The sequence below is a fragment of the Haliotis rufescens genome, unplaced genomic scaffold (assembly GCF_023055435.1).
Source record: "Haliotis rufescens isolate VD_foot unplaced genomic scaffold, xgHalRufe1.0.p SCAF_1, whole genome shotgun sequence".
Lineage (NCBI taxonomy): Eukaryota > Metazoa > Mollusca > Gastropoda > Lepetellida > Haliotidae > Haliotis > Haliotis rufescens.
The window spans coordinates 60,973,938-61,098,521 of record NW_025963779.1 but is presented as its reverse complement, the minus strand read 5'-3'; the positions used below and the strand labels follow the sequence as shown (position 1 = coordinate 61,098,521).

Genomic DNA, 124,584 nt, shown 5'->3' with positions numbered 1-124,584 from the left:
GCATTTGGAAAGTTTTCAAAATGGTCGCACTTGTCATATTTTGCTTCCGTAATATTATGTGGACGGCGGAATATAATAAATATTCCAAGTATTAATAATGTCAGTTCCTTCGAAATGAATAGTTGTGATTTAAAAACAAAGATACTGGCGCAGATCAGTAGTAAATACTATGAGGGTGTATTTTATGCGTGGTGACTTTTTTCTAAAAACAAAGGATAAAGAAAATTGCGAATTTGGTATTCTTTCACAGGGAATTTGGTTTAACGATAACATTAAAATATATACTAAATGTATTCTGTGTAAGGATTGAAAATACAAAGGGATAAACTATATCAATGGCCTTTTTGGTGAAATAGGACTTTTGTTTCGTTTGAAAAACTCAAAGAAAAATAAAAACATGAGTATTCTGAATGGGGTTAACCAATTTCCAAAAGGAATCGGAATACCCAATTCGACCTTTTTACTTGTTTCACCGACTTACAACATCAACGGGAAGTCAACATTACAAGTCAACCTTAATACAAAACAGTTGTGCCAAAAATCAACACTGTGACAAAATGGAAAGTCTACAACAAATTAAGATGACGGATAAAGATAAGCTTAACCATAACTTAATAGCTTTCAGGTGTGTAACCTACGCGAAACTCCAATGGTTTCAATTCCAAATAATGCACCTTATTTTACCAACAAAGAATAAATTTCACAAGATGGGACACGTTGACAGAAACGTATGTAGCTTCTGCTCAGATTTCAAAGAAACTTTGAACAACTATTTGATCGTGTAGAAAAGTGAACTCTCTTTGGATTGATTTAGAAAACTGGATATTAAATTAAATACAGGTCAAAATTAAATATTCTTAAGACGTTGTTTTAATAGAACACAAAACTACAACCCAATAAATGCACTAATCATTGAATCAAAGTAAATGTTTGTTTGTTTGTTGTTTACGCCGCACCCAGCAATGTTGTGTGTAGTTTGTATAGATGTCACTGTCTGTTGTGTTTAGTTATAGAATCATCATATTTTCATGTGTAATATGCAACAGAAAATAAATAAATAAATTAACAAAACCCTAAAATCCCCAATATAATTCTGTAGTTAGCTCATACAACAAAAAACTTCACAAATTGTACTGAGAAGATAAATACGTGTATATTCTTTTTAAAAATCGTGTATACCATCATTGGATATTACGTCTAACAGAAAATAAATAAATAAATTAAACGAAACGGGTGGCCCAGTCGTCTAAGGCGCCACGATTCGATGTGCAGGGTTGCGTCCCTTGGGCACGCCAGAAACCTATGATTGTGGGTTAGAATCCCGGTTCGCCCCGATTATGTTTCTAGGTTTGTCAGCACCATACCTGTGTTCATGGGTTTCACCGAAGTGGTAAACGTTTATATGAGACCTGCATCACTTCGGGCTTTCCTCCCACATTAAGCTGACACGCCGTGATGTAACTGGAATACTGTTAAAAGCGGGGTTAAACCCAACTCACTCACTCACTCACTCACTCACATATCTCGAATTCGGGATAAGCGGTCACATTTATATGCACATGTTTTTAAATCTTGAGACGGTCGGGACCGGAAAATAGGTTCGAGATATCTGTATATTCGAGATAACGGGGTCCGAATGTATTAGACATAATATCACATCTAACCAAGCGAAAATGATACCAGAATAAAAGTAGATAAAGAGTGAATTAAGAGGTTAAAGCATCTATTCAAAAGCCAAACGCGTCTCAAGTAGATAACAGGATATTTGTCAATATTTGTGACTATAAAATATTTAGGTTGTCTTTGTTTGTTGGTTGTTTAACGCCGCACTCAGCAATATTCCAGCTATATGACAGTCTGTAAATAATCGAGTCAGGACCAGACAATCCAGTGATTGACATCATGAACATCGATCCTCGCAAATGGGACACAATGAGATGCATCAACCAAGTCAGCGAGCCTGACCACCCGATCCCGTTAGTCGCCTCTTAAAAGCTCAGACGCTTTTGTAGCACCCCCTCTTGTACTGTATAGGAGAAACGTCAACATATATTTCGTGCGTTTACCTTAGCTAAGGGACTATAAGGGTCATATATCCGTGGCTCCCCGTGTAGTGTCTTTGAATGAACGACCAAAACAGGGACAAAAGTTAACAATAGTCCAGCACATGCGATGTGGCTGTGATAGCGAACAATACAAGCGTCGTAAAATCAGCCAACACAACGCGCTCTCGCTGTGGCTTCTTCTCCTCGCCGTCATCGCAGACAGCGGTCAACACCCGCCACAAGAAATTGGTTTCTAAAAAAGTAAACTTATGGCTGAAAAGGGCAGGTTCTCCCTCGTTTCATTTCCTCCCCATCTGCACTTTTTTGTCTGACATTTATGAAGTCGTGTGTTTCCCCGCGGGATCATTTCCATGACCATGGGAGTGTCTTCCCTTATATCCCCCTCCATATTGAGATTTCATACAGAATTATAATTACACTTTTTCATTAATCAGTTGTGTTGTCGACTCCTCACAAAAATGCTGCTGCTGCTGCGAGGGTTAGGGTCGGTGACTCGGTGTCACGGATGGCCCAGTCGTTAGCAGCGAGACCCGTGAAGATCCGGGTAAGAATAGATCTTCAGCAACCCATTCTTGCCGCAAGAGGCGACAATGCTTGTCGTAATTAAGAGGCGACTAACGGGATCGAGTGGCCAGCCTCGCTGACTTGGTTGATGCATGTCATCGTAACCCAATTGCGTGGATCGATGCTCATGATGTCAATCACTGGATTGTCTGGTCCAGACTTGATTATTTACAGACCGCCGTCATGTAGCTGGAATATTGCCCTTCTTTGACATTTCAAAGTACATGAAAAGAACAATTAATGCGTTACAGCTTCCCAAACAAACCGTAGTTAAGATTTTGAACTCTCATAAAAACACATGCTCACCTGCACATCCCTTTGGGGGCATCTCAAAACAAGATAGGAAACTAAAGTTAGATTCCTTTGAAAAGAAAGTTGTCGCAGGGGTAGCATTATGCAGATGGCTGTTACAATGAATGCTCGTTCCACCCGTGACGAACAGGTCTGGTTGTTGCTGAAATATAGTGATAGCTAAATAGACAGATTTTTTATCCATGCACCGATTGTCTTTAAATGTAATATCCAGTTATGTATGACTGTTTAATAATCTCATACCAACTTTGACTGGAGACGGTCCGATAGTTTTTCAGATATTGCAGTAAACGTCGGTACCTTAAATTAACTTCCAGACTATATGTGAGTCACCTTTATGGTGCATGTTCACTGTTTATAGATACGTCTATCCATCAATGAATGTTCGCGCTAGCAGCACTTGTCAGACATGACCTAATTACCACTGTGTGTCACTACGCTATTTACATCCATGAATAATCTAAACACTGTTGTCACTTTGCTCTATTATTGTATAGGTTGATGTATCCCATGTTATCATGTAATTACATTTGTTCAGTTTGGATTCATGATGATTTTTGAGTGATAACAGCATTGTTTGTTAGGGACTATTTCTTGTGTACACTTTGGCATGTTGACTATCTTATAAAGTTGACATATGATATAGATAAACAATGACCTAATACACTAGTAATTGAGGATTTTCCGATATCTTTCTTGCTCTCAGGTGTTTTATAGTTTATTTCACTTTGGATATTGATAATAATTACACTTGATAACTGAAAAACCAATTTGATCTGTTTGACATCTCCAAGGCTACGGTGACCTGTCAATTATGTTTACGTTTGGCATAGTTACTATTTATAACTTGAATGTCCGTCTTCACATCAAAGTCATAGATTCATGATAAAGTGCTTCCCTGCAGTCTGAACTGGAAATGTATTATTCAGACAAATAGAGGACAACAGATACGTTCCTGTATTTCTTGTATTTGTACCTGTACCTATATGACAGTCGTTCCGTGATTTGACATTCGTTGCCGACAATTCAAGGTAATATTAACAATCTGACGATCCGTTTCTCTGTTAGCATTTGCCAAGTATTTCAGTGAATCTTGTTACTGTCCGAATTAAAAAAAAGCCGTGAAGGACAACATCAATACCTGGAATGAGAGCATATTTATAATTGTCAATATTGTCTTAGCGTACTTTTGACGTCTCTCAAACTGCCCTCCCAGTCGCTTGCTCTGAACTTATGCTTGTCCTTTATTTTATTTATCACGTTCGATCTATTCGGACACTTTGTACAGGATAAGGACAATACCATAAGAGAAACTGACTTGTAATTATGGAGTTGATCACCAACCAAGATGGCGGCCACTGACACCATGTTAGCATAGATATATTGTCCACTTAATAAAAACAAACTGTCTCGATTTCCTGACTATTTCTACCATGTCCTAATTGTATTCGGACAAACAGGACAATACAAGGATATTTAGTAACCACTTACTTTGTGTTACATATGACACTACCTATGTCATGATACTACCTATGTCATGTGTTCTGATTGGCTGAGAAAGGTCACGTGACCTGTTAATGATGCCTAATTGCTTATAAATACGATCACGGGTCAAGGTCTTTGAAACTTCTGCATATCATTCACTACCTCTAGTTATATATTTTCTAATTTTTTAGCCAAATTAATAAACATTATCTTGACATTTTATGACACATAATAACATTTACTCAAAACTCAAATAACTGAAATACTATTAATTGAATTACTTCTTTGGAGACTGAGCCCTAAATTTATTCAAAACTGGTGGTATGAATTGGCATCAGTTATTCATCCCATTGTTAATAAGTAATATCTACATTATTGACATTAAACCAAAATTAAACATAAACTTTGCATACATTATTACAAACATTGACTGCCAAACTTCATCTTTTGCCTGTGTTATTTGTGTTTACACTATCAATATAAATATACTACTGGAAATACCTCAATCAAAAACCAACTGAAGAAGTTCTCTTAAAAACTTGCATACCCACTGAACATTTTGAGGAAATATAATAATTATTATGAAAGTGAAATATTTTCTCGAAACGACTTGACTTTTGGGGTAAAAATCCGTAGACCAAAAAAAGAAAAGAAATGACTGACTTAAGGTGGAATACTAAATAAATACATGGGAAATATGTCTGGTATCTATATATTAATGATACATTGGGTGCAGAATCGACAAAGAGCCGGTATTGAACTCTTTAATGGACAGAAAACGTCCAACCCCAACCAAGGAGAACGTATGACTTAAAACGTTATCGCACATTCCCTACGCATGGTGCATCGACTGCGGGAGATGGGCTACACAAATAACAGGATATAATCACCTGCCACATACGAATACAAACATGGCGTGACGCGTATTTCCACATCCAGATTCTAAGTGTGAATTGGTTTTTGGACCAGTTACGGCACCTGTCCTGACTTGTTTGACCTCAGTCTGGTCAGTGATATACGTCTGTGTCGAGTCAGCGGACGATGGAGTTGACCTTTCCATATAGAAATCGCTTTCAGCTCTATTCAGTTCAGTCGAACCGCTGAACTCCGCCGACCTAAAACAAGCAGACAATGACTAAGCACACGCCTCCAATATTGGAGAGAAAATAACTTACTTGGGTGAACTTTCCACAATACCATTAAATATATTACACTTTGAAAGAATTTGACAAACTCCAATGAAAAAATACTTACAATAGGTTCCTAAAGCATTTTTCTATAATCTTTTAAACATTTTACTGGTATAACAAGCCGGATATATACAATAACACTGATATAAACTAAACTTTATCACTTTAAAATGTCATTTGCAAAAATGTAAAAGTTCACAATTTAACTAAATCAATGCAAAACACATCGTCCAAACACAACAATGCTCCATGTAGAAAGTAATACACGTCCACGGAACGTGTTTTTGTACAAAATGTGAAAAATAAGTGACGCTTGGGCAGCCGAAACCACACGTGCAATAAGGGTATGTAAATGATACGGCATGTCAGACACTCACACTGATGAAAAACCACCACAGAAAATCCACGACTGACACCTGAATAAGGCGAGCGGGCCCTGGGTATGATACAGATAGGAGCCACCCATTCCCACATTGATAGGACTTTTGGTTGCTCCCGTGTTGCTGTAACTGACCTCATGCAACGCGTTACAGATAGACCGGGCAGACATAAGACAGGCCCAAAACAGGCAGACCCAGGGTAACTATGCCCAATGAAGACTGGTACTTGCATACCATGCATCTCCGGAATCGATTCCTATCATTGACGTCAACAGCGACGAATGCATGGAACGTCGTGTTTGACAGCGACCACATCCTCAAGTCAACCGACGTGAACAAAGAAGAATGGCGACGTATCCCACGTGACGTCATCAGACGACTGACACTTTCTGTGCGCCGGAGAAGTTTTGCATTTCTTGTAGCAGTGGGTGGTCATACACGCTATTAATGTGACGTACCATTGAACCTAAGCGATTTTTCATGTGGGTGCCCTTTGTCCATCACGTTCGAAACTTGTTTTACTACACCACCTCAACCAGGGCAACTGTCATGCCAATATCGGATGCGATATGACTGTCATTACAAATGTTGTTTTCGTTGAGAGTTTGATCTTTTCAATACATTTTACTTCATGCACCTGACCCGTGAAGATCTGGGGAAGAATAGGTCTTCAGTAACCCATGCTTGCCGTGAAGGGCGACTAGGCTTGTCGTAAGAGGCGACTAACGGGATCGGGTGATCAGGCTCGCTTACTTGGTTGATGCATGTCATCGTAGCCCATCTGCGTAGATCGATGCTCATGATGTCAATCACTGGATTGTCTGGTCGAGACTGGATCCTACGATCACGAAGAGACGGGGACGCCAAATATCGCCAGTACAAATTTTGCCATTGCGGGGATTCGAAGCAGGGTCTTCTGCGTGAAGATTGAACACGCAGTCGACAGAGCTGCCCCACAGCGGGTACTCTGTACACATATAAAGTATACTGATGGAAATGAAAAAGGGAACACTTAGGTTTAGACACTAGAAAATGATCATGGGTTCCCTATTATTTATCATTGTTCCCTTATTCGTCTCCATCAGTATATATCGCATGCATAGTAAACATACTGATAAATTATAAACTTACCAAAGAGAGGTGTATTTCTCTCAAAGCCTCACATAGCACCGACTGGGATCCTCTGTATTCTCAAACGCCTTGAAGTAAGTCAATTTTCGATTCAACCTTTTTGTGTTTTTTAACACCCGAATTTGCCTTTAAAACATCTTGTCGTTGGGGTAAAGTACCGCCTTCGAGTAAATTCATCTTTACAAGGAGGGGATATGTGGTTTAATAAATACATGAAGACTTCTGTGTTCTTTGCCTCGTCATCACGCTGAAAATTGGTTTCATCCAGTTGAGTTGGATTAGAATCGCCCCAAATTTCCTTTTCCCCAAGATTGTTAACTTTATCGACAGTAATAGGTTGCGAGGTCTCTTTATTGTTTCCCAAGGCAAAGGAGTCAACTGACTATAAAAATTGCGGTTTCTACCCTTGCTGAATAGAGCTGGAATTTCTGATCTCGATCGTGGCTATAACGAGTTATATTTTGTTTGTTTGTTTGTTTGTTTGTTTAACGCCGCACTCCAGCAATATTCCAGCTATAAGACGGCGGTCTGTAAATAATCGAGTCTGGACCAGACAATCCAGTGATTGATATCATGAACATCGATCCACGCAATTGGGATCGATGACATGAATCAACAAGACCACCCGATCCCGTTAGTCGCCTCTCACGACAAGCATAGTCGCCTCTCATGGCAAGCATGGGTTGCTGAAGACCTATTCTACCTCGGATCTTCACGGGTCTACGAGTTATGTACCTTCGATGTCCTTCCTATTGATCAATCAGATTCCACCTCTCATATCCCTTGCATTTGCTTCAAACAAAATGGAGGTACCCAGTCAAGACGATCTGGTCGATAATCAAAATCTATATTGTGATAAAATGGGTCTTACTTCGCTAAGTGCATCAGCTCAGGTGAACATCTTCATTAAAAACATGAAACGATTTCGGAAATATCTGTTGACGCCGAGTTTGCGGCACATATGCTTTCCAAATCCTGCTATCGACCGAAATCTGCACGGCAGTTAACATCATGTCGATTTCGTTACGCGATTTTGATTTGACTATGCATAGACTCGTTCTCCCGCCAAAATATAACCCCATAATTCTAGCCAGGTTCGACAAGGGTGGAAACTGGACTTTTATAGTCAGTAACTCCCTTGTATCGTTTCAGACTTTGACTCAATATCTATTATATCATTTCCAGCCTCACAAACTCTGTCGATGAACTTACTCTGAGTTCGGAAACAATTCGGACTGCAGTCACTATCGGACTGCAGCGTAGATGCATTTCAACAGAGGGGAACGATACTACTTTTTGAACATTGAATTAATTTAGCATCGAAAATATGAAGGTAGTCGACGATTAAAGTAGTCGGTTATTGGAGCCGGTCGTGGTCATTCTAGAGGCACCAAGTCCTCGTCATACACATGAGCAATTCTCGAACTTCATTCCCAAAGGGATCAAAGCGCCAGTGTATGTTCAGAAGTATATATGATATGCCATTCTTTCATTATAGACCTTGGATGATGGGAAAATATCTGCTTAAGAAAAATGAAACAAATTCTATAAATTATGATTATGACTGACAAACGTGTTTCTATTGTACTAATATCGGTTTAATGGCAGCTAAAAAACTGCAAACTTTGATGGATTGCTATTTATACGTTCATGCAATCTGTAAATATAAAACGTCAATGCCAGAGAATAACCAGTCTCGATTATCCACCGTAACAGATTCAATAATACCAAATATAGGCAGAAACGTACCAAATGTAAACTCAGTACAGATGTTCCTTTAAATGTTTATTCAAAAAGTCCACCAGATCTAGTACTGCTATTGTAATGATAGAATGTAGGAGTTATTAGGATACAGCGTCCAGAGTGTACTTGTATGTAATAGGGCTGGGACGAGTCCAAATTTACTACCCGGGTACCCGCTGCAGGTCTCAAGAGAGGTATAAAATGTCTCATTGGGAATAGTTTGACCTGGACAAAATGTATTAAGATACACGTATAAAACGATCCGGTCATGCATATACGGAAGTTTACTGAAGTTTTTTCTAAGTTTTACCAATGTTTTCGCACTTAAAGGAGAAACCAGCAATTTCTTTAACATCAGCGTCCAGTGAACGATTTTTTCTTTTGGTGAGTGAATGAATTGGTTTTAACGCCGCCTTGAACTGTATTCCAGTTTTATCACGACTTGTCAGTTATGCAGGTTCCAGACGTTTACCACTTAGGTGAAACCCACAAGCACGAGTATGGTGCTGACAATCTAATCTTGGCGAACTGGGATTCGAACCAACGATCAAAGGTTTCTGGTGTACCAAATGGACCGGACCTCTTCTTATCGATTTGCGGCGCCTTAGACGACTGGGCCAACCGTGCCGCTCTTCTTTTGGTTGAAGCTGAGGACAAGAAACAGTTTTTGTTTAAGGAAATTAACATGGCTTCGTTTGCGTTCCTGTGTATTAGGCACCTACGCGACTGCAAAAGCTGATACATGATCAACATCACAATGTCATCGGACGCAGGTCTAGCGTCTGTCGAAACCATGCGACGTATCTTCGATAAGACGGTACGTAACCGCCTTTTAGACCTTGAGATTCGAGCGTCAACCTTTCAGACGAAACATCCCGACGTCTCGTCATCACGCTGAACGTTGCACCGATACCGTGATAGGTAATTTCTTTGGTGGAGGAAAGTCCTGTTCAGTGATGTATCAAGTCACCCCCTGCGAAGGGCAGATGGTAGCGAAGGGGTACGGACGACGTAACGAATGTGAACACATGCTTATCATGTATATATCTAAATGTGTTTAGGATTCAGCACAGGATTTACATTAAAGATCAAACACAAAAACACGTATTGTGCTAAAATCTCACTAGTTACTTACGACATCCCCAAAATTTAAATATGTTAATGATCAAAACGTGTTTCGAACTTGAACAGATTCACGTAAAAGTTACGGACATTTCACGGTTACCTCCCTTTCGGGAATCAGATCTACAGTAACATATCAATCCGATCTGTTATAATATCAATCGGTGTAATAAAGACCCTTGATGAGAGTGACTTGTGTTCATGCCGTTATGTATAGAACGTCAGTTAAGAAATCATGTTGATCATTGTGTGACCTACTGGCATTTTCAGGTCCTTAGGGATCCATCCCATAACCAAGTTCCATGCTGTCTAAACATTTGATCTTTCAACTATGTACCACTATCCCACATGACAAACATAAGGAAAAACTTAATTCCTTGATCCATGGGGCTTTTGTTACAAAACGTGGTGATCCTTATTACAGTTACGTATCTATATTCAGAGGTTCAGGTCAATTTGTCAAAAATAAAGCAAATGGCATCTGAAGTTTACACAAGCAATATGTGAAATGCTGGACTTCCTTATTGATAACACCCATGTACAATTTTGGGGGTAAGACATTTAGGCAAGACGTTGGCCTCTCCATGGGCACCAATTGCGCTCTGATCTGTTTCTTTATGTACTAGTATATGAATCAGGGTTGCTGCTCGGATTAGCAAGGTCAAAACAAGGTAGTTTGGTCCAGAAGTTTGACTTCAGCTTCAGGTATATTAATCATATGATATCGTTCAATAACCATTGAAAAGTCCATTCCCTTCCACTGATTTACCCACCTGAAATAGAAATAAAAGAGACCAGTGAGAACGTTTCATCTGTTTCATACAAAGCACACTGTATGACAAGAGGGATGACTTCAACTTTCCAATAGTCAACTTCCCCCTTATATTCCTGCAGCTTGGTGTCTACATTTCACAACTTTTGAGGAACAGTCGAGATGCTCTTTCTTCCAAGATTTCAAAGAGCGTCAACACCTCTTGCTCAGAACATTCAAGGCCTGAGTAAATCTTCCAAAACGTTTTATGGAAGACATGTGGAGGACATTTCCATATTTGACACATCAGTGACACTATTGATGTCCGATCCAATTCCCTATTTTGACTTGTATAACAATAATGTTCCCGTGTCATTTTCAGGTGAACGGTTGACTTGCCCTTGCATGTGTTTGTGACGGATGCCACCAGTGGACAAGGATACGCTCACCTTTTCGCGAACACCTGGTATCATCACTATTTGATAAATATTCATAAACACTTGCTCATGATATAGTCGGAATCGTACAGTCGACTCTTTTTTCGCAGATATTTCTGATGAATATGAAAAGGGTTTGTCGTTTATATTTCGTAAACTCAACAAACATAAAAAATCATGAATATATATTAACAGCCTCAGTTTTCAGATGCATACACTTTTTTCTTCTTCGAAACATTGTTTAGGTTGCCAAATAAGATACCAAAGGGCACAGCTTAACTTCTCTATCAATGCCCTGTGTCACACTTGAGAAAAATCAGCTACATTTCTAGCCCTGTACTGGAACCATTAATGTGTTTGCTGTTGCTTAGCCCTAGTGGCAGAACAGTCTCATTTTCATGACTTAATTTGCACATGTGTTAACTGCACAGTGCATTTATCAAATGTTATTGGCCCAGGCAAGAAACTTCATTGGACACAGTCATATATATAAGGATTTCAGTGAAATCTTGTCAATTTCAGTTGTTTTTTACATTAAGTACATTAAGTTGTCAAAATAATATGCTCTCTGTGATTTTGTGTTTGTCTGTTGTTTAATGCTGCATTCAGCAATATTCCAGCTATACGGCGGCGGTCTGGACCAGCCAATCCAGTGATTGACATCATAAGCATCGATATACGCAATTGGGATACGATGACATGCATCAACCAAGTCAGCGAGCCTGACCTCCCGGTCCCGTTAGTCGTCTCTTTCAACAAGCATGGGTTACTGAAGACCAATTCTTACCCGTATCTTCACGGGGAATGTTTTGTGTGAGGGCATGTCATGCAGCTGATGGACGCGACCTGAAAATAATTGTACCCCGCATTGTGCATATATGTAGAAACCGAAGCATGATAGGGTAAAGAGAGAATTTACGGTATATTTGAAACTTTCTCTCGCTAATTCCAACAAGTTTGTTGATCCATACGCCACACACATACGACGCTGCTGTGATGTATGGTAAACGAGAATATCAAAGCTGCAGAATGTTGTGAATAACATATTCCGAAATAGACAAATTGCCTCGTTAAGTTGACAGCTGCATATATAGTAGTCTGTGAAACTAACGGTGGTCAATAATCGACTTATTCAAATATCTGATATGCGTCTTCACAATTACAAAACTCCCTGAGTACTCCGTCTGTCTGTTAGCTGACCTTTTGAAGTATTGAAAGACGAGAGATGTATCTGTTTGATGTATAGTTCTTCATACCGCCACATACATACACCTAATACCTACTCTAAACCAGGGGCGGTCGGGTAGCCTAGTGGTTAAAGCGTTCGCTCGTCACGCCGAAGACCCGGGTTCGATTCCCGATATTGGTACAATGTGTGAAGCCCATTTCTGGTGTCCCCTGCCGTGATATTGCTGGAATATTGCACAAAGCGGCGTAAAACCATAACACTCACTACTCTAAACCAAAAATAATCTAAATCGAGATGACACTCATATTTGATGTCGAAACTAACGAAAAAATACAAGCCGATTGTTGGTTTGTATCTATCAATACTTCGTATGACCTACACCTTTTTCGATTTAAAAAAAGGTGAGAATAAATTCAATTTAATATTTGATAGGACTTAGGACGGATACCTCTCACGTGTGATGCAACATAATATAATTAACGTCTTAACTATGTCTTCTTCAACAGAAATATTTCTTCAAATGAAACCGGGCGTGCCAGTCTGGTGACACAGTCGTCACGCATTGGGTGAAATAACCCAGTGATGAAAGCGTTCAATTTTCACGCTAAAGACTCGTGTTCGATTCCGCACATGAGTAATATGTGTATTATTGTTGGTGTCCCCTATCGTGATATGGCTGGAATATACTTGCGGGGGAAAATATTCTCATCCTCAGCTGACATTCGTTTACTCGGCCATCTCCGTTACCCTCATAATAAATACCCCGGGTTGCAATTGAACAGTGATGGGGCATGATTTCACTGTAAACCAACTGCATAACGCCCGATCTTTCGAGCAACATGACTGCCAATTTTAAGATTTTCTTTTAACATTACATTAATAGGCATCATGCATACAATTTGAACATTACCATAAGGGTTTCGACTCCCACCAGATCGTGTTTTATAATAATTATGATAGTCATATGAACGAGTGAAACTAGAAGATCAAGTTCCAAAATGGATTCCCCCAATGCTGGCTACTGAGTAAGGAGCACATTGATCGAATGCTATCACACTCTCATCGGGAGGAATGTCTCAGTACCCATTTCTTTTAGAAACTAGCAAATTATTAAGAAATATCAATGTGCTCATATGAATGAGAATTTGAGTCTTTTTTCTTTTCAACACTTGCATGATTGCGTTTTATAACAGCACAAATGTGGAGATGCTTTCTGGAGTTCTTTTTATACTTGAACAAAGGCAAATCTTTTGACACAAACTGTTTTTCGTATAGGTAAAGGTAATACATCATATGGTAATATAAGATGGTCATGCTAGTATATTTTGACATTTCGAGACGCTCGCTCTCACACTCGTTCACTTAAACATTCACCAACACATCCACTCTCTAAAACAATTACCCACACATGATCTCATTTACTAAGATACTCACCCACACATTCACTCATTCACTAAAACACCCACCCACATATTCACTCTCACATTCACTAATTCACTAAAACACCCACCCACATATTCACTCTCACATTCACTCACGCTTTCACTCGCTAAAACACTCACCCATACATTCACTCACACATTCACTAACTTAACACCCACACATTCATTCACACACTTTCTCCCACATTCACTCTCACACTCAACCACACTTTCACTCACTAAACCACTCACCAATACATTCACTAACACATTCACTCTCACACTCAACCACACATTCACTCACTAAAACACTCACCAATGCATTCACTCACACATTCACTCTCACACTCAACCACACATTCACTCACTAAAACACTCATCCATACATTCACTCACACATTCACTCTCACACTCACTCACACATTCACTCACTAAAACACTTACCCACACATTCACTCACTAAAACACTCACCCACACATTCACTCACTAAAACACTCACCTACACATTCACTCACATGCCACTCACTAAATCACTCACCCATACATTCACTCACACATTCACTCTCACACTCAACCACACATTCACTCACTAAAACACTCACTCACACATTCACTCTCACACTCACCCACACATTCACTCTCAAACTCACCCACACATTCACTCACTCTCACACTCACCCACACATTCACTCACTAAAACACTCACCCATACATTCACTCACACACTTTCTCACACATTCACTCTTACACTCACCCACACATTCACTCACTAAAACACTCACCCACACATTCACTCACATGCCACTCACTAAATCACTCACCCATACATTCACTCACACATTCACGCTCACGCTCACACTCACCCACACATTCACTCACTAAAACATTCACTCACACATTCACTCTCACACTCAACCACACATTCACTCTCACACTCACCCACACATTCACTCTCACACTCACTCACACATTCACTCTCACACTTAACCACACATTCACTCTCACACTCACCCACACATTCACTCACTAAAACACTCACCCGCACATTCATTCACTAAAAAACTCACCCACACATTCACTCACTAAAACACTCACCCACACATTCACTCACTAAAACACTCACCCACACATTCACTCACTAAAAAACTCACCTACACATTCACTCACATGTCACTCACTAAATCACTCACCCACACATTCACTCACATGCTTACTCACTCACCAAACACTCACCTACACATTCACTCACTAAAACACCCACCCACACATTCACCTACACGCTCACTCACACGCTCGCTCACTCACTCACTTACTAAAACACTCACTCACTAAAACACTCACTCACTCACATACTCACTAAAACACTCACTCACTCACTAAAACACTCACTCATACACTCACTCACTAAAACACTCACTAAAACACTCACTCACTCACTAAAACTCTCACTAAATTTCAAACACTGACCCACTCATTGACTCACTCACTCACTCACTAAAACACTCACTAAAACACTCACTCACTCACTAAAACTTTCACTGAAACACTGACCCACTCATTGACTCACTCACTCACTCACTAAAACACTCATTAAAACACTCACTCACTCACTAAAACACTCACTCACTCACTAAAACACTCACTCAAACACTCACTAAAACAGTCACTAAAACACTCACTCACTCACTCACTCACTAAAACTCTTACTAAAACACTGACCCACTCATTCACTCACTAACTCACTCACTAAAACACTCACTCACTCACTCACTAAAACACTCACTCAAACACTCACTAAAACACTCACTCACTCACTAAAACTCTCACTAAAACACTGACCCACTCATTCACTCACTAACTCACTCACTAAAACACTCACTCACTAAAACACTCACTAAAACACTCACTCACTCACTAAAACACTCACCCACTCATTCACTCACTGTCTAAAACGCTCACACATTATCTCGCCGCTTAGGATTTTGCCTGTCAGCTATCTCGTTCAACTCGAAAGAGACGTTTAGCGTTTAACGTTATAACGACGTCGAACAACAAACATGTCAACACCTTTTTCTGTTGTTTGCTTTACATTTCTTTGTCAGTATTCTTCTGAATATCGGTCTCCATTCAACATTACAATACAAATGTAGATCGGTTTCACTTCATCAGGATATAACTTGAATTGTCTGGGCATGCATACACATGGACTCCATAACCATGAGGAGTACCGCCAGTTGGAAGTAATAACCTGTCAATTACATCATTATTTAAACACATTATTGTTTTTCGGATTTCAATCTTGTCTTGGTGCAAACCACGTCCAATAAAGTAAGTACTTCACGCTCAAGTCCCGTGGGATCTGGTCTCTCCGAGATGTGAATTACGATATGATTGACGAGTCATGTTAATATTAGTCGCCTTAGCAGGCTCTGAGATGTTGCAAAGAGATAAAGATGGGAAAGGCTGCGCCTGTCATCCACACGTCCGCCCTCTGAGGGTCCTATCAGCAGCATGAGCGAGTTAGTAGGCCTTTGGGGCACTGGTTTTCTACGTCAAGAATGGACTTATTTAATGCACATGGATAATTTTACCCATGGATCAGGAATAGTTGTGAAACTAACATGATCTTCTCCTGTATACAGTAAAACCTCGTTAATCCGGGCGTCGTTAATCCCGAAACCACAGTTTCGGACAATGACTTTTGGAACGCTTACACATGAAAAGCAAGTTATAACTCCGTGCCCATAATTTGTGAATCCCGACCTTCGCTAATCCGGCCGCGTCTGGCTAGGGAACGCCACCGTCACTCCCTGCACTGTCACGTCACGTCTCTTCATTGTACACACATTTGCCTGCCTTTTGTGACTAATATGTGGTGACAAATGGGTGATGACAGGTCGGAAGTGACAAATGGTTGATGACAGGTCGGAGGTGACGAATATGTGATGACAAATGGGTGACGACAGGTCGGAAGTGACAAATGGGTGATGACAGGTCGGATGTGACACGTATGTGATGACAAATGGGTGATGACAGGTTGGAGGTGATAAATAATTGATGACAAATGGGTGATGACAGGTCGGAGGTGACAAATGGGTGATGACAGATCGGAGGTGACAAACGGGTGAAGACAGGTCAGAGGTGACAAATATGTTGTGACAAATGGGTGAAGACAGGTCGGATGTATCACGTATGTGGTGACAAATGGGTGATGATAGGTTGGAGGTGATAAATATGTGATGACAAATGGGTGGTGACAGGTCGGAGGTGACAAATATGTGATGACAAATGGGTGATGACAGGTAAGAGGTGACAAATGGGTGATGACAGGTCGGAGGTGACGAATATGTGATGACAAATGGGTGATGACAGGTAAGAGGTGACAAATGGGTGATGACAGGTCGGAGGTAACAAACGGGTGAAGACGGGTCAGAGGTGACAAATATGTGATGAGAAAGGCGTGATGACAGGTCGGGGGTGATAAATAATTGATGACAAATGGGTGATGACAGGTAAGAGGTGACAAATTGGTGATGACAGGTCGGAGGTGACAAACGGGTGAAGACGGGTCAGAGGTGACAAATATGTGATGAGAAAGGCGTGATGACAGGTCGGAGGTGATAAATAATTGATGACAAATGGGTGATGACAGGTAAGAGGTGACAAATTGGTGATGACAGGTCGGAGGTGACAAACGGGTGAAGACGGGTCAGAGGTGACAAATATGTGATGAGAAAGGCGTGATGACAGGTCGGAGGTGACAAATATGTGATGACAAATGGGTAATGACAGGTCGGAGGTGACAAATATGTGGTCACAGGTCAGAGGTGACAAATGGGTGATGACAATTGGGAAGTGACAAATAGGTTGTGAGGAGTGTGTAGTTTTAGTTTACCTGTCATTAGGTACTAGATTGGGAAATATCGAGATTTGCAAACATGGACAAACCAGACAACAGTCCGGCCTCCGTTAATCCAGAACCCCACCTTCCGGACAAGCCCCTTATTAACATCTACATATATACGAAGATCATTACTGATTCGTTAATAAGGACATTTGTTAACCCGGACTTTCACTGGAAACGATACCATCCGCATTAACGGGTGTTTCCTTCTCTGTAATCATGGGACTTCAGGTTGTTTAATATTTGTCGGGCTATCACTTTACAAGCGTCAGGCATCTGGAATCAGTTAAAGAACGAAGAAAATGAAATTACAAAATGTGTGTTGGTGTTATACTGCAAGCATGTACTCGGAAAATGCCATTAATGAAAGCAAAAGAGTTGCCAGCGCTCCCAAACAACTTGATTTTAACGCTCTACAATGCTTTCCTTACTCATAAGTATTACTAGAGGTGAAACCTCCGAAGAAATAATGACAGCAACATCTAAGACAATGCAGACTGCAATCATCAATTATTTGTAAGTGAATACATGTACATGCGTGGGTGCTTCTTAGAAGTCTGCTTGAAGCACTACACATTACTATATATAATGCATAAGTACTTTCTAGAAAAGCACCCAAAAGCTCACAGGCACTTCCTCGCTTGGCTGTAATATTTCCTTCGTCAGTCAACTGGTATCTACAATATCCATGAGGCGCTGAGTCTCTGCCATTATAGAGCGCTGAATCCCTGTCGTCGTAGGGCGACGAATCCCTGCTATCATGACGATAGGGCACTGAGTCTCTGCCATTATAGAGCGCTGAATCCCTGTCGTCGTAGGGCGACGAATCCCTGCTATCATGACGATAGGGCACTGAGTCTCTGCCACTATAGAGCGCTGAATCCCTGCCATCGTAGGGCGGTGACTCCTTGCCACCGTAGGGCGCTGAATCCCTGCTATCATAGAGATAGGGCGTCGAATGTCTGCCATCGTGGGGCGCTGAATGCCTTCCATCGTAGGGCGCTGACTCCCTGCCACCGTAGGGCGCTGAATTCCTGCCACCGTAGGGCGCTGACTCCCTGCCACCGTAGGGCGCTGACTCCCTGCCACCGTAGGGCGCTGAATTCCTGCCACCGTAGGGCGCTGACTCCCTGCCACCGTAGGGCGCTGAATTCCTGCCACCGTAGGGCGCTGAATTCCTGCCACCGTAGGGCGCTGACTCCCTGCCACCGTAGGGCGCTGACTCCCTGCCACCGTAGGGCGCTGAATTCCTGCCACCGTAGGGCGCTGACTCCCTGCCACCGTAGGGCGCTGACTCCCTGCCACCGTAGGGCGCTGAATTCCTGCCACCGTAGGGCGCTGACTCCCTGCCACCGTAGGGCGCTGAATTCCTGCCACCGTAGGGCGCTGAATTCCTGCCACCGTAGGGCGCTGACTCCCTGCCACCGTAGGGCGCTGACTCCCTGCCACCGTAGGGCGCTGAATTCCTGCCACCGTAGGGCGCTGACTCCCTGCCACCGTAGGGCGCTGAATTCCTGCCACCGTAGGGCGCTGAATTCCTGCCACCGTAGGGCGCTGAATTCCTGCCATCGTAGGGCGCTGACTCCCTGCCACCGTAGGGCGCTGAATTCCTGCCACCGTAGGGCGCTGAATTCCTGCCACCGTAGGGCGCTGACTCCCTGCCACCGTAGGGCGCTGAATTCCTGCCACCGTAGGGCGCTGAATTCCTGCCACCGTAGGGCGCTGAATTCCTGCCACCGTAGGGCGCTGAATCCCTGCTATCAAAGGGCGCAGAATCCCTGTCATCAAAGGGCGCAGAATCCCTGTCATCGTAGGGCGCAGAATCCCTGTCATCGTAGGGCGCAGAATCCCTGTCATCGTAGGGCGCTGAATCCCTGTCATTAAAGGGCGCAGAATCCCTGCCAAAAGATTACTGATAAATTCATCATGGAAACAAGGTCTTTTTAAGTTTTGAAGCCATGTATGAGGATTTCAACTTCACCGTCCCCTGAATCCCGAATACAATGTAGTCTTATTGTCCATCCGATCCCCGAATGCTATTCAACACAGATCTTAAAAGCATTGAGAAAAGGGTGAGATTTGAAGTTACTGAAATAACTGAAAACATATCGAAAAAAAATTAAATAAATAAAATATAGTGTATGAAGGAATGTTTTACGTGCACCATCAATTTATTAGAAAAGTTGAATCTGCGTCCCAAATACCATTCTATTTGCGTGTCGGGTAACACACTGCCGAGTCCTGAATACCTTCCAAATGCACCTCCGAATCGCGCGTACCAAAAGTGGTACGTTGCCAGGAGTGTTGCTGATGGCGGTTTAAAACAACACTCACTCAATCCTGCTAAACATACAAATAAGGCTTGATAACGAAATTAAAAAACGAGGTGCCTGTATTCCGAATGACGACATGTTTGTTTTTTGTTTCACTCATCAATATTCCTGCCTGTAAATAACCGAGTCTGGACCAGACACATAAGTGATTGATATTATGAGCAATGATCCACGCACATGACGTCATCTATTATAATGGCGTCCTTGCATTCCAATTTGACGTAATTTAAGGCTCACACTTAGAAGGGGAGTGTTCCAAGCGTTAATGAGTATTTAACTTCAGTTACAATACAAACTTGAAAAGAAACAATTCTCAGAAGTGTTTTGAATCCCACGACGGGACTCATTTTATGGTCGATATTTTGGCGCCCAATGTTGGTTCTGAGCTAGTTCATATTAAAGGGGCACTAGGCTCTGGCTTCTACCTGGCTTTCTTACCCTGCTGCTGGGGTTCATTAGCTGCAGTGTGCAGATTTGCTGGCCTAACGCAACTGAGCGTGACAAGAGACTGGGCTACTGTCTGTAAGGACAGCGGAAATATACTTTGAGGCAACACTGATCGGTTACCCGAGATCTACGAACATTGAGAAATTACAAAGGGCGCATGTTGATTAATTTCTACCTAAGCAAATAGACAAAAAGAACGGTGGAAGCTCATCGGATGCCGTTATTTGAAAATATCCCTGATGGTTATAGTTTGATAGGAACAGGTATCAATGGAGGGAAAGCATTTTCGGATTTCGGATTGCGCGGATGATAACATGACTGATGTTGATTTGGATCCCATTTCTGCGTTTCAGAGCTTGATATTTAATCGTGTAATAATGTCATATCAATACCGAGACCTATAATTAAAAAAAATGATTTATTTGCGGATGTAAATGAAAGCCCTGTTTGCCATTGCATGATTATTCTATGCTTTGGGCTATCGGATGTAAGCTGAACAGAAAATAAAGTCATCAGTGTCCCTAATTGCTGCTCCCTTGTCATTCGTCTTACGTTGTTATCTCCCATTAGTTGCACGTCCCATTTGTCCCACACCATATTCCCAGTTGTTACACAGCCAGGGTAGAGGCCAGGAGGGGATTAATTAAGAGTGAGTGAGTGAGTGAGTGAGTTTGGTTTTACGCCGCTTTTAGCAATATTCCAGCAATATCACGGCGGGGGACACCAGAAATGGGCTTCACACATTGTACCCATGTCGGGAATCGAACCCGGGTCTTCGGCGTGACGAGCGAACGCTTTAACCACTAGGCTACCCGACCGCCCCGATTCATTAAGACAACACCTACCGAGTAATGGACCAGCCCTAACTGGAGTACAGTAAACTACGTTTATAACCAACACGCTTATAACGAACTGACGGATATAACGAACCTACTTTTTTGTCCCGACTATTTGCTGTCGTTATGCTGTTTATATGCTTATAAGGAACTGCGGTCATAACGAACTAAAATTAGTGGTCCCTTTGAGTTCGTTTTAACCGTAGTTTACTGTACATAGGGTTACCACAGAGACCAAGGTATACATACTGATTGTCAAGCTGTCAAGCACAAATGTTATTATGAAATGTATTGATATGACTAAAAGGCAACTAATCTGTATTGAATGTATGATATGCCTATCTTACAACAATGCAGTAAACTACGTTTATAACGAACACGCTTATAACGAACTGACCGATATAACGAACTTATTTTTTAGTCCCGACCATTTGTTGTATAAATGCTGTATGTATGCCTATAACGAACTACGGTTATTACGAACTAAAATTAGTGGTCCCTTCGAGTTCGTTATAACCGTAGTGTACTGTATATATGAAACAAAAAGGTGTGTGCTAAATGGGACGGGTAACTAATGGGAGGCCACCTGTTTCGTGGTATAACCCTACACCTGTGTATTTGTCGTCATTCACCTGATGCTCTGTTAACAGATTTAATGCAGGTAATTAATGGTAATTAGTGGTAGCACCTCTCATATTACCTGACAAAGGTATTCATATGGATTTTTTTATGTGAGGTAATTATTCAATCTAAGATTTGGTTATAAATAGAGGTCAGATGTTGTGAATGGGTTCCGTGTTATGTTATATGCACGTGGCAGCGCAGCAAGTGAGGAATGGTCAGATGTGTTGTCAACAAAACAATAATCGATAACACGTTGATTGATTAATCACTGTTATCTTGCACGGTGAACAGGTCGTCCACACCCTAAAGAATTCACTCACATTGCAACTGAGGCTCGTAGTTTGTTTTAATATATCACATTACCGATACACACATGCAGTAACACTCATATTAGGTCACGAGTGTGCAAATTGTTAACGTATTCATCAGTTATAGCAACATCGGCAAATGTGTCTTAATCGAATCGCTTTATAAAGAGATCATCACCTTATCTTTTCAGGAGTTATTATAACGTAGACCTGCCAATTATTCATCTAAATAAAATAAGATAAAAAATAAATTAGTTTATTTTAATTTAAACAGCAATGCCACGGCATCTGGTTTAGTGTCCATGTATTTAACAGTCAAGGGGAGACAACCGAGACAATCAAATTGCTGATAATGCTGTAAGCGGTATTTGTATTGTTGCAAGGGACACGTCATAGGCGCCAAACGTAACATGCAAACAACATGTTCAGAAATGTGTTGCTTTTTCATCAGTCTCCATGTTTACAAACATTCATCTATTAAAATAAAATAAAATAAAATAAAATAAAATAAAATAAAATAAAATAAAATAAAATAAAATAAAATAAAATAATAAAATAAAATAAAATAAATTCCAATAATTAATTTATTGTGGCCTAAGAATTTGCTTGTGCTTACAGAACTAGTCCGTATGGAAATATATGTAATAAATAGATGGTCATAATCCGTATTATAATCAACTCTAATAATTCGGTTTCTTGTGAACGTTTTCTCATTCATCAAGCAATTAGAGTATAGTACAGCCGCAAGGCATTCTCTCCCAAGTCGACTACCCTCATTTATACAGCTGCCCGTCTCCGTGACTCGCACAAACCAATTACATGGGCGTCATGGGAAAACAATGCAATATAGTCACCTCAGCTGATTGATACATTTTCTTAAATCGTATTTTGTTGGAAAGAATGACATCTAAATCTCGTTTCATGGATGTTGAATTAACCACAACCCCATTAGCCAGATGTCAGATAGTGCTTCCCCTTGTCGCCGTTATAACCGTGTTCATTGAAACCATAACAGCAGCTTATATTCAACCTTATGGCCGCGTTACCCTTCTCCCAGAATGCCTCAGGGTGCAGTTATGACGTCACTGGTGCTCTAACTTTGTCTGCACAGATCCATTTAGAAATAAGTATTGTCTTACCTGTTTTTTTTATTCAGTTGCATCCGATATAGGTTTTAACAAACGTCCTATGGGAAACCCTAAATGAGTAAATACATATATAAGTATTACGAAACTTGAAACACCATTTCTTACGTCAATTAAGATCCTTACAGTGACACAGTGTCACGCGCTGTGGTGGAGCTCGGCCCGTGTTACCCTTGGAAGTACCTGAGCCTGTTTCTGAAAGTAAATGTATCAGATCGAACGCTGGAAATTTAGCGTTCTCTTTGAAAAAACATTACCCATCTTCATGAGGCAAGGGAGTTAACTGACTGTTCAGTTTCCAACCTTGCCGAAATGGGCTGCAATTATGGAGTTATATTTTGGCTGAACTAACGAGTATATGCCTAGTCCGACCAAAATCGCGTGACGAAATCGACATCCCGTTTGTAACAACGTGGATTTCAACTTTCAGATTTCCGTCGATTGCAGGATTTGCAAAGAATGTGTACCGTCAATTGTGCGTCGACAGATAAATCTTTTCATGGTTTTTATCAAGGTGCTCACGTGATCTGATGCACTTCGCGATGTTAGACCCCTTTTATTACAATATATATCTTGATCATCGATCAGATCGTCTTGACGGCGCCACCATTTTCTTTGAAGCATATGCAAGTGATATGAGAGGTGGAATCTGATTATTCAATAGGAGGGACATAGTGGTGGCGCTACGATCGAATCTGGAAATTCCAGCCTTGTTCGGCAAGGGTGGAAATTGGACTTTTATAGTTAACTCCCTTGCCTCGGGAAGATGACCATTACCTCGTAGAGAATTCCTTGAGATCATAACCTCTATGTGAATTCCGGGGAAGAAATTATAGGCCCCGAGTATTCTAAGTATCTTTTACATTAGCGACAGACTATTCTTTCATTCAGCGATTCAAAACATATTCTTTTTGAACGAAAGTTTTGTCTCAAGACTAAACTACCGGGAAAAAGAAAGTTTCCACCGACTTCACTTGACCAAACACCAAAAACAAAGGCATATGTGAGATTTATGATGATAAATTTATAAACAGAAATCATTTTCCATGAATTAGAATGAAAATGCATTGTAATGCCGATATTGCATTCTCCGCAATACACAAAGAAAGAGTCAAGGGGTCCAAATTAAAAATGACACAAATCAGAGTTCATTGAAAAAGTGCATGAAGGGTCCATTAATGACCCAGTAGTCAGGTAACACGTCATCAATAGCGATTGTGACCACCCTGGGCATCCATGCACGCCAACACACGCCTCCTAATTGACGTCGTCAGTCGGCGGATAACGTCAACAGGAATCCTGTTCCATAAGTTCAATAGAGCCTGTTCAAGTTCCTGTCGGTTCGCTGGAGGCGGTACATGTTGTCTCAGCTGACGATCAAGATGATCCCAGAAATGTTCAATGGGGTTAAAGTCTGGAGAACAATGTGGCCAGGGCAATACGTTGACGTTAACGTTGTTCAGGTAGTCTTGAACAATTCGGGCGGTGTGAGGCCTTTCGTTGTCTTGTTGCAAAATTAATCCTCTTGGCTGATGTTGAATAAAGGGCACCACAACAGGTCTCAACACTTCATCCCTGTATCGCTGAGCATTCAGGGTTCCTCGGGTGATAACCAGCCGTGTTGTAAGCTGGCCACAAATGCCACCCCATACCATGACGCCTCCACCTCCAAACGGGTGAACTTCTCTAATGCTGTTTGGCGCTAGTCGCTCTCCCCTTCGTCGAAAAACTCGAACTCTGCCATCGTTCCTGAACAGACAGAACCGACTTTCATCTGTAAAGAGCACTCTCGCCCAGTCACGTCGCTGCCACCGACGTACAGTTCGTGCCCATTGCAGTCTGCGTTGACGGTGTAGACGGGTCAAGGCCATTCAACGGAAGGGTCGGTAGGCTCGTATACCAGCCGTACGAAGTCGTCGAAGGACTGTTCGTCTGCTGATGGCATGCCCTAGTGCTGTTGCCGCCGTTGACGTCGCCGTCACACATCTGTTTCGGAGGTGAATCTGCCGGATGTAGCGGTCTTCGGCCGGTGTTGTCACTCTCGGTCTTCCCGATCTTGGCCGGTCTTGAGTCTGTCCTGTCTGTTGGTAGCGGATTATCAACTTGCTCATGGTGGTCTGGGAGCAGTTGAAGGTTCTGGCCATCTGACGTTTAGTAGCCCCCATATTTGCCATACCGATCGCTCTGTCTCTTTGCGCTTGTGTAAGTCTGGGCATATTCTTGGTGTTTTTTTGCTTACTGAATGCCTGCTCTGTCCAACGTCGGTATTTATGCCACAATCACACGTGCATTTGGACCAATGTCTCAAAATCACGTTTTGCACGTTTTCAACAATGCATGATTTGGAAAGCTGCGTTCGAAAATCTGCGTTGTGGTTGTGGTCATGTTGCATTTGGGCGAATGTTTTCTGCGGGGGTTCAAACCTGTACCAGCTTTTTTGCTTTTTATACAACTATTTTTAAAGTGAAAACTTTCTTTTGCCCGGTAGTTTACATTATTTTTGCAACACATCCAACAGGCCATGCGAACTGTTTATTATAATGCGAAATGCCTGGAAACATTTTTTTCAGGATTTTTTGGAAACATTATTTTTTTCAAAAGAAAGAGAGAGAATTAACAAATGGTCAGCCCCTAAAAGTTAAAAGTATGCCGACTGATCACGTGTTCCCAAACCCCGATGGCGAGGAATATTCGCTCACCCAACAGAGGCCGTTTTATTAGATAAACCACATTAAGGAAGAAAAAGTAATAACGACATCTTTTTAAGTAAAATATGACCTCCTAAAGGCATAGTTATAGGTTTGAAGCACCCTGGGCCTGTCGCTTACATAACTTTGTTTGTGAATTGACGTCACAATCTCCTCTCTAAGGAGTAACTTTGCACAGAACGTCTCTTGCTCGTAGGTATAATTTGATTGGACAGCTATTTTTAGCCCCGTGTCATTCAAATCGGATTCACGTGACAGCAGCAAGATATACAGGACATAATCGAGGATGGAATTGGACATACCAGTCTCACAAAAGCATCTAGTTTGTGATTTCCCGTCCTATGACGGATATTTGGACGTTCAGATATCCATGTGTTCTATACCGGGTGATCAGGCATCCATGTTCAAGGACCGCCTCCATGGCCTAGTGGATGGGGCGTCTGGCGGGACTGAACATACAAAAGTTTTGTAAAGCATTTCAAATGTAAATCACTTCAACGTATAAGATTTGATTTAACGTTCCTTCCCAGCCTTTGACGGATATTTGTACGTTCAGAGAATATCCCATCCTCCTTGGTTCTAACTCCTGTAGGGGCTCGAGACCAGAAGAGTTCCCCGGTCTGTCTGCTTGTCTTGAGAGTAATATAATGTGGTGGTTGCATTGTGCGATCTTCCCCGACAGCGCCAACCTCTGCTCACGCTATCAACCACTAGCTATCCTGGGTAAATTTCATGATTTTCAAGAATATACATGATATAGCTAGAATGTTACTGGCTGATGCGTGGAACATCCCATCCTCCGTGCATCAGTGCATCAGTGCATCAGTGCATCAGAGGCAATAACAGAGTTATCTGCCGCTAAGTGCTATTTTGTCCTTTTTATATCCAGTGATAATCGTTTCTTTCAAAACAGTCATTTCTGACCCTTGGTGAAGCACAGTTCATATTCGCGTGTGTTACTTTCATTCCACATCAAGGTCCACTTGCACAAAGCCATCTTAGTGCTACGACTATTGTATGTCTATGTTATAGTATGGGTGTTACAATCATCTTAGCGCTAAGATCGCTTTGCGCAAATGCGCCCTGGTAGATGTAAATACATAAATATGTGGGTTGATTTCTAACTCACCTGGTTCAAAGCCAAGTGGACATTTGGTTATTTGATAGTGATGTATTTGAAACGAGTATCATAGTTGTGTTTTGGACATTAAGTTTGCAATGTTTCAGCGACTGTATTTAGCCTAGTAACATTATGATGATGTTTGTAATGTTTGATCAAATCAAATTTTCAAGTATATACTTTCTTCTGCCCGGCGGTTTCTATGTTAAGAGGTACATTTGATGATACATGTATATCGCTGTGATACTTCACGCGGAAGAAAACAAATATATAACTGGCAACAATCACTTTATTCCACAACAAAATATATTAGGAAGAATACAACATTCGTTATTTTTAGTTATACTACATAAAGAATCTGTTCGTGAACATGTTTATATATATTGAGCAAGCCAGTGCAGATAGTGCGACGCCCGCCTTAATTCATGTGTTGAATTAATCTGTTGTAATTGAATCATAGCTATGTATCGTGTGTGAATCATTATCAAGTACCCCCCACGGGTACTTGTTAAACTGATTGGAATATATCTTAAATGTTTATCAAATATAGAGCAAGAATTCATGCCTCGAAATTCCGGTAAACTTAAGCCCCTAGCAACGATTGTTTAAAGGCTGTCCCTAAGGACGTTAAACCCTCAGTTCTGTCATAACACGCTTTAGTTTCCTCCGTGAGAAATGGTTGTCCTTGGATCCTGCCCATATAGTTCTGAACCAAACAAACAGTCATTCACGCTGTGTGATATAACAATTCCAATATCATAGCGGTTTGGTTGCCTCATGTTTTGATATGTCTCAAATAAACAAAATAATACCGTACGTGAAGAGCTTCGAGTGTTAACATATTGTAGTCAAAGAATCAAGGCAGTTTCCAATATCGCCAACATTATCATTGGTATAAATTTGTACAGCTTATGGAATATGGCGATTTACAATCCCAGCAGATATTAACAACACCCCATTAACGTAAAATCTCCGTTTGTCGTGAAGTACTTCAGCGTTCCACAGCAGTTTAATTGGTTGAATTCACAATCGTTACGGAATAACGTTAACGGAAACGGAATTGGGGTCGGGGGATTTAGCGCAGAGTTTGTTCTTTGTAAACGGTATGAATCTCAATGGGACGATTGCAAACAGAACCAAATGAATTCTGTTGCTGCATAAACAGAGTGGTGAAGATGCGCAAGGGCAAGGTGTCGAACAGGGAGCAGATTGTAAGTCGTCGTCTTGTTAAACTAGGTCTAATAACACCTCCAACGGCCTGTTAAGGTTGATGAAACATTCACTTATTAAAAATGGTAATCTGTATTTTTGAAAACATTATCGGTTTAACTTTTACTGTCAAAGTTTACTAGCAACACAAGCGAAGGGCATTTGGGCATATGGCTTGGTAGAAAAGCACAATAATTATTATAAGATATGAGCTTTGTATCTGTCTAAATTTCTGCAAATAAAAAAACACAGGCTAGAACAACTTTGCATTACAAGAACTAATGCCAATGTATTTGTCAGTAATAAAATGTGGACCATCTATTTTTCATGCTCTGTTTGAGCGGCTGCAATACGGAACAGAATCGTCTCTGTTTATAACACAAACAATAGTGTTCACGTATGTTGTCAGATCCGACCTCGTGAAAATATGTCGAACAATCCTTTACTTGAGGTTATCATTATCACAATAAAATTGAATTCAAAACCATCCATATTAAAAATGTTGTTGACTTATTCCTTGCAACTGAACCGTAAGTTCACTGTCATCATTTCAAAAATATTTGAAAGTCATATTCCAACCTGTACATGTTTACACTCTGTTGCCCTTAAGCACGATATTTCGTTGGGAAGTGTTAGATTGTCACTAGAAGTCTTTTAAGACCGAACAAATTTGAATCCATGAATTGCGTCTCTTTGATCAACGTTTTCCTGCCACTAGAAGGCGTTGTCGAAGTCGAAGCGCCGCGGCGTGGTCTCTGCGTTGACCCTCCGCCGAAAGCATATTCGCCAAGGAAGATAATGCGCCATTTATAGACAGGCCTCGTTTCTTGTTCTGTGTTATAAATTTCCCGTCATTCATTGCTCGCTCTGCGTCAAATGAAGGCATCCCGGGTTGATTCCGCTTGAGCTTTGCCCAGACACTTTGGGGAGCTATATACCGCCTTTCGTTCTTTGCCTTGCCAGGCAAGTTCGGATACTGACCGGAAGAGCCGAATGTTTCCTGTGTTTTTCCTATTCTGTTGAGGATCTTTGTCCACAGAGAGGTCCCAGAAGACCGGTTCTCCCTTTCGGCAATACGTCCTACATTTCCTTTGCCATCCTCGTCCAAAGCTTGTATCTCGTCTTCATATACCCCGTTCCCGGTCGGCCATTTTAGTTCTCCTGGAGAGAAATAGTTCTCTTCTGTTTTTGACTTGCTTTTCAATTCCTCCGCCGATATACGATTCACGGACACACATGTATAGACTAGGACAGCCAGGAACACATACAGGCGGGGCATGGCCGATCTGAAAACAAAAAGGCTAGATTAGAATGGTCGTCATAGGGCGATATGCATAATGAATGATGATTATGCGTGGCCTCATCATTGAAAAGGGACTATATTCCACGGTGTGGTGCCCCTTTTAGGTTTAGACGTTGTAACTAGTATGACCAAGCTCAATCTAAAAAAAATACTAAAGGTAATAAAATGTTTTAAGCACCCATAAGGGTGGTTTGTAAGCACCATGACCTTTCTCTTAGGTGATCATCATGTGTGTTTTTGCTAAGTCCACTTATTTGGTATTTTCATCAATAATACATGATTGTTTTCATTACTGTATCCAGGCTATTAATCCTTCTGCAGCCGGGATAACCGACAGGTAGAGTCCTTCATGTGGCCCCGTAGCAAGGGAACATATCTGAACATGCCTCGAATTTGGTTTAATAATAACATTGATTCGTTAATCTCACATTCTGTATCGAATCTCGAATATCAGCACCAAACAACACATCGCATACAACCATAGTTGGAACGTTGTGTTAAGTTTTATCACTATGCTCTATCATAATTTGCCTGATTATTTACCCATCTTTACAAAGATGCCATCAGTCGTGCGCCCGGCGACACATAACCTTTGAAGATTCCCTTCCCACGCATTCCTTAATAAACGCACGTCATTCGTATGGATTCCCCCGCTCGTGTTAATCTAATACTGAAATTAATTGTCACCAGACAGAGGCTGCATGACTACCTGGCGTCCACTGGCATTGCTGAACTTGGTTGACAACATTTCTCATTTTGACTAAAGTCGGTTGAACTTTAAGCGAAATCAATGAAATGTCTTTGCTACTTCAGTTGCTGTTTCAGATACAAGAGAGACATTAGAGTTTTCAAATTCCAGCTATAAATTTAGAGTTTTGATAAGCGATAAAGTGGACATTTACATTCTTTGCCTGACGATGAAAGACAGTATTTAAACCTTTCGAAAAAGATCCATTGAGAACCAACACTTTCAATCTGCATGTTTTCACAAATATTACTGTGTAATAAAAATGACAAAGCCCTTTCAAAGCAAGCACAGCTCGTGGCAATCAGCAACATCACAGATACATCATAGCTACATCGTGGTAGTCAGCAACATCACAGCTACATCGTGGTAGTCGGTATAATCAGAGCTACATCGTGGTAGTCAGCAACATCACAGATACATCATCAGCAACATCATAGCTACATCGTGATAGTCAGCAACATTACAGCTACATCATCAGCAACATCATAGCTACATCGTGATAGTCAGCAACATTACAGCTACATCATCAGCAACACCATAGCTACATCGTGATAGTCAGCAACATTACAGCTACATCATCAGCAACATCATAGCTACATCGTGATAGTCAGCAACATTACAGCTACATCATCAGCAACACCATAGCTACATCGTGATAGTCAGCAACATAACAGCTACATCATCAGCAACATCATAGCTACATCGTGATAGTCAGCAACATTACAGCTACATCATCAGCAACATCATAGCTACATCGTGATAGTCAGCAACATTACAGCTACATCATCAGCAACATCATAGCTACATCGTGGTAGTCAGCAACATTACAGCTACATCATCAGCAACATCATAGCTACATCGTGATAGTCAGCAACATTACAGCTACATCATCAGCAACATCACAGCCACATCGGGGAAGCCAGTATAATCAGAGCTACATCGTGGTAGTCGGCAACATCACAGCTACATCGTGGTAGTCGGTATAATCAGAGCTACATCGTGGTAGTCCGCAACATCACAGATACATCATCAGCAACATCATAGCAGCATCGAGGTAGTCAGCAACATCACAGCTACATCGAGGTAGTCAGCAACATTACAGCTACATCGTGGTAGACAGTATAATCAGAAGCTACATCGTGGTGGTCAGCAACATCACAGCTACATCGTGGTAGACAGTATAATCAGAAGCTACATCGTGGTGGTCAGCAACATCACAGCTACATCGTGGTGGTCAGTATAATTAGAAGCTACATCGTGGTAGTCAGCAACATCACAGCTACATCGTGGTAGTCGGTATAATCAGAGCTACATCGTGGTAGTCCGCAACATCACAGATACATCATCAGCAACATCATAGCAACATCGAGGTAGTCAGCAACATCACAGCTACATCGAGGTAGTCAGCAACATTACAGCTACATCGTGGTAGACAGTATAATCAGAAGCTACATCGTGGTGGTCAGCAACATCACAGCTACATCGTGGTAGACAGTATAATCAGAAGCTACATCGTGGTGGTCAGCAATATCACAGCTACATCGTGGTAGACAGTATAATCAGAAGCTACATCGTGGTGGTCAGCAACATCACAGCTACATCGTGGTGGTCAGTATAATTAGAAGCTACATCGTGGTAGTCATCGTGGTAGTCAGTATAATCAGAGCTACATCGTGGCATTCAGCAGTATCACAGCTACATCGTGGTAGTCAGCAACATCACAGCTACATTGTGGTAGACAGCAACATCACATCTATATCGTGGTAGATAGCAACATCACTGCTACATCGTGGTAGACAGCACCATCACAGCTACATCGTGGTAGCCATCAACATCACAGCTACATCGTGGTACACAGCAACATCGCGTTGCTTTAACCTTAGGGTTAACATTAGTAACTATTTTACACACAAGCAGAGAAGAATAAACTTTTAAAATCTGTTTGAACACCTATGCACGTGCGCATGAATACCTGGGTACGTGCAAATTCTACAGAAAGACATGTGATTCACAGATATTAACAGCTGGGTGTAATTATTGTTATTCTGCTTGTGCTCGGCATTAAGGGAGTAAAACAAGAACTGGTCGGCTCGGAGTCAGCATCCTGTGTCTGAGTGGTGTATCCATGTTAAACTGCAGCATTGTATCTCAGTGGCCTAGTACTATATAAAGGGGCTAAGTCTGGATTACTACTTTGTGTGGACACACACAAATGCACGCATGCGCTCCAGGTAAGTGAAATATTCTTGAACGCAACGTCAAACCTCATAACGCCCAAGCCCGATCTCATTGACTTACCGTAACAGGCGACTAACGGGATCGGGTAGTCGGGTCTGGGGGATGTATGTCATCGTATCCCAATTGCGTAAATCGGTTATCATGATGTCAGTCACTAGATTGTCTGATTCAGACTTGATTATTTACAGACAGCCATCATATAGCTGGAATATTGCTGAGCGCGGCGTTAACCATCAAACAACCACATTGGCTAACGCTATTGTAAAACGTTACATGGGTGATGGGCGTATAAACTACGAGTGTCAACATTTAAGCGTTTACGACGAACGATAACAACTACTACTACTACCACCACTACTACTCCTGCTGCTGCTACTACTACTATTGCTGCTGCTACTATTACTACAACTACTACTACTGCTGCTGCTGCTACAACTACTATTGCTGCTGCTACTATTACTACAACTACTACTACTGCTGCTGTTACTACTACTGCTACCACTGCCACTGCTGCTACAACTACTACTGCTGCTGCTACTACTAGTACTGCTGCTATTATTGCTACTGCTGCTACTACTACTACTGCTGCTGCTACTACTACTACTTCTTACTACTACTGCTGCTACTACTACTACTACTACTACTACTGCTGCTACTACTGCTAATACTACTGCTACTACTTACTACTACTCCTGCTGCTGCTACTACTACTGCTACTACTGCAGCTGCTACATCTACTACTACTGCTACTACTACTACTGCTGCTGCTACTACTACTACTACTACTACTACTTCTTCTACTACTACTGCTGCTGCTACTACTACTACTACTGCTGCTACTACTACTACTACTACTGCTACTACTACTACTACTACATACACTTTTAAATTGATTCAACCGCCACACCATTATTACTTCAGCTGTCACCGGGACACCTCTCCTTTCTCCAAAATGGACAAACGCTGAAGCCCATTTTGATGTCCAGCATATGATTCTAACTTATATAACTTCAATCAAGCCTTTCTCAGTTGGGACCTCTGTACTACGGATTGTGTGACATCAGTGCTTGCTGGGTATGTATGGTCTCTGAAAAGGGCTGTCAACGGGTATTGCGATACTCATAAAAAAAACTCCCCGCATTCAACCCGCATATTTTACATAAAAAATTAACGTTATCATCATACTTAAATGCACATTTTCAACTATTGAACCATTATGATGACGTCACGCTATTGTAACAGTTGATTCTGAGCCAGGAATTTACTGGCTTTTCTGAAAGTGCACTAAAACGTAAGAGTGACGCAGCCATAGGTCATTATGTAAAAATTATACAGAAATTATATATCAACCGTAACATGTTTTAATTCCGAGAAATCCCCCGAATCTTTGATTCCGGAAGTAGAATCAACTCGCATCTCGTGGGTTCTCTCAAACTACTTCCGGAACCAACGGATTCGAGTGATTTCACAATTACAAACGAGTTCTAAAACGTGATTCCAGAAATGCATCTGTCTAACACACGGCCAACACGGCCAGTGTTGAGAAACTATGATTGCGGTAATCGATTAGCGTTTGAATGGCGGTTTTGACTAAAACTTTACAGGGCACCGTTCCTGGCCTGTCGGCGACGCTGCCCACAACAGCCCCCACGACAAACATCTTTACTCCAGTGTTTAGATCCAAACGAAACAATCAACAGTTCCAATCAATCAGAAGTGCTGTTACATGTCAGATGTGGTGTCGCTCTGACGGCCAACAACAATAAGTGACACAACGAGGGTTATGTATCACAAAATGCGAAGATACCCGACGTTTTCTGATTGACTGAACTTTTTCTCCTTCGCTGTATCAAGAGAGCGAGAAAAGAGCGTTATTTGACGGTTGGAATTTTGCTTCCGGAATCAAGAAGCATTGAGTGAAAGATCCTGGGTTTGAATGTGTCAAAGATGGAGTTATACGACGCGTATAACAATGTTCCTTTTTGCACTGACATTTCCGATTGTAACTTTCTTGGAATCGCTTCCAATTTGCCCTCAGTCAATCGGAACTGTCCCTAGCGTAAACCATGATGGAGCGCACTGCAAATAAACCGATTTCAAATCATGAATTTGTGAGTTATGAAGTATGCTCAGATTACAGGCCCTCTTTCAATTCACAAGGAAGAGTTAGAAAGAAAATTTCCTCTGAGTAGAATCCTTCTGATAGAATTGACGTCGGATTGTAATCGTTATCGTTATGGTGGACTGATGAACAACTATCGTTATGTTGGACTGGTACACCACTATCGTTATGGTGGACTGATGAACAACTATCGTTGTGTTCGACTGGTACACCACTATCGTTATGTTCGACTGGTACACCACTATCGTTATGGTGGACTGATGAACAACTATCGTTATGCTGGACCGGTACACCACTATCGTTATGGTGGAATGATGAACAACTATCGTTATGTTGGACTGGTACACCACTCTCGTTATGTTGGACTAATACACCACTATCGTTATGTTGGACTGGTACACCACTATCGTTATGCTGGGCTGATGCACTGCTATAGTTATGTTGGACTGGTACATCACTATCGTTATGCTGGACCGGTACACCACTATCGTTATGTTGGACTGGTACATCACTATCATTATGCTGGACCGGTACACCACTATCGTTATGCTGGACCGGTACACCACTATCGTTATGCTGGACCGGTACACCACTATCGTTATGTTGGACTGGTACACCACTATCGTTATCCTGGACCGGTACACCACTATCGTAATGTTGGACTGGTACACCACTATCGTTATGTTGGACTGGTACATCACTATCATTATGCTGGACCGGTACACCACTATCGTTATGTTGGACTGGTACACCACTATCGTTATGGTGGACCGGTACACCACTATCGTTATGTTGGACCGGTACACCACTATCGTTATGTTGGACTGGTACACCACTATCGTAATGTTAGGCTGATGCACCGCTATAGTTATGTTGGACTGGTACACCACTATCGTTATGTTCGACCGGTACACCACTATCGTTATGTTCGACCGGTACACCACTATCGTAATGTTGGACTGGTACACCACTATCGTTATGTTCGACCGGTACACCACTATCGTTATGTTCGACCGGTACACCACTATCGTAATGTTCGACCGGTACACCACTATCGTAATGTTGGACCGGTACACCACTATCGTTATGTTGGACTGGTACACCACTATCGTTATGCTGGGCTGATGCACTGCTATAGTTATGTTGGACTGGTACATCACTATCGTTATGCTGGACCGGTACACCACTATCGTTATGTTGGACTGGTACATCACTATCGTTATGTTGGACTGGTACATCACTATCGTTATGCTGGACCGGTACACCACTATCGTTATGCTGGACCGGTACACCACTATCGTTATGTTGGACTGGTACACCACTATCGTTATCCTGGACCGGTACACCACTATCGTAATGTTGGACTGGTACACCACTATCGTTATGTTGGACTGGTACATCACTATCATTATGCTGGACCGGTACACCACTATCGTTATGTTGGACTGGTACACCACTATCGTTATGGTGGACCGGTACACCACTATCGTTATGTTGGACCGGTACACCACTATCGTTATGTTGGACTGGTACACCACTATCGTTATGTTCGACCGGTACACCACTATCGTTATGTTCGACCGGTACACCACTATCGTAAAGTTGGACTGGTACACCACTATCGTTATGGCGGACCGGTACACCACTATCGTTATGTTGGACTGGTACACCACTATCATTATGCTGGACCGGTACACCACTATCGTAATGTTGGACTGGTACACCACTATCGTTATGCTGGACCGGTACACCACTATCGTTATGGTGGACCGGTACACCACTATCGTTATGTTGGACTGATACACCACTATCGTTATGCTGGGCTGGTACACCACTATACCGTTATGTTAGACCGGTACACCACTATCATTATGCTGGACCGGTACACCACTATCGTTATGTTGGACTGGTACACCACTATCGTTTTGCTGGGCTGGTACACCACTATCGTTATGTTGGACTGGTACACCGCTTTAGTTATGGTGGACCGGTACATCACTATCGTTATGTTGGACTGGTACACCGCTATAGTTATGGTGGACCGGTACACCACTATCGTTATGTTGGACTGGTACACCACTACACATGAGGACGAGGAGGTGTGATATCGTGCCCAAACGACTTGGATCATTGCCCATTCTATCAGCCTTTGGTTTGCTCGTCCCAGATTATTTATTTACAGACCACCGACATACAGCTGGAATATTGCTCATTACACAGAGACCTGTAAATAAGTGAAGCAGCAAACCAGTGAGCGATAGCATGAGACACGATCCATGCAGTCAGGGCAGGGTGACACACCATCAGCAAAGTGACACAGAGTAACCACGTGATCACCTACCGGTACAAAAGCGTGTGTCGCATGAGACATGACGTGTGATGTGTTACTACATACATACAAGTCTCGGACTCATGTGGAACGAGAGAAACAGTTCGACTTATCCGGAGTTCGACTCATCCGACTCTACCTTATTACTGTCTGTCCTGGCCGGGATCGAAGTATGAGTTCCGCGCATTTGACACATCCGATTTCGAAACAAAGGGGTCCGCCATATGTGCGGCAAATCAGGCAGTGACCAAGTTGATTGTTAGAAAGTAAGACGATGACAGTCAATCCAGTAATGTTGTATGTCGGTAGCACTGAGCAATGGTAAACAACGCCTACTTTGATCTGTACTATCAGGTCACAATAAATAAAACAGACCATGGTCGCACCATCAGAAACGAATGTTGTATCCATATGCCACCCTAATACCAGCGTTGAAGTTAGATAATGTGCAAAGTTTAAGTGATTAATAATATTATACTATAGTCGTCCCCTTTAGACGCGGCTTTATTACAATTCGTAATTTCGCTCGTTAGATACGTCTGGAAATACATTCATAATAAAACACGGTATCTTATGTGATATATATATTAAGTCATCTATATATTTCTGCCACGGTAAATGATGATACCTCATAAGTAATTCGACTTCGATGTAGCCATTACTTATTGAATACCTCTGAATAATACATTTAAAACATCACGAGTTTAATAAAAAGATATCAAATCTACGACATCAAAACCACAGAAACTTATCTCCTGGTAAACGTCTTTAAACTTATACAGTTAAAATCAATAATTACTATTTTAGATACACAAGGACGTAATGATTTGATGGTAATCGCCGTTCTGTAATTTCGTATATCTTCAACACTGGTAGTTTAAGCTTGATATTTTAATGTCGCCTTCATGATTCCAAAACCAACGTTTACGTCAAGGTGTAAATATATATATATATCACATATACAAAACACTTCTCATATACAGTTAAGGGATCAATTTGAAATTTCAAAACATGTTATAATAACAGTCTGAAACTGAATTAGTGCCGAATTCCAAATTTCATCGCAAATAATCCATAACAATGTCAGTAAATCTTTGTCACACACAATGTATCCAATTTCAATTGACTTTTTAAAGTAAAAATGTATGAAGACATTTACCAAATTGTTTGAAACCCGTATAATTATCACGTACCTGCTCTAAAACCAAACTCCGCAACAGACCGAGTGCAAGAACGCAGCGCCACCTTCTGGCTGTCTGACATGCGCAGTGTGTAGCTGCAGGGGACGGTTTCGCGAGGCTCCAGAAGGTGAATTCAGCAGCCACGTCATATTTATTTTAAGATTGACTCGTGCATTGTGTAGAGGTCTAAATATTTGTCCATCCGCAAACCATAACTTTAATATATATGTGAAAACAACTTTTAGGACATAATTTATGTTTTAGCAAGCTCTGTACCCCCACCTTGTAAACTCAAATGTTATGTACTATTTATATCAGTTTTACAGTTAATGGTTAGCACATCTAGTGAGAGACAATACCTCACACACATGACATTATTTACAGCATCCAGAGTGGACAAAGGCAACAGTGAGTGAGTTAGTGAGTTAGGTTTAACACCGCTTTTAACATTATTTCAGTTAAATCACGGCGTGTCAGCTTAATGTGGGAGGAAAGCCCGAAGTGATGCAGGTCTCAGACGTTTACCACTTCGGTGAAACCAACGAGCACGGGTATGGTGCTGACAAACCTAGAAACATAATTGGGGCGAACCGGGATTCGAACCCACAATCATAGGTTTCTGGCGTGCCCAAGGGACGCAACTCTGCACAGCGAATCGCGGCGCCCTCGACGACTGGGCCACCCGTGCCCCCAGACAAAGGCAACAGATCATTGTCACTCTTTAATAGTATTGTGAAATGAACGATACTGCAGAAAGTCTGCTTTAACGAAAGTCACACTAACCTTATCGTTCACCTACATAGAGTGATGCTACACGGTAACAGGATCTACGCCAGCTGGGTAAGTCTCGGCCACACAATACAATGGTCAACAGAATGAAGGGCGAACCGTGCCATCCGTGTACAAGGTCAAAGCGGTGTTGTTCCAATATGTAACCAAGAGCTGTTCATTCACAGCATACAATTACAGTAAACTACGTTTATAACGAACACGCTTATAACAAACTGACGGATATAACGAACCTACTTTTTTGTCCCGATTATTTGCTGTCGTTATGCTGTTTATATGCTTATAACGAACTACGGGTATAACGAACTAAAATTAGTGGTTCCTTTGAGTTCGTTATAACCGTAGTTTACTGTATATCATCTGATTCCCTGATTACAAACGTCATTTTCCAGATGACTAAGAAGTCTTCTGTCCTGAGTGAGTGACTGTATGTTTTTACGCCGCGTTTAACAATACAACAGCAATACAAGTGAGTGACTGTATGTTTCTACGCCGCGTTTAACAATATAACAGCAATACAAGAAAAGTGCTTCAAATAATGTACATGTGGGGAATCGATCCCGGGACTTCGGGATGGCGAGCGAACGTTTTAACCACTCCATCCAACAGTTCAGGAACGATGAAAGGGAAAGTCATAGTTTGTCCGTGCGATGTCGCAATTAACGTGTATTTGTTGCAACAATACGGCATGGTGATAGGCATATGATGACGCTTATTGCGCCCCGGAGAACAGTCGACCCGTGTCTGCTGTGACAGACACGCATATGTTGGCATTGCTTGCAACAGAAGTAAAAGTGGACGTGTTACCATGCAGTGCCTCAAGGAAAGATTGGTGCGTGTAGAAGCACCATACCAGACGCTATAAAATATAACTGAATGCTTTTAAACGTGACGAACTGAAATAGCACCATTAACATTAAAGTTTAGGCAAATGCAAGAATATTGACAGCTATGGCTGTTTGTTAAGATGTGTATTCTGGTATTAGTTTGTGTACATTTAATTAATTATAGAGAATGCACTTAAGACATTTGGGCGTACATATATCGTGGCAAAATCGACGCTGGGCCTTCGGTGTGACAGAACAGAACAGAACAGAACAGGACAGGACAGAACAGAACAGAACAGAACAGAACAGAACAGAACAGAACAGAACAGAACAGGACAGGACAGGACAGGACAGGACAGGACAGGACAGGACAGGACAGGACAGGACAGCACAGGACAGGACAGGACAGGACAGGACAGGACAGAACAGGACAGGACAGGACAGGACAGGACAGGACAGAACAGGACAGGACAGGACAGGACAGGACAGGACAGGACAGGACAGCACAGGACAGGACAGGACAGGACAGGACAGGACAGGACAGAACAGAACTTTATTTATGCTCAGGCCGGGATCCTCCGCATATGAGGTACAAATTTGCAGACAGTAAATACATCAGATGGCGGGATGGTTTACATGGAAGATTTTACAGTGTTCATAACAACATTAAAGAATGTACAGAGTTTCTTAATAACATTTATTTTTTTACAATTAAAACGTTCTTTGAATTTAAACATATTTGGGTTTTTAGCATATGAAATTGGAACATATATTTTCCGTTGGGGTTTGAAAAAAGGACATCACCAACGTCGCTCATGTCGCAGAGTTTTACACGTTCGTTCATTGACAGGGATTTTGTGCCACCTACCTAGTTCAATAGGTAAATGGTGGCATGAGGTTCTAAACAGAAGGAATTTTACAGCCAACGAGAAAGGGATAACCAATAAATACTTTTCAAGGACGAGTTCAGTTTTAAATATGCGATATGTGATACCTTTAGAAGAATGGTTTAACTACAAAGCTACACCACCGCTCTAGATCTTATATTTTCTGGTCGTAAATGTCTATTATCGATGTTTGCTAAATTAAGGGTCGATAACCCACTGACAGCACTGGACGTAGGCAGCTTCACTTAATATCTTTGCTGGCACCAAATACAGTAAACTACGGTTATAACGAACTCAAAGGGACTACTAATTTTAGTTTGTTATAACCGTAGTTCGTTATAAGCATAATTACAGCATAGCTACAGCAAATAGTCGGGACCAAAAAGTAAGTTCGTTATATCCGTTAGTTCGTTATAAGCCAGTTCGTTTTAACCGTAGTCTACTGTACATCGCTTTTAATCTTGTCAAATTAAAATGGAGACATGCATACTGTAGGCGTAGAGCTAGGTTACCTGCGGTTACCGGCGGTTACCTGAGCCGAATATAACATGACATTTGAAACTCCACGCTGCTTGTTCTCTTCCAAGTTCAAGTTATCACTATAGTGTTAAATCTACACGTGACCAAGATTATCTCATAACTATGAAACGATCCCCAACATTAAATTGTCAAGATACATATCTCTGCTTGGTCCATTATTATCCAGTGCTTGATATTTCAATACTGTAATGGTGACGCTTATACTACCATTGAAGATAAGTCTGCTTCTTCACATATTTGCATTGATCCGTATGGTTTGCCTTGTCTTTACACGGACGCCCCGTCATTATTTATTAAACAATGGCTCCAGGGCCGGGAGGGCTCCGATGGAGCCTCACTGAAGGAGCCTCGTTTACCCAGGAAATCTGTTGTTAGACCGTGTAGGTGATTCTCGATGCTCATTTGCAGCCTCGCCCCAAGGCCGAGAGCGCGAGGGTCACAAAAGGTGATTCTCGAGGCTACTGCGGCCCCGGGTCTTGACGGAACATTTACGTCATCATTACAAAAAATGGCAAATTTAAACTAGGGCTTTTCAAAAATATTACATTTCCTTGCTGTATTTTGTTTTTAATGTATTAACCTAAATTATTGCAATTATTCGTTATTAGAATTTTTTTTATTAACTGAACATTTGTCTTCTAAGCTACATAATAATGAACTACTTCTTGCGCAGTAGTCTAAGGCCACGCAAATCGCTGTACAGAGACGCGTCCCTTAGTCGTGCTAGAATCCAGTGTATCGTGGGTTCGAATTCGCCCAGACAACGATCCATACTTTATCAGCTGACACGTGTGATATAACTGAAAAAACTGGTGAAAGCGGCGTCAAAGCAGACTCACGCATGCGTCTCTTTGCAGGGTCATGTACCGACGTCACAAACATTTAATATATTTATTTCTCGAAACTGAATATATGAAGCGTCAAGTACATTTGTTTTGGTGTTTTTAATAATATTTCTTAACAACTAGTTAACTAGTCAATTTTTACCATCATGAACGGATAACTATTTTTCTTTTCAAATGAAAACGAGCTAAAGCTTAACGAGTCGCCATCAAGTAACGGAGGTATGGCGATAACCAGTCGCTAGCCTGTAAGCTTTAAATCTTACTTATCTATCATTAGACAATAAATAGAGAATCTCACCCGAGTGTCTTTTGATATCAAATATACCAACACGAGTTGAAAAAGTGGAAATTAATAAAAAGTTTGTCCACTTTAATCAACGAGTGTTGATTTATTTGATATCTAAAGACACTCGGGTGAGATTTTTCTGTATCATCCAACATCATTCTTCCAACTTTTTCAGTTTGCAGACAGTAATGAGCAGTGTCTTAAGTGTAAAAAGTACTGCTAACAGCTTCAGGGGCAGAGCCATTACTGATGTCATTTGATTGAGACGTCATGGTAAACAATGACGTTACAATGGTCTGGTAAGCATTGTGATGCAATTTCATTGAAGCCAGTGGAAGCCAGTTTTGGATGATAATATATAATATTGCGCTAATCTATACTTGTTTAACGACTGCAGCTCAGACAGTTATAAGTTGTACCAGGCGGTCTGTCGATGTCAATGCCTTGATACCCAGGTGTTTCAGCTCCACTCTTATGAAATATATTGTCTGTACTGATAAGGAAAAGAAAAGAAAAGAACATTAACCTCATTTTAACTACTGGTTGCAGATGCTACTTAAGGTTGATCAATCTCGTAACTTGCCCCTTTAAACAAGTTAGTTTTAAGACAAAGAGGCTATTAACTTTGAAGAATATTTTAAAAAGAATTGATCGCCAACAAACGGTGGAAGCCGTTAGTGTCTCGCATTGTGTTCATGCCCTCAAACTTCATATGTCCATGTCCAACTTGAAATTAATATTAGCCTAAGGCTTAACTAATACATTAATATTCGGGTTTGATACTATTTGGAAGATATTTAAGTTATATCAGATGAAAGAATATGAAAATTTATGTGCAACAAGATCATAGATTTCGATTTTTCGTTTTTTGCATCTGAAAATAATTATTTTGGGCGAACGTACGTCAGCACGATCACCGCCCTGTCACCGCACGAACACACATTATAGTCCTCAGTGTCCAAGAAATATCCCCCTTGCTATCGCTAGCGATACAAATCATCACTGAGTTTTAATTACCGATCACCTGACTGCCGTTTGTAACCAATTGATCCAAACTCAATGATTATGTTTATCGCTAGCTATGTGGATATTTCTTGAAAAGCGCACTTTGCATTTTTTGTCAATACCGTAGGTTATATTCCTTATCGCCGGAATGGCCAGTTTGCACTTTTTCAATTAGTATTAGCACACATGCAGCTATCTCCATTAATTAATCATAGTGATTCTATTTCAAGTGGCGAGGACTCGACAGTGAATGCTTATAATCGTAAAAATCCTCTCCGTTTACTTACCAACAGTAAATAGTTTATTACTTCTCTATTATTATCATGAGGATCTTATCTCCAAATGTTACTGTTATTAATGGACTTATTTATTTACTTACTGTTGCTGGACATGTGTTATTATTATACATTTACAATGAATTTTAATAGCACACTTTCCAAAAATAACTGCTGAAATGCGCTTAGAACATGGTATACAGTAAAGAACGGTTATAACGAACTCAAAGGGACTACTAATTTTAGTTCGTTATAACCGTAGTTCGTTATAAGCATATATACAGCATAAGTACAGTAAATAGTCGGGACCAAAAAAAGTAAGTTCGTTATATCCAACAGTTCGTTATAAGCGTGTTCGTTATAACCGTAGTTTACTGTATTTTATTATTAAGACGGTCACTGGATCAGAGTGCGTTTGATGTTCATTCACAGCTCCAAGGGTACCATATATTTTGAAATCAATGAAAACAATAAAAATAAAACATATACAGTATAGTCATTTGCTTTCGTTATTTACCTCTATTTTAATGTAAGATGTGGAGAAAAGTCCATGTGGAAATTGTCTGTGCGGGTCTATCATGTGAGAATTGTCCTGCGGGGAAATGTCCATGTGGGAAATTGTCCTTCACTCCCTCACTCATTTATCAATGGTACCAGGACTGGTTAAAAATCGAGCATTCAACTACCCCAAAACTCCAGAACACCCCTACCCCAGAACAGATGTAACCCAGGAACATGAGACTCGCATATTTTTTGGTTGAACGTTTAGGGAAACCGGCTGCGCTGCTGACACTTATCCCATACTAACCTTTCCACGACGCAGAGAGTTGAAACCCGACCTTGTACTGTCTTGCTACTGTAACTAATCACAATACAATGGTGTCACGGAACAGATGTAAGTAATTACAATACAACCATGCCCCCGCTGACACTGACCCGCTGTTGTTTGATAAATGAAGAAGTAAATTGCTTGGGGAACCTTGGGGAAGCAACTTGGCATCGCCTCGTCCAGCTCCCCCATCCGCCCCCCCTTTCCAAATTACACGAGACAAGCTAATGACAACGTCCGCCAGCCGGCTCCAGAAAGGTCACGTGACTTTACACCAGCTCGCACCAGTTTATAAGGTGTGTCACTGATTTAATTTGAACGTGGCTAGATGTTTCTTCCTTAACGGTACTTTCGAAGCTGTTAAACTTAACCTAGTAATTCGGAAACATTGCGACTGACTGAATGACACGTTTAGTTTCACCAAAGTCTTTGTTGACTTTATAGCTGTCGTCATATTGCTGGAATATTGCATAATCGGTGTAAAACCCAACTTACTCACTCACTCTAACTATAAAGACGTAAGGATGTCAGTCAAGAAAGCAATGACTTTGTACTTCAATTTCATAAAAAATGAAATGATGCCATTTTATCTGTATTCATCCGTATATTTTTTTTCTTTTTCGTAAAGATATCAAGGAGTAACTGGTCCCAAGAAAAACTATAATATATATTTCTTAATAACATCTTCAGAAAATCACGAAATGGAGTATCAGTTGTTGCAGCGGAATCTGTAATCTTTCCCTTACCAACGGGTCATTATGAGCTGATGAGTGAATGTTGTTTTACACCAGCATGCAGTCTGACATATAACAGCGATATCACGTCGACGTGTAAATAGTTGAGCCTGGGCCAGCAAACGAGTGAGTGATAGCATGAGACACGATCCATGCAGTCATGTCACACCATCAGCCAAGTGACACAGTGTGATCGGGTGATCATCACTCAGTAGGTCCTTGTGCCCAGCATGAGTTATGGGGGCTCACTCTGCCCCGAATGCCTTCTGCATTCAACACAAGGGTGAAGAAAGACTGACTGAGTATGGTTTTACGCCGCTTTTAGCAATATTCCAGCAATATCACGGCGGGGGACACCAGAAATGGGCTTCACACATTGTACCCATGTCGGGAATCGAACCCGGGTCTTCGGCGTGACGAGCGAACGCTTTAACCACTAGGCTACCCGACCGCCCGGTTGAAGAAAGAACCGCAATGTGTTTCACCATTACTATTGTGTTGTTGATTACATCTGAAGGCTTCAAATTCCGGACAATTGTAATTGAAGCTGAAACGTCCAGATGAACCGGGCTCGTATCGAGCGATGAGATGTGGGAAGGGATCACCCGGACGACAAGATGTGACAATGATCATATAAGCCCCGAACACAGGTGATATTATAAAGTCAAAGAACATGTCATTCTTCAGAAGACAAACAAACAAGATCTATGCTTGACAAGAAAATCTGGAAAAGCAAGGTTAATTCCGAAATACCCGCCGCGACGGTACCTATGAATCGTATAACTGCTACATCTAATACACGACGACATCAGGGGGGAGGTACTAACGGCTTGACTGTTACATGTCGAACTGGTCATACGACTAATCTCGTTAATGGCATACCCAATAACGAAAACTGACAACCCGAAAATCTACTGCTTAAAAACAGCACCAATTTCTAGGTAACTGCGTCTTTGAGTCATTTTGATGTTTTTGTCGTGACGTTACTAGTCACTGGCAATTCAGATATAATTATACATATGCTGACTTCTTTAAGAGTATAATATTCTGGTGGTGGAGGGGATTTTGGTTGCAGAAGGGATACTTTTTCGGTAACTGTTTCAAAATACGCTATTTGTTCTGTCAAAGGAGGAGAAAAACAATTTGTTTTTCGCGACACATTTTTTCCAGGACGTCGAGCATGTGGACACAATATTTTGTTTCCAGTTTTTCTTGAATAATAAATTTTACAAAAACATCCCAGCAACAGGTTTTTCATGCACGTAATTATAAGCGTGTGTCGAGTTTTGTCACACTGGGTCAGCGTCATGTGAGAGGAAAGCCTGAAGTGATATGCAGGACTTAGACGTGTACCACATTGGCGAAACCAAGAGCTCGGGTATTGTATTGACATAATCAAGGTGATCCGAGCTTGTCCAAAACGGCAACTGAAATGTCTGCACAATCCTGTACATCCTGCCAATTAAGTAAATCATTACAATGTGGGTCGGAGCGCTGTTGGTGTCGTTGTTGGCCTTTGTATACATTGTATAAGTCCTGTACCTTTGTATACATTGTATAAGTCCTGTACCTTTGTATACATTGTATAGACCCTGTACCTTTGTATACATTGTATAAGTCCTGTACCTTTGTATACATTGTATAAGTCCTGTACCTTTGTATACATTGTATAAGTCCTGTACCTTTGTATACATTGTATAAGTCCTGTACCTTTGTATACATTGTATAGGCCATGTACCTTTGTATACATTGTATAAGTTCTGTACCTTTGTATACATTGTATAGGCCATGTACCTTTGTATACATTGTATAAGTCCTGTACCTTTGTATACATTGTATAAGTCCTGTACCTTTGTATACATTGTATAAGTCCTGTACCTTTGTATACATTGTATAAGAACTGTACCTTTGTATACATTGTATAAGTCCTGTACCTTTGCATACATCTATGTACCCAAAGTAAAGTGGTTTTTTTTACAAATAAGTAGACTATAGTCTCGTTATGTCTCGGGTTAACACCCCCTTACGATCATAATAAGTTATAGTTAGAGTTAGCTATCTCAACTCATTTAGCGAATTTCCCATGAGGAAATCAAATCATGTGATTCAGTATTATTGGCGAGTTTTCGTCTCATGAGGACAGCGCGTTGAACCATGTAGTCCATTATACGAGACTTGTCCAGTGTTAGCTGCTTGTAAAACACTTTTGTGTGGGTCAATAATTTGTATATAATTGTTTTAACATTCCTATAGCACTTCTGCCGACGACGAATCCACGGAACTGACCGAGCGCGTACGTCATTTATAGCAATGCCTCTGAGAAGGAATGATGAAATTTATGTCGGTAAGAAAGTGGAACGGTACTGTTTGGTGCTGATGTCCTCGAGATAATTAAATATTTGTGTATTCTTTCTTAACATAGCATCTCTTTGCGGGTGACGAGAAGAAATTGTGTTCTCGTTTTTGTTTCATTCCCGCCGAGATTCTATCAACTGAACACCAAGTGTTAATCTCGTATAGTTTCTTTCCCGGCAGGCAATCAATGCAGCGTTAAAGTGAATAGCCCTAAAAATATACCGGCAAGAATGGGCTGAACGTGTCATACTTCGAGCAATATTCCAGCAGCTCCTGCCTTTGGTGTCGGCTGTACACACCTTCTGGCGTACCACCGAGCGTGTCCTTTCCATAAAGATTTCAAAGAGCGTCATACGACTCAAAAGTTGTTTCATCAGGGTGACAACATTCAAGACAATAGTAAAACTTTAAGTGACGCATCAGTGACAAAAATGATGTCCGATGCAATTCCCTACTGCAAGCATATCATGAACATTTTGATGCAGCTTCAACCAATGATATTTACTTGTGGACATAAATCAAATAGTGCTTCAAACTCATGTTTAATCATAATGACTATGATTATTATGATAATTACCTTTATGCTTATTTAATGTTGATGTATTTTCCGTCAACAGGGGGGCATGGGTGGCCCAGTCGTCTGTGGCGCCGCGATTCGCTGTGCAGAGTTGCGTCCCTTGGGAACGCCAGAAACCTATGATTGTGGGTTTGAATCCCGGTTCGCCCCGATTATGTTTCTAGGTTTGTCAGCACCATACCCGTGCTCGTGGGTTTCAACGAAGTGGTAAACGTCCGAGGCCTGCATCACTTCGGGCTTTCCTCACACATTAAGCTGACACGCCGTGATATAACTGGAATACTGTTAAAAGCGGCGTTAAACCATACTCACTCACTCACTCACTCCGTCAACAAAATGATAGTACAGATTGTGATGATATATAGAGATATTGCCAGGATCCGCTGATCGTTCCCAATTCGCTCCGATTACGACCCTTGGTTTGTCAGCATCAACTTTGCCCTTTGGTGTGACCAACGTGGTATACCTTACGATCTCCGGCAGTTTTAGCTTCCACCCTATTGGCCACATAATTGAGAAACTAAAAAACGGCGTCTCCACTAATCTTCTCGAGACAACTCAATTACGTCATCCAATCAATACGAATTACGTTGTTGCTGTTCAGTAAATTAGTAAATAACTTAGTGAATATTCTCAGACTGCGCACTCAGCAAAATTTCAGCACCATTGCGACGGACTGTTTGATAGTCTGGGTCTCACAGACAGATGGAATCGTCAACGATCCACGGGGTACCAAACACGATCTTCCATGTCACGCATTGTAACTATCAGGGGTCCGTTTCACAAAGCTATCGTAACGCTAAGGTGATAGTAACTCCCTTACTTTAACATCGACTTACAACTGTCGTTGTGCTTCAATCGATTTTTAGAACGGGGCCCTGGCTTCCATTAGTCTGCTCTTGAGACAAACATGGGACATTTTTGAAGTTAAACGCACTCCTGGCGAGCATAATGTGCTCTAGATTCGAAATTTGAACTCGTCTGTGTACCCTTCTCACACGCCAAATAAAAATAAATTTGGCAGAAATTCTGCAAAGTACACCTTGTATGAAAATACTATACATGCTATTATCATGAAAGAAAAATATAAACTCGTTTCACAACACGATTTGTTGTTGTTTGTAACGACGTTTCAGGCTACTGATGATTGCCTGTAGCATAGTTGAGATAATGCTGGGTAGGTAGGTTGTTGCCTTGATCCCTGTGTTTATGGCTGGCTGCTTTCTGTGGATTTCTAGGTTTCTTGCCAGGACATATCGTGGTTGGGATTGTTGATGAGGAGTGCAGACACACACACACACACACACACACACACAAACACACACACACACACACACACACACACACACACACACACACACACACAGACACACACTCACACACACACGCGCGCGCATTTCTGGTGTCCTCCCCCGTAATATTGCTGGAATATTGCTAAAAGCGGCGTAAAAACATACTCACTCACTCTTACCCTGAACTTCAGGCTTTGTCTGGTGTGCCTTGTCCAGACTTGATATGAACCCATTCCACCCCAATCTCTATTGGAATATGTGAGGTCTTGCCAGCTGCAACAACTACACATTGTTCATGTAGTGCAGCCACACGATAAGATGATGCCTGACTGGGACAGCATGGGTTTGATCCAACTCTTTACCTCCTTTTCAGCTTGTGCATTCTACCAAGGACAACGTCGACTGACTCAACCCACTGTGACAGACATTCAACAGCTTCCTCTTATTATTTTGCCCGTTTTTGGTATAAGCTTTGACAGCATCCATAATGATTTTAAAGTTGTGATCCCAGTTCGTAAGAGGCCGCTCACGATATTTTGGCCCTTATTTGAATAACTGACGAAGGGTTAATATTGTCAACAACAGAGAAGTCACCTTGGATTATGTGACCAACAGGTTGGCTGCAGTATGCTGAGTCTTGACGGCCACAAGTAGTGGAATTTACACCATCAGCTGCCAAGTCCACGTTCTGCAACACGTTCCTATATTTGAACAACTTCTGTGAAATGGCGTTCGTAGAGGAAAAAAAAATTGTGGGACATTTTGGGAATAAGATTCTTATCTGAGAGTGTTACTTTAATTTCTGGCATCATTCCCTTGTTTGAAAATTGCGGCCTGTGTCTGATTAAGTGGAGTCTGTTTCTGGTTTGGCCAAACGTTTCAAAGCCATATCAAGAACAATGCTCTCCGGTCGATCTTGTTGGCTCTTACTCCTTGTAAACCCATCTACCAGCAAATATTGCTGGAGTCGTTTGGTTTCCTTCAATGACACAGAGTATCGTCTTGTTCTGACTTTGTGCAGTCTCAATGGTTCCTGAAGGAGAGGCAAAGCATCCTCAAAATGAATGGTATCATTTGGTCTCCGTCCTTTCTTGTGACCATGGCTGCGTCGACGTCTTTGGGATGCCGGAAACAGCCTCAGATTGACGTTGGTAGTTCGTTGGTTAACTTAGAAAGACTGCCAACGTCTTTTATTTTGCCATTGCTTCCATGTGGCATCGCTTTGAATCCAACGCTTTTTCTTGACATCCTGTACGGTCGACTGCATTTAAGGCTTTTATATCTTGGAAGCATTAGTAGAAATCCATTTTCGACCAGGATTCACTACTTCCACTCATTGACGTGACTATTACCTTCTTGCAGACATTGTGACGGTTATATATGCATGTATGTCGCCCGATATCAGATTGTCTTCCTAACTCCTGTTAACCCCAGGTTTTCTTAAAAATCGGTCATTGTGATAACCATGTTGTACGAAATTTATGCGGAGGGATATGTCGGTATGTCGTTTACAGTGAAATCATATAGGTTAGGTGAAATGGGGTTTAACGTCGCGTCCAAGATTATTGCATATAGCGACGTGCATGCACGTGTATGTGTGTGTGTGGCTGCTTGTACTAGTCCGGACTAATGCCGATTTATAGTGCTAGCTCACTGAGATACCATGCCGCAGTTTAAAATGAATACCCCACTCAGACACAGTATACTGACTCCGAGCCGACCAGTCCTTGTTTTAGCCCCTTAATGCCGAGCGCCAGACAGGGTAACAACAAGTACCATCTTTTAACGTCTTATGGTATGACGCGGCTGGGGATCGAACCCCGGACCTTCCGCTCTTCGGGCGGACGCTCTATTAGACCACAGAGGCGGTCTAGTGAAATCATATAACATCACACAACTTCACCGTTGCCCGAGGTATTATGGTAGCAACGGAATAAGCCGAGTGTCCCAGAATGACTTGATCCTCGCGGTTTTACTCACATAATATTATCTTGAAGGAATAATGTTGGCAAGGTAAACACAATTTACCACTTTCTGATAATACTGTAAAAGCGACGTTTCGGAAAAGATCCTGATAACTTGTCAAGGAAGACTAATGTTGGGATGAAATAATACAACAGTAATGTGTTTCTTGCTCCTGCTAACGTCTACTCAGCGGTGTTGTTACAAAAATGGGATGAAAAAAGATGCGGACAAGAATAAACAGTTATAACGGTAAAGTCTCAAGAAAACGTTTTATTTTCAAATGTCTTCTGAATTCGTCAAGGGAATTTGCTGACCGAAGTGCCATGGGAGAATGTTTTTCAGCTGATTCTTTCACAGAATATTCTTTTGCACAGCGGCGACGGGTATTGATCAAACTAAATTAGCAGGGTAATATATTTTCAATAATGTGTTTTGACGATTTGTCAAAAAGAAAGCAAATGCCAGCTGCAATTTTCTGAGAAAGCCGTGTGTGAAATGCTGGGCCTCCTCATTGGTAACATCTATGTAGAAAAATGGGGGTAAGACATTTAGGCAAGACATTGGCGGTTCCACAGGGACCAACTGTGCAATAACAATCAAATAGCCATCCACTGATTTACCCACCTGAACTAGAAATAAAGGAGACCGCTTCATTTGTTTCATATTTAGACCTATGCATAAAGATTGAGAGTAACAAAACACTCTCCACAAAACTGTAAGCAAGAGGGCTGACTTACATTATTTTTGAAGGAGAACCGGGCATGCTCTTTCTACGAAGATTTCAAACAGCGTCATGCAAATCTTGCTCAAAAGTTGTTTGAGTGAGTGAGTGAGTTGGGATTAACGCCGCTTTTAACAGTATTCCAGTTATATCACGGCGTGTCAGCTTAATGTGGGAGGAAAGCCCGAAGTGATGCAGGTCTTAGACGTTCACCACTTCGATGAAACCCACGAGCACGGGTATGGTGCTGACAAACCTAGAAACATAATCGAGGCGAACCGGGATTCGACCCCACAATCATAGGTTTCTGGCATGCCCAAGGGACGCAACTCTGCACAGCGAATCGCGGCGCCTTAGACGACTGGGCCACCCGTGCCCCCAAAAGTTGTTTGATCACGGTTACAACATTCAAGGTCTCCGTAGACCTTTAAAAAAGTTTTATAATTGACATTTGGGTGGCATTTCCAAATTTGACGCATCGAATTATTATATCCGATGCAAGTCCCTATTTTGACTTATATTATATGTTCCCGATTTGTCAGGTGAACAGTTGACTTGCCTTTGTATGTGTTTGTGACGGGTTCCGTCGGTGGGACAGTATACGCTCGCCTTTTCGCGAACACCGGGTATCATCACTATTTGATAGTGTTTCACAAACACATGCTCATGATACTGTTGAAATCGTACAATCGACTGTTCTTTCAGCGGAGAAATATTGATGCTATGGAATGGGTTTGTCGCTTTTCTTTAATTTACGTTCTTGGATTAAAATGGCGCCGTAAAAATCATTCCATAATTTTTTAAAACGTTTCGTTCTTCAATTTATGATATCTATGTCTAGGTACATATTTTCCGTATCCTCACTTATTCATGTGAGTGAGTGAGTGAGTGAGTGAGTGATGCCAGTTTTTAATTTAAATTTGATTGTTTTTATAAATTGGTGATATATTTCACACATCTGATGCAAGATTGGGAATAATGTCTAGTATATGAGCCAATGCTCCTCAAGCCAGGACAGGTACACACCAATGTGAAGGAGTAAGGACACCATCTTGCAGTAAGTCACACCTCAGCCTCACGCTCATCTCTGTCTCATCAACAATAAGCTCATAGTGAGTGAGTGAGTTTGGTTTTACGTCGCTTTTAGCAATATTCAAGCAATATCACGGCGGGGGACACCAGAAATGGGCTTCACACATTGTACCCATGTCGGAAATCGAACCCGGGTCTTCGGCGTGACGAGCGAACGTTTTAACCACTAGGCTACCCGACCGCCCCGAGTGAGTGAGTGAGTGAGTGAGTGAGTGAGGTTATACTCCAACTTTAGCAATATTCCAGCAATATCACGGCGAGGTCACCAGTAATGGAATTCACATATTGCACCAATGTTGGGAATCGAACGCAGGCTTTCGGCGCATCTCGAACAACAGCTTTAACCATTAGGTTCCCCATCGCCGTTTGTCTAGTAGAATTATTCGAACTGTCATGAATTACATCATACCTCTGATCTGAATCGATTTCTGAACCGGGAAGTTTGTGGTATCTTCAACGAGCAATAGTGACGTTTTAATTTTTGTTTGAGAACGGCAGAAGAACAGCGTTCGTGTCAAGATCCCACCTCACAATCATGTCTGTTCAATGTTGATGCCTCAACATGTCAATAATGAAGTCCTCTCTTGCAGATTTACACGTGCAATAATCTCGACATATCTGACAAAACACACAAAATGTGGCATATCTTTATGGCTTGATTTTTTCACCATCAATTTGAAAATGTCACTCACTATTCCCCAAGTGACAAACCTGCGTCACCAGGGCAGGGCGTCCATCAGTGAGGTGGGAGGCAGATCAAAGAAGGATCAACATCCAGCTGGAGGACAGATATGACAAAAAATGAAACCTCGTTTGGATACCTGAAACCATCTGTCCGGAAACAATGATCCCAGAAACCTCATTACTTAGAAGCCTCTAACCTCAACAGACCGCCTCCGTGGTCTAGTGGTAGAGCGTCCGCCCGCTCGGCATTAAGGGGCTGAAACAAGGACTGGTCGGCTCGGAGTCAGTATACTGTGTCTGAGTGGGGTATTCATGTTAAACTGCGCATGGTATCTCAGTGAGCTAGCACTATAAATCGGCATTAGTCCGGACTAGTACAAGCAGCCACACACACACATACACGTGCATGCACGTCGCTATATAAGTGCAATAATCTTGGACGCGACGTTAAACCCAATTTCACCTCACCTCACCTCTAACCTCAACACATGGTTGAACCGAATCCCCTTATCTAGCTGGAAACCGTTTAGTCCGAATGCCCTTATCCAGGAAACCGTTTATTTCGAATGCGCTTATCCAAGAAACCTGTTTACTTCGAACCTTCTAATTGCGGAAACCGTATTATTCAAAGCCCTTATATCTCGAAAAATCCGTAAGTCAGGATCCGTTTATGTCGACATATTTTTACGTCGAACCGTTTCATTCAGGAAACTTTTTTGTTACAATCTTTTCATCTCGAAAACTTTGTTAGTTCCAATCCTCCTATCGCGGAAACATTGTTAGTTCAAATTCTTTTATCTCGAAAACTCGTGTGTCCTAAGACACTGTCATTCTGAACCCTATTATTTCAGAAACCGAAACCTGGTTAGTCCGAATTCCCTTAAATCGGAAATTGAATTTGTCCAGATCCCCTATTTCCGGAATTCGTTACCCGGGACCCTTGTACTCATGGAACTCTGTTAGCCCATCACCCCTGATGTCTTGAAATGGTCATCATGGAAACATCGTTAGCCCGGATACCCATAATTCAGAAATCTAGTTTGTCCCAACCCAGCATCCCGGAAATTTAGTGTCGACCCCTTTCCCCGGTACTATCAGTGCTCTGGACAACCTTACCCCCGCAACCACCAAAAGACTCGTTGATCGGGACTCCCTTAATGCGTTAGCCTGATCCCCGATAATGCGGATTATGTTGATGTAATATTGTATTTATGGAACGGATTGCGCTGCTTATAGATATACGCGTGTAGGTTCACGTGCATTTTGGAGCTAGGCCAAGGTTATTGAGGGTTATATTTTATTGTGGTATGTTATTAGGTATTATGTTTTGTTATGGTAGTATAAATGGTAGCTGTATCACGAGGGGTACATGTGTTTTTATTCGTCCTGCGTTAGGTTTTATATCACGACCCGAGTGGAATTAAAACTAACGAGGGACGCATAAAATCACATGTACCCCGAGTGACCCTGCTACAACGAATTTATCTTACCCACATGTTTAAATATCACATTGCAAAAGAATTAAAACAAATTCAAAATTGATAGAAAACAGCTGTTCGATTGAGCTGATTGTGCTATGTCATCATTAATGATCATCACTGGCAATAAAAAGTGATTAACAGACTTTGGTGTTGTCCGGTAAAACAAAGTTATAAAATACTAAGCAAATATTCTCCGTATTTATGGGAAAGAGTTATCGCTCTTTGCCAACTGAGAAGTCACCTGATCATTTTGGAAATAAGAAAAGGGGCGGTCGGGTAGCCTAGTGGTTAAAGCGTTCGCTGGTCACGCCGAAGACCCGGGTTTGATTCCTGACATGGGTACATGTGTGAAGCCCATTTCTGGTGTCCCCCGCCGTTATATTGCTGGAATATTGCTAATAGCGGCGTTAAGCCATACAGTGAGTACTTACTGGAAATAAGAAATACTGATTTTTTTCTTGGCTTAATTGTCCTAAAACGTGATCTGGGATCGATATACATATTCAGCACGCAACGTCTTCCATGTCAGTGTATGCACAGAGATCACTATCACCAGTAACAGCTGAGGGATAATTCCATGCGTCTGGCCATTTCCAGTTGGGGGTGGTTCTGTTTGCTGGGGCTTTTCAAGTCTTGTAGCCTGGCCACACGAAAAGACCAGTTGGATCACTCAGTCCGTTCTCTCTAACAACGTTTCTTATTATTAATAACATTCAACTCTCGCCTACTATCTGGTACTTTCAATATCGTACGAAATTTGAGAACGAGCAATTGTCGATGAGGCAAACATCTTAAAAAACTGTTCGGATTTAGCTACTTTTCTTTGAACGCCTATGAAACGATACGGATGAAAGGCAAGCCACGCCTTTGTGATCAAAGCACCTCCTGTTTGCCCTATCAATAGAAGCGTAGGCTCTGGCAGTGAACAGGTTTCAACACCAACCGACTGTAAATATGCTTTCCTTTAAATTGGAATCTTTTGTAGTGAAAATACCATCTTGTTGACTCACTTTGAAATCCAGCTGAGTTTCTTATGTACAATTATTTCTCTTTTATGATATTATCATCTTATCAGATGCACGCGCGTGGCGCATAAAATTTGCGACAACGCGTCGATGTTTACATGATTTATTACATCAGAGAAACCAAATTTTAATGAACTTCGAAAATGTGAAAGAATTGGTTAAAAAACGTTTCTGGTTATTGTTCTTGCAATTCTGGCATAATAATGTCCAGTGAAGTTTGTTCGATCAAACCGAAATTATTTCCGCTAAATGATTATCATATGTATAGAGAGGTTTCAATGTTGCTGTGAACCAGCATAACATTGGTAAGGATGTTTGAAACATCGCCCAAGTATGCCAATATCATTATACTCTTCCTGGCAGGATACATTCGCCTTTTCGTGAACACCTGGCCTCATCAGTATATGAGAGTGATTGATAAACACAAGCTTATGATTCAGTCGTTATCATACAATGGCGCTAAATAACCCCGACTTACTCATTTGGCACATCAATAAGTGAAAGCTAAAATGCGAAACTGTTATACAATCAATTTAAGTTATGGAAATATCTTGATGAGATGAAGAAATGATTCACACTAATTCCGATTTTCATGAGCCTAAATATTGAAACAAAGGGTCGAAATTATGCATGTGTTAAATATCCGCAGCACGATGAACTGCCAAAGTCTACAAAGAAACACGTGACCTGGTGGCGCCCCCTGACTCTAACCAGTGACATCCTGGACTCGGGGGACACCCCTGACTGCGACAGGGGGTTGAACAGGGCATCAAGGAGGGCCGACCAGGAGGGCAATGTCAAACATGTGTTTTCCATCAAGTTATTAATTTGTCACGAACGAAAACAGCATTTTCCAGAAAGCAATTGAAATAACCAGCTTCTGAACATCAGACGGTATTTTCTACATGTACACATTTTGAAGAGTGGGATGGACAATGTTTTATACGATTGCTCACAGCCTTCAGATTAAATGATAAAGGGAAGCCTTTGCTGCACATCTGTTATATCATGTGATGTGTGGTAAAACGACAACTTGTTTTTTCAGCAATTTTTGTTGAGCTTCTTCGTTAAGCACTGACGCCTCCACAATTTTGAATAGTGTAAAACAGAAATAGACGGTTATCCGTATTTACTTATATCAGTTATTCACCTGTACATCAGCAAAGCCCGCAGGGATATTTTACTATTTTCACTGAACGGCCCCTTGGAGGCAGTGGTCAGTATATGACGGTTGCCCGCAAGGTCCTTCCCAGGGCGTCACGCCTTCGTTTCCCTCACCGTATAACCGGTGCCACCAGTGCGCAAGCGGCCATTACAAGAAGCTTTAATCAAACCCAAAATGTGGTGACATTTATATCTTTGTGTATGCTTTGGGAAATCCAGTATAGTGAATTGGGGAAAGGTTTACGACTAACTCCCAGATGAATTTACGTTTGTATGTTCAATCAGATTTGTTCGAGATTTCAGACTAACGGAAAAGCACCCATCTTACCCCTTCTGCTTAGCAAATTGCGGCGCCTTCGATGACTTGGCTACCCGTCCCCTGGAGGTATAAAAGGAGAGATGAGGTGAAATGGCGCTTAACGTCACCTTAAAAATTATTGTAGTTTTACAGTCACGTGCATGCAGATATGTCTTTGGAAACGAGTCAGTGTGCCATTTTAACGTCGTTTTTAATCCTTATCACACCCGTGTCAGCTTGAAGGACACCATCGTGAGTGAGTGAGTGAGTGAGTGAGTGAGTGAGTGAGTTAGGTTTAACGTCGCTTTTAACAGTATTCCAGTTATATCATGGCGTGTCAGCTTAAAGTGGGAGGAAAGCCCGAAGTGATGCAGGTCTCGGACGTTTACCACTTCAGTGAAACCCACGAGCACGGGTATGGTGCTGACAAACCTGGCAACATAATCGGGGCGAACCGGGATTCGAACCCACAATCATAGGTTTCTGGCGTGCCCAAGGGACGCAACACTGCACAGCGAAACCCCAAAGCTGAAAGACCTATATTAACTTGTTGCCCAAGTACGTTATATTACTCCACTGTAAACACCGGTGTTATAACTGACAAGTCTCCTGGAAAATCCGCGACGTTAAAATTAATAGTAGTATGATAATGTAGTTTTCCGCATGGGATAAGCAACGCTGGGAATGGGAACTTGAAAGCTACTTTTAATGTGGGAGGAAAGTCAGCAGGTTATAGGCGTGTCTTACTTTAATTGCAACCCAAGGTCACACACGCGACAAAGCGAGTTACAGGTCTCTGGATCACCTGTTTGAATGTCAATACCAGAGAGCAAATGTCAGTAATGCCATACAACTACACATGGGTGGACATTAGCACATCACATGACCCGAATATAGGTTTAGTCAAGTAAGAATTTATTGACCAGTCATCTTCGGCAGTTTGCTTTGATGGAAGCTATAAATATATAAGTAATGAAAAATATTGATAAGTGTCAGATCAAGATCAAGAAAAACAGGAATTGTAAAAATGCGAAAAATACCAGCAAATTAACCACATAGCAATTTACCTTAACGATCATATAATTGCGTCAACAGACATTATAACATTATATTTAAAACAAAAACACGGAAGTATGGTCGATCCCTAATAATACGTGCACAGTTGAACCCTGTTAATCCAGATATTACAGTTCCAATGTTAACCGTCTGTTTTAACAAGCTTACGGATAAACGAATCATGGGTACAAAGTAATGTCACTTTACTCTTAAAGGTAATCGTTCCTTTAAGGCGGGGTTTCCGTGCAGACGGGGTCTGGATTAACGAGGTTTACCGTATATCTTTCTTTATCAAACAGGGCCGCATTGTCAACTCTCACTAAGAATTGAAGCTTTATGATGGCCACCATGAAACAAAATGATCTCAACGTTTGTATTACAAGCAATTATTTCTACCACGTGTACAAAATATAACCTTCCCATGGAGTACATAAAGCAAGTGGGTCTAAATCCCATTGTCTAATAAAACCTAGTCTAACCAACCCTATCCATCACTGATTCCCATTACACCCTCAGGGAACCGTATAACGAGATCTATTGCCAGACAATCAGGAACAAACACAAGAAGCGTCTCGTGTTACAGAAACATTGATTTTTAGGCTGCGGTAACTCTAGAGCCTAATAAAAATACTAGAGAAAACATGTCTAGTTTAAAATTCGCCGAAGAAAAATGTTGAATGAAATTTCGGACTGATATTTTAGGTGTAAATGAACATATCGAATTAAGGTGTAATGAGAGCTGAATCAGTATGTTTGATTTGGTTTCCAAAATAGAAAACAGACAGAGACGTGTACACATGTAATCGTATGTGTAATGTATCTTGCGGGAAACTGAGTATCTGTCAACTGATGCAGCAATGCAGTGCTCATTAGTGCACAAAGTTAAACTAATTCACTGAAGGTAACAAATCTCTTCGTCAAATCAATAACTATTCACTATTGGCTTTTTCCTAGTGGCGGTCCACCTTTTGAGACACTAACATGATTACATCTGCGTAATCTCATCACGTTCGATTTACGCGAGACTTTAGACGTTGTCGAAAGAAATGTGATGAGAGAATGAGAGAGCTGACATGTTTATGTGTTTGTGAGTGTCTGATTGCAAGTGGACTCTAGCTCATCACCTCGAACGCCAATATCCACTTATTCGTATTGACGATATACACAAAATTCGGCTTCAGATTAACATAGTACAAGAAGAGTACCTCTTGAAGCAATCAGCCCGAACGTTGTGAAAAGGCACCAATTGGAGCTACCGTCGCCTGGCGGAGGAGTACAATGATCCGATGCTTGTAGCTAAGTGTTCGTGACATTCTTTCTGTTCAAATAATCTTGATAGACTATCATCCGATTTCAGAGGAGAAGACAATGACTCCACTGGCATCAACCCGTAAATGTTCCTGGTCTCCGGCTTCAGGACAAACACAGACACAAACAGACGCCTCCAGGATCACGGAAAAGAAGCTTACTACACACATGTTGTATTTCTTTAATTATAAATGTAGAATTTAGATGAAAATATCTCTTTTAGTTCGTTAATCATGTTCAAATGACTTCACGCGGGGTTAATTACCTTTCGTTTTTTAAGTCTGACAAAGAGTTTTCTGAAAGTGAAATGTCAGTGCCATTCTGACGTTATCCTATATGACATCAAAGGCTAACTATGTTTTATAATCGGTCGGGGTAACTAGTTATGACAAGTCACGCATCTTGTGCTACGTTCATTTTGAATAATTTCATGTGCTGATGTTTATAAGCGAAAAACTGTTTAAGATTTGAATTTCTTTCCGATTTATGATTTCTTTTAATTCTTTTCAGACGTTGAGTTACGTCAAACCTTATCTCTAGTTAATCGTATTTGGGCGTGTTAAGCGTTACATGTGATAATGACTGAAGATGTGATGCTCGGCTTTTAGTGAAGAATTATGAGGAAAAAACTGAATGTGAATGTTTTCGGTGTTTTTTTCATCCCTTTCAATATTGTTTGCATGTCAAAATTCGACAAAAAAATCTGTATCGAATATTATATGCATTTTGCCGTGGTACAGGGAGTGAGTGAATGAATGTTGTTAAACGCCGCTATAGTTGTCAACATATATCCCATCGCCACATACGAATCGAATTCGCTTCTTTCAATTGTGATATGAAATATGCTTCGACTTGTGTCAAATTTGAAATAATCTTTATTCGCTTGAGACTTTCATTTTTTTGTACGCTCGTCCATTCATGTATATTTTCCGTTTATTAACTTAACTATCTTACATACAGTCAGACCATCATTTTTTTACTCCCTCCTTTCTTCGTTAATAGAATGTAGTCTGCTTTGTCCAACACCCTTGGGATTTCGGGTTATGGTTAATCTACGGTTGACGAAATGGACTGGTGTTCCCCCTTGCTGACTAGGTTGATTTCATGATGTCAATTACTGGATTGTCTTGTCCCGACTCGATTATGTACAGATCGCCGTCACACAGGCGTAATATTTCTCAGAGCGGCTTTAAACAACAACCCAAGAGTGTCCAATGTACTACAATGACAGTTGTAATAAATACGCAACAGTCAGCAATTATCGCCGTGTACAGTGTTCAGGAAGCAGGATAAACTTTACTTGTTTCTATTATGTGGATTTTACAAAGGACAACAAATGTTGTTTTTCGCTGGTCAATAATACTCCAGGTATACATACCACAGTTGCCTGTAAATTATGGAATCTGTGACAAGCAAACCGGTTTTCGGGAGCGCAAGGATTAATGTAAGTATCATGATGGCCCGCACGCCATGTCACACATAGTAACTCATAGATCCTTATCAAACATCTCAAATGGCAAACATGGGGTAGCAGGGGATGTATTCAATTGGCGTTTGCAGATAATTACATGTTTTCTTCTTCGGAATCCCAAGGGGGTTGGTTTATACCAACCGAAGAGGTTGGCTTAATACCATGTTGATTCTCAAAAACTCCTTGGATTTGCTTGACTTTGTACAATCTTAGAGTGAGTGAGTGAGTATGCTTTAACGCCGCTTTTAGCAATATTCCAGCAATATCACGGCGGGGGACACCAGAAATGGGCTTCACACATTGTACCCATGTCGGGAATCGAACCCGGGTCTTCGGCGTGACGAGCGAACGCTTTAACCACCAGGCTACCCGACCGCCCCTGTACAATCTTAGAAAAGAACCAGGTTCAAATCTGTCAAAACATTTGAATTTTTAACTTCGTACACCACTATCCCACATGACAAACGTAAAGAAAAACTTCATTCCTTGACCCATAAGGGCTTTTGTAACAAAACGTGGTGACCATAGATATATTTACATATCTATCTTCAGAGGTTCAGGTCAATTTGGCAAAAATGAAAGCAAATGTCATCTGAGGTTTACTGAGAAAACAATATGTAAAATGCTGGACTTTCTCATTGATAACATCCACGTAACATTTGAGGGTAAGACATTTAGGCAAGCAGTAGGCATCCCCTATGCCACAGTTTAACATGAATACCCCACTCAGACACAGTATACTGACTCCGAGCCGACCAGTCCTTGTTTTAGCCCCTTAATGCCGAGCGCCAGATAGGGTTACAACAAGTACCATCTTTTAACGTCTTTTGGTATGACGCGGCTGGGAATCGAACCCCGGACCTTCCGCTCTCCTGGCGGACGCTCTACCTCTAGGCCACGGAGGCGGTACTTAAACACAAACACACTCTGCATTAATAAGGGTGTAATGTGGTACAATGGAGCTATCACCATTCAAATCTGCTTGTAACGGCAAACATTCGCCTAAATACCTTCATCAGGGACATCTGAACTATCACATGGCTTTCGACCAAGAGGGATACAGTCCTTTAACCACCAGGCTACCCGACCGCCCCTGTACAATCTTAGAAAAGAACCAGGTTCAAATCTGTCAAAACATTTGAATTTTTAACTTCGTACACCACTATCCCACATGACAAACGTAAAGAAAAACTTCATTCCTTGACCCATAAGGGCTTTTGTAACAAAACGTGGTGACCATAGATATATTTACATATCTATCTTCAGAGGTTCAGGTCAATTTGGCAAAAATGAAAGCAAATGTCATCTGAGGTTTACTGAGAAAACAATATGTAAAATGCTGGACTTTCTCATTGATAACATCCACGTAACATTTGAGGGTAAGACATTTAGGCAAGCAGTAGGCATCCCCTATGCCACAGTTTAACATGAATACCCCACTCAGACACAGTATACTGACTCCGAGCCGACCAGTCCTTGTTTTAGCCCCTTAATGCCGAGCGCCAGATAGGGTTACAACAAGTACCATCTTTTAACGTCTTTTGGTATGACGCGGCTGGGAATCGAACCCCGGACCTTCCGCTCTCCTGGCGGACGCTCTACCTCTAGGCCACGGAGGCGGTACTTAAACACAAACACACTCTGCATTAATAAGGGTGTAATGTGGTACAATGGAGCTATCACCATTCAAATCTGCTTGTAACGGCAAACATTCGCCTAAATACCTTCATCAGGGACATCTGAACTATCACATGGCTTTCGACCAAGAGGGATACAGTCCTTTAGGGGAAATGTAGCACTCAGCAGCAGTAATGAAATAGACCTCAACTGATGGGAAATATGAGCTGCGCCACGTGAATGATCATCTTCCTTGTTACATGAACATCTTTGCTTCAGTATGACCATTCAAACCTACTAAACATGCTGTGTAATACATGTCACAGTTTTGTATTCAGATCATAATGTGTAGATTAGTCTGCTGAAATGCCCTTATTCAGGTATCTCGGCCATTTAGGAGTTTTTCTGCAAATCAAACGTACCATAGCTCGGAAACAGGAATCGTCTGAATGGGCATTACTGCAGTGTGCTGATTGTAACGCTTGGTGCATATTTATATAAGGGAGTTAAGCATAAAACATATTATACTGTGAAACAATCTCTCACAACCACTTGTCACTGATCGCTGTGGTACACTATGGGCTTATGGCCATTCAGAATTCTGAAATAAACAATGATTTTCTTACCAAATCTCCTAGTATTGATTCACGCTGCTTTCAGCAATGAAAATTAGTGAGTGAGTTAAGTTCAACCCGCATTAAATAGACATGAGTAGTCCAGTTATTTCCCGACATGTCAGCTAAAGCTTTATGTGGGAGGAAAGCCTGAGCTGGTGCAGGTCTTAGACGTTTACCAATTTGGTGCAGCCCACGAGCACGGGTATGGTGCTCGCAAACCTAAAAACATAATCGGGGCAATCCGGGATTCGAACCCACAATAATAGGTTTCTGGCGTGGCAAGGGGGCGCAACTCTGCACAGCGAATTACGGCGCCTTAGAGGGCTGGGCCACCCGTGTCCCCGCAATAAAAGAAGTACAATGTAAGTGTTTGGGGTATGAGAACGCGTTGTGTGGAATTAGCAGTATGCAAATATACAAAGGCAAAACAAGTACACACCCATGTTTGATGCGGGCTAAAATGCAAGAAATGGTAATGCATTTGATATCCTAATTGTGTTTTGGAGCGTGTACGTTCTTCTGTCCGGCTGTTTTTATATGATATATATTATTATCATCAGCCTTGAAGTCATGTCCTGTAATGTTAGCTGAGCCTGTATGCACAGTAAACAGGTGAAACCCAATCCAACTGAGATGACTTTGCTGGGTAAGGTTAGACCACATCTAGGTGATATTACCGAATCTGTGTGGATTAATTACCCTTCTCCCTCTTGACGGTTGTAGACAACAACCGTCAAGAGGGAGAAGGGTAATTAATACCGTCTCGCGTCCCCCAACAAATGTAGTTCAAGTCACAGGAACAGACGCTGCCCATTGCTTAACGTCAAGATCGAGTACAAACAATACATTGTGACATTAAGGAGGCTTTAGAGCCAAGGTTGACATTTCAAATAGCCGCCATTGATTTGGCTAACTGTATATTCATACATTGGCTCTTCTGAAAAAAACATTTGTTAACCTTTTGTCATGTTGGTTTCCATAGTTCAATAATTATGAGTAGACATCGGAATCTGATGGTTGAAATATCATACCACTAACCGTTTCTGGTATTGATATTTGCAAAGAAAGGAACCACTTGTTGCGTGTGTTACTGGCTGAGAAATACTTGCCCTTTTCGCGGACACGTGGTGTCATCACTGATTTTAAGTGATCCATTCTTATAATTTTCAACGCTCATGTGCCTCCTACGCCCTATGGGAACCGCCTCCGTGGTCTAGTGGTAGAGCGTCCGCCCGGAGAGCGGAAGGTCCGGGGTTCGATCCCCGACCGCGTCATACCAAAAGACGTTAAAAGATGGTACTTGTTGTTACCCTGTCTGGCGCTCGGCATTAAGGTGCTAAAACAAGGACTGGTCGGCTCGGAGTCAGTATACTGTGTCTGAGTGGGGTATTCATGTTAAACTGCGGCATGGTATCTCAGTGAGCTAGCACTATAAATCGGCATCAGTCCGGACTAGTACAAGCAACCACACAAACACACACGTACATGCACGTCGCTATATAAGTGCAATAATCTTGGACGCGACGTTAAACACCATTTCACCTCAACTCCGCCCAATGGAATTTATTTCTACGAATAATCGACACAGGTTATCCTCTGGCGTTGAGGTTTTATATTTTGTGAGTTAGCGAATATTGGTTTTACGCATTTTTAGCACGATCAGAAACCCCAAAAATAAAGCAGTCGCTGTCGTTTGTGCAGGAGTAGACTTTGTACAAATATAGCGTATCAAAGAAATAATAACCCGTTCGTTATACGTAGAAGGATTAAGTGTTTGTTGTGTACGTTAATCCTTCTAAAAGAAAGCGGATTAACCATAAAGCTTCGGGAACAGATACAAGTTTATGGAAAGAGTGTTTTGAGGCCTCGTGGTCTGTAATATCGATTCCGGCTACTCAAGCTGCCATCAAACTTATCTTGACCTTTTGCATTTCTTTTCATATTTTCCTGACAGCTCGAGGCACGCCTGAACGGTGGTGTTATAAGCATGATGACGTTAAACCGGAAATTGCCACACTCACACATGCTTACTTGATATGCTACAAGTTTTGACTTGGGTTAGTGCAGCGATGTATATATTTCTGAGACATCAAAAAGGTAATCGACGGAGGTTCACGCCACAATGTGTCATGGAGGGGGCACGGACTGAAAAAGAATACAGTGTCCAGAGACATATTTATCTCTCGCAAATGACATATAAATGATGTGGTGTTGCTTGGAACAAAGAAGTCCGGACGGACCTTCCATACATCGCACTGTGACTCGTAGACCTTTATTTCATTAGCGTTTAGTTCTACACGATTAGGTACTGTACCCACTCGACTCACCCTCTTCTCACACTGCATCACTTAGGGGCGGTCGGGTAGCCTAGTGGTTAAAGCGTTCGCTCGTCACGCCGAAGACCCGGGTTCGATTCCTGACATGGGTACAATGTGTGAAGCCCTTTGCTGGTGTCCCCCGCCGTGATATTGCTGGAATATTGCCAAAAGCGGCGTAAAACCATACTCACTCACTCACCGCATCACTTAAGGCATTTCTACCACATTCAGCTGACGCGCAGCGATATAACTACAATACTGATAAGTTAAATCCAGCTAACTCACTCACTCCATCCCACTGGTCACCTCCGTCGGCTTGGAACTATCACATTACATAGCACAATATGTATATCAATGTAGATTGATATCAAATTGTTAACCACAAAGAACGCTTTTAGAATCTATTATCACGTTGTGAATAAAAGACCCCTGAAGATCCCGGGAAGAATAAGTCTTCAGCAACCCATACTTGCAGTAAAGGGCGACTATGACTTGGTCGATGGATGTCATCGTATCTCAATTACGTGGATCGATGTTCATGATGTCAATCACTGGATTGTCTGGTCCAGACTCAATTATTTACAGATCGCCGTCATATAGCTTGGATACTGTTGAGTTAAACAACAAACAAACAAACAAACAAACAAACACACAAATATAAATAAAAGCGAAAACCCTTACATAATCTGTTCTATGAACGGAGCGATTTTTAATGAAATCGCCTGTTTTCACTACTCCATCGCTGTCCGAGATATTATGCAGGTAACGGAAAAAGCCAAAAGAATCCGAATGGTATGATACCGGAAGTTGTAAATTGCTAACATCTGTAAAACACGGATCTAAACATGTTAATCGCCAAATCCAAGCACTGATGGACCTCAAGTATTAGTTCCTTATACGGAACATGACTTTTAACTGTCAGGTTTTTTGCTCCAGTAGTTAGATTACAGTTTATGTCTGTGCAGCAGAGTATTCGTCAAATCCTTTTTCGTTAGATGGAAAAGAGTTTTGAATAACCAAATTAGCGAGGAAAAGCTTAATCATTTTGTCCAACAGTCTATTTGATTATCTGTAGATGATACAGAATAGCACGTCCCTCTATAACTAAAGGGGCGCTGCGACCCGCGATTTAATGCTCATTTCAAACCTAGGCCCAGACTTTATACATAGAACCATGTACAAAATTGACATTGTCTTGTTGAAATTAAGGCAATCATTAAGTGCTTGATTGGCATACATTATTGGGGATAATGTTAGTAGGCGAACAAAGTGGGTTTGTAGCGCTTGCATCAATCGTGCATGGTCTTTGCTTTGACCCAATCCCATATCCCTTTAAGAAACCATCTTCGAAATTGTGACATGTGACTTAAACAAGGCATCGTGTAACGTCATGGATCGCGTGCACGACCTAACGTGTACAGCAAAGGAGCGACGGGATAACGGAATGGTGACCGCTATTCGTTGTTATGTTGTTGGTGGTTGTTTAACGCCGCACTCAGCAATATTCAAGCTATATGACGGCGGTCTGTAAATTATCGAGTCTGGACCAGACAATCAGACGCGTTTGGGATACGATAGCATGCATCAACCAAGTCAGCGAGCCTGACCACCCGATCCCGTTAGTCGCCTCTTACGACAAGCATAGTCGCCTTTTACGATAACACGTATTCGCCTTTTACGGCAAGCATGGGTTGCTGAAGATCTTCACGGGTCTGACCGCTATTCGATTTCCCAGACGTGTATGATGTGTGAAGCCAAATTCGGGCCCGTCGGATTATTGCGGGAATATTGCAAAAAAAAATTAAAAATGCGTAAAACAATACTCATTCACCCCACTATAGCCCCAAAGTCTTACTACTACTACTACTAGTACTACTACTATTGCTGCTACTACTACCACTACTACTACTACTGCTACTACTACTATTGCTACTACTATTACTACTACTACTATTGCTGCTGCTACTCCTGCTACTACTACTGCTTCTACTACGACTACTGCTACTACTACTGCTACTACTACTGTTACTGCTACTACTACTGCTACTACTACTAATATTGCTGCTGCTACTACTACAACTGCTACTAGTACTGCTACTACTACTGCTACTACTACTACTGCTACTACTACTACTACTACTGCTACTGCTACTGCTGCTACAATTAATCTTGAAATGAAAACAGTAAACGTGCATGCTGTGACGACCGTACGACAATACAGATATAAGACTGATTATGTCGAGAACTGTTTTCCGTACATTAACGTCGTTGATGACAACTCGCGGCGATTTAGAAGGGGATAAAAGGACTCACAGATAGTGATTATAAGATTAAAGGAAGCAATGTAGACAGTAGAACCAGAAGAATGGGTATTGCTTCCACAATGTACGAGTGCCTGGTAGACAGACCGTTCGTCACAGTCACACTGGATGGATGATTTTGAGACTCGAGTAATTGAGTGAATTGTCGTTTATGTGGTATAAGCAGAAATGGCAACGCCGCAGCGACGGAAATGTGGATAAAAACATGATATAAACCAATGTATCAGTGCACAGTGCCCACAAGCCACTGATCAACCTGAGTGTTCAGGAAGCACGGGTTAACCGTAACGTGTGTCGTTATATTGACTTGGTGGGGCGAGGGTCAATTGTTCCAAAAATAACTGAATACTATTTTACGCCGCCGTAGCAATTTTAGGTGTCGCTTCCTCCGACCAAGGCAAATAATGCAGCTAGGAAAATGATATTTTCCCTCGACAGTGTGTCTAGCACTGTTTATGAAAATACAAAACAAAAATCGTTAATATTCTGATAAACTTGAATACAAAACACGGCATGAAGACACTCTGAAATTTCAAAGATGGTAAATTATATTTCGAAATACCAACTGCTAAATGTGAAATAATCTTTTATCTTACAGAACCGCACGATACATAAGAGAATATTCTGAATCGATAATAATCTCTTTGTCATATGTTTTCATTCTTAAAATAATGGATGTTCAATACGTAATTTCACTCAATGAAGAAGCTTTAGAAATAGCCGTCGCTCATTATATGAAACAGTTTTTTTTTGTCGAGACTCGCCTATTAACAAGCATCTGTGGTATAACTGGACTATTGCTGAAAGTGGTAAACAACAAATAAACAAACAGACAATCCCATGAGGACAACATTTCTTTCAAAGAATGCATTCCATTCATCCTGGAGATTTGTACAAATCAATCGGTTCTCTGTATGTAACAGAACTTATTGCAGTCAGACTCGGGTATCGGTTCTGAAGTTTTGTTTAATGTTATTTCACGAATCATTATTCAAGTAATTAATGTTTTTATTGACTTTTTAACATTTTGTGTTTCTGTTTAAAAAAGAAAACTGTAATCGATTTTAAATGGGGAAGTGCGTGACGTTTTCTTAATCTCGTTTTGATGGAAACTTCAAAGGAATTAAAATCTATATAACCACGCTGCTTGTTCTAAATATTTACAAGAACATCAAAACAAACTTTGTGGTTAATGTTTATAGCCAGTCGGTAACCACAGCACTGTGCATGGCTGGTTTATAGGCTGTTTTTTTAAATAATGAATTATGCAACAGGTTTGCCTAGGAACAGTAAAAGTGATTTTCAGATGAACAATACCACCCCCACTCCCACTAGTCAAAGCCGGAGTTTACCGAAGGTGACAAATTGCATGTCGAGGGTTGCCGGCGTTTGCCGATCATGGCACCTCTGATGTGTCGGGCACTTACCCTGTTTGTCGAACATGTCACCATTGAGCGTCAATCAGATAAATCAAAGAAGAGCTAATATCAGTAACAAATAGCAACGTAATGGCGCGAAGTGTATTCGATTTTGTTTCGCGGTATCTATTTCCAATCTATCCTGGAAGAAATGTGTTAATGCTGGTGAAGCGATCCCCGTGAGGGCGTGATGATACCCGGACCTGTCACCTTTCACTCGGGAGAAGCCACACCGACACTTTCAAAATGGCGGATGCTTTTTGGGCAAGATGCGGTTTTCCTGCGAACTAATGCATGTCCTCTCAGACCAAGCCCCAGCCGCCACAACAAATCAGCATGATTTGCCACTTGTACCTTCAGGACAAACCCATCTAGGTGAAAGGATATATGTAGCTGTATTTTTATAGTTTGTGTAAAAATGTCTTATTTTGTAAATTATAGATAATTTGATGTGCGTGATTAATCTTGTTTTTCGAACCCAAAGGAAAGATGCATCATCCAATTACAATTATATTTAATTACTCAGGTGACTTCAAGTATTACGCATTTCGCAAATAATGTCCTTTAGGCTGGTGCATGTATGGTGTGAAATGACATATTGTCTTCTAGGCCGACAGGACGAAGGTATAAAACAGCTGTCTTCTGTTTTGAATAGATTGCCGCGTTTAAAGTATGAACCATCTGTCTTATGTTCATTTATTGTATAGACTCCGGCGTTTAAGGTATGAAACACCACTTATATTTGTTCACTTATGGTATATATTGCGGCGTTTAAGGTATGAAATATCCTTGTCTTGTGTTCACTTATGGTATATATTGTGGCGTTTAAGGTATGAACCATCGTTGTCTTGTGTTCACTTATGGTATAGATTACAGCGTTTAAGGTATGAAATATCGTTGTCTTGTGTTCACTTATGGTATATATTGCGGCGTTTAAGGTATGAAATATCCTTGTCTTGTGTTCACTTATGGTATATATTTCGGCGTTTAAGGTATGAAACATCGTTGTCTTGTGTTCACTTATGGTATATATTGCGGCGTTTAAGGTATGAAATATCCTTGTCTTGTGTTCACTTATGGTATAGATTACAGCGTTTAAGGTATGAAATATCGTTGTCTTGTCTTCACTTATGGTATAGATTACAGCGTTTAAGGTATGAAATATCCTTGTCTTGTGTTCACTTATGGTATATATTGCGGCGTTTAAGCTATGAAATATCGTTGTCTTGTGTTCACTTATGGTATATATTGCGGCGTTTAAGGTATGAACCATCGTTGTCTTGTGTTCACTTATGGTATATATTGCGGCGTTTAAGGTATGAAATATCCTTGTCTTGTGTTCACTTATGGTATATATTGCGGCGTTTAAGGTATGAAATATCCTTGTCTTGTGTTCACTTATGGTATATATTGCGGCGTTTAAGGTATGAAACATCCTTGTATTGTGTTCACTTATGGTATAAACTGTGGCGTTTAAGGTATGAAACATCGTTGTCTTGTGTTCATTTATTGTATAGACTCCGGCGTTTAAGGTATGAAATATCGTTGTCTTGTGTTCACTTATGGTATAGATTACAGCGTTTAAGGTATGAAATATCCTTGTCTTGTGTTCACGTATGGTATATATTGCGGCGTTTAAGGTATGAAATATCCTTGTCTTGTGTTCACTTATGGTATAAACTGTGGCGTTTAAGGTATGAAACATCGTTGTCTTGTGTTCATTTATGGTATAGATTACAGCGTTTAAGGTATGAAACATCCTTGTCTTGTGTTCATTTATGGTAAAGATTACAGCGTTTAAAGTATGAAATATCGTTGTCTTGTGTTCACTTATGGTACAGATTACCGCGTTTAAGGTATGAAATATCCTTGTCTTGTGTTCACTTATGGTATAGATTACCGCGTTTAAGGTATGAAATATCCTTGTCTTGTGTTCACTTATGGTATATATTGCGGCGTTTAAGGTATGAAACATCGTTGTCTTGTGTTCATTTATGGTATAGATTACCGCGTTTAAGGTATGATACACGCTATCTGCCATTCATTTATGTATAGACTTTAAGTATGAAGACTGCCTCCATAGTCTAGTGGTAGAGCGTCATACCAAAAAGACGTTAAAAGATGGTACTTGTTGTTACCATGTCTGGCACTCAGCACTAAGGGGCTAAAACAAGGCCTGGTCGGCTCGGAGTCAGTATACTGTCACACACACATACCATACACACATACTATAAAAGTGCAATACTCTTGAACGCGACGCTAAATCCCATTTCATCTCACCTTAAAGTATGAAAAATCGCTGTCTTGTGTTCACATATTGTACATTTTATCACTTATGCTATAGACTGCCGCGTTGAAAGTGTGAAACACCGCTGTCTTCTGTTCATTTATTGTATATTGCCGCGTTTAAAGTATGCAACGTTACTGTTTTCTGTTCATTGAATAATACTTTAATTCAATTAATTAAATTCAATTTAATTTAATTCAATAATGGTCAGATAGCCAATTCCCTTCCACCGATTTAAACTCCTGAGCTAGAAATAGAAAAAAAGCCGGTGTAACGGTCTCAGCTTTCTCATAGTGGATCTTTGCATACAAAAACCACGTCTCAATGATAAACTATGTCACAATTGATAGGGCACACGTTACATGCCAGTTTGTTGACATTTTGTACTTTTAAATAGTTCAATTCTACTAATGTTCATTGTGACTAGTTTGGTTGTGTTGACACATTCATTTCATTCATATTCATGTCACCTTTCATATTTAGATATATGCATAAAGATTCAGAGTGACATACAGCACTCCACAAGACTTTATAACGAGACGGATCTCTTCAACCTTCCAATAGTCAGTTTCCCTCTATTTTGAGCAATATTCTAGCAGTTTCAGTCTTTAATGGCATTCTCTTTCCACGATTTCAAAGAGCTTCATCCAACTCTTGTTCAAAAGTTACTACATTCTAGGCTTTAGTTAAGATTTCTAAAAGTTGTATGGCAGACACATAGAGGACAAAAGTTATGTCCGATGCAATTCCCCATTTTGACTTGTACCCTTATGCTTTAATTTGTTTTTCCCAAGAGCAATTGACTTGACTTTGCATGTGTTTTTGAAGGGTGCCACCGGTGTGTCAGGATACACTTCCCTTTTCGCGAAAACCTGGTTTCATTACTTTTCTGATACTGTGATCAAAGAATACATGTATATGATACAGTCGAAATCGTACAAAGGGTTAAAAAACAGTCGACCATCGTTTACAGTCTTGTGTCAAAAGACACGAAAGGATATTTCGAGCCCAAACCTAATATTTATAGATAAGCTGATAAAGAGTTGAACTTTTTCGAAGGGACAAATAACAGTCATGCTTATCGATCATATGATATTTTTCAAAATCAAGAGACATTTCAAAAGTTTTGTGTGTCTGACATGGGAGTATTTTCAATTAATACAGGCATTACCCGTGGTGTAATTCTCTATAAAACAGAATTGTAAAACTCCAACACATATAAATAGTTAATAAGTCAATATATAATTACAACTGCAAAATCCTACTTTCAATGACATACAGTAAGATAATGTCGGTTTTCAAATATGATTTGACAGATAGGTCTAGACGCGATAGTGAATTCCGCCCCCCCCCCCCCCCCCCCTCACTTGTCTGTTCCGACATGATATGAACAATAAGATACAACTGTCAAACGTAACGTGAGAAATAGGACATGATATGTCCCACGAGGTCGCTGTGTACACACGTCATTTAGCATGTCATGCACGTGCTATCAATATGTCTGCTGGAAAGTTGAACCATGGGACTAGTATTATCACACTGTCGTTCCTTCTTATCGTTCAAAACAAAGTTTACGATTGTTCGAAGAGATATTCCTTTTAAAAATGATTAATGTATGTCACATATTATATTTAAACATCTAAATATTTTTTTCTTATTCTTTTTCCTGATACAACAAAAATAATGTCCTTGTGGGCAATGTCGTGCTTCAACTTTGAAAGGACATTGACTTTTGGTTGGATTTGAAAGTTGTGATGATGTTAAAATGTCAACGTTGAATCCACATCAGATATCAAACAATGTCGCGATTTAACGTTGAAATGACATTGACTTTTAGTTTTGGTTGGAATGGAAAATGGAAAGGGCGGCGTTGAATCCACATCAGATATCAAACAATGTCGTGCTTCAACGTTGAAATGACATTGACTTTTGGTTGGATTTGGAAATTGAAAGGGTGGCGTTGAATCCACATCAGATATGAATGTTAAATACCGGTAAGGTGTTGGTAGAATATTTGTTGCATTGGTGCTTTCAGCTCTATGGCACTATAAAATATCGCAAGGCCAATGTTCAATCACTGTTGAAAAAAATGTTACATTTCAGTATATTTTCAATAGCGAAAGGCCAATGTTGAAACAGTTGATGCAACTACTAAATTCTCTGAAATGTGATCGTCGATGGCAATTTACAAATAGACATATTCCATATACAGATACAGGTCATTATCGCCAATCGGTCGTATGTTGTCATGGATGATGGAGGAATATACACCAAACGTTCAGTTCCGACGATGACGATAAATCGCTGATGATATCTGTTTTACGGATAGACTGCGACTTTGGTATTTCAGTTATGTAAAGACGTATCGGCTTAATGTGGAAGGGGAGCCTAAAGTGATGAATGTCTCAGTCGTTTACCACTTTTAGAAAACCCCAGGATTCCAACCAATGATAATCAAATCCTGACATGACCAAGGGGTGCAACTCAGCACAGCGAATTTCGGCACATTAGACGAATGGGATACAAATGCGCCAGTTCACTTAGTGATAACTTACTAAACATAGGTTAGTGACCGGGAAACAATCAAGGGCAATCTCCTTTAAATCACATCTTAGTACGCGCTACTGCTAAATAATGATCTGAGGACATCACATTTCGGGTCACATCAGAACGACCTTCATCTGACCAATTAGAGCGTAGCTTACCAGATCGGGAAAGTGACAATCGGAAATTGTTTTCTAATCATGGTACCTCGAACGATAGACATTCCAAACATTTCTCTTTTTCAGTTTTCAAATTCTGAATCGAGAACAAAATGCGTTTCAAAGGGTAGTCTGGAATGGAAGTCGCCAGTTTGAAAATAGTGCCCTTAAGCTTCAGACAGCTGCTTTGCGATTGGCTAATGTCGACTTCATGGCAGTCATTTCATTGGATGGTCAAAGTTCGCGAAAGGTTGTTTTGACGTGACCTGTAATGAGATAATTTTGGTGTAGCGGTAGCGAGCAGTAAGATCTGATTTTAATGAGACTGCAACTCAGGGTCTCTTCTTAGGCACAGCCTTGTCGTTTGTCGACAATGACAAAAGTAATATCATTTCACTTACTGAGGGCTCCTGGTTAAAGGAAAATGTACAATTTCAAAGTCAATTTCAAATTGTACAAAGTGTTTTTCTAGGAAAGTTAAAACTTTCGTCTTGGAAGAAGTTTGAAGCTTTAAGTAATTCAAAAGCATTCAAAGAGACGAAAACGGAACGAACACTCTCAATTTTATGGACCAAATCTTTTGCCTGGCAATAACATTTCTAGTTATATTTGGAATAAGTAATTTTCAGAAAATTGAATGTGTTATCTTTAATTTGCAGTTACATAATTTTGAACGCGTAGCAAAATAACATTACATGGTATTTGTGCACTTCTTCTAAAAAAGTACGGAAAATGATTGATATATTCAAAATGTAAGTCCAATTGCACGCATGTTCTTTGTGAAGATAAAACATTTTAAGAATGGCTCTGGCTCGGAATATGAATACCAAAGTGGATCAGATATGGAGATGCAAACCTCTCAACGAATCAACATAAAAAGTCACATCCACCAATATGTTACATTTGACATTTAAACTTATATAGGGCAAAGTGCTTTGGGCATAAAATAAAAATATATGTTAATTTGTCATCAAATCTCTTTAGTTGCACGGTAGCCACAAAAAAATAAGTAGCCATAAAAGAAACCTGATAAGCATGTTTTAAGGGTACAAGTTTAAAAAAAACATAGTTTCGATTTACAAATTATTGACCTTTCATCTTGTAGTGTGGAAAACAGCTTTGGAGGGACCAGTTTTATTATGTTCACGAATCGCACCAGTTTCTGAAGGAAATGATATCGTTCAGTGCCTTTAGTTTGGTCAAAGCCATGAGTTCACTGGTCCTCGTATTGGTAGTTAATGCCATTTAGAGGAACTGGTCCTAAATAATTTACTTTTCTATGAAGCTTTTGTCTTCAATGGCACAGTTTCGGCAGACTGAGACGGTCTCATCCTTCACGAAATGACAGTAAATGCTTGCGTGCCGCGTGCTGCACGAGAATGTCTAAACTGTCACCTATCATTGTCGCCGACTTTAACTGTTTCACAGTAATGCAAGCTGTTGGGAAGAGGTTGGAACACATGTGCTTTTCCCCCTTAAAGAGAGCGCAAAAAAGATGGCCACTTCTGTGAAAATTGTGCGTGATTCTTTCAATGTGATTATGTCGCTTAAGAACTTTTTGATATGTATGCGCGTGACCATTGATGGTACTTTAATGGAACTTTAATATCAATTTTTCGCCAGTTCTGTACAACTTGATAATTGCACATTACATGTTCAAAGAAATTGTCAATTTAGATATTCGCTCCTGACCAAGTCATTGAAAAAAGATTAACTTAAGGTGAAGTGATTGTCAAAATAAATAGTGAAATGAAATGTCATTTCAGCTAAAGATGTAATTTACTACTGACTTAATGTACGTTGCCATGGCAACACAGTCGGGTATTAGTTGTTTCTTTTAGACTTGGAGTAAATCATTTGCCATGATGATAAACGGAGGTGGTGAAAATTGGGCGGATATTTCCATTGCAAGGGAATATTATAAAGTTCATTTCCTCATTTTCAGATAACGATGTGTAACAAATTCTATTAAATGTGCACACATTTGTGCACCTGTTTCGTTTCTCAGACAAAATGATCAAAAATCTTGCTTAAAAAACCTAATAAATGATAAGAGTTTGTTTCTTGAATTGTGATATTTCGTTTTCTCGTTCCGCTAAAACAAAAATCTATCGAAATAACCTCTCAGGTTTGAGAGTGACAAATCTTGTTTCACTACTGGAAAGTTTGGACGTGTCGCCATAATGGGGGTTCTCTAAGATCCTTTACGGCTCATACCAAGATGTCGTTAAAATGAAATCGTCACTATATTACTGATGGAACATGTTAGAATATGCCCATGGAGGTGGATTACCCTGAAATAACGCCGTTATATTCTTAAGCCCAGAATTTACTAAAGAAACAAATCAGTGTTATCATCGATCGAGAAGTGTTAAACGATACCATCCTTTTCCATCGTCATTTGCAGCGTACTTCTGCCGATAAAATCTAGCAGCACTGAGGTCATTACCGCTCGTTTAAGGTCCATGCTTAGTATGCGCTTCTTTCCGCGTAAACATCTTGTTGATGATTAAATTTTGATAATAGTTTTCTTTATAGGAAAAACTATGTGGTGTTTTATCTATTCTACAGTGCAGTCATCGTTGCCTAAACATTTCGCACTGTGGTAAATACGAAATAAGTTAACAGGTTTTTTTTCCGAATTGGTGAGGTTTTGCGCGAAAGCATGGCACTCGGGCCTGAGTGGAGCCGCTTGGGATAAAATCACAGCAGCAACTTATAAATCAAAAGATTCGTGGCGCTTATAAATTACTTGAAACTTTCATCGTCAAATACAGATAATGTACAACATGTGAGTGGGTTAATGTGAGTGATAATGCGTAAATATTAATATCTGATGGCGTTCAATAAGCTAATGTTCCAACCCACGCTCCATGTTGAGAGCCCACGTGACCGTCACTCCTGAATGTACGTCTCGTGAGAGACCCAGCTACTGGTCATCAAGCCGACACACACTGGATGATCAAATAATAAGGGGACTATACTAGAATTCTCAAGAATTCCGATAAATGTTAGCGTAGAATTGACATCTATAGTTTTTACAGAGAAACCGAGTCGGCAATAGTTTGACCATACAACGACGACAGAAATCGAACGCTTCTTTTCTCGATTACTGCCAGTGAAAATTCTATTTCCTATATTTGCCGATGCTCCAAATTCCGTGATTCATTGCCCAAAAGGTTCTTCAGAGCACATCTGATCGGATATACTGTATAGAAAACCCATCTTAATTCAAAGTCGCAAGGCCTGAGATAATGACGGCTATCGGGTTTAGATATGTTTTCGGCATCTTACCATTTGTTACACACCTAAAACAACACAAGGAATACTTAAACGTGCATTCTTTCATTTTTAAGATTCATTCAATCGTGCAAACGAATCTGCCTTTCGCAGGAATTTCTTATGATTACGGAATAAATTTTGTCGCTTTTATTTGACAAGACCATGGTTTCTCGACATTGATCAAAACAGAAATCTTGTACACAGGTATCTGTAAGTTAATCCTGGTATGTTAAACGTGCATTTGTATAATATATTTAACACATATCATTTACAGTAATCTTTTACATATTATGGAGGAGAGGAAAAATCCCGTACAGAATATAAAAAAACATGTAGTTATGTTGCGGACTTTTCAGATAACGGTATCACCTGGCTCGAATAGTACCTCATACTCTGCATCTGCATTGAAATGTGACCGGATTGTTTGAACCTGTAACATCTGCATTGAAATGTGACCGGATTGTTTGAACCTGTAACATCTGCATTGAAATGTGACCGGAATGTTTGAACCTGTAACATCTGCATTGAAATGTGACCGGATTGTTTGAACCTGTAACATCTGCATTGAAATGTGACCAGATTGTTTGAACCAGTAACATCTGCATTGAAATGTGACCAGATTGTTTGAACCAGTAACATCTGCATTGAAATGTGACCAGATTATTTGAACCTGTAACATCTGCATTGAAATGTGACCAGATTGTTTGAACCAGTAACATCTGCATTGAAATGTGACCAGATTGTTTGAACCAGTAACATCTGCATTGAAATGTGACCGGATTGTTTGAACCTGTAACATCTGCATTGAAATGTGACTAGATTGTTTGAACCAGTAACATCTGCATTGAAATGTGACCAGATTGTTTGAACCAGTAACATCTGCATTGAAATGTGACCAGATTGTTTGAACCTGTAACATCTGCATTGAAATGTGACCAGATTGTTTGAACCAGTAACATCTGCATTGAAATGTGACTAGATTGTTTGAACCAGTAACATCTGCATTGAAATGTGACCAGATTGTTTGAACCAGTAACATCTGCATTGAAATGTGACCAGATTGTTTGAACCAGTAACATCTGCATTGAAATGTGACCAGATTGTTTGAACCAGTAACATCTGCATTGAAATGTGACCAGATTGTTTGAACCAGTAACATCTGCATTTAAATGTGACCAGATTGTTTGAACCAGTAACATCTGCATTGAAATGTGACCAGATTGTTTGAACCAGTAACATCTGCATTGAAATGTGACCAGATTGTTTGAACAAGTAATTTCTGCCTTTAAATGTGACTAGATTGTTTGAACCTGTAACATCTGCATCAAGGAACCTTGAAATAAACGAGTGCTGCTGCTCATAGGCTTATAACGATGTAAATGATAAAGAATGTAATTTCAAGGAATTTCAAGTTAATGTACGTATTTTAATAAGATTGTTTCTCTCTAAAATTCAGTAGTGTAGACCGATAGGTAAGATTGTTTTGATTTCAGTGATCGTGTTGATAATATACTAAAAGTGCATTCAATGAAAGTTGTGTCAGTGTTTTCTGTTAAACTGTCAGTGTTTTCTGTTAAACTGGTTTATCACCCGTGAAGAATAGGTCTTCAGCAACCAATGCTTGCCGTAAAAGGCGATTATACTTTTAGAGGCAACTAACGGGATCGGATAGTCAGGCTCGCTGACTTGTGCATGTCATCGTATCCCAATTGCGGGAATCGATGCTCATTATGTCAATCACTGCGTGGCGTTAAACAAACAAACAAACAAACAAACAAACAAACAAACTGGTTATCAATATGTGGTACTGGTAGAATATAAATGCCAATAGTGTTGTTTCCAAATTTGGCCTCAAGAATCATTTTTCAAAATTATTTGGAAACTCAAGCTTGACTCACGTAGCAGAGTTGCTTCCAGCCCAGAGTAGACCGGAAACGTACATGAAGTAAGTGGGTTTTGTGTGACCCGATCTCTTCTTCTTGTATAACAAATAGGACACAGCCTTAGTTTCTGTTTTAACGAAGACACATATATGTATGTAATTGTTTCGAAGTTTTGATACCAATAGCTTGTTCATTTGAAACCTCATGCTAACGTTTGATGTCAAATTTGTTTAAGATCAACCGAATTTACTTGAAAACTCTTTTGACTTGGAATTACAGTATCCCTGTGGGGACTCCCCAGTTCTAATTTCGGAAAAGCGGCGGACACGAGGGGGAAGTTACACGGTGTAATTGTGACTGATTGTGTATCATCGAGCCACGATGGCGTGGTTCATTCCTCGTGCTGTCAACCACTGGTTTGGCAGACCCAGGCTGGATTGTCTCTTAGCTGATTAACTCTAATATTACAAAGCTACAAAGGTTTTCTGAAACACGGTTTCCGTCGTTGGTTATTCGGGGTTAGAAAAGCTCCTTAGAAGCCATACATGTGGTACGATGAGACTAAATGGACCGGGTTATTTCTCATAACCTTTTCTTGTCGGAACAATGGTTCTAAAGATCTGACGCTATTGTGCTACCTGTAATAACCGACGTTAAATAATTTCTTGTATCTTGTATCTCTAGGTTTTCTGAAACACGTTCTCCGTCGTTGGTTATTCGGGGTTAGAATAGCTCCTTAGAACCCATACATGTGGTACGATGAGACTGTAAGTCATTGAGGGATGTTGCTCATAATTTCAGTCATTGGTATTGTCTTCTTCACTCTCGATTAAACACAAGCCTCCCAGATATATATCATACATACATACATACATACATACATACATACATACATACATACATATATAAGTTAAAGAACATCCGATTTTTCATATCATAGGGTTAGATTAGACCCGACATGCAAATGATCTACATGTAAATAGGATCAGTGATATGTAAATAGGATCCCCTGTGATTTCCTTAAACTATTACACTGTAAATTTATTGTAGCTTCCTGTGTCCATTGTGTCATCTCTATTGTTACATATATTTCTCATTATCTTTTCTTGTCGGAACAATGGCTCTTAAAACTAACGTTATTGTGCTACCTGTATTAACCGACGTTAAACAATTTCTTGTATTTTGTATCACCGATTGTGGCGTTAAAGGTTGATCAGTGGCTTGTGGGCCCTGTGCACGGATACATTAGTGTATATCATGTTGTTATCCACATTTCCGTCACTGCTTAAAACACAGTAGATTTATCGCCAACATCACGTTCTCTCTTTATACACCACTCAACACACCTCCAGCAACTGACGCCACACAAGGTGTTCTTCTGCTACTGTACAATGTATATGTAAGCTCAGGCTGTCCCCCATCAGCTGGCAGGTGTTTAATGCGTGCCCATATATGGCAAAATGACACCTGTCACTCAGTTCACGCACACATTTCATAGAAAGAAAATATCACTCTTAACAACAAAGGATTTTATCTTTCATCTTCAACGAACATATTTTCAGGCTAATGGCGGGCTTCAATTTACCACTTAAGCATGTTCTGTTCATTAACATGGTTTCCACTGGTCCATTACATCGACGTATTTTGATGTTACATCTGGTACAACATGACGATGATGGAACGCAAATGTGTGAATAATGCAAAACTAATTTCTTGGCAATTGCTTGGAGAAACTGTTACAAAACGAATACCTTGTTTGTCGATATCTTATACATTCTCTAAAACACACATGCCATTGTTTGACCTAATCTCCTATGTTCATACTGAGCACTAGCTTTTTCACTTCTTTTCCAAGAGATGAAAATCGAAATAAAAGTTTTACACACTACATTTTTAAGATATACGTTGCTTAATTTCAAATGTTTGATTTACGATGATTCTTGTGATTCATCACTGAATTTCTGTTAATTGTTGACATTTGCACACTTTGCAGCTATGGCAGTCAATTGATGTTTCTCGGCCGCTTCAGTAGAGACTAACATAACAGTAAACATAACCAACTCATTTCAATAAGAGATGACCCCATGGATATAAGGGTGCGTTTTAAAACATTAGTTCTGTGTAAGGTTACCTTTCAGTCACCCGATTTTTCAACTTTCTTTCCCCACACATTACATGTTTTTATTTGTAGATATGAGGAATCGTAAGGTTTTTTAAATCAGAGCGGAAATTAAACATTTCATCACATTTATCAGCGCACACTCTAAATTTGAAAAAAAATGTTAACATAGTTGTCTTGTGTTTAGTTTGATTTTTTGTCAAGACGGACAATTAATTGCAACCCACAACCAATTTCCGGAGTTTAATAATCTCACCTTCAAGACCCCAGCATCTGCGATATGTTTGATGTAAGGACCTCGTTTTAACTTAATCGATCAAGTAAAACGGAATTGGAGTACCGACAAATTTTCGGTGCTATGAGTTTTACATATCAAACAATTTGTTTAAATGCGAATCTCAATTTCCACTTTCGACAAAAATTGGATAAAACAAAATTACCTTTTCCCCGGCGAAAAACAGAGCAACACACGTGAGTATTCCTTGGGATCGAACTCGGGAATGTGGTAATTGTTGAAAGTTGCCCGATTAAGATGTTCAGCAAGTGTGTCCTCTCTCTTGCAAAGCCAGTCTGCGGTGTTCAATACTCGTCAGTCCCTGCAGCAACCGAGAGGACTTATTTACAAGTGCGCACAGTGGCCGTCAGTCCGATCTTCTCATTTCTTAATAACACCACTGTCAAACTTGCTCTTGTCGCCGACGCGCTGGTCATGTGACATGTGTAATCACGTGACGTGTCGCCGCATTCGCGCTTCCGGTAACGTCCACGGATGCCACCTCAAAGCTTCTTTGCATGAGGTAAAACCATACCCAGTCAGTCAGTCTTTGCATGAGGCATGTTTGCCAGGATTTCAAAATGTCATTAACCGGGAACTTTCATGTATTTAATAGAAGGGTATTTGTACCGATTTATAATTGTTTAAGGTTGTGATAGACAATGCTCACCCTTTTCACGAACACCTGGTGTCATCACTGAGTGATTCACATACTTTTCACCGCTATTTTGCCTTTAACGCCCAACGGAATCTGTTTGGCCGGATAATCAAGACTGTTTTTTTCTCTGGCGTTTTATGTATTATTTGTTTTATATAAATATACTGTTTAAAAAAGTATAGGATCGAGACATGAAGATGGTGTTACCAAGTTTTAGAACCAAGATAAGTATTGACGACAAACATCCTGACCCGTGAAGATTCGGGTTAGAATTTGTCTTCAGCAACCCATACTTGCCGTAAAAAGCGACTATGCTTGTCGTAAGAGGCGACTAACGGGATCGGGTGGTCAGGCTCGCTGACTTGGCTGATGCATGTCATCGTTTCCCAATTGCGTGGATCGATGCTCATGATGTCAGTCATTGGATTATCTGGTCCAGACTCGAATATTTACAGACCGCCGTCATATAGCTGGAATATTGCTGAGTGCCTCGTTAAACCACAAAAAAAAGACAAAAAGACAAGCATCCTATACAAAAACGTTTTGATGTCTGTAAAACTCAACACCAAAACACATCCTATAATTGGCACGTGCCTCACGCAGTAGCGCCACACACATGCGAAAGGTGTCATTCCCGATTTGGATACTCTCAGGAAGTTCGAATAATCTAAGTCATGATTTCAGTCAATCTTATTGATTCGTCTCATCATACAGTGGTTTACTTGATTTCATTCATTGTTTGTGTGTGAATTACCGATACAGCGTCTCCAACCCGCAGAGCGTCTACGGGCATTTGGCATTCTGAAAACCAACAGAAGTCAGCGTGCAGTGCCCAAAACGTTCATTGTTCTACAGTATGTGATGAGCAGACGACAGAACGGGCAACAACAAACCGCAAAAATTGACGATCGAACCCATTCAGGGCGTCCAAGGTCAAAGACAAGTGTACATAATCGATTGATCCGAAACAAGGCTCTACGAAATCGAGCTCAATCGGAGAATCAAATAGCTGAAAACTTCCATCAGGCTACTGGAGTACGAGTTACGGGTCAGATCGACGGCCGCCCCTTGCGCTGCCCCTCACAAATCGCCATATTGCCAACAGACGGATAATCGAGACTTGTCATCTTCTGGCCTTGACGTTTGACAGTTACACCACGATGGCCTGTGAAGCGAGCGCACCCAACTCTCTTGGCATCCTCTTAATTTGTATTGGCATCCGGCGAGCCAAAACAGGGTTGGCACGTTCGAAATCAGCCAGACCGTATATTTTGATCACTCACACCTCACTTCATTCGACGATTACGACAAGGATGTGTGCTGTGTGGCTGTGTTTGCTGTGGCGCCTCATCCATTCATCGGTTATCCTCATCGGCTCTTCATGTCACTTCTAGGGGCTACGGATCAAATCCTTCAATGTCGGCCAATGTACGCAGTGGGATTCACAACGCACTTCCACATCTGACCCGTGAAGATCTGGGTTAGAAAAGGTCTTCACCAACCCATGCTTTCTGTAAAAGGCGACTATGCTTGTCGTAAGAGGCGACTAACGGGATCGGGTGTCCAGGCTCGCTACTTGGTTGATGCATGTCATCGTATCCCAATTGTGTGGATCGATGCTCATGAGGTCAATCACTGGATTGTCTGGTTCAGACTAGATTATTTACAGACCGCCGTCATATGGCTAGAATATTGTTGGGAGCGGCGTTTAACAACAAGCAAATAAATAAATAAAATAAATAACTTCTTCATCGACGATTGGCCACACGTCATGAAATATTTTAAAAATCTATAAATCCCACTGCACACCTTGTATACTTTTCTAAAAGGTCGTGTAGTGTAACCAGTAGTAACATAGAACAAATGGTGGTGAACAAATGTGGGGAATAGCAACGTCGGTACCGTGGTCCTTTTCTGCCAGGGAGCCCCACAAGGCAGTATTTATCTTTTAATAATTTTTTAATTTGAAGTTTACACGATATACGGCTTTTCCATTGGACGAGAGGTCGGTCACATGACTGCGAAATTGACGTTCATAAGTGTATGACACAATTCATACATTTTTCACGAACCCGTGTTCTTGAAATGACGTAAACACTGATGGACTACTTCCACATTCCTTGGGAAACCCCTGGGAATTCCCTAGCACGAAAACATACATAACTGTTCTTTCTGGTTATTTAGAACCTTTAATCTTGGTCTCAGCGTTTAGTATACATTGAGAAACGTCAGAGAGTTTGAGTTTGAATATCCTCGCTACGGCCCATCCAAATGAACAAACGAAGAAATGCACCTCAAAACTATCGTAGTATCGACTCGACCCGTGTCTAGGCTGACAGTGACCGTCTCCAGCAATCTACGATTTTACCTGAGTGTCTGCTTGACGCATCTTTAATCACATTTAAATGATCGGCCAGTTGATCAATGATGACTAACAAATGTCACCGCCACAAGTTCATTAACAACTTCGGAAATCTCTCGCGTCACGTTTATCGTGTCGGCCATTTTGACGTCTTGTACTTGATGTAAATGTATTACGACGCGCTGTCATTGTGACTGACTTACTGAGATAGTTCTCATCTTATGGTGATATTATCTGAACACATGTGTTGTGTAAGATAATCCTGAAAAGCTCTTTTTGAGGAACTATTTTATTCCGCGAAGACCTATTCTAACCCGGATCTTTATGGGTCGCGTATCGTAAGAGGCGATAACTTGTATCGGGTGGCCAGGGGACGGTCTGTCAATGTATGTATGTTTGTGTGTGTATCTATTAAAGTGTGCCTTGGCCTGTCAATATGAGTGTGCCTTGGCCTGTCAATATGAGTGTGCCTTGGCCTGTCAATATGAGTGTGCCTTGGCCTGTCAATATGAGTGTGCCTTGGCCTGTCAATATAAGTGTGCCTTGGCCTGTCAATATGAGTGTGCCTTGGCCTGTCAATATAAGTGTGCCTTGGCCTGTCAATATGAGTGTGCCTTGGCCTGTCAATATGAGTGTGCCTTGGCCTGTCAATATGAGTGTGCCTTGGCCTGTCAATATAAGTGTGCCTTGGCCTGTCAATATGAGTGTGCCTTGGCCTGTCAGTATGAGTGTGCCTTGGCCTGTCAATATGAGTGTGCCTTGGCCTGTCAATATGAGTGTGCCCTGGCCTGTCAATATGAACATGTTTAATTTGGTTTATTATTTTATATTTTATTAATTAATAAAAGCGAAAAGACCCTTTCCATATCCAATAGAAATCTATGCATAAAGCAGAGTCGATTGTACGATTCCGACTATATCATGAGCATGTGTTTATGAATCACTATCAAGTAGTAATGATGCCAGGTGTTCGCGAAAAGGTGAGCGTATCTTGCCCCATCGGTGGCACCCGTCACAAACACTTGCAAAGGCAAGTCAATTGTTCACCCGAAAAATTACGGGAACATATGGTACAAGTCAAAAGAGGGAATTGCATCGGACATCATTTTTGTTGCTGATGCGTCAAATTTGGAAATGTCCTCCACATGTCTACCATAGAACTTTTTGAAAGCTTTACTGATGCCTTAAATGTTGTAACCTTGATCAAACAACTTCTGAGCAAGAGTCGTATGACTCTCTTTAAACTCTTGGTAGAAAGAGCATGCTCGATTGTATCTCAAAAGTTGTGAATGAGTGAGTGAGTAAGTTTGGTTTTACGCCGCTTTTAGCAACATTCCAGCAAGATCACCAGAAATGGACTTCACACATTGTACCCATGTCGGAATTCAAACCCGGGTCTTCGGCGTGACAAGCGAACGCTTTAACTACTACCCAACCGCCCCCAAAAGTTGTGAAACACCAAAGGCTGGAGCTGCTGAAAGCCATTGAACAGTATTTGAGTGATATGACGGCGCGTCATAAGTGATTCGGGTCTAGAAACAATATCAATGCGATTATGGAATTCGAACCCACGAGCATCGGTTTCCGGCACGGCGAGGGACGCGACTCTGGATAGTGAATTGCAGCGTCTTAAACGACTGGGGCACCCGTGTGGCAGAAGTCATATATAATACTTGCATCAATATGTGTGTGCTGGACACGATGATAATCCCCAGCGTGACAATCAAGGTATCGTGGGGTAGCCTAGATTGAAAACGTGTTTTCGTAATGCCGCTTAAACTGGGTTCGAGTCCCCACAATAACACATTTTATCAATTCAATCCAACATGCCCACGCTAGACATTGCATACTGTTGGCGCGATCATTCAATCAATAGTACTTCACGAAACAGTTATTATCTTGTCGCGTTGCAATGCCAAATGTCGTCGTCTGTGGGGCCTCTTCTACCCATCACAAGCAGGTGAGGTATCAGTATCGTGACTCTCATGAACATATATGGGGAAGCACATGCACAATTTCCCCCTCATTCAGAGATGCGGAGGAGTGAATTTGATGGCATATTCATCACTGTACGACTTCAACAATTCTAAATTGTTTTACAGTGTCCACAGTGTCTCATTACAATGATGTCATATAACTGTAGTGTTATTTTCAATATTTCTTCTGGAAAATCGTTTTCTTGGATTAACGCAGTCCAGATTAACGGAACCAAGAATAAAGTTGAACAGGTTATCGGGGCCCAGACTTATAGAATCCAGAATAATGGAGTCCAGAGGAGGCCCGAGGTCCAATTTAATTGGTTTTAAATTAACGGGGCCTAGATTAACGGCGTCCAGATCAACAGGGTCCTGCGAGACGAGCCGCCCCAAGAATATAGAACTGATGTTACAGCGTTCGTTAGACCCTCCTGTATTATTTTTCACGAATGCACGAACGCGCAAACACAATTAACTGCACATATGTCGAAATGAAAAAGGCGGTTGCGCGTGCGGTTTGAGATGTCGTGGTTACAAAACTTGATATCCCTGGTGAACGAATCACTCTGAGATGCGCTATGACAACGGAATAGTTCCTGTTGATAGGAGCTTTCAGCTATTTGGCCGAAATTGTTCGTGGAAATTAGACCATAAACAGGACTAGGTTTCTGGCACGGCAAAGGGACGCAACTCGGGATAGTGAATTGCTTTCGGCCCCCATCCTTTCTCTGTGAATGACATATTGTTTGTTTGTTGTTTAACGCCGCATTCAGGAATATTCCAGATATATGACGGCAGTCTGTATATAATCGAGTTTGGATGACCTATAGTTAGTCAAATTTAGACTAGACAAACCAATGGCTGACGATCTATGTCGTCGGGACATGATGACAAACAGTCAGCCCTGTACTGTAACGTGTCGATCCTCATTAGACGGCTCTGACGACAAGCACCGGCGTAAAAGTACTCCTAATCCGTAGAACAATTGTCAGGAATTGAGTGTACTGAGTAAAGTCAACTGAGTATAGGATCAAGTTACTTGATTGATAAATGGTAGTGCGGTGTAACCAGACTGTGATTACCAGAGCGTCTCTCACGGCATAATTGTATGAGATACCAGAAGCCGTCTGTTAAGAACAGAATATCCAAGAAAGCCCACGAGATCCGGTGATCAGCATATTCGTCGTTATTTGAAGTTTACGAGCCGCCGACAGTTGGAATATATAGGATAGAATCAAATAATCGACCCGATTTTAAGATCTCATTGTTCACTAAAACAGTACAGATGTAGGTGATTTTAAAACAGTACATCGAAAATAGCAGTATAATAAATCAGTTTTATATACTAAAACACAATTTTGTACACCAGCATGTATGTGTATGAAGATCCATGTCAGCAGTTGTTTTCAAATTGGCAGAAAACTGGTCAACTCGACATGTTTGTACTCACAACTGCTCGAGGAATGTACTTTTCAGTTGCTAATATTGTGGATGATGGACATACATAGAATTACTTGTGATGTAAACTGACGTAGGAACGGTACCAAACTGAAATTTGGACCCGTTAAGTCCGAACCCCGAGGAGTGTTACACAATGTGCGGAAGAGAGTCAGACCTCCTGCCACCACCACCCGGGAAACTCTACATGCTTATCCTCCACCTGAGCAACGATATTATCACTGTGACGTCATCAGCTAAGTCATCCTGTCAGTCGCTATACTGATTCGACGCAGTATCAGAACGTTCAGACCCCTACGAGACGTAACACTGACAATACAAGTATGCTTATGTTGTATTTCTTCCAAGTAAGGGTAAATGATGCACATAAGTCAACAACTGTTTCAGTCCTATCACAGCGGGACAAGTGCAGTCAATATTCTTGCCCATGGATACGAAACAGTGACTTGCATGATGTGGCACCTTAAAATGGAAGATTTGAAATGATTATTTTTAGATGAGTGTTCCAAGCGTACTGTCTCTCATGCTCATGTCTCGATGTCAAAGATTATGACTCACGAAATACTCTGTATTGATGAGGATGGCCATATTGCAGCCAGGACATTTTTATGAGGATAGAATTTTTTTCAAGCAGATGGAGGCTGAGTTTTTTTTATTTACACAAAACTATGAACTGTGTTGTTTTTTTCTCTCTCTCTCCCCCCCCCCCCCCCCCCCCCCCCCCCTCTGTGAATGACATATTGTTTGTTTGTTGGTTGTTTAACGCCGCATTCAGGAATATTCCAGATATATGACGGCAGTCTGTAAATAATCGAGTCTGGACCAGCCAATCCAGTGATTGCTATTATGAACATCGATCCACACATTCGGGATCGATGACCTGCATCAATCAAGTCAGCGAGCCTGATCACCCGATCCCGTTTGTCGCCTCTTACGACAAGCATAGTCGCCTTTTATGGCAAGACCTTTTCTACTCCGGATCATCACGTGTCGGAATGACATGTGAGTGAATGTAAAGGATGGATGCTCCAGCTTTCTGATGACGCATTTATTTATATAAGTCAAATGTTTTTTTCACAATTTAAAGAGATTAGAACTGTTGTTTTAACACATACATACATGTACGTACTACAAGCAGATGCACTCGACTCCGTTATGAACCACGTCACACTTGATGGGGTACACGTTACAAGCCATTTTGTTTTTCCAGGTGTGAATTTGTGCTTGGACGTGAGGTACTTTTAAATAATTTCATCCTAAAAATATTCATCGTGTATAGTTGTTTTCTAACATGACTTTTTATAATCATGTCACCACCTCACCTTTTTCATATTTAGAATAACAAACTCTCCACAACACTGTATGACAAGACGGATCACTTCAACTTTCCAGGGGGCACGGGTGGCCCAGTCGTCTAAAGCGCCGCGATTCGCTGTGCAGAGTTGCGTCCCTTGGGCACGCCAGAAACCTATGATTGTATGTTCGAATCCCGATTCACCCCGATTATGTTTCTAGGTTTGTCAGCACCATACCCGTGCTCGTGGGTTTCACCGAAGTGGTAAACGTCTGAGACCTGCATCACTTCGGGCATTCCTCCCACATTAAGCTGACACGCCGTGATATAACTTGAATACTGTTAAAAGCGGCGTTAAACCAAACTCACTCACTCACTCCTTCCTTTAAGCTTTTCTCAAAGAAATATTCTGAATTATTAGGTTGCTGTTCGGTCAGCACCATTACAATTGAAGTATATTAGGATGACCTATAGCTAGTCAAATTTAGACTAGACAAACCAATGGCTGACGATCTATGTCGTCGGGACATGATGACAAACAGTCAGCCCCGGACTGTAACGTGTCGATCCTCATTAGTCGGCTCTGACGACAAGCACATGGTAGGAACCGGCGTAAAAGTACTCCTAATCCGTAGAACAATTGTCAGGAATTGAGTGTACTGAGTAAAGTCAACTGAGTATAGGAACAAGTTACTTGATTGATAAATGGTAGTGCGGTGTAACCAGACTGTGATTACCAGAGCGTCTCTCACGGCATAATTGTATGAGATACCAGAAGCCGTCTGTTAAGAACAGAATATCCAAGAAAGCCCACGAGATCCGGTGATCAGCATATTCGTCGTGATTTGAAGTTTAGAGCCGCCGACAGTTGGACATATATGATAGAATCAAATAATCGACCCGATTTTAAGATCTCATTGTTCACTAAAGCAGTACAGATGTAGGTGATTTTAAAACAGTACATCGAAAATAGCAGCATAATAAATCAGTTTTATATACTAAAACACAACTTTGTACACCAGCATGTATGTGTATGAAGAGCCATGTCAGCAGTTGTCTTCAAATTGGCAGAAAACTGGTCAACTCGACATGTTTGTACTCACAACTGCTCGAGGAATGTACTTTTCAGTTGCTAATATTGTGGATGATGGACATGCATAGAATTACTTGTGATGTAAACTGACGTAGGAACGGTACCAAACTGAAATTTGGACACGTTAAAGCCCCACCCTGACTATAAATAGCCCGCAAGGTGGCGGTGTTTCAGTTTCGAACAATGACTGACAATGTAAACACAACCGAGTGTCGGGAGACGTTTTTTGAAAACCATACGGGAACAAGATCACCATTGACCGTCAAACTTCGTATCAACTTGAATGACAAACCATGGATACAACAAATGGCTCCATATCAAGATATAAGTCAATAATTTTTCTATAGTTTTATCCTAAAAAATCGAATCGATCGTGTTTAGCGTCTGCATCGATCACAGTGGGCGGAGCTTATTTACGTTTGCGCTATAAATAGCAAAGCACATGGTCATGTGTACATGTGGCACATTTAATGCATTTGTGGTCAAAGTGTATTGCGTTGTATATTTTTACGGCAGAACAGCAGCAGAACATCAGTTTCAGTTAATGTAACAGTAACGATACTTAAATACGAAATTGACGACGCGATTCTTTCAGTTCAATCCGAAAATTACAGATATTTGTTTAGTTTTGGTCATTTGCATTCAACAGTTAGATTTGTGCCACACAATAATCAGTTTATATTCATAAAACGTAAATTGTTACAGAGATGTTTTAACTAGTGTTTAGGAAGGGGCCTAATTTGAAGCACCAGAAATTGCGCCAATATTTCTCAGCTTGACTACAATGGATGAATTACGTGTATCAACATAACAATGCACATAAGCAACTGGTCAATAAGTAACTGAATATACTTGATGTTTTGGCCTACAGAAGGCGTATCCGGATAATATTGTACTTACGATAAACGAAAACTCCAATACACATATTCCAAGACAACTTTAATTATGAATTTCCTTTTCTTTCAAAGAATTTTCACACACAAAACTGAGTTTGATCATTAGATCCACACTGGTCCCATGTATTTTTTGTTCGGGGTATTTGGATACACTTCGCGCACAAGTTTTAAAATACAATCTGGGATCCCTTTCCCGTTTTGTCCACACCAATCCTTCATTTGCTGCAACGTATAATTCCGTTTCTTCAAGTCCAAGTATCTACGATCTCTCCAAACACTTCGTTTATTTAGCTCAGTCCAGAAACACTGTGTTCGAATCGACGAATTTCTGCAACATGGTGGCCGCACCATTCCCTAACTGCGATTGTCTGTGCCGTGTCACGCATGGTTGACAAAAGAAGTATGAACATACATATTCGGCTTTATCTGGTTCCACAATGAAATCTCGCTGTCACACTGATTCACTACTCTCAAGAATCGGCACTGAATTTGTCAAAGTTTCTGTTGCACTTGCAAGGGCGGGAAGAGAGGCGCCATCTTGTCGATTCGAGTTGTGAATCGGAATGAAGTCATCTTGAATTGGAACTTTCTCCACGATAAAGTCACCAATGTCACAATCGAAATGACCAAAGGCTTCCTGATTATCTCCAACATCTCTTCGTCAAATTAGGATTTACATGAAAATGTTTTGTTGCTCATATTGAAGACAAGCGAAATTGCAAAGTTCTTGTCAGTTGTAAGCAGCAACTCGATGCACTCATGGGGCGTGGTTGCTAGGAGATCGCGAGGTCAGAAAGGGGAAAACAAATAGTTTTATAAAGAAATCCGCAGTGCAATCCCAAAGTCCCATGTACGGGATATTTTTGAATAATAATATTCACGAAAAAAAATCTTTTCTAAAAGTGCAAATTACTTTATTAATTCATCCCAAGGTCGTAACCCTGATCACGTGGTGGGTATTTGGAAGGAATCTTGTGATGAAGCCGTGAATAAGGCCGTGTGTATAACATTGTTGAATTCAACTGACCATGAAGGTTGTTGAGGCACATTATGACAGATGCTCGTCATGGATGGAGAAAAAAATGTATCTGAGAGAAACATTGTTGCTTTGAGCTTCGCGACAAAACATGTGTTCATGCCGAAGTAGTTTAGATGAGAGGATGATCTGTGCAGCCAGCGACCTGAATAAGCTTGATGAAAATAATGTTGAAACCCTTTTGATCGCACATGACAGAATTAATGTGAACAAATATTTATTTGAACATCGTTTCGAAGTCTGTGAGGCTGTCCTTATTTTAATATTCTTATTTCCATTGCGACGTGAAATAATATAATGTTTCGTATCTTAATTTTGCTGCCGCTGTGGAAAATTGCGCACCGATCTATTAAAAGAAATACTACTAGCTCAACTTTATAAAAGAACCAGATCAACTTTATCTTTGTTCCGTTGTTTATTAAAAATTCGCTTCATAATAAACAAATTCATAGACTAGATTCTAGTACCAAGTGTTTAAACTTTTTTTTTAAATGTCATAAAATAACTTACACAATTATTGAAAGACATGTTTTGATAAGTAATATATATTTTATCTCGTCCGGCCGCTCTCTGGTTAGTTTAGGCTTGAGGGGAGAAACACATACAAAAAATATTGATGGCCTTATGCAAATGACACTTGGCATGCCAATCAAGAGGGATCTGGGTCACTGGGACCCGCCAAGTTTCACGGATCGAGTTACTTCGGCACGATGAGCTTCATCGGACAAGTGTGACTTTGCCAAAATACATTGCTACTGGGCAATGAAAAAATGTCACGGAAACGACAAAAAACTACTTTGATCACGTGAAAATATTTTTGACCATTACCAGGGTTTTTTACACGATCGTTGTCATCCAGATTCCAGATGAAGGCAAGACGAACACAACGAAGAAAAACACTGTTGAAATCACCGATTACCGTGTATATGTGAGAAATGCTATTTATAAACTGCAGATATACCGTACACCACAGGATAACGATTGGTGCCGTGACACATATTATGTTTTTTTTGTGTGTTCAATTACACTGTTCATATTCATCACGACAAACGTATTAATTCGTTGTCGTCGGGAGATCTAGAATAGCTCAGAACAAGAACGTCTATAATTTCTGTGTTGGACTGCGTTTGATATATCGTGGACATTCCGCGGTATCATTTTATGAAGATGTGAAGACGACATGGCAGGTAGGTTTTGAAACCAAAGACCTACGCGTTTGTTGAAAAGTCTTGGAATCGTTTGATAGATATTTATTACCATTAAAACTTACGTCCTTGTTGTCAAACGGCCCACGTGGGTGGGTGATTACATGACGTCACCCGTTTACGCAATAACCAATGAAATGTGTGTGTTATCATGACGTCATATTGACCTGTCAGATCACTCGTATAAGCTCCGCCCACTAGAGTGCGGTAGTTCCTACCGCAAATGGGGCTTAACCCCGAGGAGTGTTACAAAATGAGCGGAAGAGAGACAGACCTCCTGTCACCACCACCCGGGAAACTCTACATGCTTATCCTCCACCTGAGCAACGATATTATCACTGTGACGTCATCAGCTAAGTCATCCTGTCAGTCGCTGGACTGATTCGACACAGTATCAGAACGTTCAGACCACGACGAGACGTAACACTGACAATACAAGTATGCTTATGTTGTATTTCTTCCAAGTAAGGGTAAATGATGCACATAAGTCAACAACTGTTTCAGTCCTATCACAGCGGGACAAGTGGAGTCAATATTCTTGCCCATGGATACGAAACCGTGACTTGCATGATGTGGCATCTTAAAATGGAAGATTTGAAATGATTATTCTTAGATGAGTGTTCCAAGCGTACTGTCTCTCATGCTCATGTCTCGATGTCAAAGATTATGACTCACGAAATACTCTGTATTGATGAGGATGGCCATATTGCAGTCAGGACTTTTTTTATGAGGATAGTATTTTTTTCAAGCAGATGGAGACTGAGTTTTTTTATTTACACAAAACTATGAGCTGTGTTTTTTCTCTCTCCATCCCCCCCCCCCCCCCCCCCCCCCTCCTCCCAATTGTTTTGAACAATATGTTGTTTCATAATATCAGTGCGTGCCAGCTCATCCAAGCCGAACGACAGAAAGGTCATACAGATTAGAGAATTTAATATAAACCCGTTAGCATGCGTCGTGCTTACACCAATATTCGTAATCGAGTCGATACTTGGATTCCATTTCCTGATCAGCAGATCCTGTCACAGCTAAGGGCCTAACTTTTCAGAGCGAATTGCGGAGTCGTTGACCAATGGCTCAGACATTAACATGGTATATGGTAATTTTAATCATGTGAAGAGTCCTTTGAACCAAAGCGATCCAATAATGGTGAACCTATGTTCCTGTACCAAACTGCGAAAGAAAGTATACACCATTGTTTGTTGGTGACTGAAAATGAAACAAACAAGAAAAGATTATTCGATGGTAATGTATTGATAGGATATTACGTGCTTTGAAACTTCAAGTTGCAGTGTTTCACCGACTGCTTTCAGCCTGTAATTATTGGATAAAATCCAATTTCCAAGTGGGTACTTTATTTTGCCCGGGTGTTTACTCTGCTATTAAAGCCATCGTTGATAATTTAACCTTTCTTTTTCTGGAACGATTATTATTTTACTTTGTATTATTCTTGAAAAAATATTATTCAGAAGCAAAACTAAGAAAGATTAGAAAAAGACATTTAAAAGTTATACGTCATTTATTCGCGTGCATGGCATGGCTTGACTCTAGCGCACTCAATTTTAATACACTAAAAGTTTTCACTTTTGAAATATCAGAGGAATTCCATGCATTTGGAGCCATTCCGATGGAAGTTATCCATGTGATTGACACATCTCTCCTGGTAACGCCAAGTTTTACTATGTAACAAACGACGAACAAACATACACGACCTCTTCAGGAACAAACATTATATACACTTATATTCCTACATGATATTCATGTCCTAAATGACACTGTCATAATCTGGAACATTACCGATACATTACACAATATTCTGGTTTCAGATCATCGTGTAGTGTGTCAATTAGCCAAGAACTCATTACGTTTTCCCCTCGGGGTAGAAGAACCAGCTCCAATTGTTTCCTGCTCTGTAAGGATCCGGTGATGAATATAGCACTTATTATTACCAATTATACATGTGTTTCGGTACTTTAGGGCACTTCCCAATTTCCATGTAAATGAGCTTAAGAGGTTTTTGCTTCTGTGAATGCATTTACTTGTGGTGCAATTAGAAAACCATCTCGTTTGATTTATTGAACACAAACAATTTACGATTTCTTCCGCGTTTGTTGCAACTGTATAACAGACTCGGAGAATAATGAAGACTGTTATAGACAGAAGGATTACAAAAAACACTATTTTATATCTCCATTTTCGAGTAGGTTTTTCTCCAGATCCGTGCTTTGGAAGTTTAAGAATTGAAAAGCTATCAATTGTGTTACGGCAGTTAGTGCTAGAATGTAAATAATCAACCAATTGCATGCAGGTTTCTGGTTTACGTATTTGTTTTTTGTTAAGATAAATATGATTAACTTTTTCTTTCCAAGAACTACACATGAATAATCTTTATACGCAAGGTTATACACGACTAGCCGGCAAGACATCGATAACAAGCACAATGTTGAAGGATTCAAAGTCCCCACATGGGTACTATGTGTGAAGCCCGTCTCTTGTGTCCCCTTCTGTGATATTGCTGGACTATTGCTAAAAACGGCGTAAAACCAACTCAATCACTCACCATTTAGGTGGAACCAACCACCACGGGTATGATGGTGAGGAACCAAGAATCATGATCAGAGCATATCTGGGATTGGAACTCCTGATCACTAGTCTGGTTTGTCTGGGGTATGTAAATGTGCACAGCCAATTGCGGCGGTTCATCTAATCTACAGAATACAGATCCATTAATTATATTCTATTCCACATATTCAAAATTAGCAAGAACAAACTTTGCTTCTCCTATTTAATATTTTTATGTTTCTGAATTCATATACTTGTAATTGCAGTAAATCCAAAAAAATAAGAAAAAGGCCTCTTTTAATTTATTTTCAAGCAAGGGATTCCTGATTAAAAATGTATTTAAAATGGCATAGATGATCGGGGGGTGAGGCCCGGCGGACTACCTTACCTACCTAAAGCTGCATCGTGCCACTGTTGTCACCAATATTTTTCAGGGGATGTCTACATTCCACCATCATCTGTGAATACATGCGTATGCTTTGCAGTGTAGTCGCTATTTTTAACCAACATATACCCACAGCCTGGATCAATGTACTGTTTGATCAATGAGCGCTTAGGGACCGACCATGTGATATTATACTGGGGGGTAGGGAATGATGGTTCGAGATTAGATATGTTTACTGCTACAGCTACAAAACCAGATATTTTTCTTACTAACAACTTTGAGCCTGCGTCTTAAAAGCAAAAGTTATGTAATTCTTGTGGCAGGCATTTTTTCAACAGTCTGAAGGATAATTATTTTTTTCAAGAATTTTCAGGTAAAATTTATTTCTTTCGATATATATAATGGTCGGTACCTTATATTAAATTGCACAAACGGCTATATTTTCTCGTGGTACATATGCTACAAGCTTGTAGCCATCTACTCTGCGCATTACTTCAATATCAGACAACGATATGGATCGCAAACACGTCATGCGTGGAGAAAGGCTTATTTGACTTTTGACGCGAATTGTACACGGCCTCATTTAATTGTTTGACTTAAAATAGACATACGTCACTTCTATACCTCATTATTCACGAGTGGGGTGAGGTGAGGTGAGTTGAGGTGAGGTAAAATTGGGTTTAACGTCGCGTCCAAGATTATTGCACTTATATAGCGACATGCATGCACGTGTGTGTGTGTGTGTGTGTGTGTGTGTGTGTGTGTGTGTGTGGCTGCTTGTACTAGTCCGGACTGATGCCGATTTATAGTGCTAGCTCGCTGAGATACCATGCCGCAGTTTAACATGAATACCCCACTCAGACACAGTATACTGACTCCGAGCCGACCAGTCCTTGTTTTAGCCCCTTAATGCCGAGAGCCAGACAGGGTAACAACAAGTACCATCTTTTAACGTCTTTTAGTATGACGCGGTCGTGGATCGAACCCCGGACCTTCCGCTCTCCGGGCGGACGCTCTACCACTAGACCACGGAGGCGGTTCCCATAGGGCGAATGAGGCAAATGAGCGTTGAAAATTAGTTAAAGAATGGATCACTTAAAATCAGTGATGACACCACGTGTCCGCGAAAAGGGCAAGTATTTCTCAACCAGTAACACACGCAACAAGTGGTTCCTTTCTTAGCAAACATAAATAAATAAAGAAAGAAAATAAAAATATAAAAAAATATAAGGATAGTAGGTTGAAAAGAGTAACTATAAAGAATCCAATTTGAAACATTTTTACAAATTTCCTCTCGCGGAAATTCGTGTGGGCTTCTGGGCTTGGTTATCTGCAAATCTGCTGTTTTTACAGCGCATTGCCTTAAGCCGCTCACATGCAGTAGGATTTTACTTTGCTGTTGGAAATATAGGGCATAACAATCTTTTTTATCACAATACGAAAATGACCTTGACCAACGAGTCACCCTGGCTTATGCTACCCTGTCCGTGAACCCACCTGCTCCGATGGGTTTCTTCGAAGAGAAAGTTAATTGCTCTCTGATGTTCACGAGAGATTTGTGTCTGAAATAACTGTTGACATTACCAAGGTGGTGTATGTGAGTGAGTAAATATTGGTTTACGTCGCAATATCACTTTAGCGCAGGGGTGTCCACATTAAATGAATAAATGTTATAAATTCCGTTATTTACGACGACTTGTACATTTGGTTATTTAATGTTTATATTTGCACTCACCAAAAAGCATATAAGGGCTAACCTTGAAACGGAGCGTGTGGGTAGTGTTGTGGGTAAAGTGGTTGCTCGTCACGCCGAATGCTCGTGTTCAAAACCCCACTTAAGCACAATCGCAGTTTTGGATTAATGGAACCTACGTTAGTGCAACGCCACACCAACAGAGGAACCGACTCTTAATTGTCAAACAAAGGATTACTCGCGTGACGTGAAGAAAAACAAACAAATAGACCGAAGTATTATGAAAACGGCTTTAAACTTTACTCACTCACTCACTCACTCACTCGTTTTTGTGAAGTACACTAGGAATGTTGGCGCCAGTAGGGGTATATTGTTTGACCACGTTCTAGGTTGGTTGGTTGGTTTGTTGTTTGACGCCGCACTCGGCCATATTCCAGCTATATGACGGCGGTCTGTAAGTAATCGAATCTGGACCAGACAATCCAGTGATTAATATCATGAGCATCGATCCACGCAATTGGGATCGATGTCATGCATCAACCAAGTCAGAGAGCCTGATCACCCGATCCCGTAGGTCGCCTCTTACGACAAGCATAGTCGCCTTTCACGGCAAGCATGGGTTGCTGAAGACCTATTCTCGTCACGGGTCGACCACGTTCTAGGATCCAGAGCGCTCAATGTCTTCTCAGTCTACATCTCCCATATTTCATTTGAGAGTTCATTCAACAAAAAGTTATAGCTCTCGAAGGGACCCGGGCGAGAATGGATCCCCAGCTGGTGCTATTCGTAAGAGGCGACTTCATTCGGTCGGTAGTGCGGCTAGGTGACTTTGTTCATAGCATGCCATCCTACCCTAACAGCACGAGAGTTGCTCAAACGCTGAATTATCTGGTCCGGACTCTATTAGATACAGGTCTAGACATTGCTGTCCGCTGAGTGTGGCGTAAAATAACAAACAACCAGTTGTGTTATTAACTCATATTCGGAGATTTTATTAGATATGTTGAAATATAATTGTTCTCGGATGCGGACAAGTTGAATATACCACGCGAACGACCTTCTTCTTAGGGACATTGGTATTTGGTTCTGTGCGGAAAAAAGGTTTTAATAACAGCTCTTTGAATATCACTAGGCCGGTGTACTTGTCTGGTCTCTGTAATTAGTGTTATGTGCAAGTGTGACAATGTCTGTACGGAATTAGGCTAATCATTTACTGCCAGATCGAAACTAATAATAAACGTTAGTTAGAATGAGCATTGTCACTACCATTTTAAAGGGAGAAGAAACTTTCGGTTCTGATGTGAAAAACAATGAACGCTGAGGCAGGTTGAAAAGACGTCAGAACTTATTGAATACACTCTTTTTACACTCTTTTAGCAATTCTCCTCAATATCATTGCTCGCAACACCAACGGACGGATTCGAACCCGGTATGTGGTTGACACTTCACCACTGGGCTACTCTGCCTGTCCTTACGTCTATAGCACGACGTTACTATTGCAACTATGTGGATTTTAGTAAGTTGGTTCGTTGAGTGTAATGGCGCTTGCGTAACAGAAGATCAGTTTCACCCTACCATGTTAGGTGAGGTGAGGTGAAATGGGGTTTAACGTCGCGTCCAAGATTATTTCACTTATATAGCGACGTGCATGTACGTGTGTGTGTTTGTGTGGCTGCTTGTACTAGTCCGGACTGATGCCGATTTATAGTGCTAGCTCACTGAGATACCATGCCGCAGTTTAACATGAATACCCCACTCAGACACAGTATACTGACTCCGAGCCGACCAGTCCTTGTTTTAACCCCTTATATGCCGAGTGTCAGACAGGGTAACAACAAGTACCATCTTTTAACGTCTTTTGGTATGACGCGGCCGGGGATCGAACCCCGGACCTTCCGCTCTCCGGGCGGACGCCCCTACAATGTTAGAACAACGAGGAAGGAACGCCCAATGTCGAACAGGGTGTTGGCGTTTACCTTACTCTGATAAACCGTGGGAACTGACAAAAGCATGATGATAATGGAAACGTTATCAGGATTCGAATACATAATCATTGGGCTCTAGCATCAAAATACACACTGTAAACATTGTGTTTGGAATGAGACACAGACAAGACATGTTTAGATCTAAACATATTTAGGAATGTGTTTAAATCCTAAAACGAATACACATTTGGTGTGTTCTATGTAAACACGTTTATGGTCTAAATCAAAGCGACAAAACCCTTTCCATATTCATAAGAAATATCATGAGCATGTGTCTGTGAATCACTTTGAGATACAGATGATACCAGGCGTTCGCGAAAAGGTGAGCGTACCCTGAACTACTGGTGGCACCGTAAACAAACACATGCAAAGCCATGTCAATTATTCACATGAAAAAACACAGGAACATATGATACAAGTCAAATTAGGGAAACACGTGAGATGAGCTATCGTCAGCCGAAACACCATCTACCACAACATCCTTCTAATCTAAACATATTTAGAATTGTAGCATGTTTAAACAATAAATATGTCATTATCCTAATAATCTAAACATATTGAAATAAAGTGCATTGAGTCAAATATGGATAAAAAGTATAATTTATTGAAATAAGATGTGCAAATCAGTTTCACGGGCAATTGCATAACGCATATACCACCAGGACATACAAGGGACGTGGTACAATATTAACATAAAAATGCACAAATAAACCAAACTAAATTCATAGAAAATTGACATTTTGGCTCCATCGCACAGGTGGTAGAGTGAAGGACTTCAAATGAAGAGTTTGCAGGTTGAAAGTGTTGTGTTCATAAATGTGTTGTTGCTGTATGAATAATGGTATTTCTCCCTTGCCTGAAACCGAAGCTGACAATGGACGTATATCTGATGACGACGAGAGACCTTAAACGTTTTTGAGTCACCCCTTCCCCTCTTCTGTATCCCCATTAAACGTTAACAAACCCATAGAAAGCTCACCTTTTAAAAATTACCTCCAATAACTTTCAAGGGGGTATGTCTTTCCCAAATTTAGACCCTAAACACGTTTATGTGTTAAAACACAATCCTAAACATGTTTAGACCGAAACATGTCAAAATTATGGGACGTTTTTGTTTTTGTTTAGGCCCTAATCACTTTTAATTACAGTTCACAGCGAGTTGTTTGATAGTCTTGTTTGTGCTTATTGTCAATGTGAAACGCAACTTCATTATTATCAAGTTATCCCTGTTTAGTATTCAGCATGCGACTGACAAACTGGGGATCATCTTCAACTGTTAGGGATTTAAAGCTAAATTGAATTGCAACATTTAGTTGTGTGTGTGGCATTCCATTCCCATGTTGTTCAATCATTGTCAAATCTGTGATAACATTTTCCTAAATAAGAATTGATATGTTCGTTATCTTTTAAAGCAATTTTCATTCCCGGGAAACGTGTCACTAGAAAGCCACCCGACACTCTAAGGATAAAAAAACAAAGCTTAGTGGAATTTAAACGGCAGAGACAAGTCAGAAACAAACAAGTGATCCTCAAATCGTCACAGAACAATGAGCATCAGTCAAGGAAACACCGCCACACTCGAGTGCACAGACAGCGAGACAACCAGATGAACATGTTTGTTTCTATCCAACCCCTTTAAAATCAGATCTTGGTTCTCGCTACCACTGAACAAAGATCTAAGGACATTCCATTAGGGGTCACGTCAGAACCACCTTCCATTAGACCAATCAGAGCGTCGCTTACCAGATCATGAAAGTGACAGTCGGAATGTGATTTCTAATCATGCAATCTCGAAAACTTTAATACGGGGTATTCCGAATGATAGTTACGGGCTTAACGACTGAATCCATACATTCTAGACCATCTATTAGCCATTCTAGAATGTTCTTTTGTTCAGGTTTCAATTTTTTTATTGGGAATTTGTCAGTCATTTCATTGGTCGGTCAAAGTTCACGCAAGGTCGGTCTGACGTGACCCATAATGGGGTGTCCTAAGATCTTTGTTTAGCAGTAGAGAAAACTAAGATCTGATTCAACTGAGATTAGTTTCTACCGAGAGTTCCCGTCACATGTGAAAGAAACATTTTAAAAACATCTTGGTTATTGGTTTCAGGCGTGAGCTGGTGGCGATGGAAATCTCATATAAATGCATAATGGCCTTTAGTGGTCTTTGAAGAAACGCGGTTTAAACATGACATTTACGCAAGTTTTCTAAACCAGACAAGACATGGCCGAGACTGTTACTAAAAGTAACGGTGAAATGTCTCCACCTTCGGGGCAGACCTTATGTACACTACTGATCAAAACAAAGTCCACTCAAACACGACCTCGTTTCGGAAATGCACCCTACTGCACGATGAACTGTAGTATACATGTAAAACAGTCCATATGTGGACTTTATTGAAACTTGTTTATATTCCAAACTTTTTTAACCATGTTTAAAATCGAAACACATTTAAACGTGTTTAAATTCTAAACATGTTTAGATTATGGGAATGATAGTTCGTTTCATGAGTTTAGACCTTAATGCGTTTAGTTAGAACACACCAAATGAGTATTCCGTTTAGGATTTAAACACATTCCTAATTATGTTTAGATCTAAACATGTCTTGTATGTGTTTACATTCTAAACACATTTTCCCAGTGTAGGGATCCTTATTAAGACTTGATATATGGTTACAGTAAATTAAGTTGCAAAACCATGCATTTTATTAATAAAAAACTATGCGCCTAAATATCATGTTTACATCAAGACCTTTCAACAATGTATATTGTGTGGCAGAAAATGCATTTCTTTAACATTCCGAAGCATAATTATATTTTTCAAACGTTTCCTGCAAGGATGGCGAAAAGATACATTTGACGTTACAGAACGTGACTGAGTAGTGCCAAAGGTGTTTTTGTGTTACTCAATATCTTCTTTTAGACGTGGACGGTGAGGTAGCCTAGTGGTTAAAGAGTTCGCTCGTTACATCGAAGGCCCGTGTTCGATTCCTAGCAACGATACAATGTTTGAAGGCCATTTCTTGTGTCCCCGACCCTAATATTGGTGGAATATTGCTAAAATCAATAAAACCATACCCACTCACTCACTCTTTTCGACGACGTTCGTCGGGCTTTCTGCCTCAAATATGCAGTCTTACATCACACTTGCTGTTTAAATAAACTGTGCGAGTGCGGCCATGTTTGTGAAAGAAGAGCGTTCAAATAATTTTTGCATTCGCTCTGATGTTATATGCCGCTTGCAGATCGGAATGCAAAATTCTAAACTGTCATGGTAGAATTATCACTGGGAATGGACCTGGACAATTTGACAAGATGAAAGTGAATCGGTGATTTAATAAACACGCATCTGTGTATCGCTGGGGTCCCTATCGGATATCGATGTGACAGATCAGTGAGATAGCTTGATAAAGCTGTCTCGCTTATTGCCGTGTCCAACTCGCATCAGTCACAGCACTGATCTGTAGTTCAGCCTTCTAAAACAACATCTGCTTAACAATCCAGATCCAGTTGCGGCATCATCGATGACTATGATGTGCAACAATTTATAATGTTAGTTTTCCAAAATAATTAATTTTGACCCACTGGATTCGAGATGAAGCAGAGGCCGAGCTTGGTGAGCAAAGTATAGCCTAGTATTTAATGGATAATATGTGGCCTTGAGGATATATGTGGCCTTGTGGATATATGTGGCCTTGAGGATATATGAAGGCATGGTGCTTGAAGGGTAAAGAAGTGGTCAGAGGATTGCCTTGTGGTTGAAAGGAAGCCATGTGGGTAAAGGATAACCAAGTGTTTAAAGGATATCCTAGTGGTTAAATGATAACCAAGGGGTTACAGGATAGCTTAGTGGATAAAGGATAACTAAGTGTTTCAAGGATATCCTAGTGGATAGAGGATAACCAGGTGTTTTAAGGATAGCCAAGTTGAAAAAAGGATAACAAAAGGTTACAGGATAATCTTGTGGTTACAGGTTAGCCTCGATGTTAAAGAGTAGCCCTGTGTTTAATGACAAGTTTGTGGTAAATGAAAGTGTTGTGGCGAAAGGGAAGTCTAGTTGTCAAGGTGTCGCCTAAAGGGAAGTTTTGTGGCGAACGGGAAATCTTGTGGTCAAAGGGAGATGTTGTGCTTGAAGGGAAATCTTGTGGTCAAAGGGAGATGTTGTGGTTGAAGGGAAATCTTGTGGTCAAAGGGAGATGTTGTGGTAGAAGGGAAGTCTTGTGGTTAATGGGAAATCTTGTTGCTTAAGGGAAATCTTGTGGTTTAAAGGTAGCCTAGTGGTTTAAGGATAGCTTTGTGGTTACCGGGAAAATCTTGTGACGAAATGGAAATTGTGTTGTGAAAGGGAAGCCTAGTGGGTAAAGGGAAATCCTTTGGTTAAACGGAAACCTTGTGTTTACAGGGCGGCCTGGTGGTTAAAGGGAAACCTTGTGGTTAAAGGGAAACCTTGTGTTTACAGGGCGGTCTGCTGGTTAAAGGGAAACCTTGTGGTTAAAGGGAAACCTTGTGTTTACAGGGCGGCCTGGTGGTTAAAGGGAAACCTTGTGGTTAAAGGGAAACCTTGTGTTTACAGGGCGGCCTGGTGGTTAAAGGGAAACCTTGTGGTTAAAGGGAAACCTTGTGTTTACAGGGCGGCCTGCTGGTTAAAGGGAAACCTTGTGGTTAAAGGGAAACCTTGTGTTTACAGGGTGGCCTGGTGGTTAAAGGGAAACCTTGTGGTTAAAGGGAAACTTTGTGTTTACAGGGCGGCCTGCTGGTTAAAAGGAAACCTTGTGGTCAAACGGAAACCCTGTGTTTCAGGACAGCCTGGTGGTTAAAGTGAAATCATGTGGTTAAAGTGAAATCTTGGGTTTAAAGGTAACCTGGTGGTTCAAAGATAGCTAGTGGTCAGATTGTCGTCCAGTTGTTTAAGCGCTTTGGGTTAGATTTTGATTTGTAAAGGGCATGTCCAAATTTGACGCAGGTGATGCAGGTCTTAGATGTTAACCATATTGGAGACACCCACGAGCACGGACTGATTGACCAAGAATAAAGCTTCGGGTGGGGGGAACCTGGAATTCAAACCCACGATCGTGGGGTCCCGTCAGGTCCCGGTGATGCAACTCTACATCGCACTGTCGCGTCTTTTACGACTCAGCACCCTACTCAAAAAGGCTTTAAAAGCAATTAAATCACTTTGTGTTCAGGAATAAACTTGCATCTTCGTCCGAGGTATTAATATATTGATAGGTCATTGGGACTGGGAACCGGTAAAAAAAACTCAACCGGCATAATAGTGAATAGCTGAAGTACGCTTTAACAGTACATCTTACTCGATTCCTGACCTTCGGAATCAACTAGTTTAATTGTAATCACAATAACATCCGTGAAAAAGTACAGACCATGATTGTTTTTTCTTCTTCTGAAGTTCACTCTGATCTTGAAGATGAGACGAAGCTAATCACAAAAACCGAGTTTATTCTTAAAACAGGGACACATCTAAGTTCCTATGTGTTTTTATGCGCAAACCCATTGCCAAAGGTTTATTGTCGTACTCAAAACTGTGATGTTTTGCATAATGTCAGCTGCTGTTTGTAAAATAATTGATTCGCGTCTTCTTGTAGCCCGTCCTTCACGGCGAATCCTGCCGTCTGAAACACATTGTACACACGTGGAAAATACTGGAACCTCATATGTGGAGGCTGACGAGGTAAACAGGCTCTTTGTAGACATGGATTTAATTTGCACTTCAATAAAAAAATTGTTTGAAATTAATGACAATGAATGTTCGTTCAAACCAACTACAGGTGCATTTCAATTTCCGGGGTGTATTGTTACGCTGATTTCAAAGAAACTAAATCTATTTATAAGGTCACTTAAGACAGCGTCCGTGGATTAAGAAGTGGTGCGCATTCCACCTTTTTAGAGAATAACATTTGTACATAAGGAAAAGCAATAGGCAATCGGGCAATCAAAAAGTACGATTACAGCATCATACCATATAGTGAAATAATGTTCAACAAAACTATACAATTACTAATCGAGAATTGCCAATTCAATGCACCCCTACTTTTCCAAAAATATGTTTCCCCGCTTGCTGTGATATCCCAATATGTAGTTGAAGGTTGAAATTATTTGATTTTATCACGAACACCTGGTGTCATCACTCATTTTCTGTGTTCCAATTCATAAAATGTTCACTACTATTTTTCCTTTTACGCCAAATGTAATGATTTCTGTTTCGGCAGAAAATCGAGACCAAGAAACTTTGGCCTTGACATTAAGTCATTATTTATATATATTATTTATTACTTGCTCGTGAAGAGATCAGCCGTTTAATAAACATACAGCGGTATTACACATTGTGTAATACCAAAACGCGTGCTTAGGTACTCTCGGAACACGTTTTACGAACAAATATTGAAAGCTCTCGACATCCCTTGGCTTATTCAACGACATTGCGGGTGGAGATGATAGATCACTGAGAGGAGTTTATGCACACTCGATGACCCCAGCAACCTTGTTGCTAGGCTGACGTCACATGGCATTGTTTCTCCGATGGATCTTGCAACAAAATTCTACAAATTACGTCATCGGGTACTGTGACGTGATTGTAAACTTTGAGGTGCAAGGCCCCGTTCCACAAGGCGATCGTACTGTATCGCAACGACAGTCGTTGGTCTAAGTTAAAGTATGTGAGTTGCGATAACCTTAACGCTACGATAATTTTGTGGAACGGACGCCTGAATTCTAAAGGTGGGCCGTTGTATGGTATTAAATTCATACGTTTCAACTTTTGACGTGTTTGAAGTATTACTGTGTTAAACTCAGTTGGATTATGCCGTGGATCGTGTAGGTGTCAGCCTATTCACACTCAACAGTATAATTCTTAAAAAAACGTTATAAATGGCCAGCAATAAATAAAATACTTAACTCGCTCCCGTGTAAAACCAATTTTATGAAACTCGTGAATAGTTGTGGTATCTGACTCGCTTTCGCTCGTCAGATACTAGGACTATTCACTCGTTTCATAAAATTGGTATTACACGGGAGCTCATTTAGTATTCTATATGTATATGTAAAGGCGTAAGTTATTTGTCCATTGTCACCTTGGTATTGTGACGTCATAGTTTCCTAAATGTTATGACGTCACGTAACTATATGTTACTACTTCATGTCCGTTATTCAGTTATGGCCTGATGAGACTCGTACGTGGTACGAGTTGAAAGCGCTAGCCTATTAAAACTGTGTTCAATCTTACTCCACTTATTTAATTATTACTATATATATATATATACAAAAATGTGGTAAATGTTCACTCGGTGTACATGTAATATATAATAAAATAATAAAGTCCACGTTAGTCCATCATCTTCTTTATATCAGTTTCAGACATACGAAAGTACCATATCTGAAACTGATATAAAGAAGATGATGGACTAACGTGGACTTTATTATTTTATTTTATATATATATATATATATATATATATATATATATATATATATATATATATATATATATATATATATATATATATATATATATATATAAACATTTTTCTGATCGATATAAGGGTGACAAAGTAGATGGAGTTTGTGGATAACAACTTCTTTAATACGGTAAAGGCGACGTTTCGGTATAAATCCTTATCCTTATAAGACTGAATGAGGAACATTGTACAGAATATATATATATCCAGTGGAGGATTCACAGTAGAGGATTCACAGTAACAACAATGTGAGGGTCGAAGGCAGTTAGCCTGTTGGTGGGCTAAGTTAACCCGGTCATAAGCTATGTTAACCCTGTAGTGAGTTAGCTTAGTTCAAGTCCCTACACTGATACACTGTTTGAAACCCAGAGTCCGGTGTCGATGCTTGTTTTAAGACATTCTCAGTGACCACGTAGTGAAGACTTTACACACACCACTGAAGTCGCGTATAGCTGCTGGTAGACATCCAATGCACGGGATCAATACATGCCCCGTCTCAACCCCTCCAGACTGTTTTCACACCCTTGAAGACACGATTAATTTGCAGATTACCTGACATACCGATTCAAAGCATACGAGACGGGGGCGTGAAACAGAAGATTATACACGGAACAGTAACGGAATTGCTTTCACTGCACATACAATAACCATATTGGCATTTGTAAACGCATTATTCTAAACTTCTAACAATAGGTTTTTAAAACATCAAAAAGGCATATTTGGAGACCAAGTAATAAAATATATTCGTGTCGTTTAGAAATGAAATTAATTTAGATGAATGGCTTATTGCCATTTTCATTGATCATACTTCCTTAAACTCATAAGAAAAGGACGATAAAAACAGTTTTTTCATAAGCACTCAAATTTGAGGTATTGTCCGGCTCTATAAACAGATTTCGCCTCACGCGACAACAATTTAATTCGAGAAGTCGTGACGTGCTGGCGTACTTTCTTAATTACTCCGGGAATTGTGACTCTAATTTTAACCCTTGTTTGTGTGGGCAGGTATCCAGAGAAATCGACATTCTGGTATCTTGCAAAATAATTTTAATACAGGAATGTTATTCCAAAAACTTGGCAAGTGATTTGTAAATTGGGTATGCTAATGTTGCATATGAACTGAAAGGATTTTAAAAATAAAGCCTTTTTGAAAATTGTAATCATACATGTGTAAAACATGCAGCAACATTATGTAAAAAGGTTAGGCTGTTCAGTGGGCTGTGTGAGTTATTGTCTATAATAAAGTAAGTATACCAGGGTAAATCGGAATGTGGGGTGTGTGAGGTATTGTCTATAATAAAGTAAGTATACCAGGGTAAATCGGAATGTGGGGTGTGTGAGTTATTGTCTATAATAAAGTAAGTATACCAGGGTAAATCGGAATGTGGGGTGTGTGAGTTATTGTCTTTAATAAAGTAAGTACACCAGGGTAAATCGGAATGTGGGGTGTGTGCGTTATTGTCTATAATAAAGTAAGTATACCAGGGTAAATCGGAATTGGCTTATAGATAGTGCTTTGTGAAAAGTTTCGTTGTAACACGAGTTTGAGGATTGTTATCTCTTGGATTGTTTTTGTTGGTTTGTTGTTTAACGCCGCACTCAGCAATATTCCAGCTACATGACAGCGGTCTGTAAATAATCGAGTCTGGACCAGACAATCCAGTGATTTATATCATGAGCATCGATCCATGCAATTGGGATGGATGACATGCATCAACCAAGTCAGCGAGCCTGACCACCCGATGCCGTTAGTCGCCTCTAACGACAAGCATAGTCGCCTTTTACGGCAAGCATGAGTTGCTGAAAACCAATTCTACCCCGGATCTTCACGGGTCGTTATCTCTTTGAAGACATAACACGAAAGGGCAATGCACCAAAGGGAATACACGAAGATATGTAAAGGACGCTTGCCATTCAGTTTCAACTGTGCTGGATTAAAGCGATCAGCAGTAGCACAGATTATGATATAAGTTGGATCGTACTTAAGATGCCACGTTTGAAACTCAAACGGAGGATGTCCATCGCATTTTTATAGCTGACTTACGTTACAATTCAGCATATCACTGATACTTGTTTTGGGTTATCACAGTCCATCTGAACTGATACAAGCTGCTCGGAAGGTTTGTTGTTTAACACCGCAATCAGCAATATTCCAGCTATATGACGGCAGTCTGTAAATAATCGAGTCTGGACCAGACAATCCAGTGATTGACAACACGAGAATCGATCCACGCAATTGGGATCGATGACATGCATCAACCAAGTCAGCGAGCCTGACCACCCGATCCCGTTAGTCGCCTCTTACGACACGCATGGTGGCCTTTTCGTCAAGCTGAAGACCTGTTCTACCCCGGATCTTTATGGGGGGGGGAGACCAGCATGGGTTGCAGAAGACCTATTCTACCCCCGATCTTCACGGGCCTGTTCGGAAGGTGGTTCACAGAATGTTGACACCAGATCAGAAGCTGAGTCGACTGGACATATACAGGGACAATAGGCCAGTTATCGGTAGAATCCTGATACAGTTGTGATGCGAATTGTAACCCAGTATGATCACTGTTTATCCAGAATAAAAACTTCTGAGGAGCAACCAGTGGAAACAATTGGTCTCACCCTCAGCACTAAAGTACAAGCGGGTGGCTTCAATTGGCAAAATCATGGCTATGGTTTATAATCAATTTTGGGGATCGGGATAATCGTGATTGACTACCAGAACCGAGGCCAGACTCTCAGCGGACAATACTTTATCAGAGAACTACGCCGGTTCAAGGATACTATCAGGGCAAATCTTTGAGGGAAGCTCCTTTCCGGTGTGAATCTGCATCAGGATGGCGCACACGTCACAGGTGGTATAGGCAGCAGCTGCAGCGGCAGATGGTGTATTTGGAAAGACTTCTCTGTGTCCATTTCCCTCCTGACTCAGCACCCTCTGATTTGAATCTCTTACATAAACTCTAATCACACCTGCATGGTAAACTTTTTACCACTAACGACGAGATGATTGCCGCCGCGAAAGCCTTTTTGTGTGGGTGCGGGTGTGGGTGTGGGTGTGGGTGTGAGTGTGGGTGTGGGTGTGGATGTGGATGTTGGTGTGAGTGTGGGTGTGAGTTTGGGTTTGGGTGTGAGTGTGGGTATGGGTGTGGGTGTGGGTTTGGGTGTGGGTGTGGGTGTGGGTGTGGGTGTGGGTGTCGGTGTGGGAGTGGGTGTGGGTGTGGGAGTGGGTGTGAGTGTGGGTATGGGAGTGGGTGTGTGAGTGGGTGTGAGTGTGGGTGTGGGTGTGGGTGTTGGTTTGGGTGTGGGTGCGGGTGTGGGTGTTGGTTTGGGTGTGGGTGTGGTTGTGGGTGTGGTTGTGGGTTTGGTTTTTGGTGTGGGAGTGGGTGTGGGTGTGTGAGTGGGTGTGGGTGTGGGTGTGGGTGTGGTTTTAGGTGTGGGTGCGGGTGCGGGTGTGGGTGTGGGTGTGGGTGTGGGTGTGGGTGTGGGAGTTGGTGTGAGTGTGGGTGTGGGTGTGGGTGTGGGAGTTGGTGCGGGTGTGGGAGTGGGAGTAGGTGTGGGTGTTGGTGTAGGCGTGGGAGTGGGCGTGGGCGTGGGTGTTGGTGTGGGTGTGGGTGTGGGAGTGGGAGTGGGAGTGGGAGTGGGTGTGGGTGTGAGTGTGGGTGTGGGTTTGGGTGTGGGAGTGGGAGTGGGTGTGGGTGTGAGTGTGGGTGTGGGTGTGGGTGTGGGTGTGGGAGTTGGTGCGGGTGTGGGAGTGGGAGTAGGTGTGGGTGTTGGTGTTGGTGTAGGCGTGGGAGTGGGTGTGGGTGTGGGTGTGGGAGTGGGTGTGGGTGTGGGTGTGGGTGTGGGTGTGGGTGTGGGAGTGGGTGTAGGCGTGGGAGTGGGTGTGGGTGTGGGCGTGGGTGTGGGTGTGGGTGTGGGTGTGGGTGTGGATTTGGGTGTGGGTGTGGGTGTGGATTTGGGTGTGGGTGTGGGTGTGGGTGTGGGTGTTGGTGTGGGAGTGGGTGTGGGTGTGAGTGTGGGTGTGGGTTTGGGTGTGGGAGTGGGAGTGGGTGTGGGTGTGGGTGTGGGTATGGGTGTGGGTGTGGGTGTGGAAACCAAGATGAAGCATCTGTAGGTTAGGGAAAAGAAAGCTACAGCATCGCTTTGCAAAGTGTAAGGACGTCAAAGATGATTATATTAAAACAAATTCTGTGAACAATTTTGACTTTGAACTTTTCAATTTACACTCGACTGTTCCAAAATATGATGTGCCATAAATGTACCCCTCTGTTGCCCAAGTATCATGGTTGATCATAACATATTTCAAATGAAAAGGTCAAAATCAAATATGTGTGTGTTGTTCCATATTCTTTTCCATGAATAAAATATGTTTAACTCAAATCTGCATCGACATTTCTGGAATGAGACGTTAAGCCTGTTCTGCTGACAGTGTCGGACTTATATTCTGTAAAAATAATTATTCATCACGCTCCAATACATCTTATTTGCTTTCTTATTTTGTATGCTTTAATTACGTCAACACGAAAATCAACCAATCATAAGATACACGACATTCACTGCCGCCCCCAGTGAGCAACATCCGGTTGTATGAATGCATATTGGTTAATAGACTATGTCACTCACGCAAGGGCATCCATTAGTTGACACACGTGTTGATGAATTTGTCCCAATGTGAAGGGTGCTTACTTAATCTCCTCGCAGTTTGACTGTCAGGGAATCTTATAATCAAATAATCGAAAAGGAAATAATTGACGAAAGAGGCTGATATGAGAATAGGCATGTACTTTTATCAGGGGAGACGAATCAAAGTCCTCGAGCTTTAGGGGCCGGTCGTTTTGTCTTGACGTTTTGGATTTTCGTAAAAGAAAAACAATATTTTTCACACGTGCTCTTTCGCCAGGTGGGAGGGACAATTCACAATCAATAACTAATCAACAGATTACTTTTCACGTGACAATCAATAGTGTTACATATTCGTGAACATGATGCCTAGATGTGTTATTCGTGATAACTGGAAACAAAGCACCTTATCTTCATGTTAATAATAAAACAACACCATGCATGCATTTATGAGTGAGTGAGTAAGTTGGGTTTAACGTCGCTTTAAACAATAATCCAGTTGTATCACCGCGTATCAGTTTAAAATGTAGGAAGAAAGCCCGAAGTGATGCAGATCTCAGACGTTTACCACTTTGGTGAAACCCAAGAGCACAGGTATGGCGCTGACACTCGGGTCACCCTCAATTGTTTGGAATAACAAAACACTACCTACATTTGTCATGTAAACAAACCTGTTGTGTAAGAAATGTCCTATGTGTGAACAAACCATCTAACAATTGTGACACAGAGCTTCATTATAATTACTGCAGACAATACATGAAATTGTGACCGTTAAGACTTAACTTGTAATTTATTTTCAATACGTAGAATAGGCCTATAGATTGATACACCGATATCAACACGGCCCTTGCGCAAGGGTCTCTGACAGGTCACAGCACAAAGGACGATGTTGAGATGTCAAATGGTTGAACCAGGGCTTCGTTACACACAGCGATCAAAGCGTTAAGACGATTGTATCTATACTCAACAACAAAAGTTCCTGTGACACCAATATTTTAGTGTATTTTTCAAACAAGTAAAGTTTGGTTTTCAATATTGTAGTACATGTATGGAATCACGTCACAAAAACGCAACTGCTACAGAAAAGCATGCATTCCATGCAAAAGTTGACTTTTATGCATGCCCCATGCATTTCACTACCCAATAATGGGTATAAAACATGTGCGTTAACGGGATTCCATATGCATTGTTTAGCATCGTGCTGACAACAACCACTCAGAAAAACAACAAAATTACGCAATTATACAACATTACGAAATGCCACGCCTGTTCAAAAATGAGCGTCTGCGAGCCATTGGTACGCTTGAAGCAGGATCGAGTCAACGTGATGTTGCAAGACAATTTAACGTCCACAGAAACACCATTTGGTGTTTATGGCAACGTTGGCAACAGACGAATACAGTCAGAGATCATCCTCGGAGTGGCAGGCCACGCGTAAGCAATAATCGACAAGACAACTGGATTCGAACAACGCACCTACGAAATCGATTCCAGCCAGGTAACAGTGACTGCAAGAACCATCCCTGGCCTTCGACGAATATCTTCACAAACCGTACGTTGCCGCCTCAGATGTGCAGGGATTGTCGCCAGAAGACCCGCCAGACGTCCCATTTTGACAAGAAACCACCGTCAAGCACGTCTACAGTGGTGCAGACAGCGTCTACGCTGGACGGCCATGCAGTGGGGACAAGTTCTATTCACTTACGAGTCTCCTTTTCACCTCAGCAACAGCGATGGACGGATACGAGTGTACCGACGTCGAGGTGAACGTTACGTCAATCATTATGTCATGGATGAAGATCGGTTCGGGGGCGGCAGCGTTATGGTATGGGGTGTGATTACAGCAAGACAGAGGACCCGTTTGATAGTGGTAGAGGGAAATATCAATGGACAGCGCCACCGCGACGAGATCATTGGCCCAGGCATTACCTTTCAACATGACGTCCGGCCTCATATTGCTCGACTTGTTCAGGATTCTCTTCAACAAATCAACGTGAATGTCATCCACTGGCCGGCTCGCTCCCCTGATCTCTCACCAATCGAGCACATGTGGGATGAGATGGATCGGCGCCTTCGACGTCAACCACGTGTTCCACAGATACTCCAGGAACTTCGAAACATGCTCCAGCAGATATGGACAGATATCCCACAGGACTTTGTGCGACGCCTGGTCCATTCCATGAGACGAAGATGTGTTGCTTGCATTGCAACCAGAGGTGGACACACACGCTATTGATTTGTAAATTGACATTTTGGCATGTTCATGTTTTTTTTTTATGAAATCAGGCATTTTCTGAAGTCAGTATGGCAAATTAAACCATTTGAACTCTTACAGGAGTATTTTATCTGTTGCAAACCGAAATTGTTTCAGATTTGGTAAAGACATAACTTTGCATTAAATCTTATTCAATGTCACAGGAAATTTTGTTGTTCAGTGTATATTCTTTGACCTACACTTACAAATATCGTAGCTTATGTTGATAATATTTTTCATTGTCATATTTAATAATAAATGGGCAAACGCGATAGCAATTGTCCATAACCACGAAAAATGGTAATAATAATAATTCATCGTCATATTAATAATAAATAGGCACACGCGATAGCAATTGTCCATAACCACAAAAAATGGTAATAATAATAATTCATCGTCATATTTAATAATAAATGGGCACACGCTATAGCATTCGTCCATAACAAAAAGAAATAATAATAATAATTCATCGTCATATAGTCAGAAATAGTAACATACAATATGATTCATAGCCACAAGAAATATTAATAGTTCATGGTCATTAAAATAAAAACCACTTGCGATATAAACAAATTGAACCTAAATTTCGATATATGAAATGCCATTTGCATATGCAAAATTGATAAGTCATATGAAATATAAATAACATATAACCACATGAACATCTTATATTCCATACACAGGTATAAATAATTTATATCCATGTGTAATATCAGTAGTCTTTTGAAACAGGCAAAATGAGTTATTCAAAATTACATGCAACATACATGATTAATGGACACGTGAAACATCAATAAAACATCCCCAAATGGCATATCAATAGCCCATGGCAACATGCAGCGGCAGGAATCAACAGCCATATGAAATAACAATAATTCATAACCACATGCAATGCCAATAAATCGTAACCAAATTATTGCTTCATATTCGCGGAGTCGATACATTGCGACGTGCATGTCATTATCTCTTAACTATGTGCGCTATATCTATTTAAATAACTAATTGTCACAAGTAATCGGCTTGGGCACCTACAATACTAACATCAGCACGCCGACACGATGATTTAATAATATACGAAATAATTGGGTTTACCTGACAATCGAGTTTCAGACTGATATTGCCACGCATATTTCTAAGCTTCAGTAGTATCGGAGAAGGCAAATTGTTCCTGGTATACATGTTCGGGGCGGTTTCGAGCATGGTAACAGCACATGCACAACGGGGCACTTTCAGAAGAATGGTTATACAGCTGAACATTACGAAATATGAAATATGACCCCAGGGGTTATGACTTGTTGACGGTAGACTGAGCCGATGACTGATGGATCAAGACGTTCCCATCACGCCTCGATGCAGCTTTATCCAATTCGATCTGGAACAACATTTGTCTAACAGCTGCTTTGATTTTGTCGCGTATTTTACCATTAATCTTAACACGATCTGAAAGTAGACAAACAGTTTTGTGATCCTCGGCGTTAGGGAATGTCATAAAAACCTTGCGGGAGGAGAATTGTCATAAATCGAATATGACAGATGACCGAAAAACACATTTCTTCTCCAGGACGTAAAGACTTGCACGAATGTTGGGACTTTACTGAAACCTTTTTTCATTTTGTGTGTCGTCATTTGCAAACGTCACATTACATACAGTACGTAGGCGATATTGATCTGGGGCCATGCACCACACATACAGTACCCTTTTTGAGTAAATCAACTTACTGTACTCTCAGAAAAAATATGTGGTCATGATGTCATTTTGTGAAAACTCAAAATTATACACTCATGAAAGAAAGTATACACACTGAAGCACTTGTAACAACACATGTGGTGTCTCCTTGGGTAAGTGACTCTGTTTGAAATGTGCCTGTGTTCACCCAGCAGTGAATGGGTACCCGGTAGGATGAGATGGCAATGTGGTTGTAGCGCCTAACAGGCAGCTTGGGGTGAGTGCACAATGATCCAGTGACCGGGGTAATAATAATAGCGCTTTGAGCATACCCCCGAGTGTTGTGGAAATATGTGCAGTATAAATAGCCTATTATTATTATCATTATAATTTTTATCAGTATTATCATTATTATTATTATTATTTACAGATTAAAGTTAAAAGCATACAGCAAGAAGGGTTTGGGTGATCTTGGCACAGGCAGGCTGGTTAGGCTCATCATCAGCTCAGGGAACTTGCCCCCTCAACACGCAGCCCAGACAGCGAATGTTACTTCTCCCAGGAAGCGCTGCCTAGTTAATCCCACCCAAAACTTTTCAGAGAATGTGAAGACTCCCGAACACTGCAGCCTTCTGCATTACCCAGATTGTCAGAAGGGTTGTATTCCTGGAAGTAAACCTGGGTACTTTTCCAATATCAGTCAACAGATTGTGAGGTACCAAACCTAAGGCACCAAGACCAATGGGTAGCCGGACAACTGGGTACTTGGGATGCAAGCGTGACATTTCGAAAGCGAGGTCCGCATATATGCCATGTTTTTCCTGAATCTTGTCAATCACTTTAGTGTCAAAAGGGACAGAAAATTCAGTGATATAAATGATTTAGTTGGATTTATCAAAAAGGACAAGATCAGGTTTGTTGGCCGGGATACGTCTGAGGCTGTAAACGGGCCTATTCGAAAGAATTTTGTATTTATCATTTTCCATGACGCCCTCTACATATTCCAGGTCGTACCATGGATGAACCTCTGTGTCAATCCACAAGCATGGCGAAGACAGTAATAAAATGATCGAGCTACACCATCATGTCGCTTAAGATGCCGTGTTTGTGCCAAATCTGGGCATCCACTGACAATGTGTTGGGCAGTCTAATTAAATTCATTGCTTAATCTAACTTCATATTTACATTTTGATGCAGAATCACATATGCATTGATGGTTTCGAATGACTGGTGACTGGTCCTGAGCAGCCAACAGCCTTCTGTTTCACTTTTCAGGCCAGCCGACTTCATCCTGTCGAAGGACTCTGCAGGGTTGCTGATCTTCTCCACACACTGCAAATAAACTCGATGAAGTGGTCGCTCAGAAAGCATCTCCTTGAAAACCGGAGTCTGGGTCGACTTGATATGGCCCTTCGCTTGGTTGACACGCATTTCTTTACCGTCCATCAACATAATCAACACATCCTTGGCTCGTTTTAGAAAACCGTAGAATTATTGTTATTATCATTTTTGATGGTGCCTAAAATGAAACAAGACATGGTTGTTCGATGGTGAAGTATTTGACACGGGAATCGTGGTTGTGTTTTTGGACCTGGAGGTTGCTGTGTTTCGGCGACTGTTTTCAGTCCAGTGCAGTTTTGAGGACGTGTGGGTCAACTTTATTTTGCCTGGGAGTGAACATGACGGCGCCCTGCTAATCGAGCCTGGACCAGACAATCAGTATTTGATATCACAAGCAACGCCCGAAGCCGTCGGGTACTTTGCCACGCAATCAACCAAGTCGCCGAACCTGGGCGCCCGATCCATTTTGTCTCCCCGTACGACAACCACAGCTTGCGAGGGAGCTATTGTAACTCGTAAACATTTAATGGGTAATTCAAATTGGCTCATATACAGTATAAGGTCAAGGGCGGAAAACGTTGACTACTCCGGTCTGTGGATACTCGTTTACAGAAGAACCGGCCCCATGGATATTACAAGCCATGTAATCGAATTATGTAATTGCTAATGCGTTGTCTATCCTCTGTATCAATCAATCACCTGGGTGAAGTTGTCAAGTCGGACTCTTAACAATGAAATTATCATGAATATATATATCCTCAGCACTTCAAACATATAAATATTAATATTTTCATGGATTTCAAATCAAATCAGTGCTCATTAGATCGATTATAGTTGTTCTACATCAAATTATAGCCATGCTATACATCACTGGGAGACAGTACCGAGAGCATTGGTAACTTGACGGCGCGGAGAAATCCCAATCGTCGTTACTGTTTCAATTTGATCGAAATTACAATATATGTGCGTGTAATTACATTAGAACATGAACGGTAATACCCTACTGTGATCAAACATTTTATTTATTCTGCTGTTCCATCGCAGTAGTCAAGTTGTGTATTCAGGGCAAACTGAGAGGCCATAGAACCATAGGTCAACATAATAACAACTTATGCGTGTTTCTCCACCTGTGAAGATCCGGGGTAGAATAGGTCTTCAGCAACCTATGCTTGCCGTAAAAGGCGACTATGCTTGTCGTAAGACGCGACTAACGGGATCGGGTGGTCAGGCTCGCTGACTTGGTTGATGCATGACATCGATCCCAATTGCGTATTTCGATGCTCATGATATTAATCACTGCATTGTCTGGTCCATACCCGATTATATACAGACCGCCGTCATATAGCTGGGATATTGCTGAGTGCGGCGTTAAGCAACAAACCAACCAACCAAATCTAACTGTCAATTCATGATGTATTGACAGTGCACTATTTTGTAATAATGTAAAATTTGAGGTTGATATGAGGTTGTACATGTAAACCTCTTTGGAATGTATTAGTTTCTTAACTGAAAATACAGTTTACAAATAAGCATAAATTAATTCTTATTTTCTACAACATTAAGGTTACAAGATGTACGGATATTGTTAGACTTTTAAAACATACCTTTATAGATCTTTATATCATACTCACCTGCTCTGAATTGAGCTGGCGAGTTTTCAGTTCAGTGGGAGGACAGTGTAATTCAAGTTGGGTGAGGGTATGAGCCCTATTGACTGTAATGACCTCGTAAAACAGAACTGCGTGGGCAACTCACCATAACAGCTGTTATCTTTCAAATAACCGTAATTGGTTTTGTATTAGCTGGTTTGATCAATTTGAGATCAAACATTCGGTTGACGAAGTAAACCTCGGTTGTTCTGATTTCTTATTTTAACTTGATACATAGTCCTCAAGTTACGTGACTGCGTGTCACAATAAGCGAAAACGTTGAGTGAGTCAGTTGGGTTTAACGTTTTAGACGTTTACCACTCGGGTGAAACCCACAACCTTGAAACATAATAAGTGCGGACTGGTCCAGATTTGAAAATGACATTTCATGCTTATAATTATGGCAACCAATACTTTCTACAAGATGAAGTCATTAAATAATTATAATAGCATCAGACATCTGCAGGCCAATAAACCCGATCTTGTCCTGTTTGATAAATCCAATGAAATCTTTTATATCATTGAATTCTCTGTCCCTTTTGACACTAATGTGATTGACAAGCTTCAGGAGACACATGGTAATGTCACGCTTGCATCGATCCAACATACCAAGGTGTCCGACTCCCCTTTGTTTTCGGTGCCTTAGGTTTGCTACCTCCCAATTTGTTGACTGACCTTGGGAGAGTACCAGGGTTTGCTGTCAGGAATACAACCCTTCAGACAATCTGGGTAATGCAGAAGGCTGCAGTGTTGGGGAGTCTTCACATATTCCAAAAAGTTCTCTGTTGGTTCAACAACGCAGCGCTTCCTGGGAGAAGTCCCATTCACTGACTTGGCTGCGTGTAGAGGGGGCAAGGCCCCTGAGCTGATGATGAGCCTAACCAGCCTGACTTGAGCCAGGATCACCCAAACCGTCTTTTTTTCTGTATGCTTTTAATTTTAAGCTGTATATTTTAATAATATTCCACATGTAACGCGCCGAAACTCCCCCAAAACGTGCACATGTTGCCTTGTCAAACCTAAAAAGAGATTATGTGATGTAAAAGTAAAGTTTGAAAGATAGCATGATGTCTTTAACTGACAGTGTACTTAGCATTGTGCCAAAGCTTCAAGTAGTCAGGCCGAGAACTCCATTTCGAAGCTGCTGCTACACTGAAAGAGCGATGTCCAAAAGTTTTGATTTTAAAAGTGGGGACAACTGGCCATTTTTGAACGTGCACTTAAACAAGTAAAACTGAAGCAACTCTAGGTTATTATACAAAATGAAGAAATTATTTATCAACCCAAACATGGTTAAAGTCGGAGACATCTGTTGAGTCCTGGAGTAGAATCAAAGGTGTCATCCCATCAGTCAGATATCCCACTTGTCAGACAGTTTTAGTAATGGTTGACTGATTACAACAAGTAATCCCACTTTTCTGTTTTAGCAAAGTGTCTAACTGGGTGACTAAGACATGGTTTAAATTGAATGCCATCTTGCTTTTGTCCAAAATTGTTGTACTGAAACAGAGAACAATACTGACATACTCGTCTTACACAATTCATTTGTATGCATCGTTGATTTAAAATCAATAAATAATTGAATGTACTTGACATAACCATGAACATCTTGTTAGTGATAATCACCTCTAGATTAGATCAGGTGTACATGTAGGGAATTATTAAACAGGAAGGCATCCACTTCAGACGTCAGATCGTTACAGCCATTTGATGTTCGCCATGATCTGAATATGTCTGACGGCAGAAGAAACCAGCAAGCCTTCATATTGTCGCATGGCGATAGGGCTGAAGAGCTAGTGCTGATTTCAGTCTGCTTATGTTTCCCATTTGAGAAATCTTTAGCGAGTGAGTAGGGTTTGTTACAATGTGGGGAATAGATCCCTGGCCTTCGGCATGACGGGCATACGATTTGACCAATAGGATCTGTTAGAAAAATACTGACCTGCCCTTGATTCGCATGTGATAAGCGGTAGATTTTTAGGCGATTACAGCTTCCGGCACGAACACGCTCCAGTCGCTCCCCCAACGTCCGCCTAACCATAGTCGATTGTACGATTCCGACTATATCGTGAGCATATTTTATGAATTACTATCAAATAGTGAATATACCCTGTGTTTGCGAAATGTTGCGTGTATCCCGGCACCCATCACAAACATATGCAAATGCAAGTCAATTGTTCACCTGAAAGAGCACGGGAACATTGGGAACCATTTGGAAAAATAGTCAAAATACGGAATTCCAGATGCGTCAAATTTGGAAATGTCCACATGTCTACCATAAAACCTTTGGACCCGAGAAGATCCGGGTCTTCAGCAACCCATGCTTGTCGTAAGAAGCGACTAACGGGATCGGGTGGTCAGGCTCGCTGACTTGGTTGATATATCCCCATTGCGTGGGCCGATGCTCATAATATCACTCACTGGATCGTCTGGTCCAGACTCGATAATTTTCAGACCACCGTCATAAAGCTGGAATATTGCTGAGTGCGGCGTTAAACAAACCAACAAGCAAACATAAAACGTTTTGAAAGCTTTACTGATGCGTTGAATGTTGTAATCTTGATCAAACAACTCCTGAGCCATCTTCCCAAGACAAGGGAGTTAAATGAGTATAAAAGCGAGGTTTCCACCCTTGCCGAACTAGGCTGGTGTTTATGGGCTTGATCGTAGCGCCACCAGTGACTATTGCGAGTTATGTCCCATCTTTGTCGAATTGCTTGATAAAAAAGGGAAAGTTGACAATTTGAAAGTTGAAGTCATCCCCCTTGTCATAAAGTCTTGTGGAGTGTGTTTTGTCACTCTGAATCATTTTTGCATAGATCTAAATATGAAACCTATGAAGCAGTCTCTCTGGTCTCCTTTATTTTTCTCGCTCAGGCGGGTAAATCAGTGGAAATGAATTGACTTTTTGTGGGGTATTGAACGAAATCAGATCATAGATATACCTGAAGTTAAAGTTAAACTTCTTGGCCAAAATTACCTTGTTTTGACTTTTCCAATCAGAGCAGAAGTTCTGATTTATATGCAGAAGAAGTTTCGAATTTAAACATGTTTCTATAAAATCAGGCAATACGTCAAGTATGGATAAGATGTTTGATATATCTTTAAATTAGATGTGCAAATTCACAGGCACTTGCACAACACAAACTTACAACGATTGTACAATTAAACAAAACTCAGGTAATGATGACCAGGAAAATTGACACTAGTGACGATAACAGTCTCCGTACCACAGATGGTTTCGTGAAGGACTACAAATGGAGAGTTTGCAGGTTCGTATCCTGCTGAGGGTGAAAAATCTATTTGTTCATAAATGTGTTGTTTCTGTGTGACTAATATTTATCAGTAAGCTGTTAATAGTTAACCCCCCCCCCCCCCCCCCCCCCAAGTAGTCCATTAATTTGCTCCATGTAGCTTCCCTTGAAATTGTGTTTTGTTGTTTTGAAATCCTGAAATATACATCACCATGGCAACATTGCCAATTTTACTTTTTACGTTGTGCTTTGGGTGTGGGAGAATTGTCAATGTTGCCACGGTTACGGCAAAGGAGTGAGTGAGTGAGTTGACTGACTATCCTTCTAACAACATTGAAGCAGTATCACGGGAGGTCCCCAGCATCACGTGAGGCGTAAGAGGCGACTACCGGGATCAGGGGGTTCAGTCTCGCTGACTTGGTTGAGGCATGTCATCGTATCCCACTTGCATAGATCGATGCTCAATCACTGACCCAAACATGATTATTAACAGACCGCCGTCATATAGCTATAAGTATTAGACTAAAACTAAAACAGTTTATATTTCAGTTAATTACAAATAACGATATGCCGTCGCAATACACGAAATTTCAGTCCCGGAAGTGAATCTACGACTGTAAACCAAAACTAAGGGAATAAACTCTATTTTATTAACTGCCTGGGGTATGCCACTAAACGAAAACCTAGCACAACAGCTGACGATATTCGATGGGTGCTTGATTAGCTACCACCAACAATCATTAGAAATAAAGTTTAATAAATTTATATACCTCCACAAAACAGCCTGACTTGACTTTTCTTAAAAGGCAGTTTAACAATAAGGTTAGTTAATACTCTGAAATTCATTTATCTAGACAAAAATACCTGTTGATCTAGAGGAGGCTTGTTGTACCGAAAAGTTAAGAACTCGTACGGGTATTATTCATACGCATCTCACAATACCGGAATATGAATACCTATGACACGAATCACCTCTGAAGATAAGTTTTCCAATATGAAGCTTATTTTCAAAATGATCAGGTCTCCAGAATGTTTTCCT

The 124,584-nt window shown here is 40.9% G+C and overlaps 1 protein-coding gene across 1 annotated transcript; it reads right to left on the bottom strand.

Moving 5' to 3' along the window:
- Window positions 1-27,488: 27,488 nt before the first annotated feature.
- Window positions 27,489-83,002, bottom strand: LOC124145014. Its single transcript, XM_046514648.2, has 2 exons — window positions 82,858-83,002; window positions 27,489-29,712 (listed from the first exon to the last, which is right to left on the bottom strand). The coding sequence occupies exon 2, from the start codon at window positions 29,703-29,705 to the stop codon at window positions 29,124-29,126; it is 582 nt and encodes a 193-aa protein (XP_046370604.1). The 5' UTR covers window positions 29,706-29,712; window positions 82,858-83,002; the 3' UTR covers window positions 27,489-29,123.
- Window positions 83,003-124,584: the final 41,582 nt, after the last annotated feature.

Bases quoted from the DNA above. Each gene is read 5' to 3' on its own strand.
- LOC124145014 (XM_046514648.2), bottom strand. From the start codon at position 29,705: ATGCCCCGCCTGTATGTGTTCCTGGCTGTCCTAGTCTATACATGTGTG.